This window comes from Salmo trutta, chromosome 29, assembly GCF_901001165.1.
Source record: "Salmo trutta chromosome 29, fSalTru1.1, whole genome shotgun sequence".
Taxonomy (NCBI): domain Eukaryota; kingdom Metazoa; phylum Chordata; class Actinopteri; order Salmoniformes; family Salmonidae; genus Salmo; species Salmo trutta.
Window position 1 is genome coordinate 4,669,318 of NC_042985.1, and position 144,179 is coordinate 4,813,496.

A 144,179-nucleotide genomic window follows, 5' to 3' on the forward strand; every position below is an offset into this window, starting at 1 on the left:
CCTTGTTTACCCAAAACCATAAAAAACAACAGATGGGCCTCGAGGCTATAACTCCGAGATGATTGGAGATTCTTCAAGGGGTGTGGAGTGCTTCTATTCAGTTTGGCTCACCACCGACACACCACCACGCCGCAGCCCAGCGTCTCCCTGGCACACAATACACCCACCACAGTGACCTGGCTCACCCAGCGCCATGCCAGAACGTATATTTATCCTTCAGCAATTACCCCTGAGCTTTGACAGCTCATCGTTTCTACCACTGTGGCGAACTGGATGTCTGCAGAGCAGAGGCACTCCCTGTCTGTCCTCCTGTCTGCTCCATGGCACACCGCAGCAGGGAGACGATTCAGGCTTATTATTTGAAGTCAGGGCCTTGTTTCCCTTATCTATTCCGTTCTAGTTTCTTTAACTTTAAGACAAACATTTTTAAGGCAATTTCACCCTTAAATTAAGGTAAAAAGTTAAGGGTGCAACCATTAATGGAAATCGGGGGCCACCTGGGCGCAAAGCCTTTGGGAGAGGACTTGGTTCAGTCAGTGTACGGTGTTACGCCTCTCAGGACACACCTGTACCTCATATATGGTCTAAGCCTTTAAGCCTTTAAGGGAATCTCAGGACACACCTGTACCTCATATAAGGTCTACGTCTTCACAGCGACACTCAAAAATACATAAAGGGTTTAAAAAAGGATTGTTAATAAACCCTAATAAAGGGTTGTTAAACTAACCCATCATTTCAGGGATTAAGAAAAACAGCTTCAGGACACAGCAGAGCAGTATAAATATTCTAGTCTGGGAATCGGCTACTGACTTCGGCTTTGTCAACGACCATTAAAAGTCCAACATCTGTCCGTAAAAAAACCCTGAAACGTCATCGGTCTTCCAAAACAGGTGAAAAATGATTCCTGCCAATAAAGACTTAGTAATAACCCATACGCTGTAGATATAGGGAGGTGAACCTGACTGGAATCAGACAGCAGCCAGCTTCTCTCTCTCTCCCACACGGCTCATCAGCAGTGTCTGGAGGCTATCTAACAATTGGCCCCGAGCATCTCTGAATGTCTCATTGATATAATTAGCCAGGTTTAACCTTTAGTCTCACAAATTACACTGCCTCGTCAGACCACCAGCCCCTGGCCCGTCTCAAACTTGCCATTTACGTCTTTCATACGAAAAATAGGGACCAATTTTATCCCTCTATTTCTTTCACTGACTTTTTTTCTTCAACGATCTCTTTTCTCTCTCGCTCGCTGTTCTAGTGGCTAACTGGAATGTCAGGGAAGGATGGATGCTTTTGTCTGACTATAATTGCATATTTCATAATGACATCAGGCAGACAAAGACATTGAGAGAGAGAGAGAGAGAGTAAGAGAGAGAGAGACAGAGCGAGAAAAATGAGAAATAGTGTCCCCAAGGTACCCATGTTTCAAACCTAATTGATGACAGTCACAAGTGAGCCATATAGCTAGGTGTAGTCCCCTGTACACTGGTTGTCAAGGTTTCAAGGGAAGAACAGAAGCAAGAACTGGAATCATATGAAAAACATGACTTGAAAGTATAGGCTAAGCAGTATATGTCTCTATCCACTCTGACCCATATCCCATACTGTTTTATACACACATCAATCTGCAGGAGGCTAATTTAAAGCTAACTCGCTTCACAGTAAACACAGCTATTACAGTGTGAGTGGTGTGGTAGCATTCAGAGCAAGGCAACAATAGTTCCTGACGCCAGTAACAACGAGTGAAATTAAAAAGGAGCCCTCTCAGAGCTTATAGAGACGTTGTAATCCAGTAACGAGTCATTTATAGGGCTGGAGACGTCGCTAGCTAAGCTAGCGTAGCGCTCAACCACACCGCTAATGCCAAGGCTAAAAGTCAAAGGCACCACTTCCAGCAATGAAATATAAAAGAGAGGCCAGGGAGGGAGAAAAAAAGACAGCTCTTTTGAATTGGTGTTGCCTAATTCTCCCTGGGTCTGGCAACCCAGGCCTGATGTTAAGTGGCTTCTCAAGTTTATCCAGCGAGGTCAGAGGGAGAAGAAAAACATCACACGAAAGCTACTATTACAGCCCTCGAACATGACAAGTGTCTGTTTTTGTGCTTTGACTGAGGGCCCATTTTTAATGGCCGGTTCCGTGTGCTACATAAACAAACAGTCATGGGGTTGGTGGAACCTCGTCTGTAAGCCTAGCCAGCCTCAGACAATGAGCCAGCCAGCCAGCTTCAGCCAATGAGAAAGCCAGCCAGCGGTGCTAGGCAGCAGCAGCAGCGGTGGTTTTGGTGGCGAGGTGAATTACAGCGTGGAGCAGAGCTGTGGTTTTGAGGATGGTGCGTACACACACATGTATGCACAGACACACAGACAGACACAGAGAGGAAACTAAACTGCCGACTCGTGGCGGTTCAGTTGATCAGCTCTCCCTCTCATTTACATGTAGGGTTCTTGTTCTCACAATAACCCATAATGCACCACACAGTGCCATTCCTTGTGGACGCACGCACACACACAGTCACTTGGGTGGGCTCTTACCACAGGTGTACCTCTAAAGTTGTCCTCCTACCAACAACGCTACTGCCATATACATAAGCCCAGTGACCTCAAACAAGATGCTAGTAACAGTGCAGGCAATTGGTCTAAACCCCATGTGAGTGACCTAAGCCAATGGGATCTCATTACTCTCATCCTAAAAAATAAACTCCCATCGGGGCCCATTGACATGTTACATCACCATGCCTTCTCACCCTTTTCTGAGGCCTGAGGACCTCATATTATGACATCACTAACCAAACGACGTATCATAAAGTAGGTTTGTGATGTCAGAGCTGATATCCTTTCAGTAGTGGTGTGTCACATGCTGAATATTGATTAGGGGGTTAGGTGGTGCTGCAATATGGTCAATTCACTATATGTCACGGAATTCCAATTTGAGCAGCAGCAGCTGAAAAATGAGCTCCTACAAATATTGAAATTTACATGGTTTTTAGAGTGAAGTACATCGGAAAAAATCTAAAAGAAAACTGCAAGACTGAATAGGAGAAAAAACAAGCAACAAACAAAGAAGATAGGCTTTTGAAAAAAGTTACTATTTTTCATAAAATTGTAGTTATCTTAGCTAGCTGAATTGTTTACCAGTTGCTAAGCAGTTGCTAGGGACTCTTTTGGAAGAAGCTAGCTAGCTAACGAAGAATAACAAAGAATATCTAGTTAACAGAAGAAAAGAAAGAGAAAATCAGGACAGAAGAAAAAGGATATCAAAGTGAAACAGTTCTCTAAAGACACAAGAGACAATAATACAAGAAACAACACTTATGTAGCTTGTCAACTATGTGTCTGTCTATCCCTGTTCTCTCCCCTCTGCACAGGCCATACAAACGCTTCACACCGCGTGGCCGCTGCCACTCTAACCTGGTGGTCCCAGCGCGCACGACCCACGTGGAGTTCCAGGTCTCCGGCAGCCTCTGGAACTGCCGGTCTGCGGCCAACAAGGCTGAGTTCATCTCAGCCTATGCTACCCTCCAGTCCCTAGACTTCCTGGCGCTGACGGAAACATGGATTACCACAGATAACACTGCTACTCCTACTGCTCTCTCCTCGTCTGCCCACGTATTCTCGCATACCCCTAGAGCATCGAGCCAGCGGGGTGGTGGCACTGGAATCCTCATCTCTCCCAAGTGGACATTCTCTCTTTCTCCCCTGACCCATCTGTCCATCTCCTCATTTGAATTCCATGCTGTCACAGTTACCAGCCCTTTCAAGCTTTAACATCCTTATCATTTATTGCCCTCCAGGTTCCCTTGGAGAGTTCATCAATGAGCTTGACGCCTTGATAAGTTCCTTTCCTGAGGATGGCTCACCTCTCACAGTTCTGGGTGACTTTAACCTCCCCACGTCTACCTTTGACTCATTCCTCTCTGCCTCCTTCTTTCCACTCCTCTCCTCTTTTGACCTCACCCTCTCACCTTCCCCCCCTACTCACAAGGCAGGCAATACGCTTGACCTCATCTTTACTAGATGCTGTTCTTCCACTAATCTCATTGCAACTCCCCTCCAAATCTCCGACCACTACCTTCTATCCTTTTCCCTCTCGCTCTCATCCAACACTTCTCACTCTGCCCCTACTCGGATGGTATTGCGCCGTCCCAACCTTCGCTCTCTCTCTCCCGCTACTCTCTCCTCTTCCATCCTATCATCTCTTCCCTCTGCTCAAACCTTCTCCAACCTATCTCCTGATTCTGCCTCCTCAACCCTCCTCTCCTCCCTTTCTGCATCCTTTGATTTTCTCTGTCCCCTATCCTCCAGGCCGGCTCGGTCCTCCCCTCCTGCTCCGTGGCTCGACGACTCACTGCGAGCTCACAGAACAGGGCTCCGGGCAGCCGAGCGGAAATGGAGGAAAACTCGCCTCCCTGCGGACCTGGCATCCTTTCACTCCCTCCTCTCTACATTCTCCTCTTCTGTCTCTGCTGCTAAAGCCACTTTCTACCACTCTAAATTCCAAGCATCTGCCTCTAACCCTAGGAAGCTCTTTGCTACCTTCTCCTCCCTCCTGAATCCTCCTCCCCCTCCCCCCCCTCCTCCCTCTCTGCGGATGATTTCGTCAACCATTTTGAAAAGAAGGTTGACGATATCCGATCCTCGTTTGCTAAGTCAAACGACACCGCTGGTCCTGCTCACACTGCCCTACCCTGTGCTTTGACCTCTTTCTCCCCTCTCTCTCCAGATGAAATCTCGCGTCTTGTGACGGCCGGCCGCCCAACAACCTGCCCACTTGACCCTATCCCCTCCTCTCTTCTCCAGACCATTTCCGGAGACCTTCTCCCCTACCTCACCTCGCTCATCAACTCATCCTTGACCGCTGGCTACGTCCCTTCCGTCTTCAAGAGAGCGAGAGTTGCACCCCTTCTGAAAAAACCTACACTCGATCCCTCCCATGTCAACAACTACAGACCAGTATCCCTTCTTTCTTTTCTCTCCAAAACTCTTGAACGTGCCGTCCTTGGCCAGCTCTCCTGCTATCTCTCTCAGAATGACCTTCTTGATCCTAATCAGTCAGGTTTCAAGACTGGGCATTCAACTGAGACTGCTCTTCTCTGTGTCACGGAGGCTCTCCGCACTGCTAAAGCTAACTCTCTCTCCTCTGCTCTCATCCTTCTAGACCTATCTGCTGCCTTTGATACTGTGAACCATCAGATCCTCCTCTCCACCCTCTCCGAGTTGGGCATCTCCGGCGCGGCCCACGCTTGGATTGCGTCCTACCTGACAGGTCGCTCCTACCAGGTGGCGTGGCGAGAATCTGTCTCCGCACTACGCGCTCTCACCACTTGTGTCCCAGGGCTCTGTTCTAGGCCCTCTCTTATTCTCACTATACACCAAGTCACTTGGCTCTGTCATATCCTCACATGGTCTCTCCTATCATTGCTATGCAGACGACACACAATTAATCTTCTCCTTTCCCCCTTCTGATAACCAGGCGGCGAATCGCATCTCTGCATGTCTGGCAGACATATCAGTGTGGATGACGGATCACCACCTCAAGCTGAACCTCGGCAAGACGGAGCTGCTCTTCCTCCCGGGGAAGGACTGCCCATTCCATGATCTCGCCATCACGGTTGACAACTCCCTTGTGTCCTCCTCTCAGAGTGCTAAGAACCTTGGCGTGATCCTGGACAACACCCTGTCGTTCTCCACTAACATCAAGGCGGTGACCCGATCCTGTGGGTTCATGCTCTACAACATTCGCAGAGTACGACCCTGCCTCACACAGGAAGCGACGCAGGTCCTAATCCAGGCACTTGTCATCTCCCGTCTGGATTACTGCAACTCGCTGTTGGCTGGGCTCCCTGCCTGTGCCATTAAACCCCTACAACTCATCTAGAACGCCGCAGCCCATCTGGTGTTCAACCTTCCCAAGTTCTCTCACGTCACCCCGCTCCTCCGCTCTCTCCACTGGCTTCCAGTTGAAGCTCGCATCCGCTACAAGACCATGGTGCTTGCCTACAGAGCTGTGAGGGGAACGGCACCTCCATACCTTCAGGCTCTGATCAGGCCCTACACCCAAACAAGGGCACTGCGTTCATCCACCTCTGGCCTGCTGGCCCCCCTACCTCTGAGGAAGCACGGTTCCCGCTCAGCCCAGTCCAAACTGTTCGCTGCTCTGGCACCCCAATGGTGGAACAAGCTCCCTCACGACGCCAGGACAGCGGAGTCAATCACCACCTTCCGGAGACACCTGAAACCCCACCTCTTTAAGGAATACCTGGGATAGGATAAAGTAATCCTTCTAACCCCCCCCCCCCCTAAAAGATTTAGATGCACTATTGTAAAGTGGTTGTTCCACTGGATATCATAAGGTGAATGCACCAATTTGTAAGTCGCTCTGGATAAGAGCATCTGCTTAATGACTTAAATGTAAAATGTAAATGTAAATTCAATTGCAATACTGTAGATGCTAAAATGTATCCACACTGGACTTGCTCACCAAGAAGACTGAACGTTCATGAGTGGCCGAGTTACAGTTTTGATTTACCATTCAAAAGTTTGGGGTCACTTAGAAATGTTCTTGTTTTTGAAAGAAAGCACATTTTCTGTCCATTAAAATAACATCAAATTGTTAAAATTGTAAATGTTTATTGTAGCTGGAAACGGCAGATTTTATATTGAATATCTACATAGGCGTACAGAGGCCCATTATCAGCACTCCTGTGTTCTAATGGCACGTTGTGTTAGCTAATCCAAGTTTATCATTTTAAAAGGCTAATTGATCATTAGAAAGCCCTTTTGCAATTATGTTAGCACAGCTGAAAACTGTTGTTCTCATTAAAGAAGCAATAAAACTTGCCTTTAGACTAGTTGAGTATCTGTAGCATCAGCATTTGTGGATTCGATTACAGGCTCAAAATGGCCAGAAACAAAGACCTTTCTTCTGAAACTCATCAGTCTATTCTTGTTCTGGGAAATGAAGGCCATTCAATGCAAGAAATTGCCAAGAAACTGAAGATCTTGTATAACGCTGTACATTAGAGTGACTAGTTTGAGAAACAGACGATTCACAAGTCCTCAACTGGCAGCTTCATTAAATAGTACCCACAAAACACCAGTCTCAACGTCAACAGTGAAGAGGGTACTCCGGGATGCTGGCCTTCTAGGCAGAGATGCAAAGAAAAGGCTATATCTCAGGCTGGCCAATAAAAAGAAAAGATTAAGATGGGCAAAAGAACACAGACACTGGACAGAAGAACTCTGCCTAGAAGGCCAGCATTCCGGAGTCGCCTCTTCACTGTTGACGTTGAGACTGGTGTTTTGCGCGTACTACTTAATGAAGCTGCCAGTTGAGGACATGTTTTCAGCTGTGCTAACATAATTGCAAAAGGGTTTTCTAATGATCAATTAGCCTTTTAAAATGATAAACTTGGATTAGCTAACACAACGTGCCATTAGAATGCAAGAGTGATGGTTGTTGAGGACCCCAATCCTTTGAACGGTAGTGGAAATCTACTTGAAAATCTATAGCAAGATCTGAAAATGGTTGTCTGCAATGATCTACAACCAATCTGACAGAGCTTGAAGAATTTTGAAAATAATAACGGGCAAGTGTTGCACAATCCAGGTGTGGAAAGCTCTTAGAGACTTACACAGAAAGACTCTAAGCTATAATTGCTGTCCAAGGTGCTTCTACAAAGTATTGACTCAGGGGTGTGAATACTTCTATAAATTAGATATTTCTGTATTTCATTTTCAATACATCTGCAAAAATGTCTAAAAACATGTTTTCACTTTGTCATTATGGGGTATTGTGTGTAGATGTGTGAGAAAAAATATTTAATTTTGAATTCAGGCGGTAACACAACAAAATGTTGAATAAGTCCAGGGGTATGGGGTATAGGGTATGGGGTTTGGGGTACGGGGTAAGAGGTACGGGGTACGTGGTACGGGGTATGAGGTTGCCCAGTTTTGCCCTCTGAAAAGTTACTCGTAAATTCAGAGAAACTCTACTGTCATGACATCAAAGGACCTGGTTGTAATCCAGAATGTTCTACTACCCCCAGTGTGTGTGTGTGTGTGTGTGTGTGTGTGTGTGTGTGTGTGTGTGTGTGTGTGTGTGTGTGTGTGTGTGTGTGTGTGTGTGTGTGTGTGTGTGTGTGTGTGTGTGTGTGTGTGTGTGTGTGTGTGTGTGTGTGTGTGTGTTGACCATACACTCAGAGTAGAGTTATCCAGTTGGAGGAGGGATGCTTTAATGCATGATTGGCTCTGAATGTGTAAACACTCTGAACACAGCCTCGTCTTTGTTTGTGATGCGTGATGCTGTGTTCACACCTGCTGCTTTGAGAATATCCTGTAGCAGCTGGGTGCACGTTTCCCCTGCTGCAGGGTCAACGTGCACACACACATTCTCTCATACGGGTACTGTGTACAAACACTTGCATATAACGCATGTGCCCTCATACACACACACACACACACACACCTGCTGCTGTGTTAATGAATGGGAGCCTAATTACTGTTCTCACACTGGGACTCACTGCTCTCTCCCCTGATATGGTGTGGGTGGTGTGGGGGATTTTAGCTGCTGTCAGCACAGATAACACACACACACACACACACACACACACACACACACACACACACACACACACACACACACACACACACACACACACACACACACACACACACACACACACACACACACACACACACACACACACACACACACAGAGAGAGCTCATTAACAGGCTGTGTGCTCTTCCTCTCACTCTCGCTGTGAGACACACATACACACTCACCCCCACACACACTGAAGCAGCAAGATCGTAAACATTGTTGCAATTCATCATAGGTGTAGTTAGTCAAGCCCCTTTACATCTGAAATAGCTCAGTAATTATCACAATAAATATTTCCCCCCAAAATATATTGGATGGAAACCATTTAAAAAACAAACCCAACACAAGACTTTCATTTAACAGACACAGCTCTGGTTAGATTGACACAGGTGACTGTAAGCACAGTGTAACTCTCCCACACTAACTAACTGCAGACACACACAGGTTTAGTTTGCACACATTCTGCCGACCGTGCGGTCACTGAGATATTCCGAAGCTCTGTTTTGACACGGCCTTGTCTGTGACGCACTCTACTCACTCAGGGTTGTACCATAAACTGTTTGTGTGTCGCGTTGTTGACCTTCCCCCACCACTTCCTGTGTCTGCTATAGGTCTCGTCTCAGTCTCTTCTCCCTGTGGCTTTGAGGCTAAGCGGAGCACAGAGGAGCTGATGAGGACGTCTTCAGAGAGAAGAGGCTGACTGAGGCACACAACGGCAGCTAGGACACCTGTCCCCAAACGTGAGGGACATGTACAATTATAGTGAGACACACAACGGAACAAGTGAGATCCATGAGCTAGTGACAAAGGTCTGCCCTCCGAGGACTTAGTCAACGCTAACGTGTTATTAACGATGAACAGACGAGTTGTAAATGTTGAAATGAACCGTTCTAAAGCGTAACAGTAACATTGGATCATATCTGCGCTCCGAGGCTTAATGAAGGATGCTATTCTTTTATTTCTACTGATGTGGTTTTAATGATTGATATTATATTAATAAACCATGTAAACAATACAGAAACAGTCAAATGTATCAGCCTATACAGCCTCTTCAGGGCTTAATGCTCCAAATGCTTCACTCTAGCGATGAATTGATCAGCTGTAGTGTTGAACCTAGTTACACACCACTCGTGCTAATACATCATTAATGACACCGCCGGTTTGGAGTGACAATGACCCCCGATAGCTATCTCCGGCAACTATTTCTCCTTTACATCCAGTCATCTCAATGTTTTGACTGTTTTATGACTGTTTAATGACTGTTTAATGATTGTTTTATGCAGGGACGCAATTTTTATAATAAAAAAATATATATCCAGTGGGATAAACACTCCAAACAGCCTACCCGACCGCTCGGAGGCGTCCTCGTGGTCCTAAAGCTCACCGTTGCCACTTTTTGTGTCACATTCCAATGATAAAACTGGGGGGGGGGAACAAAAATTTTATTCCAGAATGTGGGGCCGGGGGACATGTCCCCTCCGAACCCAGTGAAAGTTGCGCCCCTGGTTTAATGACTGTTTTATGACTGTTTTATGTCTTTGGGTTGGTTGCTTCTCGTTTGTTGTGCGCTAGCTGTGTAGACTGTCTTTGTACAATGATCCTTACAACACATAGGGGTCTACACAATCTTTCTGTGTCCACAATCCATCTGCCTGTCCTACAACACGTCTAGCCGTACTCACCCTGCTAAAGAGGCTGAGGCAGAGAAATAAAGAAAGAAGTGAAGATAGAAAAACAGGAGTTGAGTCTTAGAGGCTGCCGTGCCAGAAGAGTATGGATTTATGTCCCTGTCTCTCCGACCTTGCAGGGCTGTAGCCGGGGGGAGACGAGAGCGGGGACAAGCAGCCAGGCGGCCGGGCCAGTCGATTGTTCAGTGGAGCTGAAAATGTGTTTTCAGATCTCTGGCTGACATGCTGTCCTATGGGGGAGGAGAGGAGCTGAGTGGCAGGGATTCACCATCATCGTCCAGGGGCCAACTAGATATGATAGTGGGGGATAGACAGGCAGGGTGTGTGTGTGTGACATATTATATGGAGATTTTTTGTGTGTGTGTGTGTGTGTGTGTGTGTGTGTGTGTGTGTGTGTGTGTGTGTGTGTGTGTGTGTGTGTGTGTGTGTGTGTGTGTGTGTGTGTGTGTGTGTGTGTGTGTGTGTGTATCTCCCAGTCCCAGGGCAGAGATCCATGTTGACAGTCCGTGAGACCCATCACATCACTGTCACAGCCCCGGGCCAGTCAGAACAGTGATGGAGTGACTCCAGAGGGAGAGAGGGAACAAGAGAACGACAGATCACATCGGACTCATCAGGAAAAGTGCTGTGACACGCTGTTCTGCTGGGGATAGGATGAGGGCACCGGACAGAGGATGAACAAGCCAAACCAAAACAACTTCCCCTGATCTGGCTGTATTTCCTTAATTGGAACTCTTCCATGGATTTTTCAGCTAAGGTAAACAGCGCACAGCTTTTCTAGTACCTCCAAGGTTCACGCTGTGAGCGATATTGACTCGACATGTACTCAATGTGCACATGATGAAACCAGAACATTCCTGTTTAGAGAAAACTAACAAGATACCAAAGGTATCTACAGTGAAAGACATTCTGGTTTGAATCATCTTTGAGAACAGTGAGAATGTTACATGATGAAACCAGCACATTCCTGTTAGGAGAGAACTAACAAGATACCTATTTATATAATGAATATGAGTTTGGGGGGATAACATTATTAAATATTAAAGCTTTAAACCTCTCACTAAAAGCTTCACTCGTACATAAGTTACTTAAACCCAAAATGATTCTCCAGTAGATTATTAATAAAGGCTCATATCCTTTGTTCAAAAATTGCTTTTTTGCCTTCATACAGATTACAACTTCTCATTTACGACTAATTAAAAATGACATTTTGTTTAAAGTTTCGCCCTTTCTTAAACAAGATTTGGTTACAATTTCAGTTTTATCCTCCAGAAAAGATAGAACAAATATTACAACAAATGTTATGGTTAAACTCAAATATATTGATTAATTAAAAAACATTCTTTACGGAAATTTTCTTTAAAAATGGTATTATATTTATTCATGATATTATGAATAGGAATGAAAGGAGTTATGTCACATATGCAGTTATTGAAAATATATGGGAATGTCTGCTCAATCCAAACTTATTGTCAACTGATTACAGCACTACCACAAAAATGGAGGAGGCAAGTGGAAAAGGGAGGAGGTAGGGAACTTGTTTGTCTGTGTCACGTATACTCCCTCTCCAGCCTCTAGGTCATCAGGCTGCTGATTATACCGCACACCTGTCACCATCGTCTCACACACCTGCGCACACATCATGACACTCCCCTGGACTTCATCACCTCCTTGATTACCTTCCCTGTATCTGTCTCTCCCCTTGGTCCTTTCCTCAGGGGTTATTGACTCTGTTTCATGTCGGTGCGTTGTTTGTGGTATTGTTTATTTTATTTATTAAAACACTCACTCCCTGAACTTGCTTCCTGACTCCAGAATAAGATCATTTATTCTGGTATTGTCCCTATGTAGCTCGTTTCTGGTCACATGTTCAGGAATGGTTCAAAAATAAATAAATCACAACATGCATTTAAAATGAACCTTACAAATAGCAGTGTTGGGTGACTGGAAGTAAACTATTAATATAATAATACTTGTAGGAAAGGTTTTCATCTTTAGCTCACAATCTGTATATACTATACAATTAGAAAGGTTCAAATGTTGTAAAACATCACAGTACAAATTGAAAAATATATGGTACGTGGAAACCAAACGAGGATGGTCTATGGTGATAGGTGGGATGGGCTGAGAGTGGCTGAGGGGTGGGATTAAAGAGTTTGTTTGGTAATGTTATATATAAAAGTACCATGTATGTAGAATGTGTATAGAAAATGTATATGTTAAATGTGTATGTAAAATGTATGTATATGTAGCAAAAAAGCTGTAAAAAAAAAAAACTATGATATTTGTCCTCCGAAAAGGGGGAGGTGGGTGGTGGTGGAGGGGTTAAATAAATAAAATATAAAAAAATATATAAAAAAATGATACCAAAGGTATCTACAGTGAAAGACATTCTGGTTTGAATCGTCTTCGAGAACAGTTAGAATGTTACATTATAACACGTTTACTTTAATGCAGTTCACCAATGATTTATTTGTCACAGTGCTTTGTTTAGCTGACTGTGCCTAGTAGCTACCCCCTGAGGATATGTCAGATGTTATCTGTCAACCCTCATCTTAACAGACAGACATGAGACTAGCAGTGCTTTTATTGCTGTTAATGGCTGATGTCTGACGACAACGTAAACGTGCTCACTAGGACAGGTATTGAAAACCTGTCGTTGACTACAATACACTTTTTATCTGGTAGTTTCTTATAAAGTACACAATAATCTGTGTCAAAGTGTTAAGAACAAACAGAGGATAAACTGATACTAACAGGTTTTTAACTCCGCATCTGAAACACAAACATCTCTGTTGTGCTCACAGAGATAGATAGAGGACTCATCTATACAGACCATCAGGACACCGGTACCACAACACCAACGTTAGAACAGGGTGGTATCCATAGAGATAGATAGAGGACTCATCTATACAGACCATCAGGACACCGGTACCACAACACCAACGTTAGAACAGGGTGGTATCCATAGAGATAGATAGAGGACTCATCTATACAGACCATCAGGACCACAACACCAACGTTAGAACAGGGTGGGACTTATCTTTGTTTCTGTGCCATTATAACATCTGTGACAGCATGGAGTCAGTTTCTTCTTCACGATTGGCTGATTCCTCCTGATGACCTGGTTGGACATGACTCCCACAGGGTCACTATGAAGGATCAGCCAATGAAGTTGGAAGTCCCACCGAGTTGACGACATTAAAATGGTGGAAGCACTCAGTGGCGTTGACCATGCTAAAGGTGTCAGCATGCTTCAGTTTGGCTGGTACATAGCAGAATTCGGCTACCCGAACGAGTGTGCTAGCATACTCCCTTAAATGTCCTTCTCTTGAAAAACAAGAAAAAAGCGGCAATAGTACTGTTTGTCCATTTTGAGACAGTATACACTTCCTCAAAATAGTCAGAATTAATCTAAGATAACTCAAGAAATCTATAATTAATTTTGACGTTTTTGCTGAAGAGAACTTAGTCACTCAATTTGACATCTAACTAAGATGTTTGGTGCAGTATTTTTTTATGTAAACGAATCGTCTGTCTTTATTGAAGATGCCCTACTGTTGACCAATCACTGACGAAGGGGCGTTGGCTTCGGCTCCGAACTTCGGCTTGTATCCAGAAAAAAATTTGTGTGCCCGAACAGCCGAACAAAAACGTCATCAAATGTCGTCATAATATATGCACAAACTCTACTGAACTGTTTCGTCTGGGACGCCTTAATGTATCCTTTTGGCCACTAGAGGCCTCTATCCTTCTCTATGGTTGTGTTACACTGTTTCCTCATTGTATAGGTGCCTCTCTACTGCCGGTGCAAAAATCACAACAAACTGATCCACCCTGTTCATAGTGGACACATGTTTTGTGTGTTTAACAGAATGCACCCCCGCAATAGACTCAATAAATGGAAAGTGGGCATAAACAAATCCATATACATTTTACCCTATCGGCGTTTGGCCATTCCCAGTCTCACATTGGGAAAGGAGAGAAAAATGCTGGAGATAAGGGAAAATGAGGTTCCATGAGGGATCTTGATAAAGAAAATATCAATAGTTGACATTGAGATTTAACCACAGCCATACATAAAACGGGGAATAAGAAAACCAAACATATTTGGAACTCTTGTGTTGGGTTATTAAGTTTGAAGGCTCAAGCCTTCACATGGAAGAGAGGTGTATTGCTCCGTATGACTTCGCTGGGTGCTACTACTCTATTCCAAACAGTACTGCTGAGCTTGACATTGAGATGAATCTGCTATTTTCAAAGGACATGTTATTTTGAGTATCAAAGTTAATAATGCTGTTCAACTTTTAAAACCACTTTACTTAAATTCGGCCTTGAATATGTGCCTTGAAAATAATTATTTGTATTTTTCTTGTATAGGCCTACTCAGGACTTACATGACTTTCTTGTATAGGCCTACTCAGGACTTACATGACTTTCTTGTATAGGCCTACTCAGGACTTACATGATTATGGTTTGAGAGGAAGCTGGAAAGGCTGTCATTTGAAACAGTGTTTATGAGAATAGAGAAATGGATTTTCTACATTATTCTGAATATCTCAGATCAGATCTAGATTTATATCTTCTTATGCTATCTCGTATATCTCTTACAGCTTAGTGAAAGACTCTACTTACAGCTTAGTGAAAGACACTACTTACAGCTTAGTGAAAGACACTACTTACAGCTTAGTGAAAGACACTACTTACAGCTTAGTGAAAGACTCTACTTACAGCTTAGTGAAAGACTCTACTTACAGCTTAGTGAAAGACTCTACTTACAGCTTAGTGAAAGACTCTACTTACAGCTTAGTGAAAGACTCTACTTACAGCTTAGTGAAAGACTCTACTTACAGCTTAGTGAAAGACTCTACTTACAGCTTAGTGAAAGACACTACTTACAGCTTAGTGAAAGACTCTACTTACAGCTTGGTGAAAGACTCTACTTACAGCTTAGTGAAAGACTCTACTTACAGCTTAGTGAAATACTCTACTTACAGCTTAGTGAAAGACTCTACTTACAGCTTAGTGAAAGACTCTACTTACAGCTTAGTGAAAGACTCTACTTACAGCTTAGTGAAAGACTCTACTTACAGCTTAGTGAAAGACACTACTTACAGCTTAGTGAAAGACTCTACTTACAGCTTAGTGAAAGACTCTACTTACAGCTTAGTGAAAGACTCTACTTACAGCTTAGTGAAAGACACTACTTACAGCTTAGTGAAAGACTCTACTTACAGCTTAGTGAAAGACTCTACTTACAGCTTAGTGAAAGACTCTACTTACAGCTTAGTGAAAGACACTACTTACAGCTTAGTGAAAGACTCTACTTACAGCTTAGTGAAAGACTCTACTTACAGCTTAGTGAAAGACTCTACTTACAGCTTAGTGAAAGACTCTACTTACAGCTTAGTGAAAGACACTACTTACAGCTTAGTGAAAGACTCTACTTACAGCTTAGTGAAAGACTCTACTTACAGCTTAGTGAAAGACTCTACTTACAGCTTAGTGAAAGACACTACTTACAGCTTAGTGAAAGACTCTACTTACAGCTTAGTGAAAGACACTACTTACAGCTTAGTGAAAGACTCTACTTACAGCTTAGTGAAAGACTCTACTTACAGCTTAGTGAAAGACTCTACTTACAGCTTAGTGAAAGACTCTACTTACAGCTTAGTGAAAGACTCTACTTACAGCTTAGTGAAAGACTCTACTTACAGCTTAGTGAAAGACTCTACTTACAGCTTAGTGAAAGACTCTACTTACAGCTTAGTGAAAGACTCTACTTACAGCTTAGTGAAAGACTCTACTTACAGCTTAGTGAAAGACTCTACTTACAGCTTAGTGAAAGACTCTACTTACAGCTTAGTGAAAGACTCTACTTACAGCTTAGTGAAAGACTCTACTTACAGCTTAGTGAAAGACTCTACTTACAGCTTAGTGAAAGACTCTACTTACAGCTTAGTGAAAGACTCTACTTACAGCTTAGTGAAAGACTCTACTTACAGCTTAGTGAAAGACTCTACTTACAGCTTAGTGAAAGACTCTACTTACAGCTTAGTGAAAGACTCTACTTACAGCTTAGTGAAAGACACTACTTACAGCTTAGTGAAAGACTCTACTTACAGCTTAGTGAAAGACACTACTTACAGCTTAGTGAAAGACTCTACTTACAGCTTAGTGAAAGACTCTACTTACAGCTTAGTGAAAGACACTACTTACAGCTTAGTGAAAGACTCTACTTACAGCTTAGTGAAAGACTCTACTTACAGCAATAATTTTGTGCTCCTGTTTTCTATTACTGTACATGTTAACTGAGCAAAAAACTCTCTCTCTCACTCTCTCTCTCCCTATCATTGTCTGTCTGTCTGTCTGTCTGTCTGTCTGTCTGTCTGTCTGTCTGTCTGTCTGTCTGTCTGTCTGTCTGTCTGTCTGTCTGTCTGTCTGTCTGTCTGTCTGTCTCTCTCTCTCTCTCTCTCTGCCAGTCTCTCTGCTAGTCTCTCTGCCAGTCTCTCTCTCTCTCTGCCAGTCTCTGCCAGTCTCTCTCTCTCTCTCTCTCTGCCTCTCTCTCTCTCTCTGCCAGTCTCTCTCTCTCTGCCAGTCTCTCTGCCAGTCTCTCTCTCTGCCAGTCTCTCTCTCTCTGCCAGTCTCTCTCTCTGCCAGGCTCTCTCTCTGCCAGGCTCTCTCTCTCTCTCTGCCAGTCTCTCTCTCTCTCTCTCTGCCAGTCTCTCTCTCTGCCAGTCTCTCTCTCTCTGCCAGTCTCTCTCTCTCTCTCTCTGCCAGGCTCTCTCTCTCTCTCTGCCAGTCTCTCTCTGCCAGTCTCTCTCTCTGCCAGTCTCTCTCTCTCTCTCTCTCTGCCAGTCTCTCTCTCTGCCAGTCTCTCTCTCTCTCTCTGCCAGTCTCTCTCTCTGCCAGTCTCTCTCTCTCTCTCTCTCTCTCTCTCTGCCAGTCTCTCTCTCTCTCTCTGCCAGTCTCTCTCTCTCTCTCTGCCAGTCTCTCTCTCTGTCTGGAGATGTGTATGACACTCCCCTGCTCATTTGTCCTAGCCTCTCTAGGCAGCTGTGTAACCGTGGCGACACCTGCATGGATCTTATTAAGATCTTCGACAGGGGAGTAGCTCGCTGAGCCTTGGCAACGGGGCTAAGTGGTCCTCCAAGGAGACCAAATTATAGCTTTGTCTAAGGACACCCGAGTGGAAGCTAGCAACCCACACCACTCCAACCCCCAGGAGCCTAATGCCTGAGTTCTTCCACGTCATGATTGTTTTCTCATCATGGAGGTCGGTTCTCTCTCTTTACTCCTTTCTACCTCACAAACTGCCCATAAACTGCACAATGACTTAACAAGATCCAGCTCCGTCTAATATGAATACCTGGTTGTGGATGGAGTTTATGGATCCCAAACGTGATGTTTGGCCTTCCCCGATCAGCGCCGTTTCCAGAAAATCTGATCTCGCCGTTTCGGAGTAATGATTTATGAAACCGCACAGCGTAAACTTTCATGACATCATTTCCTTTTCTGGCGCACTGTCTCTCAGCTGTGAATGTAATCAGTTGCATGTGCAATTATACTCAAAGTCGGTCGTCTATCGCCGGGCCGAGATCTGAAGCATGACGCTGATTCTCTTGGCTTGTTCGTTTTGTTGACTGCCTCTTTTAATGGAAACTATCTTGTGAAAAAGCGTCCAGATTGCGCCTGCACCTTTTCACCCAATCCTTTCATGTCTCCCATGTGCCTCGAAGAACACAAGGAACATCTCCAGGAATACTCTTGGCTTTCTCAACCTTTACTGAAAATGTGGAGCACAGATGGCCAATCATTATTTCTGCGTGTGTTTATTGGTCCTGGCCAGGTTCCAGCTCTTCAAAAAGATTGGTGTCATTTTTTTAACCATTTAGGATTGTCCAGAAGTTTGGATCTGAATTCAGTCAGGGCAAGTAGTGGATGAGGAAGAAGAAAACAAACTGCCTGGGAATGGAAGATGATATCAGAAACGGAGTTCTGGAGCTGTGAACTTCTTCAAGAGAATTTCACAATGACTTAATCCTATTAGTAGGGAACTAAATATAACAATTTGTTTCAAGCTTGCCATCAGGGCTGTTTATGGTAATTGGGTATGGGGAGCTACAGGCTTGTTTGAGGCCCATTTGCAAGGCGAAAAGCTCATAATTAGAGCATTAAAAAGAGAGTCCATTTGAAATCTTCATTGGCATAGACAAATGAGACTATTTTCCTTTCGCACACAGAGATGTATTAGTTCCATTCATTTGTGTTGATTCGGTTAATCATCGTCGGTCTCTGTCAAGCCCAGATTATAGGGAGATGTTTATGGCCTCCGTGCTTGGCAAACAGAGATGTTATTGTAATTCCGAAGCCGGATAATCATAGCCGGAGCGCCCGGATGCTTAATGAGGTTAAATAAGGAATGGGGCAGCGCTGCAATCAATGAGTCATCAATCAGGAATTGGCAGAATGCACATCTGGGAATGATCTGGCCGAGCGGGGTCCACACACGTCAATATTTATTGAGCGGGCAAAGAGACGGACACCCCTGCTTTGCCTTCTGACCAGTGATGGGGAGAGAAAGAGATCTGTGGGCGAGAAGCACAGCCTTCTGGGAAACCCGCCTCTGGCTCTTCATGTTGGGCCGTTGAAACCCAACCCTCGTCTGTTTGATATCTCCATGTTCTTCAGTGTGTAGCTGTTTTCTCTCGTTCCTCCTTTCACTCCTTCCCTCTGTGCCTGGGAACGCTCGCTGACAGGACGCTTCTGCTCTAAAGCCATCCATCGTTGATAGAGAGGGCTATTTTCAACAGGCCCCATGTCAGTCACCGAGCCTGGAAGTGCTTGTGTGTAGTCAATTTGTGCCTGGAGGGCCAGTGCTTCTGTATCTCTGTAGCAGCAGAGGAGAAAAATCAGTTGTGTTTATGTCAGGAGGAGGGCATGGAATTAACATTCAGAAATGAATCAAAATGAATCAAAGGAGTGCCTAGATCGACATATAGCCTTTGTTGTTGGTTGCTATAGGTGGATATGTGATGGATTAGAATGGCCTGTATTACTGCCTCTCCTCTTGTCTTCGCTGTAGGGTTCAGTTGAGGGTGCGGACGTACCAAAACGGTCTAGATTTAATTTTAAATGTTCACAGCTGGAAACTGTATTATTGTGAGACAAAAAGCTGTGAGAACTAGAATCTGATTGGTTAAAGTGTAATACCTTAAAGACTTTTGTTTTCTTCCAAACTTATTTTGAGGAACGTAGGATTGTGTTCCAGAGGGCCATGTGTAGTCTCTGGACGTAAGAAAATACACATTTGATACCCTAAAAAGGTAAAGCTCAATCTGTATGTCATCACTAAAGGCTGACTACATTTCTTCAAGCCGTATCGGGTTCCAGGAGACGACCTTAAGGTGAAGTCTATTGGTCCTCTATTTTAACATGTGGAAGTAGTCAATGTTCTCTCTCTCTCTAATATACTTGTCAGGACTCCAGTTGGCTCTCATTGAACAATTTAAATTCAACCCCCCCCCCCCCCCCCGACCTGGGGGGTTTGCATAATTTCACATTCAGTTTCAGTTGTCCACATTCATCTTCAATAAATCATTTCACATGCAATGATTCCCTGTGATTTGTTTCTTCTTCATTGTATCACAATCATGCTGCGCTCAAAACAACTGTTCACTCAGAACTGGGAAATCTGACAGTGAGTTCAAGACAACTGGGAAATCAGGAAAAAACTAGCTCCAAATGGGAAAATACGTTTTGAACGTCATCCAACTCGGAATTGTAAGTCGGGATCTCGGTCCTCTTTCTAGAGCTACGACCTAAAGATCACTGACGTCATCATGATTCAACCTTGTTTTTTTCCCGAGTTCCCAGTTGTCTTGAAAGCACCATAAATCCAGAGAATGCTAGACTTTGATGACAATTTGCCACCTTTCTGTTCAAGTGAGCACAGCACAAGGTGAGTCCAAAAATGTATTGTATGCTGCTGCATAAATTATGTAAAATGCTAGGGAGATATGTATACTTTAGCTGTTAGTAGCCCATGTGCCTCGCCCTAATAATTTGGTCTATTTTCACCTCTTAATTTCGCCTACTGACCTTACTTGGTGGTGCACATGTAGCCTATAACCTGTTTTAGGGATATGTAATCATCTAATATTGTAAGAGCTTTCATTGTGTGCTATATGCCCCCTTTATTTATCCTACGGTTCTGACTTGGTGTACAGGGAGAACACCGTAAGAACGGCCCATGTTCTGAATTCTATTGATGTACATTTCAAAAGTGCTGAACAAATAGTTATATTGACTACGTCTGTCCTAGCATGCTCATTAATGTCATTATCGAAATGACGGATTATCTGCTTGTCGTCCACTTATGCCATAGTTTGTACATCTCAATTGTCAGTAGAAACCACATTTGTTTAAACAAGTCAGCCATATCAGCTTTGTTTTTTTAAAGTCAGTAAATGAGGCTGAACTGTTTCGCTGCCAGACAAGGCTCCGCTGATAGCCAGGTGTAGCAGAGGAAAGCTGTTGGGACTCTGCTGTAGCGACAGCTTTATGTAGTTTGTGGGCACAGCTTGTCACCGGTATAGTACAATTCATGTATTGTTTAGTGTTGTGTTGTGCTGTGTAGTGGCTTTGCTGGCATGCATCCCCTCAACATTATTTAGGTTTGCCCCACCAAGATTTACATGCCAAAATCACTACTGAACTTGGCATTGAACATACAGTGATATACTCCAACAAACGGAGTTGTCTGCCTCATGTTCTTTTTAAATCTATTTTTATCCATTTGAAACTCATCCTTTTCCACGTCTCTGTCTTCATCCAGAACACCACATCACAGACCCTCATTTCAATGTGCGCCAGAATTTCCCCCTGCACATGAATACAGCAGTGGCTGCTAATGCCCCTCTCATACTGATTAATACGGAATCAGAATGGACGGGGTGTTTTGTGTGTGCTCTCTGAATAAGAGACTATGTGGGATGTGTTTCGGTGTGTGTGTGTGTGTGTGCGCTGGGTAGTGTGTGTGGTTGGATGGGGTTGGAGAAGAGTGTGTGTGTTTCTGTGTGTGTGTGCGCTGTGTAGTGTGTTTCTGTGTGTGTGTGTGTGTGGTTGGATGGGGTTGGAGAGGAGTATGTGAGTGAGTAGCCTCTTTGTCGTGACCCCTGGACTGTTGATCACGTTTTGTCACAAACTCATCTTCTCAGCCGGGGTGCTGGAGAGGCCGTGGAGTACCTCTGTCATTCACTGACAACACTTGAACCTGAGGCTGCCGCGTAGACAGAGGTCCCCCCCACAGAAAAAAAATCTCAATTAATGAGGGAAAGGTTTGAAGAGGGTGCCCTTGACTCTGCCTGTGACGGCTTAATTGTAATCGCCCACAAGCCCCCTGGCAACAACCTTCCCCGTTCAACGGCCCCCTGCACTTCTGATTGAACTGAAAGGTGTTTGGCATATTAAATGTACCTGTATGAGGTATAGCAGAACATCTGTTCTGTTCCGAGCCTCTGTACATTGTCAGGTAGCGAGGATAAAGAGGCCTTGATGCGACTGTATAGAAGCTACTGCTCGAATGGACAGTTAGAACCGCGGGAGGAGAACCACTGGTAGAGGATTTAATACACATCTGTTATAGAAATCTGTATTTACTCTTGAGGGATGTGACCTCGGGGTTAATACTCTCTAGGTCCATTATTGCACAGAGAGGAACAACAGTGCTTCATGTCATGTATGTCTCTATATTTTATCTTGTCACTCCCAGTAGAGAGCTATCCTACAGGGACCCTCGTCTTCATTTAAGCCTGTTGTGACCACTGGGCCATGTTAATGTGACGGTGTGACAGGCGGAGGCACATCCTATGTGGAGGTACCCTGCTACATACCATGTACAACGCTCATTAGCGTCTCTGTATTCAGTAGAAACCATAATGCATTGCAACCATTATAGTTATCATACGGCATATCATTACTATGTCTATGCATAGTATAGGACATCTGGAGCGGGATTAATATGGTTTTGTGCAGTTGTGGCTATTCTGAGAAGAGATGCATGCATGTTTCCATGTCTAATGAATTACGTGTCTGTGTAATTTCCCCTCCCTCTCTTCCACAGTCATTTCTAAGGACTGCGATCAAATATGACCTCTATTAAGGCCTGCGATATCTGTACAGTGGGCTGCTGTTCTTCCTGCTGGCTCTCTGTCTGACTTTTGCAGATTCAGCAGTGTGTGAGGAAATTGTCTCCGGGACACTTGGGGGGGAAAAAAACAAATTTCAACATCCCCATCTCCAGCAGTAGATCATGCACACCATCTTAAAGTAGCATATCAAAAGGCCATGGATAAACGCCAGAGTCAGCCCATGTGTTGTAATCGAGGAGCTAGCCTAGCACAGTGCTGGCTGAGGTAGAGTGCATGATGTGTTGTAGTCAAGGAGATAGCCTAGCCTGGCATGCTACAGTGGTGGCTGATGTGTTGTAGTCAAGGAGATAGCCTAGCCTGGCATGCTACAGTGGTTGCTGAGGTAGAGTGGATGATGTGTTGTAGTCAAGGAGCTAGCCTAGCCTAGCCTAGTCTGCTACAGTGGCGGCTGAGATGATGGATGTGGATGATGCCCCAGTCCCTGCTCATGTGCAGTTCACAGAGGTGCCATCTGAACTCAGACCAAAGCTCTTATCTCTAGCCTGATTGCTTTGTTCATTCCGTTCTCCGCATTGGTGTCTCAGAGTGGAGCTTGTGGTGGATTTCACGCCGATTGTGGGTCGGCGCCGATGCAACCCTCCTGGGACTTTACGTTCCGGACCTGACAGTATGGGCCATTATTAATCGCAGGGCATGCTGGGTAAAGAAATTAAGACAGGGCGGCCATGGTAGAAGCAAGACGCATTAAAGGGAGGCTTTTCAAAGTGAATGAGGATGAAAAGGTGACCATTGAAGAATTCTCATCTTGTTAACATAATGCCGCCTTCAAAAAAAAGAGGGGCTGAAAGCATTTCTCCTGCATAAATAATGCAAATGGGAGAAATACATTTTGCAACAGGTTAGGGTTCTGCTCATTTCTATTCAAAGCCTTGCTGCCTTTCCCCCTCATATACATGAGGTTCCTAAAAGCCTCTCATGAGAGTGCAAAGAGGTGGATGGCAGAGCGGAACAGAGGACCTTTGTAGAAAAGATGAAAGATGAGAAAACTATTAGGTGCAGTCACAATTCAATTTTTCCTGTGTTATATATCATATTGTTTCAACAGCTGATGAAACTAACACTGTAAAAGTGTGAGAAAAAAAACGTAAATCAGTTTTATTTCCTGATAGTTGCTGGTTGAAAATACAATCTACACAGAACCTTCTAATCAGCAGGTTTACATGGGCGGGAATTTCGGCTTTACATGGTGACATCACCATGTGGTAAATTGGTTGCTAAACCAATGTCAGCTAGTTTCCAGTTTTCTCCTGCCCACTCAGACCCCTCCTAGACAGACTGAGCAAAATTCCTGCTTGAGAAATAGGGTTTTCCCCTAAATAGCTACTTTTGCCCATTTTAATGGAAATCTATTACAGTAAGGCACTTAATTGTTACCCAGAAATGATTTGATATCGATATAAAAATGGCTGCATTGGGCCTCTACTCATTGTTGGGAGAGGGGACTTGGTCAGCCGGGGAAAAGCAATCAAGAAGCAGGGGCGAAATCTCCGGGGTTATTTGAGAAGTGGCCAAAAGCACTCGACATGGCAGGTTTCACCAGGTGCTCAGTGCTTCCCTCCAGTGGTGGGACACTTACAAGCATGTTTGCTCTTTCTATTCCTGATTCTCCCACAGAAAACAGAATAGCTTACATTACCTGTCTTTCTTCCTTTTCATCAAGACCGCTAACTGAAAGGGATATACCTAGTCAGTTATACAACTGAATGCCTTCAACTGAAATGTGTCTTCCGCATTGAGGAACTTACATTTACATTTTAGTAATTTAGCAGACGCTCTTATCCAGAGCGACTTACAGTAGTGAATGCATACATTTCATTTCATGCATTATTTTTTTTTTTTGTACTGGCCCCCCGTGGGAATCGAACCCACAACCCTGGCGTTGCCCACACCATGCTGGCATTGCAAACACCATGCTCTACCAACTGAGCCACAGAGCCAGATAGATCATGAAGGAAACTTGATAGATGCAGTGTACATGGTGGATGCAGAGCCAGATAGATGCAGTGTACATGGTGGATGCAGAGCCAGATAGATGCAGTGTACATGGTGGATGCAGAGCCAGATAGATGCAGTGTACATAATGGATGCAGAGCCAGATAGATGCAGTGTACATGGTGGATGCAGAGCCAGATAGATGCAGTGTACATGGTGGATGCAGAGCCAGATAGATGGAGTGTACATGGTGGATGCAGAGCCTGATAGATGCAGTGTACATGGTGGATGCAGAGCCAGATAGATGCAGTGTACATGGTGGATGCAGAGCCAGATAGATGCAGTGTACATAATGGATGCTGGATGCAGAGCCAGATAGATGCAGTGTACATGGTGGATGCAGAGCCAGATAGATGCCGTGTACATAATGGATGCAGAGCCAGATAGATGCAGTGTACATAATGGATGCTGGATGCAGAGCCAGATAGATGCAGTGTACATAATGGATGCAGAGCCAGATAGATGCCGTGTACATGGTGGATGCAGAGCCAGATAGATGCAGTGTAGATTGTGGATGCAGAGCCAGATAGATGCAGTGTACATAATGGATGCTGGATGCAGAGCCAGATAGATGCAGTGTACATGGTGGATGCTGGATGCAGAGCCAGTCATCTCCACAGTATGGGAACACATCGTTTTTCCCCCTGGAACTGGACAGACAGTACCCCCCCTGACTCTCAGAGCTTGTTTGGTGGTGGTGCTGCTGGATGTTTGCATGGTTTCAGTTTCCTCTCAGCGGGCCGTGTGATGAAACTGTGTAACCCCCACTAACCCCCACTAAGCCCTGGATGGGGTTATCAGCTGCCTCTCCAGGGGGGAGCTAAAGAGAAGTGCTGCCGGGGCCAATGCATTCCACCCCTGTGACATCATCAAATCCTGACAGCCTCCGCACTCCACTCCGTTAACTCTCCGTTGTCAACAACTGATTGAGGGTCAGTTCTCGGCCACCCTACTTCTAATCAGTCACCACTGTGAGCTGAACAGCTGAACTGGCCCATGGCCAGTTGATAAGCATGTGCAAACACGTTTCGCTCTTGCATTAGCGCCGGGTATCAGCATGGTGGCAGCATAGCCAAAGACCTTCAGCGGCGCATGGAGGGAGATACTCCACACACACTTCCCGTCCCTGTGACGAGACGACCCCAACTCTGAGAGTTAATTAAGGAGTGTTTAACCTCATCTGGGCTTTTATGACATGATGGACTGCGGAGTGACGACACTTTGGAGTGGCGGTCTGTCCAAGTGTCCTACACGATACTCTCCGGCAGCACTGTTACACACACACACGCAGTAGAGACCCTTCTGTCTTCTGATTAGGCCTTGCTGTCGAATGCGCTAAGTGGGCTGCCACCACACAGGAGAGGGGCTTAAGAGGTTGGCGGCTGGTCTGCTGTTTGAGCTGGGCACCAACCATGTGGAAGAGATAGGAGAGAGATGTGTGAGAGAGGGAGAGAGAGAGAGAGAGATAGAGAGAGAGAGAGAGCGAGATGGGCCTTGGTGCAGCTCTCCAGACCAGCGATAAGTGGACCATGAAGTTAGGAGGGGCGTGAAAACAACCTGATAGCAGGATGGAAGCACTCAATGAAGTCAACATGCAACAACAAAAATAAACCCCTGACAACAGCACTGCTTTTAAGAGGGCAGCTTGAAATGATCAACGCTGGAGGCCGTTGGCTGTGTGTGTGTGTCAGCGGGCTTAAGGTGTCAATAATGGGACAAGAGGAAGGGATGTAGAGGAAGCTACCTCTAACTAACAGGCTATTGAGGGAGTGGGGCACTGCTCTGATTGATCCATATCAACAACACTAGTGTGTGTGTGTGTACTGCACTATGCTTGTGGGTGGTCTACATGATAAATACTAGGTCTTTGATCGCCTCACCAGATATTAGTGGAGATAACAATAGCTACAGTCATTATCCTTGTGTATTACAGATCTTCCTGATTTGTGATCCCAACTCCCTGGGGATGCTTGGGCGGTCTGAGATTACTGCCATGGAATAGTTGGTCATTAGTCGCTATTGATCGGCACAAATGATAGCCTTCTCGTTGGGCCGGGGGGCATGTGCCTGGCAAGTCTCAACGTTAACTGATGACCCGTGAACTGCCGGACCAGTTGTTTTTACCCCAGGTGAAGTTCCCTTCTCATTTATCTCTCCCCTGCAAAACTCACACACATCTCCATTCTCTAGCCCCAGGCCTTAGGGGAATTGGTGCTGGGGCTTGTTCCCTTGGAAACCCCTTCCAGGGCTGTAATGACCTCACCAGTCTGGTGACCTGTGGAGAGAGAGTAATCTGAAGATGAGACCAGGGAAAGAGACAGAGATACCAGTGATATGTCAAGCTGTACTCACATACTGAGAAGATCACTCAATATCTAATACCATTTGACCGATCCAGATGTATTAGTCATGTTTTGTAGTGACAAAGCTGGATAAACAGAGATAATATGATCGCCAAAATATGGGATGGTAAACAACAGGGTGTGTATGTATCCATTTGTGTATCTGTTTGTGTGTTTGTGAGTATAATCATTTTATGTGTGTGTGTCTGAGTGGGAGTATTTGTTTGGGTATGTGTTTCTATACACTCTCTCGCTCTCTCTCTCTCACACACAGATTAGCTCCATCAATCCTTCAGCATATAGACTGCCTTTGGCTTTGTGTGTCTATGGAACTTCTGCCTCCTCTTTTTAGCTGTGCCCCCTACCGTGTCACCGGGGGCTGTCAAATGGGGGGTGAGATAACCTGTTTGCACTGCATTGAGGCCTAATTGATCCCCGAGGCCGTGGAGTTAAGCTCTTCTCAACATTGCTTGACTCCACAATGACTCGTCTGGGAGGGAGACAACACCTGCTGGCTCACACCATGGTGTTCCAATGACAGGCAAGACAGAGGGGGGGGGGGGGGGGGGTGTAAGGACAGTAAAAGGGAGGCCTCATCTGTCTTTCACATACAGACAGAGGGGGGGGGTGTAAGGACAGTAAAAGGGAGGCCTCATCTGTCTTTCACATACAGACAGAGGGGGGGGGGGGGGTGTAAGGACAGTAAAAGGGAGGCCTCATCTGTCTTTCACATACAGACAGAGGGAGGGGTGTAAGGACAGTAAAAGGGAGGCCTCATCTGTCTTTCACATACAGACAGAGGGGGGGGGTGTAAGGACAGTAAAAGGAGGCCTCATCTGTCTTTCACATACAGATATAAGGGACAACATACTGAATGTTGGTCTGCCGTTCATCTGTCGCTCGTCTGCTGTTCATTCGGTGCGCTCGTCTGCTGTTCGTTCGGTGCGCTCGTCTGCTGTTCGTTCGGTGGGCTCGTCTGCTGTTCGTTCGGTGGGCTCGTCTGCTGTTCGTTCGGTGCGGTCGTCTGCTGTTAGTTCGGTGCGCTCGTCTGCTGTTCGTTCGGTGCGCTCGTCTGCTGTTCGTTCGGTGCGCTCGTCTGCTGTTCGTTCGGTGCGCTCGTCTGCTGTTAGTTCGGTGCGCTCGTCTGCTGTTCGTTCGGTGCGGTCGTCTGCTGTTCGTTCGGTGCGGTCGTCTGCTGTTCGTTCGGTGCGGTCGTCTGCTGTTCGTTCGGTGCGGTCGTCTGCTGTTCGTTCGGTGCGGTCGTCTGCTGTTCGTTCGGTGCGGTCGTCTGCTGTTCCTTCGGTGCGGTCGTCTGACTGCTGAAATTTTCACGAGATTCTACATGTAGAAATCGGTTTGCAAATTACAGACAGCACTCTGTTCAGAAGTGCTAAGTACTCTCGGCCGACAAACACTAGCGGTGTGTCCGTGCCTTAAGGGGATTGAGAAAGGGAGAAAGAGGGGAGTCTTGTTCCACAGGTGTGGGGATTGTTACGCGTTCACCGCAGGGGCTATTGAACTGCCTGCCAGGCTGGATGGGACCCAGGGGGACATGCTGGAAAAACAGGAAGAGATCAGGTGAGCCAAGGAGGTGCAGAAAGGGAAAGAAAGCGAGAGAGCTGTGTGCTGAGAGGAGAGGGGGTGGTGACAGACATGTCCCAAACACACCCTCAGTTCTGCTCAACCGCCCCGTGATTAGCATACCTTTGAGTAGGATCCATAAAAATTAAAGCCAAAGCTATTGAACGCCTGAAGCTTTCAATGTAAAGACGTTTTGAAACAACGGTGCACCAAGCGTTGCAAAAGCGGCCGCATTCTAAAGTGGATGTGTGGGTGTCGAGTGAGAATGTGTCGGCTCTCCAGCACCCGTACCCCCGCCCCCTCGCTCTCTGCGTTGCCGGCAGCGATAGCAGGGGTTGGCACTCCGGTATCGTCCCTGGCAAGTGGGTAAGGTGCTCCACCACCATCACACACCAGCTCCCTTTCACACTCCAGCTGGAGGACAGGAGGGTCACTTTGTTGACCTGCTTTTAAAGCCCCACCACTTGGACAGTAATCACCAAAAATAACACCGGCGCTCTAAAGAGCCTAACGCCCATTGGCCTGTGAATCGAGTCACACAACTAGCACTCCCAGAATGACTGTATTAATCACCAGCAACAACAGAGGTGGACCCTTTTGAAAGCATACATATTCAACTGCATTATGCTAAAAAGTCATTGAACGACCTGGCGCCGGGGCCCTGTGTGTTTCGATATCAAACCAGGGGAGGGGGTAAACAATAGTGTGCAAATAAATCAAATATGGCCGCCCAAGCCTCTGCAGTGCCAATAGATTATTGGAATATAAAATTCATCCCCATATAAAAGACATTGTGTTGAAGTGTTAAACACCATGATAGACCCAATTCTACTCTATTACACAATTTGACAGTTTATAAAAAATAACTGACTAAGGGATTCATTAGTAAAACAAAAAAGTAGTCAATTGAATCTGGGCATCTTGAACGTGTGAGACTTTGCACTTCGACCTCTCATTGGAGAATGTTATTGCAATCTGAAAAAAAGTGTCTCGCTGAGAGAAAAATGAACATCCGAGTGAGCCGACCCCCCATACCAGCTAGAATGGAGAGTCTTCTCTTGCTCTGTGTCTCCTGAAGCAGCAGGCCCCATCTGAACCGAGGGCAGCTATTGATTCCTCTAACGATGTGGGAAAGAGCTCATTGTGACAGAGTTTTTCCAGGAGCCTCTTGTCCCCGTTTACCTTTAGTGCCTTAACGAATTGGCCTGATAGGCAGCTGTGTTTTCAAAAGGCTTACACGCCACAGGTTTCTTTGGAGAGGACGGCCTCTTTCATGGCAGGATTAGAGGCAAACCCATCAGCCCCAGATAGGATTCTCTGAAGGGAAATTCCTCAAGAACTGGCTTCACTTTTTGCGGCGTCTGTTTGTGAAATCTGGCCGTGTAAGATTAACAAATAGAGTCTCTCTGGTTGTTGTTTTTTATTTTATATTGGGATTTGATACAATCCGCACAGTGCACAGCCTTTGTAAAACATTTTTGGCAGTGAGGGCTTTGATAATGCTACTCCTTGTGTTTTTAAGATATGGCTAAGTGGCTGTTGATGTCAGAGAATGAGAATTGCAGAATGGTAATTGGCTCCGTTCCCCTAGTTCGCTCGACAGCAGCATTCGAACCAATGCGGGCCTGGGGCTTCTGCCAAAAGCCTCCATCTTTATTTTTTCCCCCTCCCTCCCTCCCTCGCTCCCTCCCTCGCTCCCTCCCTCCCTCCCTCCCTCCCTCGCTCCCTCCCTCCCTCCCTCCCTCCCTCCCTCCCTCGCTCACTTTTTTTTGGTTTGGCGACACTGCTCATGTCTGCATTTGTCCCTTTTGATAAGGCTCTTTCATCCTGTTTGCATTGATTACTGGCTGACGAGTCACCCTGATACACTCGGGGCCCTATTCAGGCCGGCCTCGCTGCACACTGGGCCCATTGTGGCCAGGAATGTGTCTCCTTTCAGGGCCTGAGCCCGCCTATGAAAGCATGTCAATAATCCTGAGACAGCGGTGCTCCACAATACCCCGACTCGCCATGGAAATAAGGCCCTCATTTTCCGCTCCACTAAGGGGAGAGTGCTGGCTGCATAGGAGAGAGCAGATGGATGGACGCGAAACATCAAACCCCCAGCTCACCATCCCTGCTTCTGGGTGGGGGCGATAGCCTAGCTAAAATGGCATAATGCTAGCATTTAGCTAAATGAATATGTGCATGATCCACAGAGCGAGAGTGTATTGTGTGTGCTCTCGTAAAAATGAATCCAAAGTCCCCATTTGGTTACGTAATAAAAATTGCGAGAAATGTTGCATGAGTTAACTTAGCCCCTCCTACACTTCACAACTGAGGTCTCAATAAAAAAAATGTAAAAAAACGTTTTGGGCCTCCTTTCAGGAAGTATCAGTTCTGAGATGATGGTAGTAGTGGCTGGAAGGAACCAGCAGTAGGCTTGGCCGTGAGACTGTGCTTTCGGCACCGGAGGTTTGTTTGAGTAGAGAGGGTAATTCTGCAGGCAGAACAAATGGGATTCTGGTCTTTAGCGGCCACTAAAACCACTGAAAACAGACATCTGTTCTATTAATTTGGGGGCTGGTTTGCGGGGGCCAGGTAGGGCTGTGGGAATCCGATTGTAAGCCTGGAGATGGAGTGAAAGAGGGAGGCCGATCATCGCTCTGCAAAGAATTAAAACCACCTCTGCAAATAGCCCCAGTGTGTGTAGAGCCCCGGGGTGGGAGTTTCACAGCGTCCATGGTTCCAGTGTAAATAAACAGTGCAGAGGTCTGCGAGGGTGGAGGGCCTCTTCTCCCAGAGGTGAAGCCCTGGCCTTTGTTGCCTCCTAATTCAGGCCACTCTTTATTGAGGATGAGGGAAAAGTGGGTCTCTGTGTGTGATATTAGAATGCAAGGTCCACCATGTACTTGTGTGTGTGTGTGTGTGTGTGTGTGTGTGTGTGTGTGTGTGTGTGTGTGTGTGTGTGTGTGTGTGTGTGTGAGAGATCAAGACTTTTAGGTCTTCTCCATGTTTTGAACTCCAACCACAGCACACTTATGGCCAGGTAATGGTTTTCGTTGATCGTGCTTTTTTTAATGGAAACTGATCTGGGTTATTTACATAGTTTCTTTCCCATACTTTAGTAAAATTGGTAGACTAGCAGCCCTTTGGCCCAGTTTTACTATTTGGGGCCTTTTGTTATGCATTCGACCTCAGCCCAGAGTCTTTGTTCCAGCCCTCAACTAGCCCACGTGGGCCAGTCCAAAGTTTACAATGAGGTAGCCAATGAGGAGTGGTCATTTGCTCCCTCCTTTGAGGAATGACCCTGCTAGTCTCCCTGAGCGTAAACATCTGAGGCATCCAATTAAAGTGGTGATATCTTCAGGCTTTTGAAGGTTAATCTGAAGCAAATGTCTTTAACTTATAATTTACACATAGCTTACACTTTAAAATGTATACCATGTTTATTTTTCCTGCTTTCAGGTCTGCACAGATGTTGTGGTAAAAAAAAGAAAAAAAAAGATGGATTTTTCACATAGTGGAAAAGTCAGAATGAAATATTACTTTGTTAACCATGTATAAAACTAGGTCGTTTTAGTATAGGCCCATTCCATATTTGACTTCTAGCATAATTCGCACTACTCTCTAGCGCGATGAATAATTTAGTGATGTTGAGTAAACAGGAGCAATAATTAGGTTCACAGACATGATGTCGACTTTGGTAATAAATCATTACCGTTATTTAGCAAACATGCTTATACCCTATATTTACATTTCTATAAGGCCATGAAGAACACTATCACGGCCTCATCCTGCTTGCTTATAGGCCAGCTTTCCAAAAACAAGGGATTAAAATGCATATAATCTCACATTTTTGTTCTACGGAGGAAAAAAAACAAACCCCAATGAAGACAGAAACTGTTGGCTGCAATGAGCCAATGTTAGAGCGAGGTAAATGCTTTGTTTTGCGGTAATACAAACGTATTCGGTGGAGGAGGGGGGGAATCAAACTGATATTTAGCCCCTACTAACTCCACCTCCCCCCCCTCTTTTGTTTTATGCAAGGCTCTTTTTACCACATGGTAGTGACAGATTGTTTGAGCTGGAAGGAAAAGCCATTCGAAGCTAATTAAGCAGCCATTCCAGGGACTATTTGCAGGCAGGAGGGGGAGAAGCACAGGCATTTGTCAGCGCTGAGCCCCGCGTGGTATTGATTGACAGCATGGGATCCTGACTGACAGCCTTTGCTGCCTCTGGCCAATTGTAAGCGAGGAGGTAAGACAGCTGCACATCCATTGGATAACAAGCAGTGACGGGGAAGGGGAGCCCCACGTGGGGCTGAGTATAGCGAGCAACACGTGATAGGCTGACTTCCTCGGGGGCAGACATGTTGTACCTTTCAGCGTTGCCGATAAAAAAGCTTGTTGATGGTTGAGGTCTTATTAAAAATGTAGGTCGATCAAATCAGTCTGATCAATGAATACATTTAATCCCATTTTCTAGTATTCATATTAGACGTATTACATTCAATCGTTCTTAATTATAGGCTTTCAAAACTATGTGATGGAGCAAATCCTTCATTAAACACTACAGTCCTAAATGATTAAGCTATTTGTAGGCTGGATCTTCTAAGATAAACTATAGAACACACTTTCTTCAGAGCACATTTAATGTGCTTGTGCGTTTCAGATTTCATAAACTGCCGTATAGCCTATTCTAAACGTTTAAATGAGACAAGTAATTAGCTGATATAGAAAAATAGTTGCTTAATTGCTAGGACACTTTTTAGTCCAGAAACGGCATGCTAGGCATTCAATTTGATTGTTACATTGTATCTAACATTATAGGAGATTTAACCATGTGTGGCATGCTGCACATGCCCATGTCTGCATCACATGAGGGATTTAATATATCAATGATTAAAAGTCAAACAGTATATTCTGACATTTGTGGCAGAAACATTTATAATTACCTTTGTTTATTACAAGTTCGTCAGTTGAATACCAGTTTAGATCCAAAATGGCGAATATATGATGTCATATATCATAGTCCAATGGGAACACAAGGGTACTATGTACCCCACGTGGGACATCCCTCTCTGATAGGCCAATGCAGATAAACTCCTTCGGAGAATCCGATTGGCTTGTGAGAGGCCTTCTCGCGGCAGTTGAGTCCTCGTGTCAGTGCACAGTCTGTGTGTGGTACAGCAAGCGTTGGAGAAACTGGGTAAATCGAATGCAAGCAATTGCTTCGTTACAACATCCAACTTTTCTACGATTTAACATCTTTTAACTTACGAAATTGTATTTGGATTTACTAGAAGACTCGTCAATAATTGCATTAAGCCAAGAAAGGGTTTCTTGGAAGTTTTATGCGGTCAACAACTCGTTCTAATCGACGGCTCTCCGACGTCGGATCGGAAAGGCATTGTCGAGGCAGGTCGTGCGGCGCCACGAGATCACCGAAGTTCCAAAGGGCTCGGCTGGGACAAGGATTCCATGTGACCAGCGATTACTTTTGGATCATTTTTTCATTCTCATAAGGAAGGTTACCAGCCGAGGATTGTGAAAATTCGTTCAACAGAGGGATTACTGCCGTCGTAGGGGAGGGGAATCAATCGAGACAAAGGTAAAGAAGACTCGAGAAGAGCCCGCTAACAAGACGGGTGGTGTAGCGTTCATGGCTGGGCTACTTTGAAAACAGCAGTGTGTTTTATAACCAAGCTTGGTGGACTGAATGTCATAATCCCGAAGCCCGCTTTGTCAAATATTCAGTTTTCCAGTTGCGCTCGAACACTGCAGCTCGGCGAACAGTACATTGTTACATTTGTTGCAGATAATACAAAACATCATACAATGTATCAACTTTGATTGTAGCGAGGCTGGTCTTTTTGGTTTGGGATAAATTGTTACCCGTGCTACGCGGCTATTGTATTTTTTCCGTCTGCTAGTGTAGCCTATTATCACTCTAGCGTGAAGGCTTGACACGCCAACAAACCTGTCAAGCAAACCCATTTAGATATCACCATTTCCCAACATGCCGGAGAAATATTTGCAAATCGAGAATAGCGGCTTATTATGACATGTATTTTTGAGAGACGGACCAGGCGATGATATTGAGTTTAATTATAGAGGCTATAATCTGCATATGCCATTGACTAAATTCAGCAAGTATTTCCTTGCTGTCGTCACGAACATATTTTGAAGCTATGTGCGTGTTCTTATTGCCTACTCCATTAATTTGGCTAATATCCATTCTGTTGTGCTTTTTTGTTATGTTTGTTTGTGATGGTGAAGGGAAAGGGGCTTAAAATCAACATTAAAGATCGAGAGATCGGAGGGTCGAAGTGTTTTCTCCGCTGCGGAGGATTGGCATTGTCCGGCCGCTTGTGCGCACAGGGAGGGGTGGTGGACTATCGCACATCTACTCGGATTACTGAAGTATCCCCCGATTTCCCTCAAAAAAGGATACATTCAAGATGTATCCACAGGGCCGGCATCCGGTAAGTATCCCAGCTTTTGAGATTATTCTGCGAATTAATGCAAATGTACCGCCTTCAAAATAATGATCTTGTCAGACACGAGCTCGTGATCTGCACCTTACTATTTATGGTCTGAACGTCGAGTAGCCTAGTCCCTCTGTTTATGGCACTCGACAACACGTTTCGACAGGAAACTGCAAATAAACTATCGATTCACGTATAAGATTATTATTATTATGAGCAGTTTTAATAACGAAAGACGGGCCAATATGTAAGAGGGGAAAAAAATATTTTCTGAGCGAATGTTTTTTTTGTTACCCTCTAAATTCCTCCAAGCTGCTGCATTGAAGCAGTAGCGGATATGCTGTAATTATCAAGCTTACTGCACGGCATCATTGGCATGCATTGAATTCCTCACAAATCAGGTTGTGATTTCCCCTCGCTCTCCGCTCACCCCCCCTTCCCGTGCTCTTTGAGGACGGGCGCACTGACCCGCCTCTGTCATCGCACTCTTGAGTGATAGTGGTTCTTCCCACCATTATAAAAACGGCCACCAGGCAGGGCTCAAGGGAACGTTTGGGTACCACACTGACAAACCACCATTCAGCAGCAGCAAAAATAATTTTACACGGAAGAGAGAGGCCTATAGGAGAGGGAGGCTAAGAAAGCATGATGAAGGATGATGATACTATTTTGCCATCTTTCTGTTGCTATTGATTATAAATAGACTTATGCTATAGAAATGGGCTGAGATCTAGGCGTTATGTGTTAGTCTGGTATGTTATAGAAATGTGCTGAGCTCTAGGTGTTATGTAATGGGTGTGGCTGCACCACCACTTCATTGGGGTTATTGATATCAACACTGCTTTTCTCTAGGCACCACACCAACCAGGGCAGCCTGGCTTCAAGTTCACCGTGGCCGAGTCCTGCGACAGGATCAAAGACGAGTTTCAGTTCCTGCAGGCCCAGTACCACAGGTAATGACATCCACTTTTAGAGGATGTACTTCAACTGAAAGAACTGGGCTAGGCTACTCATGATCAATCTAGTTAGATATCTGCTAACACTGGGTTTTACATGGCATGTTTGTTATGGGAAATGTGAAGGTGCTGTTGGTAATATCAAGTTGATTTTGGGTATGTAGAATTTAGATTTTGCACATGGTACAACTATATTGAGTGATTATGGTGTATTGTGTTTTTAACCTTAGATTTCTGTGAATTGGACTAGCATGTATTACTAATGTAATAAAGCATAAATATTGGCTAATAATAGTGGACCATATTTCTCCTCTTTCAGTCTCAAAGTGGAGTACGACAAACTGGCCAATGAGAAGACAGAGATGCAGCGTCACTATGTCATGGTAAGAATATCACACTACATACATGTACAATCACTTCCTGGAACTAAAACCCTGCATGTGATGGTTAGTAAGATGTGTTATTATTTTCCCTCGGATTCAACCGTGTTTGTTTGCAGAGGCAATTTGAGTGATTTATTTTTGGGTGCATTTGAGATTGTTGATCATCCCTGTGGTGATTGGCCAGAAAGGGACATTGGGCCTCCTGTGATTGGAGGAAATGTGTGTGCGCCTATGGGGTTTGTTGTGAATCTCCACCAGAGGTCAAATGTCCGGCCGTTGATAACAGGGTGTGATTGGGGCGGGTCATAATGGCTCCATGGCCTCTTTTATGCCCCTGACCCCCTAAGGGTTAATGACTGGCCTGCTGGCTTTGTGTGTGAAGCTGATTATTTAGGGCAGTATTATCCCAGGGTGAGCTATGGCCTATGGGCCTTCACATACCCAGGGCCTTTCTGACACACCCAGGGCCTTCTAAGACACCCAGGGCTCTCATTAAGGATGGAGAGAGGGGGGGTAGAATGGACCCCCTGGCAAAGTAGACAACTAGTTAGTCAAGGTGGAGTATGACATTTATATTTTAGCCTAGCTGTTTAGCGGTGGCCTCTTATCTGGGATGACTTGCAGACCACACTGTGGCCTATGGCTGAATGACCTCAAGTAGATGACATAGTAAAGTATTACCATTAAAAAACAAATAGCAGTATTAACCTTTACATTGTTGCCATTTTAGAACGTGACTTAACTCCAAAACAACAGCTCCAGCTGATCCACGTTCAAACATTCCTTTTTAAAATAATTATTTTCATTTTCAAAGCCCCCCATGATCAAATAGAAATTGTAAGTGTAGATAGTACAAAGTTATTTGTGCCTGAGTATTTACTGTCAAGCTACAACATTGATCCAACTCAGAGCCTAGCTGATGTTCTGGGTAACACAAGAAGGGCTGGTGAATGAATGGAAAATAACCAGTCAGTCCCTAGACATGATGTAACAGAGAGGCCAAACTCTGAGCTGAAGCCCCGTGCATATAAACTCCTCTTATCTTATTGGTCCACGCCAGGATTGACTTTAACCAAACGCACTGGTACTTTAGTTAAACATTATTTCTTTATTCTGAGGAAACGCATGCACCGATTTAGCGGTAGTGTGTGAGAGGGGGGTTGTTAGATAAACAGGATGGACTAACTAGGCCTCATCTGGCAGCCACCGGTTCACGCCCTCATAGTGCGTATCGCTACAGATGTCTAATCTACGATTGACAACAATCTATTTGTTTTGAAAGACTCGTATTTCACCAGACTGATTGAGTTAGCAACTTAGCATTTTCAAATCGGACTGTGCTCAAAAGAAGTGGATTGGAGTCCTGTAGCTTAGCATTTACCCTATCCTCTCAGACACGGTTCACCTTGCTCACCCCCTAGACTCCCAAAAAGAGCTGGAAGAACAAAGAGAGGGATAGAAATAGAGGGATCACTACAGCCTTTGAGCCGGCCTGGGTGGAGGATTTGAAGTGTTAATCAGTAACTGCTAGGACAGCTAGTTCTCTCCCCTAGCCCTGCTCAGGAGTCCAGCATTCTGACATGCACACTGGCTCCCATGGAAAACTCAGCTTGTTTTCATTTGTCCACTATTTACCTTTTTTGATATTCTAACTAGTAAATGAATGGGATATGAATGTTTCTATATGTGACTCTTGTCTTTTCCAGTACTATGAGATGTCCTATGGGCTGAACATTGAGATGCACAAACAGGTATGTAGCATTATCCTCATCTGTCTACTTTGAAAGAGTGGTTGTTAGCGTATGGGGCCTCTATCAGTCCAGCGTATGGGGCCTCTATCAGTCCAGCGTATGGGGCCTCTATCAGTCCAGCGTATGGGGCCTCTATCAGTCCAGCGTATGGGGCCTCTATCAGTCCAGCGTATGGGGCCTCTATCAGTCCAGCGTATGGGGCCTCTACCAGTCCAGCGTATGGGGCCTCTATCAGTCCAGCGTATGGGGCCTCTATCAGTCCAGCGTATGGGGCCTCTATCAGTCCAGCGTATGGGGCCTCTATCAGTCCAGCGTATGGGGCCTCTATCAGTCCAGCGTATGGGGCCTCTATCAGTCCAGCGTATGGGGCCTCTATCAGTCCAGCGTATGGGGGCCTCTATCAGTCCAGCGTATGGGGCCTCTATCAGTCCAGCGTATGGGCCTCTATCAGTCCAGCGTATGGGGCCTCTATCAGTCCAGCGTATGGGGCCTCTATCAGTCCAGCGTATGGGGCCTCTACCAGTCCAGCGTATGGGGCCTCTACCAGTCCAGCGTATGGGGCCTCTACCAGTCCAGCGTATGGGGCCTCTACCAGTCCAGCGTATGGGGCCTCTACCAGTCCAGCGTATGGGGCCTCTATCAGTCCAGCGTATGGGGCCTGTGCTGGCACCAGCCGAGAGCCTCCCTCTTTAGCGCCAGACAAGTGAGTTCTGAACAACTGAATGCATGTGTCTTAGAAGTAGTTTTCCCATACAAACTTTATGTCCAAACTCAGAATCAATTCTGCTTCCCAAAAATAACATGGTCGCTGTGGTAGGTTTATTTTGATTGGTGATTTTCTGCATTTATCAGAGTGCCATCAGGTAGCCTGATCCGGTAGCCTGATTTCAGATGGCTACATGGAAACAGGATTATTATTAGGGAAATTAGTTTTTCTTGCAAAGCATGTAAATGTTTTAATCAAACTATTATATTAATCTGATTATTCCCAAATAATCACACAGTGTGCATGTAACGTACTCATTATGTCTGACACCTTGTGGTCTGTCTGTCTGTAGGGGATTGGAAAGCAAGAGCTTTGACTGTTCAATGACACAGACACACAACCTTAGTCGATCCCCTCAGTCTTAAATGCTTCTCAGGCACAGACAGACATCTCACGTTCTCATTGCCCCCTGAAAAACACACGCACACATACAAGACCTTAGTCTATGCCCTCAGTCATATACACTCCTCAAAGTAACACATGCGCACACACACACACACACTGACTCCCTTCCTGTCTGTGAAAACGCTGACGGGCTAAACAGCGAGCGGGGCAGGCGGCCTGATGGGGCTGCTTTGATAAGATTAAAGTGAAGTCTGGCAAGGACTGTGTGTGTGTGTGTGTGTGTGTGTGTGTGTTTCTCCCAGTGACGAGTCTGACTCCACTAAAGGCAGCATGCACAGCCAGCCAGCCAGTCAAAAACCTCATTAGGTCAGCTGCCTCTCAGCAGAAAGTATTAATCAGCAGTGGAAGCCAACCAGAGGGCTGCCTCCCTCAGCCTGGCTGTGAATGGAGGAGACATTAGACCTGCCTCACTACTGGAGAAACAGCCAAAATGGCCACCTTAGAGAGAGGAAGGGGGAACAGTGCTCAGTCAAACAGTCTGTCAATATCCACCGGGCCGTGAAGCGGGCTTTTTAGTGGCGAGGTGATTTGTGGCATCTATCACACTGTCTTCTCTAGTCTCCCTCTGGTTCCTTTCATCTCTCTTCTGTCTTTCCTGGTTTCTCGCTCTTTCCTTGTCGTTTATTTTCCTCCTCTTTACCCCCCCACCCCCTTCTCAGTGTGATGTGACGTGAGAGATGGGCTGTGCCAGTGTGTCATTAGCACTGTAATATGATGTATGAACATGGCCTTTAGGCAGGCTGGTTGAGGAGGAGGGGGATGGGCTTTAGGCAGGCTGATCGAGGAGGAGGGGATGGGCTTTAGGCAGGCTGATCGAGGGGATGGGCTTTAGGCAGGCTGATCGAGGGGATGGGCTTTAGGCAGGCTGATCGAGGGGATGGGCTTTAGGCAGGCTGGTCGAGGGGATGGGCTTTAGGCAGGCTGGTCGAGGGGATGGGCTTTAGGCAGGCTGGTCGAGGGGATGGGCTTTAGGCAGGCTGGTCGAGGAGGAGGGGATGGGCTTTAGGCAGGCTGGTCGAGGAGGAGGGGATGGGCTTTAGGCAGGCTGGTCGAGGAGGAGGGGATGGGCTTTAGGCAGGCTGGTCGAGGAGGAGGGGATGGGCTTTAGGCAGGCTGGTCGAGGAGGAGGGGATGGGCTTTAGGCAGGCTGGTCGAGGAGGAGGGGATGGGCTTTAGGCAGGCTGGTCGAGGAGGAGGGGATGGGCTTTAGGCAGGCTGGTCGAGGAGGAGGGGATGGGCTTTAGGCAGGCTGGTCGAGGAGGAGGGGATGGGCTTTAGGCAGGCTGGTCGAGGAGGAGGGGATGGGCTTTAGGCAGGCTGGTCGGGGAGGAGGGGATGGGCTTTAGGCAGGCTGGTCGAGGAGGAGGGGATGGGCTTTAGGCAAGCTGGTCGAGGAGGAGTGGATGGGCTTTAGGCAGGCTGGTCGAGGAGGAGGGGATGGGCTTTAGGCAGGCTGGTCGAGGAGGAGGGGATGGGCTTTAGGCAGGCTGGTCGAGGAGGGAGGGGATGGGCTTTAGGCAGGCTGGTCGAGGAGGGAGGGGATGGGCTTTAGGCAGGCTGGTCGAGGAGGGGGGGATGGGCTTTAGGCAGGCTGGTCGAGGAGGGGGGGGATGGGCTTTAGGCAGGCTGGTCGAGGAGGAGGGGGGATGGGCTTTAGGCAGGCTGGTCGAGGAGGAGGGGATGGGCTTTAGGCAGGCTGGTCGAGGAGGAGGGGATGGGCTTTAGGCAGGCTGGTCGAGGAGGAGGGGATGGGCTTTAGGCAAGCTGGTCGAGGAGGAGTGGATGGGCTTTAGGCAGGCTGGTCGAGGAGGAGGGGATGGGCTTTAGGCAGGCTGGTCGAGGAGGAGGGGATGGGCTTTAGGCAGGCTGGTCGAGGAGGGAGGGGATGGGCTTTAGGCAGGCTGGTCGAGGAGGGAGGGGATGGGCTTTAGGCAGGCTGGTCGAGGAGGGGGGGATGGGCTTTAGGCAGGCTGGTCGAGGAGGGGGGGGATGGGCTTTAGGCAGGCTGGTCGAGGAGGGGGGGGATGGGCTTTAGGCAGGCTGGTCGAGGGACGGAGGGGGAGAGGAGGTGTAAACGGTGAGCATCTCTCCTTGTCCAGGTTGCTAGTGGTGAAGGGAGGGGGAGAGGAGGGTTGGTCTGTATTATTGGATGCAGGCAGCATATTATTCCCCCTGCACTGAGTAGGATTTACTTGGTAGTGGAGGAAACATGGCTATCTGTCTTTGCCCCCTTTTTCAGTGGAGCTAGTTTGTGTGTGTGCTCCCTTCAAACACACATGGATATGTGTTTAAATACAAAGCTGCATGTACATAATATAAACATAGTTATAGTCTAACACATCCTGGCGGCGCCCCGGGTGGGTAGGCAGCGCAGGGCTCTATGGCAGCCATGGGGGTGATTTTGTTTTGACAGAGCTCTTATGATGCGGCAGCGTGGGGTGTCAAGGGTGGTGCGGGGCAGAGATAATCACCCTCGCTTCGCTGTCAATAAGTGATTTTAATTAGTGCAGCTCATTAGGCTGCCACGGCAACGAGGCCCGCGTCTCTGTGTGTCAGTGTGAGGAGTTCAGAGGTTACTCCATCTTATTCGCTGCTTAGTCTCTCTCTCTCATATTTTCTCTCTCTGTTGCTCTGATTGAGAACCTGGGCTTTCTTCCTCAGGCGCTCAGTTTTTCCACTGTGTTTGCTCAATTCCTCCCCTGCTTGTCGATAACGAGGCTTCACAGAGAGGGAGCTTTATTTAGGGAAGTCCTGTTTGTGGCCTGAGTGGGAGGGAGGGAGAGAGGTGTGTGTGTGTGTGTGTGTAAGGGAGAGCTTGTTCAAATGAATAATTTTCACAGGATTCTAGGAATTGTTTGCCAAGGTGATGATAGTCGACTTGTCTGTGAGCCAAAACAAACGGCCTGGGAGAACACACATGGATGGCGGTTACTAGTGTCTGTGAAACGTGCTTCATCATTCTGGTCAGCCTGGATCTGCTGCTACAGTCCCACAAGACCATGAAGGTCTCGTTGAAGCCGTTTTGTGTTACAACCACCCCACTGGGTTTATGTGTCAGTCAGAATGCTGATCCAGTGGCATGGACAAGTACCTGGTTGCAGGGATAATTAAAGGAAATATTGGCTGTCTGTTCTCCAGGCCCCTAAAGAACTTCGTGATTTGTAGAAAAATAGCAACAATTTTCTTTGCTCTTTGTTACAGGGTGGAGGATTGTGTGAGTTAGCCCTCCCTCCTGGGTGTGTGTCAGGTTCCAGTAGCATCTGTCTGTCAGGTCTCAGTAGTGTGTCCCTGCCTATTAGGAGTGGCCCCTGGCCCTGCTCCCAGCCAATCAACAGGGAGGTAAATGCATACCGTAATTTCCGGACTATTAAGCGCACCTGAATATAAGCCGCACCCACTGAATAAAAAAAAAAGTATTATTTTGAACATAAATAAGCCGCACATGTCTATAAGCCGCAGGTGCCTACCGGTACATTGAAACAAATTAACTTTACACAGGCTTTAACGAAACACGGCTCGTAACAAAAATAAATAGGCTTTAACGAAACACGGCTTGTAACAAAAATAAATAGGCTTTAACGAAACACGGCTTGTAACAAAAAATACAAAATTAGCAGTAAGCTTTAGTTGTCTTTTTTGCGCTGAGTCAATTCCTCATGCTGCTGTTTCCAACGTCTTATCATCGACTCATTAAGACCAAGCTCCCGTGCAGCAGCTCTATTTCCTTTTCCAACAGCCAGATCAATCGCCTTCAACTTGAAAGCTGCATCATATGCATTTCTCTGTGTCTTTACCATGATGAGGGTGACAAAATGACTACCGTAATCAGAATGATGGGAAGTTTGAGAGCGCTCGATTTAATCTAAACAGTAAACAAAAAGTTGTTTGACCTTAACCCGTTCGGCAATTTCATTGGTCTAATGAAAGCTTCATGCCGCCAAAAAACTGAGCGCGTCACAGAATGTGTATTTTTTGGGGGGGGAAACAATTGAAAGCGGGAAAAATCCATATATTAACCACATTGTTTAAGCCGTGAGGTTCAAAGCCTGGGAAAAAAGTAGTGGCTTATAGTCCGGAATTTACGGTACATCAAACTGTTAGACCCCGATCTGCTGCACATGAACAGTGAGGGGCTGGGAGGAGGGATCTGCTGCACATGAACAGTGAGGGGCTGGGAGGAGGGATCTGCTGCACATGAACGGTGAGGGGCCGTGAGGAGGGATCTGCTGCACATGAACGGTGAGGGGCCGTGAGGAGGGATCTGCTGCACATGAACGGTGAGGGGCCGTGAGGAGGGATCTGCTGCACATGAACAATGAGGGGCCGGGAGGAGGGATCTGCTGCACATGAACAATGAGGGGCCGGGAGGAGGGATCTGCTGCACATGAACAATGAGGGGCCGGGAGGAGGGATCTGCTGCACATGAACGGTGAGGGGCCGGGAGGAGGGATCTGCTGCACATGAACGGTGAGGGGCCGTGAGGAGGGATCTGCTGCACATGAACGGTGAGGGGCCGGGAGGAGGGATCTGCTGCACATGAACAATGAGGGGCAGGGAGGAGGGATCTGCTGCACATGAACAATGAGGGGCTGGGAGGAGGGATCTGCTGCACATGAACAGTGAGGGGCTGTGAGGAGGGATCTGCTGCACATGAACAATGAGGGGCTGTGAGGAGGGATCTGCTGCACATGAACAATGAGGGGCCAGGAGGAGGGATCTGCTGCACATGAACAGTGAGGGGCTGGGAGGAGGGATCTGCTGCACATGAACAATGAGGGGCCGGGAGGAGGGATCTGCTGCACATGAACAGTGAGGGGCTGTGAGGAGGGATCTGCTGCACATGAACAATGAGAGGCTGTGAGGAGGGATCTGCTGCACATGAACAATGAGGGGCCAGGAGGAGGGATCTGCTGCACATGAACAATGAGGGGCCGGGAGGAGGGATCTGCTGCACATGAACAATGAGGGGCCGGGAGGAGGGATCTGCTGCACATGAACAATGAGGGGCCGGGAGGAGGGATCTGCTGCACATGAACAATGAGGGGCCGGGAGGAGGGATCTGCTGCACATGAACAATGAGGGGCCGGGAGGAGGGATCTGCTGCACATGAACAGTGAGGTGCTGGGAGAAGGGATCTGCTGCACATGAACAGTGAGGGGCTGCTACTGAGGCAGAGGATTGCGATGATGGCCGAGTAGCGTGACGTCTTTGAGACGGATAGGGAAATGTGTGTGTGGATCATAAACCACTGTGGCTCTCTCGTTCAGCGTGTGACACTGACTCCCTGTCACCAGTTGTTTTCCTGCCAATTGAAACCTCATCAGTCTCGTCCTCTCTCCACTCGGCTTGCGGCTTCCAGCGACAAACAGGCAAATGGTTTTCAACACAGAGCTATTGACAAGGCCATCCTCTGAGAGGCCTCTATGCTAGCAGCACCAGACAGCTCTGAGCCACTGAGTACCTGTAATTGTGGAGCCGGAGTGAACAGCCTTTACCGCCACGCCGCTCAAGGGCTTGGTTTTCATTGGCTTAAAGTGACAATACCCTATTTTATCCGCCTCCTGGCCTAAAAGCTGTTGGCGTTGAGTCGACGCCGTGCGTGCGTACACTCTGAAATTGGACCCATTAGGTGCTCGGCAGTCCAAGTCTTCCCACGTCGTCAACACTCGTTGGCACCATTTTGTTTCTTTGGTCTCCAACATATGAATGTGATGGGGGGGTTCTATACAGTTATGTATTGGGATAATATTGTATTAGAAGGTCCCTGGCAATTCCCAGCCCCTGGTGTTATGAGGTAGCATTATTTACTGAACGAGTGTAGTGAAACCATAAGTAGATCTTTGACAAGTGTCCATAAAATGACATCTGACTAGTATTCTACTGAATCTCTGCTACTTGTCCCTCTGTGTTTACTGGGTAGTGATTCTCTCCTGACATCTGACTAGTATTCTACTGAATCTCTGCTACTTTACCCTCTGTGTTTACTGGGTAGTGATTCTCTCCTGACATCTGACTAGTATTCTACTGAATCTCTGCTACTTGTCCCTCTGTGTTTACTGGGTAGTGATTCTCTCCTGACATCTGAGTTGTTTTGGCCTTTTGACAGCCGATATAAGCGTTTCTGTCTCTTTTGAATGGCGTTCCCTGGATGCTTTTGGTCAGTCGGTATCTTAGGCCTTTTCAACGGAGAGAGGATGCCTGCCTCTGTGGAGAAAAGACAAGATTAGTGACAGTTGCTGCTCAAGGATTTCTTACCCCTGGTTTGTGTTTGAGTATTTATAGAGCACTTTCCATACATTCTGTTCATACATTTTTCTACTTTTTCTACATTCTGGTCGGAGCCAGGAGTACCTCACCAGCTGACCAGAACAGGAACAGGTACTCCAGAGTCGACGTTAAGGTCTGGAGAACGTTCCAGGAATGTTGTAACCTGGACGAACCCTAAAGGCAGCACACCGTTGGTGAGGTCACGGCTGTCTGAGCACCTGGTGTTCCAGCGAGCCGCTCATCCAGAAAGAACAGCGTGTTTACTCAACTCAGAGCGCATTCCAATCCATGCAAGTCCCTTTATATGAGGAGTAGTGAATGAACAGCTGAAAATGGTGGCTGTTTTGTCTATTGTGCATGTTATGTGTAGTGTGGTTGAAACACAGAGGATATTTGGTTGTTAGGTTGAGTCCAGCCTCTACAGATCTAGCTGTGTGTCTCTTCTTGTTTCCAGGGATGAAGACAAGTCACCCCCCGCGCTCCCCTCCTCCCTCTGATCTGATCGACAGCCCAGAAAAATTCTATTTAATGACCTGCCTCTGTGCGCGTAATATGATTTTACAGCCTGCTATGGTCAAGCCCAGGCCCAATTTACATAATGATCACCACCGCCAGACAGGGCCTGCTGGGCCGCCGTTGCCCTGGCAACAGGAGAGAGAGGGGACAGGAATGGAAGGGGGAGGATGTAGATGGAGGGATTGGAGGAGGGGAATGAGATGTGAGGGGAGTCTGCCTGGGGTTAAGGGGGTTGTGAGTTCCTGACAGGTCAGAATAGGTCTCTCTCCCCCCACCCCCTCATTCTCCCTTCCTTCCTTCCTTCCTTCCTTCCTTCCTTCCTTCCCCCGAGTCAAACAGAAGTGACACCACAGCAGGGCCACTACCACCCCCTTTTTCTTCCATCCCCTCTTTACTATTAAACGAGGTAAAATGAGAGGAATGTGTGAAGAAACAAAGGAGAAAGCCCCCGTCTCTCTGTCCCACGCTCACATACACCTGCTGGGCCATCTGCCCCACAATCCATTAGTTCTTCTCTCCCCAACACAGTCAAATTAGATTAGCTTAGTGTCAAGTCTCTCCCTCTGTTGCTCTCTGGAAATAAGTTAGGAGGAAAAGGGTTGTGTTTTGGCGACTATGTCTGTGGATATTCAAGAGCAGCAGAACTGTATCCAGCCCTCCAAATGTGGGGCTCTAAAGTGCTCTGTCTGAATCAGGCCCGGGGTATTGTCCCCCCCGCTCTATACCAATGATGTTGGTGATAGATATTGCTAGTCAGCCAGCCTCCCCTCTCCTTTCTCTCCCTGTCTTCTGTGAAATGGCTGTGTAGTAATTGTGAAGTATTACCCTGGTTTGTCTTCCTCCTCCCAAATGATATTATCATATTTCAAACTGCTAATGAAATAAGGCCAGCTGTCTAATGGATGTGGGATAGAGGGAGACCAGAGCTGGTTTGTTTTAAGGAGAGCTTCTCTCCCATTCATTTCAGTTAAGAGTAATGGGACATCCGGGGTCTAGATGGACTCTGGAGTGGACTGAGGGATTTAGGTGTGTGTGAGGCCCTTGCTGTGTTATCAAGCATAGTGGTGTGTGTGTCTGTCTGTGTTCAACCAACCAAAACTGAAATGGTTTCTTGGAAGGTGCGGTGGAGGTGTAAACATTGACATTGTCATCTTCTCTGTGTCTCTTAGTAATCCAAGCTGGCTGCTGATGTAGTCCCCTCTCTCTCTGTTAGTAATCCAAGCTGGCTGCTGATGTAGTCCCCTCTCTCTCTGTTAGTAATCCAAGCTGGCTGCTGATGTAGTCCCCTCTCTCTCTGTTAGTAATCCAAGCTGGCTGTTGATGTAGTCCCCTCTCTCTCTGTTAGTAATCCAAGCTGGCTGTTGATGTAGTCCCCTCTCTCTGTTAGTAATCCAAGCTGGCTGTTGATGTAGTCCCCTCTCTCTCTGTTAGTAATCCAAGCTGGCTGTTGATGTAGTCCCCTCTCTCTCTGTTAGTAACCCAAGCTGGCTGTTGATGTAGTCCTCTCTCTCTGTTAGTAACCCAAGCTGGCTGTTGATGTAGTCCCCTCTCTCTCTGTTAGTAATCCAAGCTGGCTGTTGATGTAGTCCCCTCTCTCTCTGTTAGTAACCCAAGCTGGCTGTTGAATTAGTTCCCTCTCTCTCTGTTAGTAACCCAAGCTGGCTGTTGATTTAGTCCTCACCATGTTACTTCCTCCTCTCTCTTCCAGACTGAGATTGCTAAACGGCTCAATGCAATTCTCGCACAGATCATGCCTTTCCTGTCACAAGAGGTGAGTGCCCCACACATCCATCCTAACATTGTCTTAACATTAAAAAAAAACTTCTGGTGTTCCCATGGTTGTGTAGGCCTGTTTTATAGAGCCTCGTTTCAGGCCCTATATTATTATTAATCCCTGTTCACAAGGTTTTGATTAGTTTAACCCAAGATGAGCCTAATTCTGTCTTAATACATGTGTCTATGAAACAGGCTCTATAACCATGAAGACTTGCTGTACAGTAGCCTAGCTGAAGTTGGCTAAACCTTGTCTCTGTTTCTCCCCAACAGCACCAGCAGCAGGTCGCTCAGGCTGTTGAGCGTGCCAAGCAGGTCACGATGACTGAGCTCAATGCCATCATCGGGGTACGTGGACTTCCCAATCTGCCTCTCACCGTGTGTACCCCTCTTACTTTACTTCATTCAGCCAGAGACTGGGGTAAACCTGCATGTACGGAGGGGACCGGTAGTCCACTAGCAATATACTGTCTCAACTCTCATTTCACAAAGAGTTAGGCCCCTCTTTCTCATAGATCTCTCTCTTGTTCAAAGTACACTACATGTTGTTTTGATATTATATATATATATATATATATATATATATATATATATATATGTATATGTGTATATATATATATGTATATATATATGTATGTATATATGTGTGTATATATGTGTGTGTGTGTGTGAAGTTGGTAGCTAGGTAGAGGATGTTACTGTAGTGTCCTGGTAGAGGATGGTTACTGTAGGGTCCTGGTAGGGGATGGTTACTGTAGGGTCCTGGCAGAGGATGGTTACTGTAGGGTCCTGGTAGGGGATGGTTACTGTAGGGGATGGTTACTGTAGGGTCCTGGTAGGGGATGGTTACTGTAGGGTCCTGGTAGGGGATGGTTACTGTAGGGTCCTGGTAGGGGATGGTTACTGTAGGGTCCTGGTAGAGGATGGTTACTGTAGGGGATGGTTACTGTAGTGTCCTGGTAGAGGATGGTTACTGTAGGGTCCTGGTAGAGGATGGTTACTGTAGGGTCCTGGTAGGGGATGGTTACTGTAGGGGATGGTTACTGTAGGGTCCTGGTAGAGGATGTTACTGTAGTGTCCTGGTAGGGGATGGTTACTGTAGGGTCCTGGTAGGGGATGGTTACTGTAGGGTCCTGGTAGGGGATGGTTACTGTAGGGTCCTGGTAGAGGATGGTTACTGTAGGGGATGGTTACTGTAGTGTCCTGGTAGAGGATGGTTACTGTAGGGTCCTGGTAGAGGATGTTACTGTAGTGTCCTGGTAGGGGATGGTTACTGTAGGGTCCTGGTAGGGGATGGTTACTGTAGGGTCCTGGTAGGGGATGGTTACTGTAGGGTCCTGGTAGGGGATGGTTACTGTAGGGTCCTGGTAGGGGATGGTTACTGTAGGGGATGGTTACTGTAGTGTCCTGGTAGAGGATGGTTACTGTAGGGGTCCTGGTAGAGGATGTTACTGTAGTGTCCTGGTAGGGGATGGTTACTGTAGGGTCCAGGTAGGGATGGTTACTGTAGGGTCCTGGTAGGGGATGGTTACTGTTGGGGATGGTTACTGTAGTGTCCTGGTAGATGATGGTTACTGTAGGGTCCTGGTAGGGGATGGTTACTGTAGGGTCCTGGTAGGGGATGGTTACTGTAGGGTCCTGGTAGAGGATGGTTACTGTAGGGTCCTGGTAGAGGATGGTTACTGTAGGGTCCTGGTAGGGGATGGTTACTGTAGGGTCCTGGTAGAGAATGGTTACTGTAGGGGATGGTTACTGTAGGGTCCTGGTAGGGGATGGTTACTGTAGGGTCTTGGTAGGGGATGGTTACTGTAGGGTCCTGGTAGGGGATGGTTACTGTAGGGTCCTGGTAGGGGATGGTTACTGTAGGGTCCTGGTAGGGGATGGTTACTGTAGGGGTCCTGGTAGGGGATGGTTACTGTAGTGTCCTGGTAGAGGATGGTTACTGTAGGGTCCTGGTAGGGGATGGTTACTGTAGGGTCCTGGTAGGGGATGGTTACTGTAGGGTCCTGGTAGGGGATGGTTACTGTAGGGTGTTGGTAGAGGGATGGTTACTGTAGGGTCCTGGTAGGGGATGGTTACTGTAGTGTCCTGGTAGAGGATGGTTACTGTAGGGGATGGTTACTGTAGTGTCCTGGTAGAGGATGGTTACTGTAGGGGATGGTTACTGTAGGGTCCTGGTAGGGGATGGTTACTGTAGGGTCCTGGTAGATGATGGTTACTGTAGGGTCCTGGTAGAGGATGGTTACTGTAGGGTCCTGGTAGAGGATGGTTACTGTAGGGTCCTGGTAGGGAATGGTTACTGTAGGGTCCTGGCAGGGGATGGTTACTGCAGGGGATGGTTACTGTAGGGTCCTGGTAGAGGATGGTTACTGTAGGGGATGGTTACTGTAGGGTCCTGGTAGGGGATGTTACTGTAGTGTCCTGGTAGGGGATGGTTACTGTAGGGTCCTGGTAGGGATGGTTACTGTAGGGTCCTGGTAGTGGATGGTTACTGTTGGGGATGGTTACTGTAGTGTCCTGGGAGAGGATGGTTACTGTAGGGTCCTGGTAGGGGATGGTTACTGTAGGGTCCTGGTAGGGGATGGTTACTGTAGGGTCCTGGTAGAGGATGGTTACTGTAGGGTCCTGGTAGGGAATGGTTACTGTTGGGGATGGTTACTGTAGTGTCCTGGTAGAGGATGGTTACTGTAGGGTCCTGGTAGGGGATGGTTACTGTAGGGTCCTGGTAGGGGATGGTTACTGTAGGGTCCTGGTAGGGGATGGTTACTGTAGGGTCCTGGTAGGGGATGGTTACTGTAGGGTCCTGGTAGGGGATGGTTACTGTAGGGTCCTGGTAGAGGATGGTTACTGTAGGGTCCTGGTAGAGGATGGTTAATGTAGGGTCCTGGTAGGGATGGTTACTGTAGGGTCCTGGTAGGGGATGGTTACTGTAGGGCCCTGGTAGAGGATGGTTACTGTAGGGGATGGTTATTGTAGGGTCCTGGTAGGGGATGGTTACTGTAAGGGATGGTTACTGTAGGGTCCTGGTAGGGGATGGTTACTGTAGGGTCCTGGTAGAGGATGTTACTGTAGTGTCCTGGTAGGGATGGTTACTGTAGGGTCCTGGTAGGGGATGGTTACTGTTGGGGATGGTTACTGTAGTGTCCTGGTAGATGATGGTTACTGTAGGGTCCTGGTAGGGGATGGTTACTGTAGGGTCCTGGTAGAGGATGGTTACTGTAGGGTCCTGGTAGGGGATGGTTACTGTAGGGTCCTGGTAGGGGATGGTTACTGTAGGGTCCTGGTAGAGAATGGTTACTGTAGGGGACGGTTACTGTAGGGTCCTGGTAGGGGATGGTTACTGTAGGGTCCTGGTAGAGGGATGGTTACTGTAGGGGATGGTTACTGTAGGGTCCTGGTAGAGGATGGTTACTGTAGGGTCCTGGTAGGGGATGGTTACTGTAGGGTCCTGGTAGGGGATGGTTACTGTAGGGTCCTGGTAGGGGATGGTTACTGTAGGGTCCTGGTAGGGGATGGTACTGTAGGGTCCTGGTAGGGGATGGTACTGTAGGGTCCTGGTAGGGGATGGTTACTTAGGTCTGGTAGGGGATGGGTTACTGTAGGTCCTGGTAGGGGATGGTTACTGTAGTGTCCTGGTAGAGGATGGTTACTGTAGGGTCCTGGTTAGGGGATGGTTACTGTAGTGTCCTGGGAGGGGATGGTTACTGTAGGTCCTGGTAGAGGATGGTTACGTAGGGATGGTTTACTGTAGTGTCCTGGTAGGAGGATGGTTACTGTAGGGGATGGTTACTGTAGTGTCCCTGGTAGGGGATGGTTACTGTAGGGTCCTGGTAGATGATTGGTTACTGTAGGGTCCCTGGTAGAGGATGGTTACTGTAGTGGTCCTGGTAAGAGGATGGTTACTGTAGGTGTCCTGGTAGGGAATGGTTACTGTAAGGTCCTGGCAGGGGAAGGTTACTGCAGGGGATGGTTACTGTAGGGTCCTGGTAAGAGGATGGTTACTGTAGGGGATGTGTTTACTGTAGGGTCCTGGTAGGGGATGGTACTGTAGGTCCTGGTAGGGGGATGTTACTGTAGGGTCCTGGTAGGGGATGGTTACTGTAGTGTCCTGGTAGGGGATGGTTACTGTAGGGTCCTGGTAGGGATGGTTACTGTAGGGTCCTGGTAGTGGATGGTTACTGTTGGGGATGGTTACTGTAGTGTCCTGGGAGGGATGGTTACTGTAGGGTCCTGGTAGGGGATGGTTACTGTTGGGGATGGTTACTGTAGTGTCCTGGGAGAGGATGGTTACTGTAGGGTCCTGGTAGGGGATGGTCTGTAGGGGTCCTGGTAGGGAAATGGTTACTGTAGGGTCCTGGTAGAGGATGGTACTGTAGGGTCCTGGTAGGGGATGGTTACTGGTGGGGATGGTTACTGTAGTGTCCTGTAGAGGATGGTTACTGTAGGGTCCTGGTAGGGGATGGTTACTGTAGGGTCCTGGTAGGGGATGGTTACTGTAGGGTCCTGGTAGGGGATGGTTACTGTAGGGTCCTGGTAGGGGATGGTTACTGTAGGGTCCTGGTAGGGATGGGTACTGTAGGGTCCTGGTAGCGGATGGTTACTGTAGGGTCCTGGTAGAGGATGGTTAATTTAGGGTCCTGGTAGAGGATGGTTAATGTAGGGTCCTGGTAGGGGATGGTTAATGTAGGGTCCTGGTAGGGGATGGTTACTGTAGGGGATGGTTACTGTAGTGTCCTGGTAGAGGATGGTTACTGTAGGGGATGGTTACTGTAGGGTCCTGGTAGGGGATGGTTACTGTAGGGTCCTGGTAGATGATGGTTACTGTAGGGTCCTGGTAGAGGATGGTTACTGTAGGGTCCTGGTAGGGAATGGTTACTGTAGGGTCCTGGCAGGGGATGGTTACTGCAGGGGATGGTTACTGTAGGGTCCTGGTAGAGGATGGTTACTGTAGGGGATGGTTACTGTAGGGGTCCTGGTAGAGGATGGTTACTGTAGTGTCCTGGTAGGGGATGGTTACTGTAGGGTCCTGGTAGGGATGGTTACTGTAGGGTCCTGGTAGGGGATGGTTACTGTTGGGGATGGTTACTGTAGTGTCCTGGGAGAGGATGGTTACTGTAGGGTCCTGGTAGGGGATGGTTACTGTAGGGTCCTGGTAGGGAATGGTTACTGTAGGGTCCTGGTAGAGGATGGTTACTGTAGGGTCCTGGTAGGGGATGGTTACTGTTGGGGATGGTTACTGTAGTGTCCTGGTAGAGGATGGTTACTGTAGGGTCCTGGAGGGGATGGTTACTGTAGGGTCCTGGTAGGGGATGGTTACTGTAGGGTCCTGGTAGGGGATGGTTACTGTAGGGTCCTGGTAGGGGATGGTTACTGTAGGGTCCTGGTAGCGGATGGTTACTGTAGGGTCCTGGTAGAGGATGGTTAATGTAGGGTCCTGGTAGGGGATGGTTAATGTAGGGTCCTGGTAGGGGATGGTTACTGTAGGGTCCTGGTAGGTGATGGTTACTGTAGGGTCCTGGTAGAGGATGGTTACTGTAGGGGATGGCTATTGTAGGGTCCTGGTAAGGGATGGTTACTGTAGGGTCCTGGTAGAGGATGGTTACTGTAAGGGATGGTTACTGTAGGGTCCTGGTAGGGGATGGTTACTGTAGGGTCCTGGTAGGGGATGGTTACTGTAGGGTCCTTGTAGGGGATGGTTACTGTAGTGTCCTGGTAGAGGAGGGTTACTGTAGGGTCCTGGTAGGGGATGGTTACTGTAGGGTCCTGGTAGGGGATGGTTACTGTAGGGTCCTGGTAGGGGATGGTTACTGTAGGGTCCTGGTAGGGGATGGTTACTGTAGGGTCCTGGTAGGGGATGGTTACTGTAGGGTCCTGGGGTAGGGGATGGTTACTGTAGGGTCCTGGTAGGGGATGGTTACTGTAGTGTCCTGGTAGAGGATGGTTACTGTAGTGTCCTGGTAGAGGATGGTTACTGTAGGGTCCTGTTAGAGGATGGTTACTGTAGGGTCCTGGTAGAGGATGGTTACTGTAGGGTCCTGGTAGAGGATGGTTACTGTAGGGTCCTGGTGGGATGGTTACTGTAGGGTCCTGGTAGGGGATGGTTACTGTAGGGTCCTGGTAGGGGATGGTTACTGTAGGGTGCTGGTAGGGGATGGTTACTGTAGGGTCCTGGTAGGGGATGGTTACTGTAGGGTCCTGGTAGAGGATGGTTACTGTAGGGTCCTGGTAGGGGATGGTTACTGTAGTGTCCTGGTAGGGGATGGTTACTGTAGTGTCCTGGTAGGGGATGGTTACTGTAGGGTCCTGTTAGGGGATGGTTACTGTAGGGTCCTGGTAGGGGATGGTTACTGTAGGGTCCTGGTAGGGGATGGTTACTGTAGGGTCCTGGTAGGGGATGGTTACTGTATGGTCCTGGTAGAGGATGGTTAATGTAGGGTCCTGGTAGGGATGGTTACTGTAGGGTCCTGGTAGGGGATGGTTACTGTAGGGTCCTGGTAGAGGATGGTTACTGTAGGGGATGGTTACTGTAGGGTCCTGGTAGGGGATGGTTACTGTAGGGTCCTGGTAGAGGATGGTTACTGTAAGGGATGGTTACTGTAGGGTCCTGGTAGGGGATGGTTACTGTAGGGTCCTGGTAGAGGATGGTTACTGTAGGGTCCTGGTAGGGGATGGTTACTGTAGGGTCTTGGTAGAGGATGGTTACTGTAGGTCCTGGTAGGGATGGTTACTGTAGGGTCTTGGTAGGGGATGGTTACTGTAGGGTCCTGGTAGGGGATGGTTACTGTAGGGTCCTGGTAGGGATGGTTACTGTAGGGTCCTGGTAGGGGATGGTTACTGTAGGGTCCTGGTAGGGGATGGTTACTGTAGGGTCCTGGTAGGGGATGGTTACTGTAGGGTCCTGGTAGGGGATGGTTACTGTAGGGGAGGGTTACTGGTAGGGTCCTGGTAGAGGATGGTTACTGTAGGGGATGGTTACTGTAGGTCCTGGTAGGGGATGGTTACTGTAGTGTCCTGGTAGGGGATGGTTACTGTAGGGTCCTGGTAGGGGATGGTTACTGTAGGGTGCTGGTAGGGGATGGTTACTGTAGTGTCCTGGTAGAGGATGGTTACTGTAGTGTCCTGGTAGAGGATGGGTTACTGTAGGGTCCTGTAAGGGATGGGTTACTGTAGGGTCCTGGTAGGGGATGGTTACTGTAGGTCCTGGTAGGGGATGGTTACTGTAGGGGTTCTGGTAGAGGATGGTTACTGTAGGGTCCTGGTAGAGGATGGTTACTGTAGGGTCCTGGTAGGGGATGGTTACTGTAGTGTCCTGGTAGAGGATGGTTACTGTAGGGTCCTGGTAGGGGATGGTTACTGTAGGGTCCTGGTAGGGGATGGTTACTGTAGGGTGTTGGTAGAGGATGGTTACTGTAGGGTCCTGTTAGGGGATGGTTACTGTAGTGTCCTGGTAGAGGATGGTTACTGTAGGGGATGGTTACTGTAGTGTCCTGGTAGAGGATGGTTACTGTAGGGGATGGTTACTGTAGGGTCCTGGTAGGGGATGGTTACTGTAGGGTCCTGGTAGATGATGGTTACTGTAGGGTCCTGGTAGAGGATGGTTACTGTAGGGTCCTGGTAGAGGATGGTTACTGTAGGGTCCTGGTAGGGAATGGTTACTGTAGGGTCCTGGCAGGGGATGGTTACTGCAGGGGATGGTTACTGTAGGGTCCTGGTAGAGGATGGTTACTGTAGGGGATGGTTACTGTAGGGTCCTGGTAGGGGATGTTACTGTAGTGTCCTGGTAGGGGATGGTTACTGTAGGGTCCTGGTAGGGATGGTTACTGTAGGGTCCTGGTAGTGGATGGTTACTGTTGGGGATGGTTACTGTAGTGTCCTGGGAGAGGATGGTTACTGTAGGGTCCTGGTAGGGGATGGTTACTGTAGGGTCCTGGTAGGGGATGGTTACTGTAGGGTCCTGGTAGAGGATGGTTACTGTAGGGTCCTGGTAGGGGATGGTTACTGTTGGGGATGGTTACTGTAGTGTCCTGGTAGAGGATGGTTACTGTAGGGTCCTGGTAGGGGATGTTACTGTAGGGTCCTGGTAGGGGATGGTTACTGTAGGGTCCTGGTAGGGGATGGTTACTGTAGGGTCCTGGTAGGGGATGGTTACTGTAGGGTCCTGGTAGAGGATGGTTACTGTAGGGTCCTGGTAGAGGATGGTTAATGTAGGGTCCTGGTAGGGATGGTTACTGTAGGGTCCTGGTAGGGGATGGTTACTGTAGGGCCCTGGTAGAGGATGGTTACTGTAGGGGATGGTTATTGTAGGGTCCTGGTAGGGGATGGTTACTGTAGGGTCCTGGTAGAGGATGGTTACTGTAAGGGATGGTTACTGTAGGGTCCTGGTAGGGGATGGTTACTGTAGGGTCCTGGTAGAGGATGTTACTGTAGTGTCCTGGTAGGGGATGGTTACTGTAGGGTCCTGGTAGGGATGGTTACTGTAGGGTCCTGGTAGGGGATGGTTACTGTTGGGGATGGTTACTGTAGTGTCCTGGTAGATGATGGTTACTGTAGGGTCCTGGTAGGGGATGGTTACTGTAGGGTCCTGGTAGAGGATGGTTACTGTAGGGTCCTTGTAGGGGATGGTTACTGTAGGGTCCTGGTAGGGGATGGTTACTGTAGGGGATGGTTACTGTAGCGTCCTGGTAGAGGATGGTTACTGTAGGGGATGGTTACTGTAGGGTCCTGGTAGGGGATGGTTACTGTAGGGTCCTGGTAGAGGATGGTTACTGTAGTGTCCTGGTAGAGGATGGGTTACTGTAGGGTCCTGGTAGGGGATGGTTACTGTAGGGTCCTGGTAGGGGATGGTTACTGTAGGGTCCTGGTAGGGGATGGTTACTGTAAGGTCCTGGTAGGGGATGGTTACTGTAGGGTCCTGGTAGAGGATGGTTACTGTAGGGTCCTGGTAGAGGATGGTTACTGTAGGGTCCTGGTAGGGGATGGTTACTGTAGTGTCCTGGTAGAGGATGGTTACTGTAGGGGATGGTTACTGTAGGGTCCTGGTAGGGGATGGTTACTGTAGGGTCCTGGTAGGGATGGTTACTGTAGGGTCCTGGTAGAGGATGGTTACTGTAGGGTCCTGGTAGAGGATGGTTAATGTAGGGTCCTGGTAGGGATGGTTACTGTAGGGTCCTGGTAGGGGATGGTTACTGTAGGGGATGGTTACTGTAGGGTCCTGGTAGGGGATGGTTACTGTAGGGTCCTGGTAGAGGATGGTTACTGTAAGGGATGGTTACTGTAGGGTCCTGGTAGGGGATGGTTACTGTAGGGTCCTGGTAGGGGATGGTTACTGTAGGGTCCTTTTAGGGGATGGTTACTGTAGGGTCCTGGTAGAGGATGGTTACTGTAGGGTCCTGGTAGGGGATGGTTACTGTAGGGTCCTGGTAGGGGATGGTTACTGCAGGGGATGGTTACTGTAGGGTCCTGGTAGAGGATGGTTACTGTAGGGGATGGTTACTGTAGGGTCCTGGTAGAGGATGGTTACTGTAGGGTCCTGGTAGAGGATGGTTACTGTAGGGGATGGTTACTGTAGGGTCCTGGTAGGGGATGGTTACTGTAGGTGATGGTTACTGTAGGGTCCTGGTAGAGGATAGTTACTGTGGGGTCCTGGTAGGGGATGGTTACTGTAGGGTCCTGGTAGGGGATGGTTACTGTAGGGTCCTGGTAGGGGATGGTTACTGTAGGGTCCTGGTAGGGGATGGTTACTGTAGGGTCCTGGTAGGGGATGGTTACTGTAGGGTCCTGGTAGGGGATGGTTACTGTAGGTTCCTGGTAGGGGATGGTTACTGTAGGGTCCTGGTAGAGGATGGTTACTGTAGGGTCCTGGTAGGGATGGTTACTGTAGGGTCCTGGTAGGGGATGGTTACTGTAGGGTCCTGGTAGGGGATGGTTACTGTAGGGTCCTGGTAGGGGATGGTTACTGTAGGTCCTTGGTAGGTGGATGGTTACTGTAGGGTCCTGGTAGGGGATGGTTACTGTAGGGTCCTGGTAGGGGGATGGTTACTGTAGGGTCCTGGTATGGTATGGTTACTGTCATGGGTCCTGGTAGTGGATGGTTACTGTAGGGTCCTGGTAGAGAGGATGGTTTACTGGAGGGTCCTGGTAGAGGATGGTTACTGTAGGGTCCTGGTAAGGGAATGGTTACTGTAGGGTCCTGGTAAGGGCATGGTTACTGTAGGGTCCTGGTAGGGGATGGTTACTGTAGGGTCCCTTGGTAGGAGGATGGTTACTGGGTAGGGGTCCGTGGTAGGGGGATGGTTACTGTTAGGGTCCTTGGTAGTGGATGGTGACTGTAGGGTCCTGGTAGGGGATGGTTACTGTAGTGGTCCCTGGTATGGGAATGGTTACTGTATGGTCCTGGTAGGGGATGGTTACTGTAGGGTCCTGGTAGACGGGATGGTTACTGTAGGGTCGCTGGTAGGAGGATGGTTACTGTACGGGATGGTACTTAGTGTCATGGTAGAGGGTACTGTAGTGTACTGTAGAGGTTGGTTACTGTAGAGGGATGGTTAAATGTAGGGTCATGGAATAGAGGATGGTTACTGTAAGGGTCCTGGTAGGAGGATGGTTATGTAGGTCCTGTAGGGGATGGTTACCTGGTAGGGGATGGTTACTCTAGGGTCCTGGTAGGGGATGGTTACTCTAGGGTCCTGGTAGGGGATGGTTACTGTAGGGTCCTGGTAGGGGATGGTTACTGTAGGGTCCTGGTAGGGGATGGTTACTGTAGGGTCCTGGTAGGGATGTTTACTGTAGGGTCCTGGTAGGGGATGGTTACTGTAGGGTCCTGGTAGGGGATGGTTACTGTAGGGTCCTGGTAGGGGATGGTTACTGCAGGGTCCTGGTAGGGGATGGTTACTGCAGGTTCCTGGTAGGGGATGGTTACTGTAGGGTCCTGGTAGGGGATGGTTACTGTAGGGTCCTGGTGGGGATGGTTACTGTAGGGTCCTGGTAGGGGATGGTTACTGTAGGGTCCTGGTAGGGGATGGTTACTGTAGGGTCCTGTAGGGGATGGTTACTGTAGGGTCCTGGTAGGGGATGGTTACTGTAGGGTCCTGGTAGGGGATGGTTACTGTAGGGTCCTGGTAGGGGATGGTTACTGTAGGGTCCTGGTAGAGGATGGTTACTGTAGGGGATGGTTACTGTAGTGTCCTGGTAGAGGATGGTTACTGTAGGGGATGGTTACTGTAGGGATGGTTACTGTAGTGTCCTGGTAGGGGATGGTTACTGTAGGGTCCTGGTAGGGGATGGTTACTGTAGGGTCCTGGTAGGGGATGGTTACTGTAGGGTCCTGGTAGGGGATGGTTACTGTAGGGTCCTGGTAGGGGATGGTTACTGTAGGGTCCTGGTAGGGGATGGTTACTGTAGGGTCCTAGGGTCCTGGTAGGGGATGGTTACTGTAGGGTCCTGGTAGGGGATGGTTACTGTAGGGTCCTAGGGTCCTGGTAGGGGATGGTTACTGTAGGGTCCTGGTAGGGGATGGTTACTGTAGGGTCCTGGTAGGGATGGTTACTGTAGGGTCCTGGTAGGGGTGGTTTACTGTAGGGTCCTGGTAGGGGATGGTTACTGTAGGGTCTGGTAGGGGATGGTTACTGTAGGGTCCTGGTAGGGGATGGTTACTATAGGGTCCTGGTAGGGGATGGTACTGTAGGGTCCTGGGTAGAGGATGGTTACTGTAGTGTCCTGGTAGAGGATGGTTACTGTAGGGGATGGTTCTGTAGGGGATGGTTACTGGGTTCCTGGTAGGAGATGGTTACTGTAGGGTCCTGGTAGAGGATGGTTACTGTAGGGTCCTGGTAGGGGATGGTTACTGTAGGGTTCTGATAGGGGATGGTTACTGTAGGGTCCTTGTAGGGGATGGTTACTGTAGTGTCCTGGTAGGGGATGGTTACTGTAGTGTCCTGGTAGGGGATGGTTACTGTAGGGTCCTGGTAAGGGATGGTTACTGTAGGGTCCTGGTAGAGGATGGTTACTGTAGGGGATGGTTACTGTAGGGTCCTGGTAGGGGATGGTTTTCTGTAGGGTCCTGGTAGAGGATGGTTACTGTAGGGGATGGTTACTGTAGGGTCCTGGTAGGTGAGGTTACGTAGGGTCCTGGTAGAGGATGGTTACTGTAGGGTCCTGGTAAGGGATGGTTACTGTAGGGTCCTGGTAGAGGATGGTTAATTTAGGGGATGGTTACTGTAGGGTCCTGGTAGGGGATGGTTACTGTAGGGTCCTGGTAGGGATGGTTACTGTAGGGTCCTTAGGGGATGGTTCTGTAGGGTCCTGGTAGGGGATGGTTACTGTAGGGTCCTGGTAGGGGATGGTTACTGTAGGGTCCTGGTAGGGATGGTTACTGTAGGGTCCTGGTAGGGGATGTTTATGTAGGTCTGGTAGGGGATGGTTACTGTAGGGTCCTGGTAGGGGCTGGTTACTGTAGGGTCCTGGAGGGGATGGTTACTGTAGTGTTCCTGGTAGGGGATGGTTACTGTAGGGTCCTGGGAAGGATGGTTACTGTAGGGTCTGGTAAGGACGGTTAATGTAGGGTCCTGGTAGGGGATGGTTACTGTAGTGTCTTGGTAGAGGATGGTTAATGTAGGGTCCTGGTAGGGGATGGCTACTGTAGGGTCCTGGTAGGGATGGTTACTGTAGGGTCCTGGTAGGGGATGGTACTGTAGGGTCCTGGTAGAGGATGGTTTACTGTAGGGATTTTACTGTAGTGTCCTGGTTAGGGGATGGTTACTGTAGGGTCCTGGTAGGGATGGTTACTGTAGGGTCCTGGTAGGGATGGTTATGTAGGGTCCTGGTAGAGGATGGTTACTGTAGGGGATGGGTTTACTGTAGGGTCTGGTAGAGGATGGTTACTGTAGGGGATGGTTAGTAGGGTCCTGGTAGGGGATGGTTACTGTAGGGTCCTGGTAGGGGATGGTTACTCTAGGTCCTGGTAGGGTAGTTACTGTAGGGTCCTGTAGGGGATGTACTGTAGGTCTGGTAGGGGATGGTTACTGTAGGGTCCTGGTAGGGATGGTTACTGTAGGGTCCTGGGGGTGGTTACTGTAGGGTCCTGGTAGGGGATGGTTACTCTAGGGTCCTGGTAGGGGATAGTTACTGTAGGGTCCTGGTAGGGGATGGTTACTGTAGGGTCCTGGTAGAGGATGGTTACTGTAGGGTCCTGGTAGGGATGGTTACTGTAGGGTCCTGGTAGGGGATGGTTACTGTAGGGTCCTGGTAGGGGATGGTTACTGTAGGGTCCTGGTAGGGGTGGTTACTGTAGGGTCCTGGTAGGGGATGGTTACTGTAGGGTCCTGGTAGGGGATGGTTACTGTAGGGTCCTGGTAGGGGATGTACTGTAGGGTCCTGGTAGGGGAGGGTTACTGTAGGGTCCTGTAGGGATGGTTACTGTAGGGTCCTGGTAGGGACGGTTACTGTAGGGTCCTGGTAGGGGACGGTTACTGTAGGGTCCTGGTAGGGGACGGTTACTGTAGGGTCCTGGTAGGGGACGGTTAATGTAGGGTCCTGGTAGGGGACGGTTACTGTAGTGTCTTGGTAGAGGACGGTTAATGTAGGGTCCTGGTAGGGGATGGTTAATGTAGGGTCCTGGTAGGGGATGGTTACTGTAGGGTCCTGGTAGAGGATGGTTACTGTAGGGTCCTGGTAGGGGGTTACTGTAGGGTCCTGGTAGGGGATGGTTATGTAGGGGATGGTTACTGTAGGGTCCTGGTAGGGGATGGTTACTGTAGGGTCCTGGTAGAGGATGGTTACTGTAGGGTCCTGGTAAGGGATGGTTACTGTAGGGTCCTGGTAGGGATGGTTACTGTAGGGTCCTGGTAGGGATGGTTACTGTAGGGGATGGTTACTGTAGGGTCCTGGTAGAGGATGGTTACTGTAGGTCCTGGTAGGGGATGGTTACTGTAGGGTTCTGATAGGGGATTGTTACTGGAGGCCTTGTAGGGGATGGTTACTGTAGTGTCCTGGTAGGGGATGGTTACTGTAGGTTCCTGGTAGGGATGGTTACTGTAGGGTCTGGTAAGGATGTTACTGTAGGGTCCTGGTAGAGGATGGTTACTGTAGGGGATGGGTTACCGTAGGGTCCTGGTAGGGATGGTTACTGTAGGGTCCTGGTAGAGGTGGTTCTGTAGGGGATGGTACTGTAGGGTCCTGGTAGGTGATGGTTACTGTAGGGGTCCTGGTAGAGGATGGTTACTGTAGGGTCCTGGTAAGGGGATGGTTACTGTAGGGTCTGGTAGAGGATGGTTAATTTAGGGGATGGTTACTGTAGGGTCCGGTAGGGGATGGTTACTGTAGGTCCTGGTAGGGATGTTACTGTAGGGTCCTGGTAGGGGATGGTACTGTAGGGTCTGGTAGGGGATGGTTATGTAGGGTCCTGGTAGGTGGTTCTGTAGGGTCCTGGTAGGGGAGGTTACTGTAGGGTCCTGGTAGGGGATGGTTACTGTAGGGTCCTGGTAGGGGATGGTTACTGTAGGGTCCTGGTAGGGGATGGTTACTGTAGGGTCCTGGTAGGGGATGGTTACTGTAGTGTCCTGGTAGGGGATGGTTACTGTAGGGTCCTGGGAAGGGATGGTTACTGTAGGGTCCTGGTAGAGGACGGTTAATGTAGGGTCCTGGTAGGGGATGGTTACTGTAGTGTCTTGGTAGAGGATGGTTAATGTAGGGTCCTGGTAGGGGATGGCTACTGTAGGGTCCTGGTAGAGGATGGTTACTGTAGGGTCCTGGTAGGGGATGGTTACTGTAGGGTCCTGGTAGAGGATGGTTACTGTAGGGGATGGTTACTGTAGTGTCCTGGTAGGGATGGTTACTGTAGGGTCCTGGTAGAGGTGGTTACTGTAGGGTCCTGGTAAGGGATGGTTACTGTAGGGTCCTGGTAGAGGATGGTTACTGTAGGGGATGGTTACTGTAGGGTCCGGTAGAGGATGGTTACTGTAGGGGATGGTTACTGTAGGGTCCTGGTAGGGATGGTTACTGTAGGGTCCTGGTAGGGATGGTACTCTAGGGTCCTGTAGGGGATAGTTACTGTAGGGTCCTGGTAGGGGATGGTTACTGTAGGGTCCTGGTAGGGGATGGTTACTGTAGGGTCCTGGTAGGGGATGGTTACTGTAGGGTCCTGGTAGGGGATGGTTATCTAGGGTCCTGGTAGGGGATAGTTACTGTAGGGTCCTGGTAGGGGATGGTTACTGTAGGGTCCTGGTAGAGGATGGTTACTGTAGGGTCCTGGTAGGGATGGTTCTGTAGGTCCTGGTAGGGGATGGTTACTGTAGGGTCCTGGTAGGGATGGTTACTGTAGGGTCCTGGTAGGGGATGGTTACTGTAGGGTCCTGGTAGGGGATGGTTACTGTAGGGTCCTGGTAGGGGATGGTTACTGTAGGGTCCTGGTAGGGATGGTTACTGTAGGGTCCTGGTAGGGGATGGTTACTGTAGGGTCCTGGTAGGGGATGGTTACTGTAGGGTCCTGGTAGGGGACGGTTACTGTAGGGTCCTGGTAGGGGACGGTTACTGTAGGGTCCTGGTAGGGGACGGTTACTGTAGGGTCCTGGTAGGGGACGGTTAATGTAGGGTCCTGGTAGGGGACGGTTACTGTAGTGTCTTGGTAGAGGACGGTTAATGTAGGGTCCTGGTAGGGGATGGTTAATGTAGGGTCCTGGTAGGGGATGGCTACTGTAGGGTCCTGGTAGAGGATGGTTACTGTAGGGTCCTGGTAGGGGATGGTTACTGTAGGGTCCTGGTAGAGGATGGTTACTGTAGGGATGGTTACTGTAGGGTCCTGGTAGGGGATGGTTACTGTAGGGTCCTGGTAGAGGATGGTTACTGTAGGGTCCTGGTAAGGGATGGTTACTGTAGGGTCCTGGTAGAGGATGGTTACTGTAGGGGATGGTTACTGTAGGGTCCTGGTAGGGGATGGTTACTGTAGGGTCCTGGTAGGGGATGGTTACTGTAGGGTCCTGGTAGGGGATGGTTACTCTAGGGTCCTGGTAGGGGATGGTTACTCTATGGGTCCTGGTAGGGATGGTTACTGTAGGGTCCTGGTAGGGGATGGTTACTGTAGGGTCCGGTAGGGGATGGTTTGTAGGGTCCTGGTAGGGATGTTTACTGTAGGGTCCTGGAAGGGGATGGTTACTGTAGGGTCTGGTAGGGGATGGGTTCTGTAGGGTCCTGGTAGGGATGGTTACTGCAGGGTCCTGATAGGGGATGGTTACTGCAGGTTCCTGGTAGGGGATGGTTACTGTAGGGTCCTGTAGGGGATGGTTACTGTAGGGTCCTGGTAGGGGATGGTTACTGTAGGGTCCTGGTAGGGGATGGTTACTGTAGGGTCCTGGTAGGGATGGTTACTGTAGGGTCCTGGTAGGGATGGTTACTGTAGTCCTGGTAGGATGGTTACTGTAGGTCCTGGTAGAGGATGGTTACTGTAGTGTCCTGGTAGGGGATGGTTACTGTAGGGATGGTTACTGTAGGATGGTTACTGTAGTGTCCTGGTAGGGGATGGTTACTGTAGGGTCCTGGTAGAGGATGGTTACTGTAGGGTCCTGGTAGGGATGGTTACTGTAGGGTCCTGGTAGGGGATGGTTACTGTAGGGTCCTGGTAGGGATGGTTACTGTAGGGTCCTTGTAGGGATGGTTTACTGTAGGGTCCTGGTAGGGATGGTGTCTGTAGGGTCCTGGTAGAGGATGGTTACTGTAGGGTCCTGGTAGAGGATGGTTACTCTAAGGTCCTGGTAGAGGATGGTTACTGTAGGGTCCTGGTAGAGGATGGTTACTGTAGGGTCCTGGTAGAGGATGGTTACTGTAGGGGATGGTTACTGTAGGGTCCTGGTAGAGGATGGTTACTGTAGGGGATGGTTACTGTAGGGTCCTGGTAGGGGATGGTTACTGTAGGGCCCTGGTAGAAGATGGTTACTGTAGAGTCCTGGTAGGGGATGGTTACTGTAGGGTCCTTGTAGGGGATGGTTACTGTAGGGTCCTGGTAGGGGATGGTTGTAGGGTCCTGGTAGAGGATGGTTACTGTAGGGTCCTGGTAGAGGATGGTTACTGTAGGGTCCTGGTAGAGGATGGTTACTGTAGGGTCCTGGTAGAGGATGGTTACTGTAGGGTCCTGGTAGAGGATGGTTACTGTAGGGATGGTTGTAGGGTCCTGGTAGGGGATGGTTACTGTAGGGTCCTGGTAGGGGATGGTTACTGTAGGGTCCTGGTAGGGTGGTTACTGTAGGGTCCTGGTAGGAGATGGTTACTGTAGGGTCCTGGTAGGGGATGGTTACTGTAGGGTCCTGGTAGGGGATGGTTACTCTAGGGTCCTGGTAGGGGATGGTTACTGTAGGGTCCTGGTAGGGGATGGTTACTGTAGGGTCCTGGTAGGGGATGGTTACTGTAGTGTCCTGGGAGGGGATGGTTACTGTAGTGTCCTGGTAGAGGATGGTTACTGTAGGGGATGGTTACTGTAGGGGATGGTTACTGTAGTGTCCTGGTAGGAGATGGTTACTGTAGGGTCCTGGTAGAGGATGGTTACTGTAGGGTCCTGGTAGGGGATGGTTACTGTAGGGTTCTGGTAGGGGATGGTTACTGTAGGGTCCTTGTAGGGGATGGTTACTGTAGTGTCCTGGTAGGGGATGGTTACTGTAGGGTCCTGGTAAGGGATGGTTACTGTAGGGTCCTGGTAGAGGATGGTTACTGTAGGGGATGGTTACTGTAGGGTCCTGGTAGGGGATGGTTACTGTAGGGTCCTGGTAGAGGATGGTTACTGTAGGGGATGGTTACTGTAGGGTCCTGTAGGTGATGGTTACTGGGAGGGTCCTGGTAGAGGATGGTGACTGTAGGGTCCTGGTAAGGGATGGTTACTGTAGGGTCCTGTAAGATGGTACTGAGGGGATGGGTTACTGTAGGGTCCTGGTAGGGGATGGTTACTGTAGGTCCTGGTAGGGGATGGTTACTGTAGGGTCCTGGTAGGGGATGGTTACTGTAGGGTCCTGGTAGAGGATGGTTACTCTAGGGTCCTGGTAGGGGATGGTTACTCTAGGGTCCTGGTAGGGGATGGTTACTGTAGGGTCCTGGTAGGGGGATGGTTACTGTAGGGTCCTGGTAGGGGATGGTTACTGTAGGGTCCTGGTAGGGGATGGTTACTGTAGGGTCCTGGTAGGGGATGGTTACTGTAGGGTCCTGGTAGGGGATGGTTACTGTAGGGTCCTGGTAGGGGATGGTTACTGTAGGGTCCTGGTAGGGGATGGTTACTGTAGGGTCCTGGTAGGGGATGGTTACTGTAGGGTTCCTGGTAGGGATGGTTACTGTAGGGTCCTGGTAGGGGATGGTTACTGTAGGGTCCTGGTAGGGGATGGTTACTGTAGTGTCCTGGTAGGGGATGGTTAATGTAGGGTCCTGGTAGGGGACGGTTACTGTAGTGTCTTGGTAGAGGACGGTTAATGTAGGGTCCTGGTAGGGGATGGCTACTGTAGGGTCCTGGTAGAGGATGGTTACTGTAGGGTCCTGGTAGGGGATGGTTACTGTAGGGTCCTGGTAGAGGATGGTTACTGTAGGGATGGTTACTGTAGGGTCCTGGTAGGGGATGGTTACTGTAGGGTCCTGGCTAGAGGATGTTACTGTAGGGTCCTGGTAAGGGATGGTTACTGTAGGGTCCTGGTAGAGGATGGTTACTGTAGGGGATGGTTACTGTAGGGTCCTGGTAGAGGATGGTTACTGTAGGGGATGGTTACTGTAGGGTCCTGGTAGGGGATGGTTACTGTAGGGTCCTGGTAGGGGATGGTTACTCTAGGGTCCTGGTAGGGGATAGTTACTGTAGGGTCCTGGTAGGGGATAGTTACTGTAGGGTCCTGGTAGGGGATGGTTACTGTAGGGTCCTGGTAGGGGATGGTTACTGTAGGGTCCTGGTAGGGGATGGTTACTCTAGGGTCCTGGTAGGGGATAGTTACTTTAGGGTCCATGGTAGGGGATGGTTACTGTAGGGTCCTGGTAGGGGATGGTTACTGTAGGGTCCTGGTAGAGGATGGTTACTCTAGGGTCCTGGTAGGGGATGGTTACTCTAGGGTCCTGGTAGGGGATGGTTACTCTAGGGTCCTGGTAGGGGTATGGTTACTGTAGGGTCCTGGTAGGGGATGGTTAATGTAGGGTCCTGGTAGGGCATGGTTACTGTAGGGTCCTGGTAGGGGCTGGTTACTGTAGGGTCTGGTAGGGGATGGTTACTGTAGGGTCCTGGTAGGGGATGGTTACTGTAGGGCCTGGTAGGGGATGCGTTCCTGTAGGGTCCTGGTAGGGGATGGTTACTGTAGGGTCCTGGTAGGGATGATTACTGTAGGGTCTGGTAGGGGATGGTTACTGTAGGGTCCTGGTAGGGGATGGTTACTGTAGGGTCCTGGTAGGGGACTGGTTACTGTAGGGTACTGGTAGGGACGGTTAATGTAGGGTCTGGTAGGGGTGGTTACTGTAGGTCTGGTAGAGGATGGTTAATGTAGGGTACCTGGTAGGGGATGGTTAATGTAGGGTTCCTGGTAGGGGATGGCTACTGTAGGTATCCTGGTAGAGGATGGTTACTGTAGGGTCCTGGTAGGAGGATGGTTACTGTAGGGTCCATGGTAGAGGATGGTTACTGTAGGGATGGTTACTGTAGGGTCCTGGTAGAGGATGGTTACTGTAGGGTCCTGGTAGAGGATGGTTAATGTAGGGTCCTGGTAGGGATGGTTACTGTAGGGTACTGGTAGAGGAGGTTACTGTAGGGGATGTTTACTGTAGGGTCCTGGTAGGGGATGTTTACTGTAGGGTCCTGGTAGGGGATGGTTACTGTAGGTTCCTGGTAGGGGATGGTTACTGTAGGGTCTGGTAGGGGATGGTTACTACTTAGGGTCCTTGTAGGGGATGGTTACTCTAGGGTCCTGGTAGGGGATGGTTTACTGTAGGGTCCTGGTAGGGGATGGTTACTGTAGGGTCCTGGTAGGGATGTATGTAGGGTCCTGCGTAGGGATGTTTACTGTAGGGTCCCTGGTAGGGGATGGTTACTGTAGGGTTCCTGGTAGGGATGGTTACTGTAGGGTCCTGGTAGGGGATGGTTACTGCAGGGTCCTGGTAGGGGATGGTTACTGCAGGTTCCTGGTAGGGGATGGTTACTGTAGGGTCCTGGTAGGGGATGGTTACTGTAGGGTCCTGGTGGGGATGGTTACTGTAGGGTCCTGGTAGGGGATGGTTACTGTAGGGTCCTGGTAGGGGATGGTTACTGTAGGGTCCTGGTAGGGGATGGTTACTGTAGGGTCCTGGTAGGGGATGGTTACTGTAGGGTCCTGGTAGGGGATGGTTACTGTAGGGTCCTGGTAGGGGATGGTTACTGTAGGGTCCTGGTAGGGGATGGTTACTGTAGGGTCCTGGTAGAGGATGGTTACTGTAGGGTCCTGGTAGAGGATGGTTACTGTAGTGTCCTGGTAGAGGATGGTTACTGTAGGGGATGGTTACTGTAGGGGATGGTTACTGTAGTGTCCTGGTAGGGGATGGTTACTGTAGGGTCCTGGTAGAGGATGGTTACTGTAGGGTCCTGGTAGGGGATGGTTACTGTAGGGTCCTTGTAGGGGATGGTTACTGTAGGGTCCTTGTAGGGGATGGTTACTGTAGGGTCCTGGTAGGGGATGGTTACTGTAGGGTCCTGGTAGAGGATGGTTACTGTAGGGTCCTGGTAGAGGATGGTTACTGTAGGGTCCTGGTAGAGGATGGTTACTGTAGGGTCCTGGTAGAGGATGGTTACTGTAGGGGATGGTTACTGTAGGGTCCTGGTAGAGGATGGTTACTGTAGGGGATGGTTACTGTAGGGTCCTGGTAGGGGATGGTTACTGTAGGGCCCTGGTAGAAGATGGTTACTGTAGGGTCCTGGTAGGGGATGGTTACTGTAGGGTCCTTGTAGGGGATGGTTACTGTAGGGTCCTGGTAGGGGATGGTTACTGTAGGGTCCTGGTAGAGGATGGTTACTGTAGGGTCCTGGTAGAGGATGGTTACTGTAGGGTCCTGGTAGAGGATGGTTACTGTAGGGTCCTGGTAGAGGATGGTTACTGTAGGGGATGGTTACTGTAGGGTCCTGGTAGGGGATGGTTACTGTAGGGTCCTGGTAGGGGATGGTTACTGTAGGGTCCTGGTAGGGGATGGTTACTGTAGGGTCCTGGTAGAGGATGGTTACTGTAGGGTCCTGGTAGGGGATGGTTACTGTAGTGTCCTGGTAGGGGATGGTTACTGTAGTGTCCTGGTAGAGGATGGTTACTGTAGTGTCCTGGTAGAGGCTGGTTACTGTAGGGGATGGTTACTGTAGTGTCCTGGTAGGGGATGGTTACTGTAGGGTCCTGGTAGGGGATGGTTACTGTAGGGTCCTGGTAGGGGATGGTTACTGTAGGGTCCTGGTAGGGGATGGTTACTGTAGGGTCCTGGTAGAGGATGGTTACTGTAGGGGATGGTTACTGTAGGGTCCTGGTAGGGGATGGTTACTGTAGGGTCCTGGTAGGGGATGGTTACTGTAGGGTCCTGGTAGAGGATGGTTACTGTAGGGTCCTGGTAGAGGATGGTTACTGTAGGGTCCTGGTAGGGGATGGTTACTGTAGGGTCCTGGTAGGGGATGGTTACTGTAGGGGATGGTTACTGTAGGGTCCTGGTAGAGGATGGTTACTGTAGTGTCCTGGTAGAGGATGGTTACTGTAGGGTCCTGGTAGAGGATGGTTACTGTTGTGTCCTGGTAGGGGATGGTTACTGTAGGGTCCTGGTAGAGGATGTTTGGAGGGGGGCACTAGCTTGCCACACTATGTCACCACCATACCCCTCCCACGTGCAGCGTTGCCTCTGTCACCACTGGTTTTTCATTATGAGTTGATGTACCTTATGTGATGCACTGTCTATTTGATTTTCCAGTTACCATGTTGGTTTTGATTCATTTATCTTCAATTCTACATACGTCTGACAGTTATACATACTTTCCCACTGGTCAGCAGCTTGTCGGTCAGTCAGCAATCAGTTCTTCAAGGGGCCCCCCTCCTGCAATGGCTGAGAGAATGGCAGGTGTTGGTTGTGAACTGAGAGAGAGTGGCTGGTGTTGGTTGTGAACTGAGAGAGAGTGGCAGGTGTTGGTTGTGAACTGAGAGAGAGTGGCAGGTGTTGGTTGTGAACTGAGAGAGAGTGGCAGGTGTTGGTTGTGAACTGAGAGAGAGTGGCAGGTGTTGGTTGTGAACTGAGAGAGAGTGGCAGGTGTTGGTTGTGAACTGAGAGGAGTGGCAGGTGTTGGTTGTGAACTGAGAGAGAGTGGCAGGTGTTGGTTGTGAACTGAGAGAGAGTGGCAGGTGTTGGTTGTGAACTGAGAGAGAGTGGCAGGTGTTGGTTGTGAACTGAGAGAGAGTGGCAGGTGTTGGTTGTGAACTGAGAGAGAGTGGCAGGTGTTGGTTGTGAACTGAGAGAGAGTGGCAGGTGTTGGTTGTGAACTGAGAGAGAGTGCAGGTGTTGGTTGTGAACTGAGAGAGAGTGGCAGGTGTTGGTTGTGAACTGAGAGAGAGTGGCAGGTGTTGGTTGTGAACTGAGAGAGAGTGCAGGTGTTGGTTGTGAACTGAGAGAGAGTGGCAGGTGTTGGTTGTGAACTGAGAGAGAGTGGCAGGTGTTGGTTGTGAACTGAGAGAGAGTGGCAGGTGTTGGTTGTGAACTGAGAGAGAGTGGCAGGTGTTGGTTGTGAACTGAGAGAGAGTGGCTGGTGTTGGTTGTGAACTGAGAGAGAGTGGCTGGTGTTGGTTGTGAACTGAGAGAGAGTGGCAGGTGTTGGTTGTGAACTGAGAGAGAGTGGCAGGTGTTGGTTGTGAACTGAGAGAGAGTGGCAGGTGTTGGTTGTGAACTGAGAGAGAGTGGCAGGTGTTGGTTGTGAACTGAGAGAGAGTGGCTGGTGTTGGTTGTGAACTGAGAGAGAGTGGCTGGTGTTGGTTGTGAACTGAGAGAGAGTGGCAGGTGTTGGTTGTGAACTGAGAGAGAGTGGCTGGTGTTGGTTGTGAACTGAGAGAGAGTGGCAGGTGTTGGTTGTGAACTAAGATGTTCACAGAGAGGGTAACGTAAAGACCTGGCTGAGATTAGAGCGGTAACACTGATCAGATCATGGGGCTTTGCTCTGATTCCACTTTGCCAGTAAGGATGTTTTTAATTGGATAAGGGGCTCCAGCCAGTGCAGTCTTCATCGCTACCTGTCAGCCTTCTTATTCCTCTACAGGCTCACCAGTAGTGTCCTGAAGCTGAGATTACACTTACTGTTTTATCCTCTCCCCACCCCCACACACACACCATCTTAGAGCCTATGGAAACTAGGCTATAGAACTTAACCATGTTGTGGCTGAATCGTAATAAGACTTTACCTGGTAATCCCTTCCTTAACTCTGAAAGTCAAAGCTCTCCTCATTCCACTTATTTGATCTATTCCAGTCGTGGCACACCTGATCCAGTTAACCAAGGGCTTGCTGATGAGTTGACCAGATGCACAGTATGTTGTGTGTTTCTAGGAGCAGTCAGATCCATCTGGGAATCTGAACACTCTGAAATGATAACACCCCGTCTTCCTAAGTTCCTAGAACATCTAATGTTCCTCCCGCCCTATTATATAAAGCTAACATGCAAGCTGTTTTTACTAGTTTGAGCTAGATGACCCCTTAGCTGTCCGTAGCTATCCTGAAGCCCTTAGCGCTTAGCTAGCAGTTAGCCAGCCCCATAGGTGGGGTCAAGCCGGCCGGAGGCAGATATTGGAATTCAATTAAGGCAAATGAGTCAAGACAGTGACCCCTTTTCCAAGGTAATTACTTCCTCCTCTCCTCCCAGCCACCAGGCGGTTTAATTTTACTGTCCAGTGGACAGACAGACACACGCCTTTTCCATTAAGCAGGGGCAGTGCTGTTGAGCTCGGCAACTTGGCACACATACACACACGCGCACACACACTATGAAAACAGGCTTTTATTTGTTGGAGGAAGAGATGGCAGGAAATCAATCTCCATGCTTCCACTGTGTGGGGGAGAGAGCAAGGGATAGAGGGATGGAAGAAGGGAGGTCATTAAATATCTGACGGTAATCAGAAGCCAGCAGGGTTTGGCTAGTTGATGTGTGTGTCTGACTAAACGATGTCCAGTGTCAAACGGAGGCACATACACACAATCACACACACACTTCTATCAGAGGGAGAAACTAAATTGACAGGGAGAGGGACAGAAGTGTACACTTAACCCTGTTTTCTTTAAACCTAAGGGACTCAACTATGTCATCTTTACAATGAGGGACAGACATGCAGAGTAGTTTGTCTGAGAAAGAAGATCCATAGACTTAATTCAGCCCTGATGAAGAGGAAGAGAGACGTGTGTGTATGTGTGTATGTATATGTGTGTGTGTATATATATATATATATTAGATAGATAGATAGATAGATAGATAGATAGATATAGATTTGGCTATTTCAGCCACATCTGTTACTGACAGGTGTATAAAATCGAGCATGCAGCCATGCAGTCTCCATAGACAAACATTGGCAGTATAATGGTCTTTCTAAAGAGCTCAGCGACTTTCAATGTGGCACTGTCATAGGATGCCACCTTTCCAACAAGACAGTTTGTCATATTTCTGCCCTGCTAGAGCTGCCCCGTTCAACTGTAAGTGATGTTATTGTGAAGTGGAAAGGTCTAGGAGCAACAAAGTCACAGCCGCAAAGGGGTAGGCCACACAAGCTCACAGAATGGGACCGCCAAGTGCTGAAGAGCGCAAAAATCGTCTGTCCTTGGTTGCAACACTCACTACAGAGTTCCAAACTGCCTCTGGAAGCAACTTCGGCACAATAACTGTTTGTTGGGAGCTTCATGAAATGGGTTTCCATGGCCGAGCAGCCGCACACAAGCCTAAGGTCAACATTCGCAGTGCCAAGCATCAGCTGGAGTGGTGTAAAGCTTGCCGCCATTGGACTCTGGAGCAATGGAAATGCGTTCTCTGGAATGATGAATCACGCTTCACCATCTCGCAGTCTGATGGACGAATCTGGATTTTGCAGATTCCAGAAGAACGCTACCTGCCCGAATGCATAGTGCCAACTGTAAAGTTCGGTGGAGGAGGTATAATGGTCTGGGTCTGTTTTTCATGGTTCAGGCTAGGCCCCTTAGTTGCAGTGACGGGAAATCAAATTGCTACAGCATACTATGACATTCTAGACGATTCTGTGCTTCCAACTTTTTGGCAACACTTTGGGGAAGTCCCTTTCCTGTTTCAGCATGACAATACCCCCATGCACAAAGCGAGGTCCATGCAGAAATGGTTTGTTGAGATTGTTGTGGAATAACTTGAGCGACACACACTCACATACCCAGTCCTCCAGAAAGGGAGCGACACACACACACACACACACACACACACACATACACACATACACACATACATACATACATACATACATACATACACACACACACACACACACACACACACACACAGAGAGCACCCTGACCGAATCACCCTGACCCGTCCGGGGCAGAATTTTTTTCCCCAGTAGTCAGTCAGTCCCCCTCCCCAGGCCAGTGTTATCTCAGGAGATATACTACCTGCTAACCTGTCCTCTTCCCCAGGCACAGAGTGACCTGAGAGAGAGAGGGCGCTCCAATAAACAACATATTCCAACAGGGTTTACAACCCCCAATACAACACTGCATACCTGCCAGTTTGTATACAAACTGTTTATATGGTTTCATACAGTAATATAGCTCTGCACAGACAACAGTTTACACACTGTTTCCCATTGCTTCCCATAACACAGGTGCACTAATCTAGCTCTCCAGACAACCAGCACAGTTGGTGTACAAACAGTTCGCACATGATGTTCCAGAACGTTAACCCATTCCAAAGTAATCACGGATCTGTTCATTGTTAATATTACCAAGTATACAAACTAGGTGCCCATTATTTTAGGTAGTGTGTGAAGCTACTAGCTTTTTAGCACCACCTTGTTCTTAGATAATGGTTAACAGGACAGGATGAAGTTGCCCCCAGACACTGATCTAAGACCAGTTTAGAAAGTTTCCACCCCAATGGTTAAAGTTGGGATTTGGGCAGGGAAAGCTGATCATAGATTTGTACCTAAGTCCAACATCAATGGTTAACAGATGGATTACTGTTGGTGTTTTGCATATCTCATCTAGTAAACCCTACGTAAATGGTCATCTGTTGGACACCGGAAACACGGTTCATGTAAAACATGTATTACAGCACCCGTGTTGTTGTTGTTCTGGGCCAAACATTTGCTATTTGGAGGACCCACTCGCTCACTTTGCATGTTTTTATTTGCTGCAGATTTGAGTGTCAAATTCACATTTCCATTTGGTTTGAGTGTGTCCCTTTTTTCACACAGAGGGCATTTGTCTGCAGTCACATTGGCTCAAACCTCTGTGTACATTTTAGTACCGCATTATTTACATATTAGATGTCTCGTAGATATGGCTTTGGTTTTCATCTAGGTGGAGCGTAGCAAACTGGCTAAATGGACACTACACAGTCTGTAAAGAATACAGAAATTAGACTGATTTTAAGACCAGACTTTTATATTGCCCTATACGTCAGTATGTGCAGGCCTATCCCTCTATTTAATCAGTATTTAAAAATATATATTTTTTAAATGTATTTTTCTACTCAACACCTGAAAACGAATTAAAACACGCCACTGCAATTCTGACATAAGAACCTCAGCCATTGCAGGTACCTCAGCCCCCCTTGAAGGACTCTCATACTGATGACCAACGATGTGTTCTCACAGTTCATTTCACTTTGGACATTGCGTTATCGTAGCCTTACCACTCAAACTGTACTGCATTGCATGCACCTGTGGTTAGCCTCCTAGCATTAGCAAGCATTGAGCTATAGCTAGCATTGGCAAGCATGGAGCTATAGCTAGCATTAGCAAACATGGCGCTATAGCTAGCATTAGCAAGCATGGAGCTATTGCTAGCATTAGCAAGCATGGAGCTACACCTAGCATTAGCAAGCATGGCGCTACAGCTAGCATTAGCAAGCATGGCGCTACAGCTAGCATTAGCAAGCATGGCGCTATAGCTAGCATTAGCAAGCATGGCGCTATAGCTAGCATTAGCAAGCATGGCGCTATAGCTAGCATTAGCAAGCATGGAGCTATAGCTAGCATTAGCAAGCATGGCGCTATAGCTAGCGTTAGTACTGAGCTAGATCTAGGGAAGGTCTCAATTGCGTACTCTTTGCGTCCTCTCTCCTCATCTCCTTAAAACCCATTAGATGAGAAAGCCAGAGGTGCCTCCCCTCTGACCTTCTCCTCAATGGGTTTTGAGAAAAAGAGAGGACTTGAGTGTGCAATTGAGATCTTCCCTAGCCACAGCTACCTCCTCTTACCACCCTTTTTCTTTGACTCCTACAGCAACAGCAACATGCTGTCTACCCAGCCTTCATGGTCAGTGTTTGGGAGAGGGATGGATGGAGGGAATGAGAAGAGATGTTGTGGTTGACGTTTGTTTGAATTGCTGCCACTGTTAGCATGTCAAGTGGTTTTGTAACGACAGATAACCACTGTGTGGTAGGAAGTCGGGAACTAAAGCATGCATTGGGTGTCTCGATACTGAAAATTGGCTTCCTTCCCTTTGTTTGCTTTCCTTGATCCAAAAAAAGGTCAGTGCAGGAAAGGAATTACTTTAAAGTATTGGAGCCCGGCCTCGTTTGTTTCTATGCTCTTTAGTCAGGTTGTCTGCCAGCCAGCCTGCCAGTCAGTTATTCTTTCATAGTGTTGATGTTGGTTCCAGCTGACTAACAGTCTAGTCTGTCTGTGGGAGCTGTGATTTGCCCCGTTAACTTTAATAGTCTCTTCTCTGCTCATCCCCTCCTGACAAAACCCGGCTAAGATTTGGAGTCATTTACACAGATGAAAACAGATAAGTGTGAAAGGAAGTCGGTCACCTCTTTATTCAGGAATATTGAATCGGAGGCAGTTTATTTCCCCCATCCCTCACTCCTCTCCTCGTCTGCCTCGGTGGCCCCTTAATGAGTCTTCTTGATGATGCTTCTCTGCATGCTTCCCTCATTAGGCACCCTCAACAGGGACTTCTCTGCTCTATCCTTCCCTCCCCTCCCTCCCTAACACACATAGGCCCCTGCTCCACACACCACCAGCACAATATTGATTAACAATCCTGCCTGTCTAAGTGGGTTCCATCCATTCTATACCGCCAGCCCCTCAGCTCCAGATAATGAGCCTACTGGATAATAGGCCTATTGTTAAGAGACCAGACTTGATCAACCTTTACTGTTAAAAGGCTTGCAAGCTCTGTGTATGTGTTTCTCCCTCTTCTCCTAATGAGTAGTATGGGTCAGGGCTATAATACTCCCAGCTAGCTATCAGGAAGGTCAATAGATTGGTTTGGGACTGACAGTTGATGGATGTGCTAAGTGTTATTTAACCTCATTTTAAAGCACTCGCTTCTCCTTTTCAGCTGAGTGGCTATTTAACTCCCGCCTGTTAGTCTGGATCCCTGAGTCGATCTCGTCTCTCTCTCTCCCTCTCTCGCTCTCCCTCTCCCTCTCTCGCTCTCCCTCTTCCTCTCTCTGTCTCTCACTGTCTCTCTCTCGGCCTCTCTTTCTCTCGCTCTCTCTCTGACGTTGACAGGCTCTTGGGAGGGCTAAGTGTCTGTGTCCCGCCCTCTCTGCCTGTTAACAGGCTTTGCCAGAGGGCCAGGAGGTGGGCGGCTGGCTTTGCTTGTTGGGTGTTGAAAGGTTTGCAGTTTTTATTTTCACCTGCGGTCATGCCGTGTGTGAAATTAACCCGATGTGCAACCCTCTGGGAATACATCCCCAGCCATGTTCTTGTCTGTAGTGTCTGCTAAAACAGTCCACATAGAATAGAGATCTTCGAGTAGGAAGCCTGCTTTGAAGGACGGATAACTAGCAGTTGTTGTGTAGCCGGCTGCTTCTCACTAATTGCTGCAGGCAGCTGGTGTTTGGGCGCAGTTCATCCAGTATTTATCAAGTGTATTCTGTTCATAAAATGAGGTGGACTTTCTTTAGTGCGACGTGTTTGTAGGATACGTGTGTGTGTGTGTGTGTGAAGGATACGGGGTGTGTGTGTGTGAAGGATACGGGGTTTGTGTGTGTGTGAAGGATACGGGGGTGTGTGTGTCCGACTTCATACCCAGGCCCTCATAATAGTCTGAGTATGGTATTTGTGAGGAAGATGGCCTTATTGCTAAGGATGGTTCTTACCTACTGGCCTCTAACAAACATTTGCTAATTAAATTCAACTCCCCAATCCTTCCTCCTTCCCATGGTTTAGGACTGTTATTGGGGAGGGGAGGGAGACTAACAACTTTATGTACTGGGACAGTGGTTCTCAAACCTCTCCTCGGGGACCCCAGCCGGTCCAAACCTCTCCTCGGGGACCCCCAGCCGGTCTAAACCTCTCCTCATGGACCCCCATCCGGTCCAAACCTCTCCTCAGGGACCCCCAGCCGGTCCAAACCTCTCCTCATGGACCCCCAGCCGGTCCAAACCTCTCCTCGGGGACCCCGAGCCGGTCCAAACCTCTCCTCGGGGACCCCCAGCCGGTCCAAACCTCTCCTCGGGGACCCCCAGCCGGTCCAAACCTCTCCTCGGGGACCCCCAGCCGGTCCAAACCTCTCCTCGGGGACCCCCAGCCGGTCCAAACCTCTCCTCGGGGACCCCAGCCGGTCCAAACCTCTCCTCGGGGACCCCCAGCCGGTCCAAACCTCTCCTCGGGGACCCCCAGCCGGTCCAAACCTCTCCTCGGGGACCCCCAGCCGGTCCAAACCTCTCCTCGTGGACCCCCAGCCGGTCCAAACCTCTCCTCGTGGACCCCCAGCCGGTCCAAACCTCTCCTCGGAGACCCCCAGCCGGTTAATGTATTTGATCTATTCCAGAACTAGCACACCTGATTTATCTTGTCATCTAATCATCAGGCCCTTGATTAGGTAAATCAGGTGAACTAGTTCTGTGCTAAAACACAATAGTGAAATGTCTGGGGGTTCCTGGAGAAGAGATTTGAGAACCACAGTACCAGGGCTTGTTATACAATGGGGTGCCACATTTAGACCGCTGCAGATAGAAATGTGGCATTGACATCAGCTCTTGACAGTACATATTTCTATCTGAGAGTTTCTGTAACGTTGTGCCCACCTGAACTAAGCCCCCTCCATGTGTTGTATATCCAGTCCCCCGGTCTCTTCCCAGCCGACCCACTTGTCGTATGTCTTGTTCCCCAACAGCAACAGCAGCTCCAGGCTCAGCACCTGTCCCACGCTGCCCACGGTGGGCCACCCATCCAGATGCCCCCGCACCCCTCGGGCCTGCAGCCACCCGGCATACCCCCCATCCCGGGCGTGGCGGGCTCCGGTCTGCTGGCGCTGGGAGCCCTGGGCAGCCAAGCCCACCTGCCCTCCGTCAAGGACGAGAAGAACAACCACGACCTGGAGCACAGAGGTGAGGCGCTTGAGGGTGTGGATAGTTAGGTGGTTCTGCTCAATGGGCAGTGTCACTTTGCATTGCGGCCATTTTGGATCCATACAATTGGCATTGTGGTTTGATATTGCGGCCATTTTGTCCCTGCTCAGTGGGCATTTGTGGCTCTAAATTACAGCCATTTTGGTTCTGTGCTGATTTTGTTTGAGTATGAGTTGTGTGGCCTGATGTCCATGTACTCTCAGACCACAGTGGCTGTAAACACTTATTAAATGAACTTGTCTGAATGTGAAACCAAAGTATTTAAAAATGTATTTTTCTTGTGAATGCAGACCCATTAAGTCACAATACATGTTGCCATTCGTACTAACTTTCTTTTCACTTTCTCCCTCTTGGCCTGTCATCCTTTCACTCCCCCCTGGCGATCCCTCTGGTAAAAGAACGAGAGTCGAGCACGGTAAGTTGTCCTTGATTCTTCAAAAGGTCCACCCCATCTCCAACGCCCCCTCTCTCACCCTCTCTCAACCTCTCACCCTCTCTCAACCACCTTGCCCTCCCTTGACTTTGAGCCAGTCTGTTTGGTGACTAAGGCACTTTGCATAGACTTTAAACACCACGCCTTGTTAGAAATGTAAAATTCCTGATCCCTGCAGTAGAACACACACGTTTTGTCTGGTATAAGCTGTTCTGCAATCAAATAATGAATGGGGGGAGCTGGTGCTGCTTCCCCCTCTACACTATCTAATCCAGGTGGAAAATGACTCCAGTCACCAGGCGAGGATTAGCCCGCTCTATAATTTCATCACAATTAAAAGAGACTTTGACTCTCGTCTCTCCGCCTAAGAGGATTTACTGTAGCCCATCTATCCACCCCTCCCCCCTCCTCTCTGCCTTTTACTCCTTCCATCTTTCTCTCCAGCCTTATTTTGCCTCTTTGTTTTCTAATGCGCTCCTTTTCGTTTTGTCTGTTTGTTGTAATCATTCTCTCTCTCCTTTCTTTGTTCATACTCAATCGTTTTGTCTGTCTCTGTCTTTCTCTCTCTCTCTGTCTTTCTCTCTCTGCCTACTTCCAGTAAATATTTCTGAACACAGATAGTGAATAGTTTCCTCCCTCCTTCCCCCGGGCTTCTTCTCTTGTTAAAGCCTCTGTTTATTAGACTGGATTAAATCTCTCTGATAGCCGGGGATAGCGACGCGGTGGCGGCTGCGACAACGCAGGGATTGGGTTCCCAATGACTGGGCAGCGTGAATGGGTGCAGTCATGTCTGAAGGGAGCGAAACTGGGCCCCAGCGATTAGCAGTGCTAATGCTAACTCCACTCCCCTCCCTCATCTCCCTCTGTCGCTTCCTCCCTTCCTGTCCTGTTGTCTCAGGTCACCTGATAGGGGCGTCTGAGGTTATCCAGTCTGTTAATCATGCCTTAAAAGGCCACTGTGTATTAGACAGACAGACACACACATTTGTTTTACTATCCTTGTTGGGACCAAGCAATGTATTTCCATTCAAAATGATATTTACCCTAAACCTAATTCTAACCTTAAACTTAACCCATAAGCCTAAAATAGCCTTTTACCTTGTGGGGGCCGGCGAAATGTCCCCAATTGTCAGAATTGTCCTTGTTTTTACTATCCTTGTAAAGGTGTCCGCATGCTTCCCAGACAGAACAGTTCAGAAGAGTTTATACATAAGTTTATACATATACTATGACAAAATGTTGGGGCTTTTCGGGCACCTTTCTTTCTCGAGGCCAGTTGGGAGCCGACGTCTTCGCCCGTGATTGGTCAACTGTAGGGATTCTTCTATAGTCTTTGTTGTTTAATGAGAGACGACTCAATAGCACATTTCTTCATTGAGAAATTATGCACCAAACATAGTTCATGTAAAATTGCGTGACTAAGATCTCCTTGGCAGAAAAGTCGTAATGTAATTACTTTTTTAATTCTGACTTTTGAGGAAGTGTATACTGGCTACGGCATCTCAAAATGGACAAACTGCACTATTGCCGTTTTTTTTCAATTTTTTTTTTTTCAAGTGAATGTCTTTAAGGGAGTATGCGAACACACTTGTCCGGTTCACCTAGTCGACTTCAGCTCTCCACCAGCCGAACTGAAGCATGCTGGCACCTTAAGGACTTCAGCTCTCCACCAGCCGAACTGAAGCATGCTGGCACCTTAAGGACTTCAGCTCTCCACCAGCCGAACTGAAGCATGCTGGCACCTTAAGGACTTCAGCTCTCCACCAGCCGAACTGAAGCATGCTGGCACCTTAAGGACTTCAGCTCTCCACCAGCCGAACTGAAGCATGCTGGCACCTTAAGGACTTCAGCTCTCCACCAGCCGAACTGAAGCATGCTGACACCTTAAGGACTTCAGCTCTCCACCAGCCGAACTGAAGCATGCTGACACCTTAAGGACTTCAGCTCTCCACCAGCCGAACTGAAGCATGCTGACACCTTAAGGACTTCAGCTCTCCACCAGCCGAACTGAAACATGCTGGCACCTTAAGGACTTCAGCTCTCCACCAGCCGAACTGAAGCATGCTGACACCTTAAGGACTTCAGCTCTCCACCAGCCGAACTGAAGCATGCTGACACCTTAAGGACTGCTGATATCCACAAGGATAATAAAACCAAAAATGCACACAACCTCAGAGAGAGGGGGGCCTGGGAGGTAGCTAGCTAGTTACCCACCCCACCATCCCTCCTCTTTCAACCCCTCAGGCCAATCCACCTCTATTTGTCTCTCTCCTTTTATCCTCTCCAAAAGAGAAGCTGCGCATTTTGGAGCCACAATGGCAACATTCATGTACATATTTAGAGCCGGGATGGGGGGAAAGGGAGGGGGAGAATGGAGGGTTTGGCTTAGAGTCACGAGGAGTCAGATTACTTTGTGCAGCAGCCAAGACGAGGGCATGTTGCCTAGAAAGCCCTTCTGAAGGGGGCACCCCAACGCTGCCCAACCACATCCTCCTCCTCTCTCTCGTTCTGTCTGTCAACCACAAGGCCCCGTCTTTTCTCTCTCTGTCGTTCCTTTCTTCTTTCTCAGTGGACATGGGTGAGGGGTTAAAATGGGCAGCTCTTGTCCTCTCTTTAGTCTCTCTGTCTCTGTGGGTAATGAAAGGCTGGATGAGTGTGTGGGCTTGGCATGGAGGGCCCAGTGTACCCAGTGCCACCCTGGCAGTGCCAGCCTAACCCCCCCCCGCCCAGCCTGCCCAGCATGGCCACAAGTGGGGAGCTCAACTGAGTGCCTCACTACTGGCCTCTCATTGGATGCCAGCTGCCTCACTACTGGCCTCTCATTGGATGCCAGCTGCCTTTTTCTCTTTCTTTCACTCCCTCTTTTTCGACAATTTTCCTGCTCTACTTTTTCTCGCCGTTTCCGTTTGCTCTTTGTCAACGTTCCTTCTGTGCTCTCACTCACTCACTCACTCACTCACTCACTCACTCATTGAGTCTCTCATGTCATTCAATCCCTGTGGTTTAGGCAGTTTCCTGTCCCTCCCTCGCTACTTGTTTATGTACTGTATAACCACTGAGTGGTCCTGGCAAGGTGCCGACCTGTGTGAGGTCAGAACTCACCACACCAGCCCACTCTCCAGCAGTCATCCGTTCAGCCCGGCAGCTCTGGAGAAAGAACCACTGTTCACCTGGTGTTTTCCTTTCTGATGGTGTGAGTGTGTGTGTGTGTGTGTGTTGGAGGGATAGCAGGAGGAGGACAGGAAAACAAGTTCTGCATTGTTTGCGTTGTGTGTAAGCAGCCTCAGTCAATGGAAGGCCTGGGAGAAGAGGAGTCTGTGCAGTTTGTCTCCTGGGCTCACTCAGTCAGGCTCACTCCCTGTCCCTCACTAATGCATCATGGTGCGTGTTGAGCTAATATCCTCTAGTCTGAGGGGAGGTTTAGCTCTGTCAAGGGGTGTGTGTTTGAAGGACTTTGGTAAAGCCCCATCGGTGACCTGGCAGCTCTCCCCTCTAAGATGTCTGTCTCTACAGCACAAAGACACACTTCAAGACCTAAACTAGCAGAGCACATTTCTCCTAGACGTTTTGTTACGTGGGACGACTCCTGTGACTGACATGGTTCCTCGTCTGTCTGCGTGTTGTTCCAGAATAACTCAGTGTCTCCGTCGGACAGCCTGCGTGCAGCCAGCGACAAACACCGCAGTTCCTCTGATTACAGCATGGACTCCAAGAAACGCAAGGTGGAGGAGAAGGACACTATGAGCAGATACGTGAGTGGGAGCACACACACACACACACACACACACACACACATAATACAGTCAGCACCTTTAAACAGGAGAAGTACTGCTCTCACACACTGATATAAGTGTGGTCACTGTCTAACACTGTCTCTCAACAGGATAGCGATGGAGACAAAAGTGACGACCTCGTCGTGGATGTGTCCAATGAGGTAAGAGCAGCTGGTCGCTTGCATGTGTGTGTTTGAGTGGACACACGTATGAGTGTGTTGGTATGTTAGTGTGGTTGAGTTGCAGAGCCACATTCCACCCGGTCTCTCTGGTAGCTAGTGACTGAACACTGGTGTCTTTGTTGAGGAACCAGAGCTGACAGAGACCTTAACAGCTATCACACCCTCACTAAGGTCACCAGGGAAACCGCCCCTAAAATAAAGAAGGAAACAGAACTGTGTGCTTGTGTATAACATCCACTTATGTGTATGTGTACCAAATAAAAGCTTTATTTGTACGGAGACATGCTTATACAAAGAAACCTGGATGGAACCCCTAGGGTGACGGAGACAGAGGACAAACAAAGTGTGTGTGTGTGTACATGTGGCCTGGGTTTGTTTGACGTTCATGTACATGTTCCAGCGTGTTTCCACTCCTCCATTTACTCATTCTCTCGCTCTCTTCCTCTCCCTCATCATTTTTCTCTTTCTCTTGTTCTCTCTCTCTAGGACCCAGCCACTCCCAGGGCGAGCCCTGCCCATTCTCCTCCAGAAAACGGTCTGGACAAATCACGGGCCCTAAAGAAGGACGCCCCCAACAGCCCCGCCTCCGTGGCCTCCTCCGGCAGCACGCCCTCCTCCAAAGCCAAGGACCACGCCCACGTGAGTGTGTGAGAAACCGGAAAGGAGGGGGTAGGGGAAAACAATAGACAAGGGGTGAGTGTGAGGGGCTCATACATGGGAGGAAGTGTACCTATTAAACTGTTGAAGGAGGGTTGGGGGTTGGAGAGGAGACACACAGTGCTCTGATCCTTTCAATATCCTTTATGGCAGGCAGAATAAATGTTCATTGCTTTCCCAGCCCCGGATCATAAATAAACCGGGGCAATGACAGGGAGATTGCTCTGTCCCACCCTCCATCTCTCTCTCTCCCATCCCTCCTTCCCTTACCAGGCCCCATGTCAATGTGCTTAATTACTGGTCTAGTCAGGGAGCAAACTACAGAGATCTCCCTCCCTCACCAGTCCTATCTCCTTGGCTGTGGTAATGTGCTTAACTAGTCAGGACTCATGTTTCTGTCCGGGGGTGGGGTGGAGGGGTGCAGATTAAAGGGAAATGAGGGCTAAAGAAGGACCACCATCTTGGATGTTAGGGCTCTGACAGGCCAGTCTCTATTAGAGTTTGATGTGGCTCCACAGGGTTCTAATGAACTGGCACTAGTACATTGGATTATATTCAGCTCACCACTCAAATTGTCACTGGATTTTGGGGGAAAGTGGTTGTTATTTTGGGATTTGGTCTTTGGTTTCTATTTGTCCCTCTCTCTCCCTGTCTCTCTCATACATGTTCTATTTGTCCCTCTCTCTCCCTGTCTCTCTCATACATGTTCTATTTGTCCCTCTCTCTCCCTGTCTCTCTCATACATGTTCTATTTGTCCCTCTCTCTCCCTGTCTCTCTCATACATGAGAGGGTTGCTAGTGATCTAGTTGGATGGGTTGCTAGTGATCTAGTTGGATGGGTTGCTAGTGATCTAGTTGGATGGGTTGCCAGTGATCTAGTTGGATGGGTTGCCAGTGATCTAGTTGGATGGGTTGCCAGTGATCTAGTTGGATGGGTTGCCAGTGATCTAGTTGGATGGGTTGCCAGTGATCTAGCTGGGCGGGTTGCCAGTGATCTAGCTGGGCGGGTTGCCAGTGATCTAGCTGGATGGGTTGCCAGTGATCTAGCTGGATGGGTTGCCAGTGATCTAGCTGGATGGGTTGCCAGTGATCTAGTTGGATGGGTTGCCAGTGATCTAGTTGGATGGGTTGCCAGTGATCTAGTTGGATGGGTTGCCAGTGATCTAGTTGGATGGGTTGCCAGTGATCTAGTTGGATGGGTTGCCAGTGATCTAGTTGGATGGGTTGCCAGTGATCTAGTTGGATGGGTTGCCAGTAATCTAGTTGGGCGGGTTGCCAGTGATCTAGTTGGGCGGGTTGCCAGTGATCTAGTTGGGCGGGTTGCCAGTGATCTAGTTGGGCGGGTTGCCAGTGATCTAGTTGGGCGGGTTGCCAGTGATCTAGTTGGGCGGGTTGCCAGTGATCTAGTTGGGCGGGTTGCCAGTGATCTAGTTGGGCGGGTTGCCAGTGATCTAGGTGGATGGGTTGGGGTTCTATTGCTTTGTGATTGGCATCATTTAGAATAACAATGGAACACGCTGGAATAAAGCAACATTAATCACATCTAGTCTCTCTCTGTCAGAATGATAAGTCATCCACTCCGGGCCTAAAGTCTAACACCCCCACACCTCGTAACGATGCCCCCACACCAGGCACCAGCACCACCCCTGGTCTACGGCCCATCATGGGCAAGCCCTCGGGCATGGAGGCACTGGGTAAGTCCTCACACACATACACACTCATACCCACATGTATACAAACACACTCGCCCTCTAACCACAAATGGATTAACACGAAAATAACTTCCTTGTAGGTCTGCCCATTTGCCTATGGCAGAATCAGTTGTCCTTACCGTCTCTCTCCTCCCTCTCTCTAGCAGCTCCAGCCCTGCGTACCCCTTTGTCCATAGCTGGCTCCTACGCCACGCCCTTCGCCATGATGGGCCACCACGAGATGAACGGCTCCCTGACCAGCCCCGGGGTCTACGCCGGCCTCCACATCTCCCCCCAGATGAGTGTGGCCGCTGCTGCGTACGGACGCTCGCCCATGGTACGCTCCCCTAAAACTCCACCTCATGAAGCCACATACTCACATTCAGCCCCTCAGCCCTATACACAGGCTACAGTTACTAATACAACACAGTCACACAGGCTACAGTTACTAATACAACACAGGCTACAGTTACTAATACAACACAGTTACACAGGCTACAGTTACTATTACAACACAGGCTACAGTTACTAATACAACACAGTCACACAGGCTACAGTTACTAATTCAACACAGTCACACAGGCTACAGTTACTAATACAACACAGTCACACAGGCTACAGTTACTAATACAACACAGGCTACAGTTACTAATACAACACAGTTACACAGGCTACAGTTACTATTACAACACAGGCTACAGTTACTAATACAACACAGTCACACAGGCTACAGTTACTAATTCAACACAGTCACACAGGCTACAGTTACTAATACAACACAGTTACACAGGCTACAGTTACTAATACAACACAGTCACACAGGCTACAGTTACTAATACAACACAGTCACACAGGCTACAGTTACTAATACAACACAGTTACACAGGCTACAGTTACTAATACAACACAGTTACACAGGCTACAGTTACTAATACAACACAGTTACACAGGCTACAGTTACTAATACAACACAGTTACACAGGCTACAGTTACTAATACAACACAGTTACACAGGCTACAGTTACTAATACAACACAGTTACACAGGCTACAGTTACTATTACAACACAGTTACACAGGCTACAGTTACTAATACAACACAGTCACACAGGCTACAGTTACTAATACAACACAGTCACACAGGCTACAGTTACTAATACAACACAGTTACACAGGCTACAGTTACTAATACAACACGGTCACACAGGCTACAGTTACTATTACAACACGGTCACACAGGCTACAGTTACTAATATAACACAGTCACACAGGCTACAGTTACTAATACAACACAGTCACACAGGCTACAGTTACTATTACAACACAGTTACACAGGCTACAGTTACTATGACAACACAGGCTACAGTTACAAATACAACACAGGCTACAGTTACAAATACAACACAGGCTACAGTTACAAATACAACACAGGCTACAGTTACAAATACAACACAGGCTACAGTTACAAATACAACACAGGCTACAGTTACAAATACAACACAGGCTACAGTTACAAATACAACACAGGCTACAGTTACAAATACAACACAGGCTACAGTTACAAATACAACACAGGCTACAGTTACAAATACAACACAGGCTACAGTTACAAATACAACACTGGTGTCAGTTACTAATACAACACAGGCTACAGTTACTAATACAACACAGGCTACAGTTACTAATGCAACACAGGAAGAGGAAAGAAAAGGTGTTCACTCAAACACACACACATGCAAATGTACATCAGACTCACTTCTCACTATATATTACATGTCTCAGCAGCGCTACCGTTGAGTTAGCCAACACGGCTGTCGGCTAAAAGACTTATGGTAATATGACTAGCAGCCAATTTACAATGAACTTCCTATTTCAATAATTCACTTTTTCAATATTTCTTTAGAAATGCGTATCATTTTTTCTCTGCTCTCTGTGTAAAGTGTTAGCTAACTCCAATGTTGCTATTACCTAACTCCACTTCTTTGATGTCTGGTGCTACAAGGGAGGGGAAAATAACAACTCTGTCAAAACACTTCTCTGTGTGTGGAAATCTCCCAGGCTCTCATTAGCATTAGCAAGTGGGATTTTGTGTAAAGCTCCCCTTTACACCGTTACCACAAACCTGGGCAAAGGCTCTGCCTTTAAAGGAATGTAGAATCCACAGCACTGTATGAAATGATGGTAAGAATACCCCTTATGTCCCCCATACTCATAACTGGTTCAATACAGACCGCGGGTCTCTACTAGTACTACTGAACTAGGTCAGGCTTCGACCCCTGCTATGGTATAATTAAGCAAGAAGACCCAAGAGGGTGTGGTATGTGGTCAATATACCACGGCTAAGGGCTGTTCTTATGAACGACGCAACGCAGAGTGCCTGGATACAGCCCTTAGCCGTGGTATATTCGCCATATATCACAAACCTCCGAGGTGCCTTATTGCTATTAGAAACTGGTTATCAACGTAGTTGGAGCGGTAAAAATAAATGTTTTGTCATAACCGTTGTATACGGTCTGATATACCACGGCTGTCAGCGTCCAGGGCTCAAACCACCTAGTTTCTAAACGCACACAAGACCTGGAAAAACACCTACAATTGCAGGAAATTAGCTTTAAAACAGTAACAAAAATCTCTGCCCAATGCAACATGTATAGAATTGCGAAAAATGTAACTTAAAACTGCAAAACTATCTCTCTGCCAGCAAGAATGGTGTGAATAGTTTTGGGTAGCGTTGGGTTGCGAGGTGGGGGTTTGCCACATAGGACATTTGTGTGATCGGACCTTCTCAAATAATACTTGAGTACCTCTGCCTTATTTGACGCTACAGAAGCAGTGATGCTAAGTTTCCTGTTTGAACATTTAACTTAGCCTAGTTGGCTGCATGGATAGGCTTTCCACTGTTTGTTAGGCTATGGTGTTAACATGCTGTCTGTCTGTGCTGTTTCCCCAGGCGGGGTTTGACCCTCACTCCCACATGAGACCAGGCCTGCAAGCCAGCCTCACGTCCATCTCTGGAGGAAAACCGTAAGTCTCCAAACCCACTCTTTGTTTGAACTGTTCATCACGAGAGCCTGAACATCACAGGTCAAGTCCAACGTTTTGGTTCCAGGTTTTATTTTGACACAAAACAACAACTGCCCTTTCTCCCCACGGCAGTGCCTACTCCTTTCATGTGAGCGCCGACGGCCAGATGCAGCCGGTGCCCTTTCCCCCGGACGCTCTCATAGGCCCGGGCATCCCACGCCACGCCCGCCAGATCAACACGCTGAGCCACGGCGAGGTGGTGTGCGCCGTCACCATCAGCAACCCCACACGCCACGTCTACACCGGCGGCAAGGGCTGCGTCAAGATCTGGGACATCAGCCAGCCGGGCAGCAAGAGCCCCGTGTCCCAACTGGACTGCCTGGTAAGGAGCCATTTTTGTTTTAGAAAATCTGGATATACAATACCAGTCTGTTTGTGGACACCTACTCATTCAATGTTTTTTCTTTTTTGGTTACTACATGATTCTGTGTGTGTTATTTCATAGTGTTGACGTCTTCACTATTGTTCTAAAATGTAGAAAATATAAAAAAGAAAAACCCTGGAATGAGTAGGTGTTTCCAGACTGTTGACTGGTACTGTAAGAAGGCTATAATTTAGGTTGGCTGGGCTGTATGCTAGCTAACAGGATAGCCAAGCTGAACAAGCTGGCCATGTATCTGAGATGATACTGTGACGGTTATCATTTGACATGGACTGAGATATCAAGCCTACTCATGGGCACAGAGGATGCTCTTCATCGGCCTGATGTAGGACCAGGGATTTTCTCTAAGTGCTTGAATTAGACCATTTTCCTGTCCTGCTAAGCATTCAAAATGCAACGAGTACTTTTTGGGTGTCATGGAAAATGTATGGAGTAGAAAGTACGTTATTTTCATTAGGAATGTAGTGAAGTAAAAGTGAAAGTTGTCAAAAACATAAATAGTAAAGTACAGATACCCCCAAAAACTACTTGTATTTTTACTTAAGTACTTTACACCACTGCCTTCAGTCCCCTGAACCCCACATCCACCCTCTGAACCAGCCCTCTGAACTAGAGGTCGACCGATTAATCGGAATGGCCGAATAATTAGGGCCGATTTCAAGTTTTCATAACAATCGGTAATCGGTATTTTTGGCCACCGATTTGGCGATTTTTTTTATTTTTATTTTATTATTTTTGTAAAAAAAAAATTACACCTTTATTTAACTAGGCAAGTCAGATTAAGAACACATTCTTATTTACAATGACGGCCTAGAAACGGGGGTTAACTGCCTTGTTAAGGGGGGATTCGTTTTTGCAACCTTCGGTTACCAGTCCAACGCTCTAACCACCTGCCTTACATTGCACTCCACAAGGATTAACAGGCTGACTACTTGTTACGCGAGGGCAGCAAGAAGCAAAGGTAAGTTGCTAGCTAGCATTAGACTTATAAAAAACTATCAATCTTAACAATCACTAGTTAACTACACATGGTTGATGATATTGCTAGTTTATCTAAAGTGTCCTGCGTTGCATATAATCGATGCGGTGCCTGTTAATTTTCATTGAATCACAGCCTACTTCGACAAAAGGGTGTTGATTTAACAAGCGCATTTGCGAAAAAAGTACTGTCGTTGCACCAATGTACCTAACCATAAACATCAATGCCTAACAGGAATATTTAGACTTAGCCACCCGTTAGATAAAATACGGAACGGTTCCGTATGTCACTGAAAGAAAAAAACGTTTGTTTTTGAGATGATAGTTTCCAGATTCGACCATATTAATGACCCAAGGCTCGTATTTCTGTGTGTTTATTATATTATAATTAAGTCTATGATTTGATAGAGCAGTCTGACTGAGCGGTGGTAGGCAGCAGCAGGCTCGTAAGCATTCATTCAAACAGCCCTTTGCTGTGCTTCAAGCATTGCGCTGTTTATTACTTCAACCTGGGTGGGTATAATTTGTTCCAACAGGAATCTATTCCAAAAACTTCGTAAATAACAAGGTTTCCAAAAAACAACACATACAAAGTTGTATAGCGGCAGAATAAGATACCGGGTAGGGAGTGGTCTATTTCATAGCGTTTTTCACTCATCACGTTTATTCTGAAAAATGTCTCTCCTCACATGTCTGTTTGCCTATGGACAAACATTAAGAATAAGCTACGTGGTGAGTTGATGCCTATTCGGCAGCTAGTTAGCTAGGTTTGTATGCGTTGCTACTTTGTATGCGTTGTTGGTTGGCAACCTTTTACTTTACGTTTTTTGGAACAGATTCCTGTTGGAACATTCCACAAATTATACCCACCCCTTCAAGCCTATCAACTCCCAAGATTAGGCTGGTGTAACCGATGTGAAATGGCTAGCTAGTTAGCCGGGTGCACGCTAATAGCGTTTCAAACGTCACTCGCTCTGAGACTTGGGAGTGGTTGTTCCCCTTGCTCTGCATGGGTAACGCTGCTTCGAGGGTGGCTGTTGTCGATGTGTTCCTGGTTTGAGCCCAGGTAGGAGCTATACTGTTACACTGGCAATACTAAAGTGCCTATAAGAACATCCAATAGTCAAAGGTATATGAAATACAAATCGTATAGAGAGAAATAGTCCTATAATTCATATAATAACTACAACCTAAAACTTCTTACCTGGGAATATTGAAGACTCATGTTAAAAGGAACCACTAGCTTTCATATGTTCCCATGTTCTGAGCAAGGCACTTAAACATTAGCTTTCTTACATGGCACATATTGCACTTTTACTTTCTTCTCCAACACTTTGTTTTGCGTTATTTAAACCAAATTGAACATGTTTCATTATTTATTTTAGGCTAAATTGATTTTATTGATGTATTATATTAAGTTAAAATATGTGTTCATTCAGTATTGTTGTAATTGTCATTACTACAAAAAAGAAAAAATAATCGGCCCATTAATCGGCACCGGGGTTTTTTTTTTGGTCCTCCAATAATCGGTATCGGCGTTGAAAAATCATAATCGGTCAACCTCTACTCTGAACCCCACATCCACCCTCTGAACCAGCCCTCAGATCCCCACATCCACCCTCTGAACCAGCCCTCAGATCCCCACATCCACCCTCTGAACCAGCCCTCTGAACCCCACATCCACCCTCTGAACCAGCCCTCTGAACCCCACATCCACCCTCTGAACCAGCCCTCTGAACCCCACATCCACCCTCTGAACCAGCCCTCTGAACCCCACATCCACCCTCTGAACCCCACATCCACCCTCTGAACCAGCCCTCTGAACCCCACATCCACCCTCTGAACCAGCCCTCTGAACCCCACATCCACCCTCTGAACCAGCCCCTGAACCCCACATCCACCCTCTGAACCAGCCCTCTGAACCCCACATCCACCCTCTGAACCAGCCCCCTGAACCCCACATCCACCCTCTGAACCCCACATCCACCCTCTGAACCCCACATCCACCCTCTGAATCCCACATCCACCCTCTCCCTCCATCTGCTCTTGTGAATGTAGTAAGTCAAGGCACAGCGTCTTGTTCGTCGGCCCTGTGTGTGACGTTTTGGAAAAAGTTCTAAAGTAATGATCTTCTGATCGTCCTGCCCTGGTTCACCATTACCCACCCCATTAGTCATTCTCCCATCCTCCCCATTCATCAGTTTGATACTGTCTCCTGGCCACTTTGGAGAGGGGGAAGGAGCAGAGGGAAGAGGGAGAGTGCTGGCTTTGTGACCAGGTCTTATATAGTCATCAGCAAGCTGTTTAATTCATCTGAGAGCCCCGGCCCTCTATTGATCTGTCGTTCACTTCACCCGCCTCATGGACCCAGTCCAGCTAACACTCTTCTGCTCTTGTTAAAGCTGAAAATGAGACTCGCGCCACACACCACAGCTGAGGGAAGCCACACTCAAACACACTCTGTGATGCTTTTATCGTCATACCTGCTTCAAAAGGCACTCACATCTGAGCTGTCTTTGTTGCAGGTGCATTTTAACAGCTGAATAAGATGAGAAAAAAGAAGAAACCAGCACACTGCTCTCGCTAGGGCCACGGCTCTCGCTAGGGCCACGGCTCTCGCTAGGGCCACGGCTCTCGCTAGGGCCACAACCAGCATCCACAACCAGCATCCCTATGGAGATACTGCTCCACCCACATCCGTTCAATTCATCCAATGGGGTTGGAGTCGCCATACTTGCTTTTGTCGCCACACCTGCTTTTAAATCAAATCACATTTTATTGGTCTCATACAATATTTAGCAGATGTTAATGCGGGTGTAGTGAAATGGTTGTGTTCCTAGCTCCAACAGTATAGCAATATATTTAGCAATACATTTGTGTCTCTCACGATACCTGCTATTAGCACGATAACTGTCTGAAGCCCAAATCTTAACTGGCTCCCTCTGTCTCCAGAACAGGGACAACTACATCCGCTCCTGTAAGCTCCTCCCTGATGGCCGCACCCTGATTGTGGGTGGTGAGGCCAGCACGCTGACCATCTGGGACCTGGCCTCTCCGACGCCACGTATCAAGGCGGAGCTCACCTCCTCGGCCCCCGCCTGCTATGCACTGGCCATTTCCCCCGACGCCAAAGTCTGCTTCTCCTGCTGCAGTGATGGGAACATCGCGGTCTGGGACCTGCACAACCAGACCCTGGTCAGGTGACTGATCCATCCTCATAGAGTAGATGACTGCTTGGAGGCTAGGAGGGATGTACTACTACCCATATGATTTTAGCAGTAATGATTGGAGTGGGTTTACATTGAAATGTCCAAAATGTGAGTGGAATGACTTGACTAAGTCCACGGTGTTTGTTGGGTGTTGCAGGCAGTTCCAGGGCCACACGGACGGAGCCAGCTGTATTGACATCTCCCATGATGGGACCAAGCTGTGGACCGGAGGTCTGGACAACACTGTCCGCTCATGGGACCTGAGGGAGGGACGCCAGCTCCAGCAGCATGACTTCACCTCCCAGGTACGCACATATATGTTTGAACACACACACACACACACACACACACACACACACACACACACACACACACACACACACACACAGGGGATGCAACGGTACAGTGGGCCCACGGTTCGGTACGGTTTCGGTATCTTTATATTTAAGAAAAAAAATAAACACATCACCCTTTAAACAATGAACTCTTTTATTTTGCCTATAGACAAATGAAACTCTCCATTCAGAAAAATGGCAACATGTCTCTACTGTATGACATCAAGGGGAGAATAAAATGAAAAGTGCTTCTTAGCTTTGACAAGCTGAAGGTTTATTTTAAATAAACGGGGTACATACTTTTATAGGCAATATTACATATAAAAAATAACAAAATGCAACATCAAGTTGGTATCCTATATGAGATATCTATTCCTTTATGTTGAGGTTCTTCTGTAAAAAGATAAGCATGTCAACATTCTCTGAAGCAAGACGAGAACGGCTTGCACTGATCATGTCCCCTGCGGTGGAGAAACTCTGACTTACAACAGAGGTTCCTGGGGCACTGGGGCCCTGTGCATGTTTTGCAACAACAGGATCTACACCAAGCTAGGTAAATTTGATTTTAGTTTTAATGCACCGTATTGCTGGAACAAAACTCTAAATACATCTCATCTTGATGTTCTGATGCCGTTAGGCAACTGAAAGTATAGATTGGGGACTTATTTGTGGTGGAATGTAACTTTTTTGGAATGTAACTGGTTTGTGTTCCACCACACAAAAAGATCAGCAGCCACATGAAGGCAATCTGCTGTCTTGTATGAGGGGACCACCTCCTCAGTCATTTTGGAAAAGAGCTTGGTCTGCTCCTCTGGAAAGCTCCCCAAATAACTCTGACACGGGAGTCTTTTGAGGAGGGTATAATGAGGATGGATTTTGTTCCCTGTGGATGGCCCTGCTTGCACTACTTGAATCTACAAGAAAAATGGCAACTTATTAAGTGTAAGTGACACATCTCATCAAAAAAACATATCTCATCACATTTTAGCACACATGATAAAAACAATATAATGAAAAAGTATTTAAAAATGGCTGAAATCCCTGATGTTTATGCTGTTGCAGCAGGCTGGCAGGGATTTAAACCTTGGCTCAAGGGCTGTAACTCTGTAAAGGTAGATCTGGGTCTGTGTATCTTCTCTCCAAGTCCTGAGTGATGGCTGCCTTGGCCTCCCTGATGGTTGGACTGTCCTCAGGACCTGGTGCCATGGATTTGAGAATCATTGTCTTTAGAGGGAGAATTATTGATGAGGTGGGACTTGTTTCACTGCTCATGAGAGTTGTCATTGTTTTCAGGCGGTTGAGTAGCTCAATGAGTTCTTCTGCCAGCTTCAGTTCACTGTCCGTCAGCATGGCTATGTCTTAGACCGACTTCCTCACAGCCTTGTCCAATACAGCAGAGCAGATGGCCGGTTGCTGTTCCAAGGAACGTTCCAGCATGTTCTATATGGTATTCCAACGGGTTGTGACATCATGGATTGATATGTGTTTTGGTATATTCAGCATCTCTTGCTTAACTGTCAACTTGGTGGGCGGTGGTGCTTTTGTGAGAGAAAAGAAAGTCCCCACTTTTAGGGTGTCTGTGTCAATTCCTTTTCAATGTCTCTCTGTGATGCTTCATAGAGTTTGGGAATTACTTTGCTGCTGAAATGTGTGTGGGAGGGGACATTGTAACGCTGTTCAATTGTTTTAATCAGGTGACAAAATCCTGAGTCAGTAACCACCGAATAGGGCTGCAAATCTTTGGCTATGAATACTCCCACTGCTTTCGTTATTTCTTTGTTTTTCTGAATTTGTCACATTGTTGTGTTTTGGCTAACGAGTGGACTCTCCTTGCTCCACCTGCAAGGGACACGGCTGAGTGACGGCCACGTAAATGACACATCCTGTTAGTGTTTCCACTCCAGTAGCCGACAGTGGCAAAGCAATGCTTGTTTACTGTCTTCTTACCCTCGTCATCGTACTGAACGCTGAATCCAGAATGTTCCCACATAGCGGATTTGAAAGACGGCGGTGCCTCTTCAAATTTGCTTCTCTCTGTCTCACTAGCGCTCGCCATTGTCACGTTGGAGCTGAGAGAATATTTGTTTTTAGTTTCCCCTCTCTTCATGGGGCCCCTTTAGGGAGGTTTCCTACTGAGATGTCATTGCAAATCGTCCATTGGTTGTTTAAGGGGGAGGGGGTTGCTGTCACTGCAGTTGCCACATTTTGAGACATTGCTGTTGAGTAAAGTTTGTCAGCCATCAGGAGCCCCTTTACGGCCACAAGCTGCGTGTCTGGTTCTGTGGATCTGAATGTACAACGTGCCTGTAGTCTGCAGCGCAATAAGCACGTTTAGGAAATTCTAGGAAAATTACAGGCGTATCGTAATTCCGCGGTTCACGTGTGCGTATTGAACCGTAGGGGGTGTACCGACCAGTTCAACAACATACTGTGTACCGTTGCATCCCTGACACACACTCTCTCTCTCTCTCTCTCTCTCTCTCTCTTTCTCTGGTTCACCCCCACCTCCCGTCTCCTCCCAGATCTTCTCTCTAGGCTACTGCCCCACAGGGGAGTGGCTGGCAGTGGGCATGGAGAGCAGCAATGTGGAGGTTCTCCATCACACCAAGCCTGACAAGTACCAGCTCCACCTGCATGAGAGCTGTGTCCTCTCGCTTAAGTTCGCCTACTGTGGTAAGAAACATGTCCAGGCTGCAACAAGTCATTTATAACCTGGATTTATGTAGTTCATGTGTAGAAACCTTTTTTTCTCAAGGAATTGATGCACATTGTTTAGTTGGCATTTCTACTGTACCAATAAGTAATACCAACTGCCCCACATCAGTTGTTTTGGGTTAGCTACTAAATCTTAAACCACGTGGACTTGCATTTTGGTGCAGCCCTGTCCTGCTTGGTAAGGACAACCTGGACTCTGAGCTCATGTATCATGTCCTGTGTTTAAAGGTAAATGGTTTGTGAGCACGGGGAAGGACAACCTCTTGAATGCTTGGAGGACTCCATACGGTGCCAGCATATTCCAGGTACACCAATCAATAACACACACATCAATATACACACTCTGACACATACATAGATGCTCACAGTCCTGTGACATGACCAACAGCATGGAAACCCCAGCTACCACTGTCAACTGTAATCTGTAAATCAGAAGGAAACACTATTGTTCAGAGAATTGTCTTTCAGACCAACCAAACCAGCTGGTCACTTTGGACAAGGTTAGTTCAGGCAAACAAATGACATGCTCTGAATAGGATCGCTAACATGTTTTTTTACCCTTCAACAGTCAAAGGAGTCCTCTTCCGTCCTGAGCTGCGACATCTCTGCAGACGACAAGTACATTGTGACGGGCTCCGGAGACAAGAAGGCCACAGTGTACGAGGTGATCTACTAGAAACACCAGTTTGACCCGTCCTACTGGCCTGACGAGGGGAGCTGCTAGCCCCTCCTTCTCCTCTTACGTCACTCACCACACCCCCTAACCTCAAAGACCACCAGGGATTGGACTACAGACAATGTCGGCCGATACCACTCCCGGATTGGTGCTCAGAAGGCACTATGAACTGCGATTGGCAGTTGACCTGGCTATGATTGGCTATCGGTGCAGACTGTAACCCTATGGGCACTGAAGATGTAAATTGTCTTGCTGTTTTTGAATCTGTTCCTGGGCTTGTTTTTTTGGAGGTTTATTTTTTAACGTGATGAATGTTTCTGTAATGTGACTGGATGAAGCGGCGCTTTGTCTTTAAAACAGTTGCTCCCTGGACGTCTTGTGAAAATTGTACATAATGGAGTAATAAAGACATTTTCTATATATATTATAAATATATATATCTATTTTCATGTCCTGGTGTACTTGTGACGTTTTTGCTTTCGGCCTCTCCCTTCTGCTTGATATTCAAGGGAGAACAGAAAGTAGAATAAGCATTCTTTTTTTTTAAGGATTTATTTTTTGTTTTGGGGGTGTTGAAGTGCGTTCTCCAGGCTGACCTTTTTCCAAATCAAATGGAAATGTCTCTCCAAAAACGAAATGGTCAACCAGAACCCTTTGTGGAGATTCAAATGTGAGTTTTGGGATGGTGCCCTTTTTTTGGATCTACGAAAATGTCTGGGAAGTGGAGCCTGCCGGCTCAGGCAGAGCCACGGAAATCGGTGGAATACCACAGGACCCCCGCTTGGACCGGCCTATCAGAGGAGACTGGGGGATCAGTGAGAGGAGGAGAACAATGTAAATTAAAACGATATTAAAGAAACTAACTGTACTACTTTCTCTGTGCTCTTTTTGACCCGTCTCTTTTACGTCTTGGATTATTTTTTGGGTGGTCTGGTTGTTGTTTATTCTAACGATGGACTTCAATTCTACTGGATTATTACTAATACGGGGTGACAAACCATGCTTTGGCTAGCCTGACACAATCTGAACATTGAGTCTGGACCTGAATCTTGCCGATGTAGAACAACCCACAGGGTCATCTAGACTGGGGGTTAAGGAGAACATGCTTCTATGGAATCCATTGATTTGATCCTCTATCCTCATTTATCAGTACATCATCTTGGACTAACCAGACTTGGATGGAAGTCAACCAAACTATTGGATTCCACTCAAATGATATACAGTGCCTGTTAAGTGCTAGGGATGGCTATTAGGATCTTTCATAATGTAAAACAGAAGTTAGCGTTGTGACCAGGATCTACATAATGTTCAGTACCGAGTAGGATGAAGTTGCCCCTAGACACTGATCTGTTTTGTCCCCAAATGGCGCTGATGGTAAGATGCTCTGTGTCTAAGTGGAATTTCTTCTTTCACCGTTCAGCTATTGGGGTGAACACTCAAATTCTCCACTGCGCCCCAATACCTGCCTTTCCTTCAGTCATAACGAGGGGTGAAATGTGTGGGGTGAAATTCACAACCAAAGTATGTAGCAAAACTGTGTCAGCACTGAACACAATGTACAGCTGATGATAATTCAATAAACTGTGTTTTTTTTGTAGAAAGACTTCCTAGTTCATTTCAATGCAAAGTATTGTTGAGGAAGCGCACAGTCGTTGTATCGAAGAGCGTTTGAGTACTTCTACGAGAGCCGTGGGTGTCTGTCTGCCCTGACATTAACTTCCTCTTAAAAGGTTTGAAAGTAGATACATTTGAGTGGAGTGTCTAAACCCCTGGAGTCTGCCACTTATACCCCACACTTGATGTGGTACTTAAACACTTTAACTGTTTCATAATGAATTCCTAACCTCAGACATATACCTGGTGATTCCTTCTAGTTAACTGGAGGCTGTATATGAGGTGTGTGTGAGCCTGTTGAATAGCAGTGGAGGAATCAGTAGACTGCTGTCCAGGCGTGGCGTTGTGGTCGCAGGCTGTTAAAAAGACTAATGCTGGGAGAGGAGACACATTGCTGAGGATCTGGGTGTGTTGCCAAACCACCCGTGTGACTTAGAGAGTGTCACACACTGCTGCCTCAGCGCCTCGCTGAAACCACAGGCACGACACACACACACAGTCACAGTCACAGTGGCTGCCACAGACTTACTACTGGATTATGGTGTCTGTGCAAACGGCGGTGAGGATGAAACTGTAGTCTACTCAAGATGGCAGTGTGGCAAGCCAACGTTTTCACTTCATTGTCTGTTAGTTGAGACCCTCCAGTTGTTAATGGTTTCCTGTGAATTTCTTGAAAGAGAGCGAAGACGAAACTACAGGACTATCCACACCTGATCAGCTGCAGTGGCGTATGGATACGTTATGTTCTTAAATCATGTAGTTATTGGGTCCTAAAACCTCTCTCTCCTGTCCTGGATAGGAAACAACATGTAGTTATTGGGTCCTAAAGCCTCTCTCTCCTGTCCTGGATAGGAAACAACATGTAGCTATTGGGTCCTAAAGCCTCTCTCTCCTGTCCTAGATAGGAAACAACATGTAGTTATTGGGTCCTAAAGCCTCTCTCTCTCCTGTCCTGGATAGGAAACAACATGTAGTTATTGGGTCCTAAAGCCTCTCTCCTGTCCTGGATAGGAAACAACATGTAGTTATTGGGTCCTAAAGCCCCTCTCTCTCCTGTCCTGGATAGGAAACAACATGTAGTTATTGGGTCCTAAAGCCTCTCTCTCTCTTGTCCTGGATAGGAAACAACATGTAGTTATTGGGTCCTAAAGCCCCTCTCTCTCCTGTCCTGGATAGGAAACAACATGTAGTTATTGGGTCCTAAAGCCTCTCTCTCTCCTGTCCTGGATAGGAAACAACATGTAGTTATTGGGTCCTAAAGCCTCTCTCTCTCTCTCCTGTCCTGGATAGGAAACAACATGTAGTTATTGGGTCCTAAAGCCTCTCTCTCCTGTCCTGGATAGGAAACAACATGTAGTTATTGGGTCCTAAAGCCTCTCTCTCCTGTCCTGGATAGGAAACAACATGTATTTATTGGGTCCTAAAGCCCCTCTCTCTTGTCCTGGATAGGAAACAACATGTAGTTATTGGGTCCTAAAGCCCCTCTCTCTCTCCTGGATAGGAAACAACATGTAGTTATTGGGTCCTAAAGCCTCTCTCTCTCTCTCCTGTCCTGGATAGGAAACAACATGTATTTATTGGGTCCTAAAGCCCCTCTCTCCTGTCCTGGATAGGAAACAACATGTAGTTATTGGGTCCTAAAGCCTCTCTCTCTCCTGTCCTGGATAGGAAACAACATGTAGTTATTGGGTCCTAAAGGCTCTCTCTCTCTCTCCTGTCCTGGATAGGAAACAACATGTAGTTATTGGGTCCTAAAGCCTCTCTCTCTCCTGTCCTGGATAGGAAACAACATGTAGTTATTGGGTCCTAAAGGCTCTCTCTCTCTCTCTCTCTCTCCTGGATAGGAAACAACATGTAGTTATTGGGTCCTAAAGGCTCTCTCTCTCTCTCTCTCCTGGATAGGAAACAACATGTATTTATTGGGTCCTAAAGGCTCTCTCTCTCTCTCCTGTCCTGAATAGGAAACAACATGTAGTTATTGGGTCCTAAAGCCTCTCTTTCCTGTCCTGGATAGGAAACAACATGTAGTTATTGGGTCCTAAAGCCTCTCTCTCCTGTCCTGGATAGGAAACAACATGTAGTTATTGGGTCCTAAAGGCTCTCTCTCTCTCTCATGTCCTGGATAGGAAACAACATGTAGTTATTGGGTCCTAAAGCCTCTCTCTCTCCTGTCCTGGATAGGAAACAACATGTAGTTATTGGGTCCTAAAGGCTCTCTCTCTCTCTCTCTCCTGGATAGGAAACAACATGTATTTATTGGGTCCTAAAGGCTCTCTCTCTCTCTCCTGTCCTGAATAGGAAACAACATGTAGTTATTGGGTCCTAAAGCCTCTCTCTTTCCTGTCCTGGATAGGAAACAACATGTAGTTATTGGGTCCTAAAGCCTCTCTCTTCTGTCCTGGATAGGAATCAACATGTAGTTATTGGGTCCTAAAGCCTCTCTCTCTCTCTCTCCTGTCCTGGATAGGAAACAACATGTAGTTATTGGGTCCTAAAGCCTCTCTCTCTGTCTCTCCTGTCCTGAATAGGAAACAACATGTATTTATTGGGTCCTAAAGCCTCTCTCTTCTGTCCTGGATAGGAAACAACATGTAGTTATTGGGTCCTAAAGCCTCTCTCTCCTGTCCTGGATAGGAAACAACATGTAGTTATTGGGTCCTAAAGCCTCTCTCTCTCCTGTCCTGGATAGGAAACAACATGTAGTTATTGGGTCCTAAAGGCTCTCTCTCCTGTCCTGGATAGGAAACAACATGTAGTTATTGGGTCCTAAAGCCTCTCTCTCTCCTGTCCTGGATAGGAAACAACATGTAGTCATTGGGTCCTAAAGGCTCTCTCTCTCTCTCTCTCCTGGATAGGAAACAACATGTAGTTATTGGGTCCTAAAGGCTCTCTCTCTCTCTCTCCTGTCCTGGATAGGAAACAACATGTAGTTATTGGGTCCTAAAGGCTCTCTCTCTCTCTCCTGTCCTGGATAGGAAACAACATGTAGTTATTGGGTCCTAAAGCCTCTCTCTCTCTCTCCTGTCCTGGATAGGAAACAACATGTAGTTATTGGGTCCTAAAGCCCCTCTCTCTCTCCTGTCCTGGATAGGAAACAACATGTAGTTATTGGGTCCTAAAGCCCCCCTCTCTCTCTCTCTCCTGTCCTGAATAGGAAACCAGCTAAACTGCTGATCAATCTGCCATCTCACTGATCTCTCTCTTTCACTTCCTCTTGTCTTTCTCTCCCTCTTCCTCTCTTTCTCTCCTTCCTCGCTCTAGAGTGTCAATGGTTCCCCTCTTTCTCTGCTTCCACCACAAGTGGCCACAGTACTAATTTGCACTTGAGCAGGGGTTCTGGCTGTCAGGTCGTGATACTGGTGTGTGGGGGGGTTCTGGCTGTCAGGTCGTGATACTGGTGTGTGGGGGGGGTTCTGGCTGTCAGGTCGTGATACTGGTGTGTGGGGGGGTTCTGGCTGTCAGGTCGTGATACTGGTGTGTGGGGGGGTTCTGGCTGTCAGGTCGTGATACTGGTGTGTGGGGGGGTTCTGGCTGTCAGGTCGTGATACTGGTGTGTGGGGGGGTTCTGGCTGTCAGGTCGTGATACTGGTGTGTGGGGGGGTTCTGGCTGTCAGGTCGTGATACTGGTGTGTGGGGGGGTTCTGGCTGTCAGGTCGTGATACTGGTGTGTGTGTGGGGGGGTTCTGGCTGTCAGGTCGTGATACTGGTGTGTGTGTGTGGGGGGGGGTTCTGGCTGTCAGGTCGTGATACTGGTGTGTGTGTGGGGGGGGGGGGGGTTCTGGCTGTCAGGTCGTGATACTGGTGTGTGTGTGTGTGGGGGGGGGTTCTGGCTGTCAGGTCGTGATACTGGTGTGTGTGTGGGGGGGGGGGGGTTCTAGCTGTCAGGTCGTGATACTGGTGTGTGTGTGGGGGGGTTCTAGCTGTCAGGTTGTGATACTGGTGTGTGTGTGTGGGGGGGGGGGGTTCTAGCTGTCAGGTTGTGATACTGGTGTGTGTGTGTAGGGGGGGGGGGTTCTAGCTATCAGGTTGTGATACTGGTGTGTGTGTGGGGGGGGGGGGTTCTAGCTGTCAGGTTGTGATACTGGTGTGTGTGTGTGGGGGGGGTTCTGTCTGTCAGGTTGTGATACTGGTGTGTGTGTGGGGGGGGTTCTGGCTGTCAGGTTGTGATACTGGAGTGTGTGTGGGGGGGGGGTTCTAGCTGTCAGGTTGTGATACTGGTGTGTGTGTGTGTGTGTGGGGGGTGTTCTGGCTGTCAGGTTGTGATACTGGTGTGTGGGGGGGGGTTCTAGCTGTCAGGTCGTGATACTGGTGTGTGTGGGGGGGGGGTTCTGGCTGTCAGGTCGTGATACTGGTGGGGGGGGGTTCTGGCTGTCATGCCGTGATACTGGTGGGGGGGGGGGGGGTTCTGGCTGTCAGGTCGTGATACTGGTGTGTGTGTGTGGGGGGGGGGTTCTGGCTGTCAGGTCGTGATACTGGTGTGTGTGTGGGGGGGGTTCTAGCTGTCAGGTCGTGATACTGGTGTGTGTGTGGGGGGGGTTCTAGCTGTCAGGTTGTGATACTGGTGTCTGTGTGTGGGGGGGGGGGGTTCTAGCTGTCCGGTCGTGATACTGGTGTGTGTGTGTGTGGGGGGGTTCTGGCTGTCAGGTTGTGATACTGGTGTGTGTGTGTGTGGGGGGGTTCTGGTTGTCAGGTTGTGATACTGGTGTGTGTGTGGGGGGGGGGGGGGGGTTCTGGCTGTCAGGTTGTGATACTGGTGTGTGTGTGTGGGGTTCTAGCTGTCAGGTCGTGATACTGGTGTGTGTGTGGGGGGGTTCTAGCTGTCAGGTTGTGATACTGGTGTGTGTGTGGGGGGGGGTTCTGGCTGTCAGGTTGTGATACTGGTGTGTGTGTGTGTGGGGGGGGGGGTTCTGGTTGTCAGGTTGTGATACTGGTGTGTGTGTGTGGGGGGGGTTCTGGCTGTCAGGTCGTGATACTGGTGTGTGTGTGGGGGGGGTTCTGGCTGTCAGGTCGTGATACTGGTGTGTGTGTGGGGGGGGGGGGGGGGTCTGGCTGTCAGGTCGTGATACTGGTGTTTGTGTGTGTGGGGGGGTGGGGGGGGGGGTTCTGGCTGTCAGGTCGTGATACTGGTGTGTGTGTGTGTGGGGGGTTCTGGCTGTCAGGTTGTGATACTGGTGTGTGTGTGTGGGGGGGGGGTTCTAGCTGTCAGGTCGTGATACTGGTGTGTGTGTGGGGGGGAGTTCTGGCTGTCAGGTTGTGATACTGGTGTGTGTGTGGGGGGGGTTCTGGCTGTCAGGTCGTGATACTGGTGTGTGTGTGTGTGGGGGGGTTCTGGCTGTGACCGGGTCATAGGTGGGACAGTGACCGGGTCATAGGTGGGACAGTGACCGGGTCATAGGTGGGACAGTGACCGGGTCATAGGTGGGATAGTGACCGGGTCATAGGATGGACAGTGACCGGGTCATAGGTGGGATAGTGACCGGGTCATAGGTGGGACAGGGACCGGGTCATAGGAGGGACAGTGACCGGGTCATAGGTGGGATAGTGACCGGGTCATAGGTGGGACAGTGACCGGGTCATAGGTGGGATAGTGACCGGGTCATAGGTGGGACAGGGACCGGGTCATAGGTGGGACAGTGACCGGGTCATAGGTGGGACAGTGACTGGGTCATAGGTGGGACAGTGACCGGGTCATAGGTGGGACAGTGACCGGGTCATAGGTGGGACAGTGACCGGGTCATAGGTGGGACAGTGACCGGGTCATAGGTGGGACAGTGACCGGGTCATAGGTGGGACAGGGACCGGGTCATAGGTGGGACAGGGACCGGGTCATAGGAGGGACAGTGACCGGGTCATAGGAGGGACAGTGACCGGGTCATAGGAGGGACAGTGACCGGGTCATAGGTGGGACAGTGACCGGGTCATAGGAGGGACAGTGACCGGGTCATAGGAGGGACAGTGGCCGGGTCATAGGTGGGACAGGGACCGGGTCATAGGTGGGACAGGGACCGGGTCATAGGAGGGACAGTGACCGGGTCATAGGTGGGACAGTGACCGGGTCATAGGTGGGACAGTGACCGGGTCATAGGTGGGACAGTGACCGGGTCATAGGTGGGATAGTGACCGGGTCATAGGTGGGACAGGGACCGGGTCATAGGTGGGACAGTGACCGGGTCATAGGTGGGACAGTGACCGGGTCATAGGAGGGACAGTGACCGGGTCATAGGTGGGACAGGGACCGGGTCATAGGTGGGAGAGTGACCGGGTCATAGGTGGGACAGTGACCGGGTCATAGGTGGGACAGTGACCGGGTCATAGGTGGGACAGGGACCGGGTCATAGGTGGGACAGGGACCGGGTCATAGGTGGGACAGTGACCGGGTCATAGGTGGGACAGTGACCGGGTCATAGGTGGGACAGTGACCGGGTCATAGTAGGCACAACATGACCTTTACTTTGCGTCATTGGTGACACTCTAAAACTCGTGCTGCTGCTCTTTGTCTCCACTGAATGCAGCATTAAGTGAGCAGTATGTGTGGAGATAAGAGTTCCAGGCTGCATTGAGCTCTGATGACTCACTGGGGAGCCGTAGAAGGAAACTGAAGCAAATGAGCCAGTCTCACCTCTTTAGGAATGATTGGGCTTTTCCCATTGCTTCATGTGTTGCCGCTACACCTCTGTCTGAGCTGCAGTTGGAGCGTGTTCGCAGTGGTCCTAGAAAATCCCATTGTATTGCACTTAATGCAATTGCTTAACTTGAGTTTTGTACTGGAACTCGCAGTTACCTCATATCCTTGATATCCTGAAAATTTGAGGAATTAGTAATTTTGGGGGTAAAGTGACACTCTTGTCTTCAGCAACTGGTTCCCATTGTTAGAATATCACGGGGAGAGCTGCAAACTCACTGCAGAATGTCTGATTCCCATTTCACCTTCAAACAGGAAATGATACTTGTCATTTTCTGAGGTGACCATTAACATTGGGTTGGTTTTTCTTCATACTGTCTGATCCCAGGTGAATAGACAGACCTTTCAACTGAAACTCAGTTTATTTGTAGCGTTTTAAAAAGCCTAAATGCTAAATGCTTTCATCTTCCTTGGGTTCTGTAGATGAGACTGACGTCAGACGTTGCTGTTTGAAGAGCCTCTTGGTGCTTATGTGTTGGAGGATAGATGGGGAAGGGAGGAGAGAGAGATCAGGGTTCTGTTTCTTCTCTTCCATCTCTTCTGTCTTCTGTTTCTAGAGAGGAGCGCATGCAGGTTTCTTCTCTTCCATCTCCTCTGTCTTCTGTTTCTAGAGAGGAGCGCATGCAGGTTTCTTCTCCCTATGAGCTGAGAGCTTCCTGACTCTACTGTCTCCTCACTACACATTACCACTGGCTGAGAGGAGATGATTCTACTGTCTCCTCACTATACATTACCACTGGCTGAGAGATGATTCTACTGTCTCCTCACTATACATTACCACTGGCTGAGAGGAGATGATTCTACTGTCTCCTCACTATACATTACCACTGGCTGAGAGGAGATGATTCTACTGTCTCCTCACTATACATTACCACTGGCTGAGAGATGATTCTACTGTCTCCTCACTATACATTACCACTGGCTGAGAGTTAATGAAAGGGAGAGTGCCATGCTTTCAGCAACATCACTCTCTCTTTTTCTTTCTCTCCTGCACACTCTCGCTCTCTCTCTCTCTCATGCACACACACGCTCTCTCTCTATCTCTTATATATATATATATACACACCTTTCCCCTGTACATATCTACCTCCATCTCCAGTATCCCTACACATGTAAATACGGTATTGGAACTGACTTTTTAAATCTTTCCTGTAAACAGTACGCTTACTTAATATTATATTTCTTATTCTTCTTATTCATTTTTTATACATTCATTGGTTGTTGGGTTCTGAATTTGCAAGAAAGGCATTTCACTGTACTTGAAACACACACACACTCCCACTCACTCCTTAGCAATACTATCCCTCTCAAACTCTCTCTCTCTCTCTTTCCCCTTTGTACCGCTGAAGTAGGCAGCTCTTGAGTACCCAGGCTGTGTTGCTGAGTTCAGTGTGTGTATGCTTGCGTACGTTTATTTCTTTGTATGTGCTTTCATGCATGTACGTGCATGCGTTTGTGTGTGTGTGTGTGTGTGTGCGTGTGTGTGAGAGAGAGAAAGGCCCTGTCTTCCTCACTTTAGTAATACAGTAGTCTGGGAGAATAGCTGCAGATTAAAGGAAGACAGCGGAGGGCTGTTCTCCTTCAGCACGGCCACGGTGGGTTCTGAGAGGTCATCTGTTCTCCTTCAGCACGGCCACGGTGGGTTCTGAGAGGTCATCTGTTCTCCTTCAGCACGGCCACGGTGGGTTCTGAGAGGTCATCTGTTCTCCTTCAGCACGGCCACGGTGGGTTCTGAGAGGTCATCTGTTCTCCTTCAGCACGGGCACGGTGGGTTCTGAGAGGTCATCTGTTCTCCTTCAGCACGGCCACGGTGGGTTCTGAGAGGTCATCTGTTCTCCTTCAGCACGGCCACGGTGGGTTCTGAGAGGTCATCTGTGTGAGAGTGGCACGGCCACAGTGGGTTCTGAGAGGTCATCTGTGTGAGAGTGGCACGGCCACAGTGGGTTCTGAGAGGTCATCTGTGTGAGAGTGGCACGGCCACGGTGGGTTCTGAGAGGTCATCTGTGTGAGAGTGGCACGGCCACAGTGGGTTCTGAGAGGTCATCTGTGTGAGAGTGGCACGGCCACGGTGGGTTCTGAGAGGTCATCTGTTCTCCTTCAGCACGGCCACGGTGGGTTATGAGAGGTCATCTGTGTGAGAGTGGCACGGCCACAGTGGGTTCTGAGAGGTCATCTGTGTGAGAGTGGCCGGGGAGGTTCTGATAGCTTCCTCTAGCTCTGACCCTTGACTAGAGTGCTTTCATCACAGGGCCATCGGACACACGGACACAAGTGGCCACTTCAGAGCTGGGTCCCAAATTAGAGAGGGGGACTGGAAGAGGCTGGGAGAGAAGAGTGGAGAGGAAGGGTGATGAAATGGTGAGTCAGTCTCTCGTTCCCTCGCCATCTTTTCTCTCTCTCATGCTCTCACATTCCCTCTCTCACCGCTCTCTCTCTGATGACCAATGAGCTCACTCACACACACACACCGACACAGACAGACAGACAGACGGAGAGGGGCAGTGAAAATAGAGAAAGAGAGAGAGAACATAGTGTGTCCTGGGTGGTCCTTGTGTAAGGCGATTGGGGCAGTAGGAATGCAGTGTTATGGATTAGAGTTTCCCTGCCTGCTTCTAGGCCCAGCCGGTCCAGACCAGTCTCTCTCTCCTCCACAGTGAAGACATTGTTACCCTGATCAAACACTGTCATCACAAAGCATGGAGAAGGAGATGAGGGAGGGGGGTTCACAGCATAGCCTGCCAGCTAGCACTAATACCACCTGACTGCCAATGCGACCCTGCTTAACTGATTTCGAGTGGGGGAATACAGGGTGCTGTGGGGCGTTGATGGGAGTGGGGGAATACAGGGTGCTGTGGGGCGTTGATGGGAGTGAGGGAATACAGGGGGCTGTGGGGCGTTGATGGGAGTGGGGGAATACAGGGTGCTGTGGGGCGTTGATGGGAGTGGGGGAATACAGGGTGCTGTGGGGCGTTGATGGGAGTGGGGGAATACAGGGTGCTGTGGGGCGTTGATGGGAGTGGGGGAATACAGGGTGCTGTGGGGCGTTGATGGGAGTGGGGGAATACAGGGTGCTGTGGGGCGTTGATGGGAGTGGGGGAATACAGGGGGCTGTGGGGCGTTGATGGGAGTGAGGGAATACAGGGTGCTGTGGGGCGTTGATGGGAGTGGGGGAATACAGGGTGCTGTGGGGCGTTGATGGGAGTGGGGGAATACAGGGTGCTGTGGGGCGTTGATGGGAGTGGGGGAATACAGGGTGCTGTGGGGCGTTGATGGGAGTGGGGGAATACAGGGTGCTGGGGGGGTTGATGGGAGTGGGGGAATACAGGGTGCTGTGGGGCGTTGATGGGAGTGGGGGGAATACAGGGTGCTGTGGGCGTTGATGGGAGTGGGGGAATACAGGGTGCTGTGGGGCGTTGATGGGAGTGAGGGAATACAGGGTGCTGTGGGGCGTTGAGGGGAGTGAGGGAATACAGGGTGCTGTGGGGCGTTGATGGGAGTGGGGGAATACAGGGTGCTGTGGGGCGTTGATGGAGTGGGGGAATACAGGGTGCTGTGGGGCGTTGAGGGTTGATGGGAGTGGGGGAATACAGGGGGCTGTGGGGCGTTGATGGGAGTGGGGGAATACAGGGTGCTGTGGGGCGTTGATGGGAGTGGGGGAATACAGGGTGCTGTGGAGCGTTGAGGGTTGATGGGAGTGGGCATTGAAGAGAGAGGGAGGTAGGAGGGATAGAAGGTTCTTTGAGGGTCTGGACTTTTTCTGTGGTGAGCTTCACCCAATAGTGAGGCACCCTTACTTCTTATCCATGGAATGCTGAGGATGGTGTGTGTGTGTTGGGGGGGACGGGGGACGATGTAAGTCATTTCACAACATAGGACTGGTTCTGTGTTGGGATTCCACTAAGTGATTTAGCTGCATAGTCATCCCATACTGGTGTCATAGAAGTTCACAGGACTGCAAACACTGCTTTCCTTAGTCAGAGCAGAGGTGTGTGTTTGTGCATGTGTGTGTTTGTGCGTGTGTGTGTGTGTGTGTGTGTGTGTGTGTGTGTGTGTGTGTGTGTGTGTGTGTGTGTGTGTGTGTGTGGTGTGTGTGTGTGTGTGAACACACCAACCCATATCTGAGTGATTTTTTAATGGGAGGAGAACTGACATGGGTTGGTTTATCTGATCTGACATATCATCACCAGTGTATCAGGATCACTGAGGCCGGCTTATTATCCACATCTATTAACCTGATCCAACCAAGGCTTATTGTCCACATCCATTAACCTGATCCAACCAAGGCTTATTGTCCACATCCATTAACCTGATCCAACCAAGGCTTATTATCCACATCTATTAACCTGATCCAACCAAGGCTTATTATCCACATCCATTAACCTGACCCAACCAAGTCTTATTATCCACATCTATTAACCTGATCCAACCAAGTCTTATTATCCACATCTATTAACCTGATCCAACCAAGGCTTATTATCCACATCTATTAACCTGATCCAACCAAGGCTTATTGTCCACATCTATTAACCTGATCCAACCAAGGCTTATTATCCACATCTATTAACCTGATCCAACCAAGGCTTATTATCCACATCTATTAACCTGATCCAACCAAGGCTTATTATCCACATCCATTAACCTGATCCAACCAAGGCTTATTATCCACATCTATTAACCTGATCCAACCAAGGCTTATTGTCCACATCCATTAACCTGATCCAACCAAGTCTTATTATCCACATCTATTAACCTGATCCAACCAAGGCTTATTATCCACATCTATTAACCTGATCCAACCAAGGCTTATTATCCACATCTATTAACCTGATCCAACCAAGGCTTATTGTCCACATCCATTAACCTGATCCAACCAAGGCTTATTATCCACATCCATTAACCTGATCCAACCAAGGCTTATTATCCACATCCATTAACCTGATCCAACCAAGGCTTATTATCCACATCCATTAACCTGATCCAACCAAGGCTTATTGTCCACATCCATTAACCTGATCCAACCAAGGCTTATTGTCCACATCCATTAACCTGATCCAACCAAGGCTTATTGTCCACATCCATTAACCTGATCCAACCAAGGCTTATTGTCCACATCCATTAACCTGATCCAACCAAGGCTTATTGTCCACATCCATTAACCTGATCCAACCAAGGCTTATTGTCCACATCCATTAACCTGACCCAACCAAGTCTTATTATCCACATCCATTAACCTGATCCAACCAAGGCTTATTGTCCACATCCATTAACCTGATCCAACCAAGGCTTATTGTCCACATCCATTAACCTGATCCAACCAAGGCTTATTGTCCACATCCATTAACCTGATCCAACCAAGGCTTATTGTCCACATCCATTAACCTGACCCAACCAAGTCTTATTGTCCACATCCATTAACCTGATCCAACCAAGTCTTATTATCCACATCCATTAACCTGATCCAACCAAGGCTTATTGTCCACATCCATTAACCTGATCCAACCAAGGCTTATTGTCCACATCCATTAACCTGATCCAACCAAGGCTTATTGTCCACATCCATTAACCTGATCCAACCAAGTCTTATTATCCACATCCATTAACCTGACCCAACCAAGTCTTATCACGTTCCTCTGGAGGTCAAAAACGTCCCTGATTAGATTTAGAACAGTTTTTTTAAGACCCCACATTTGTCAACTGATCTGTAACACTTTATTTGAACTGTACATCACAACAGTGTCACAAATCGTTTACGGTAAGTAGCTAGATTTACAAAAGGGGATGTTGTAGTCACCAGAGGTTTAGTGGTTACAGTGCCTGTGAGAAGACTTTCATTGCAGAAGCAGTGTGTGTTGTAACATTAGCTATGCATCGGTGCACCAAGACAAGTAATGACACATAGAGGAACAGCTAGATGATGACTCACTTCCTGGGACAGTCAGTGTGGAGACAGCCTGTGGCAGAGATCACCGTCTCTTTCCCACAGAGCGAGAGAGAGTGTATGTGTGTGTGTGTGTGTGTGTGTCACTGTCTGTGTCTGTGGGCACAGCTTGTTAGCAGCCACAGATGGAAGAAGAACGCTCATACAGACAGACACACACACACACACACACACACACACACACACACACAACCTGCAACAGCTCTCTCAATGACCTCGGTGTGTCCGTGTGTGTCTGGATGCGTGTGTGTGTGTGGTCTGGATGTGAGTGTGTGTGTGTGTGGTCTGGATGTGAGTGTGTGGTCTGGATGTGAGTGTGTGTGTGCTTATATGTAGGACTGTTCTGCCACTCATAGAAACCAGGCAATTAGCCAAGTAAGCATTGAGCACAGCAAGCTAATGGTGGACAGCTGCAGTGTCAACAACAAGTAAATAATGATGTCCTTCAGAAGAAAAAAATGAATCAGGATTTGAAATGGATTTAATTAGCCCGAGTGCCTCATTGACAAAACCTAATGAAGCATATTATATAGCATTCATCTAATATTATTGCTAAATGTTTTCTTCATGAAGATTTAAAATGCAGGACTACCAGTATTCTACCCATTTTATTCCCATCAAAAATGAAGGTCAGATAATTATCAGTCAGTGACTAAGGAGCCGTATCTGTCAGATACTGACTGCTTATAATGATCTGGCGTTCATTTACTCTCTGACCAGGAGAGACCATGTCTGAGGAGAGACCACGTCTGACTGCCTACATCCAGAAGAATGTTAATAACAAACAGGATTTTTGACGTTATCGTTATCTTACCATAAACATCTCACATCTCCAGTCTCTCATCCTTCCATTTAAGAAACCAAAAAACAATCCTCTCGCTCCAAAGTTGACGTAACTGTACGTTCTCGCTGCAGCTGGATAGGAGGAGGTACTCGATGCAGGCCTACTTGTCGAAGCAATCAGTTAACTCAGGAGGTGAATAGGGGTTTAATGAGTTCAGCAAAGCGAATAATTGGTACAAATAAGTCATTAAGGACGTTAGAAGGGCTGAGATTGAATGTGAAGGAGCGCTAATTTAACATGATTATGAACTTTTCTCTTTCCTACTTCATCAAATTGAGCTGCAATGAGGAAGCCCTTATTGGTAATTAGGACCAGCGGGTAATGGTAGCGCGTTTGGCAAGGTTCTGAGTGTCACAGGGTTTCACTGTAGATTGGATAATGATTCAACGAATAGATTGTCAAATGTGTGTGTGTGTATGCTTACAAGCATACGTACAGTGGCTTGCGAAAGTATTCACCCCCTTGGCATTTTTCCTACTTTGTTGCCTTACAACCTGGAATTAAAATTGATTTTTGGGGCGTATGTATCATTTGATTTACACAACATGCCCACCCACCACTTTGAAGATGCAAAATATTTTTTATTGTGAATCAAACAAGAATTAAGACAAAAAAAACCCAGAAAACTTTGTTTTTACTATTCTAATTATGTTGGTAACCAGTTTCTAATAGCAATAAGGCACCTTGGGAGTTTGTGGTAAATGGCCAATATAGCATGGCTAAGGACAGTATCCAGACACTCCGCATTGCATCGTGCGTAAGAACACCCTTAGCCGTGGTATATTGGCCATGTACCACACCCCCTTGAGCCTGATTTGGTTAATAAAGCATCTCTTACTGTATGTTATATATACATGTCATACAATACATATGGTGCATAAACTGTCACATTTCTATATGAAAGTAAAAAAAACAGCCAGTATAATTGTGTGAGTGTGTGTGTGTGTTTGTATATGAGTGTGTGTGTGTGTTTGTATATGAGTGTGTGTGTTTGTATATGAGTGTGTGTGTTTGTATATGAGTGTGTGTGTGTGTGTGTGTGTGTGTGTGTGTGTGTGTGTGTGTGTGTGTGTGTGTGTGTGTGTGAGAGAGAGAGAAGGGGGAAGGGAACAGATGGGGCACACTGCTGTTTTGAAACTCCTCTTGATGACATCACATTAAGCCTCTGTGGCTTGATAGACAGCACCATGGTCTCCTCCTGCCCCCTCCCTCCCCCCATGTCTCTTTCTCTGATAATATCTCGAAGGAATCAGAACAGCATCGAGGGCTTGTGTGTGTGTTGACAGGGGAGATGGGCTCTTTAGTGTGTTTGCTTGGCCTTTGTTTGTGATCGTTGATATGTCACCGCTGGAAACCCCTCTCTTAACACACACACTCATCATCACAGTAAACAGAACACTCCCCCTGTGAGTTCAACTTGCCCCCGCGATGGGTGCTCTTTGCTCAGGAGCAGATGGCGTTGTGTGTGTGTGTGTGTGTGTGTGTGTGTCTTGGAGTGGAAAGCCAATTCCCAACTTCTCTCCTTCCACCGCCAGCTCTTGTGTTTGCTACCGCCCACGTCTTACACAGCCACTGATTACTAAGAGTAAACAGACGAGACATCAACCTAGAACCACCATCCTACCGCCCACGTCTTACACAGCCACTGATTACTAAGAGTAAACAGACCAGACATCCACCTAGAACCACCATCCTACCTCCCACGTCTTACACAGCCACTGATTACTAAGAGTAAACAGACGAGACATCCACCTAGAACCACCGTCCTACCGCCCACGTCTTACACAGCCACTGATTACTAAGAGTAAACAGACGAGACATCAACCTAGTACCACCGTCCTACCTCCCACGTCTTACACAGCCACTGATTACTAAGAGTAAACAGACGAGACATCCACCTAGAACCACCGTCCTACCTCCCACGTCTTACACAGCCACTGATTAGTAAGAGTAAACAGACGAGACATCCACCTAGAACCACCGTCCTACCTCCCACGTCTTACACAGCCACTGATTACTAAGAGTAAACAGACGAGACATCCACCTAGAACCACCATCCTACCGCCCACGTCTTACACAACCACTGATTACTAAGAGTAAACAGACGAGACATCCACCTAGAACCACCGTCCTACCACCCACGTCTTACACAGCCACTGATTACTAAGAGTAAACAGACGAGACATCAACCTAGAACCACCATCCTACCTCCCACGTCTTACACAGCCACTGATTACTAAGAGTAAACAGACCAGACATCCACCTAGAACCACCATCCTACCTCCCACGTCTTACACAGCCACTGATTACTAAGAGTAAACAGACGAGACATCAACCTAGAACCACCATCCTACCGCCCACGTCTTACACAGCCACTGATTACTAAGAGTAAACAGACGAGACATCCACCTAGAACCACCGTCCTACCGCCCACGTCTTACACAGCCACTGATTACTAAGAGTAAACAGACGAGACATCAACCTAGAACCACCATCCTACCTCCCAGTCTTTAGACTGATACTAACAAGTACATACCTCTCACATCTCAAATAACTGTATTGTTCTTTTGTCTTTTTTCTCTGGTCTTACGGTGCTATATGGATGCTTATGATTCCAGTGTTGAAGTACAGAGACACGTTGTTGATTGAGTTGTCATACTCAGGATGCTAACAAAACATTGACTAAGACTAGAGTAGAGAAGTTCATGTAGCTCTGAAACTGTAGGTTGGTTTTTTGGCCGTGCCCATGTTCTGAAGAGTAACTAGCTGTTTTCTGTATGTTCTTATCATAGTGATATTGATATAGATTATACTCTTACATAAAGATGATAAGCCCTAATGCTTTGTTCACTCCATGTCACATTAAAGGAACTGATCGTAAATAACTGATATTTATATCACATCATCATTCAAATCTTGAGAGGTTGAATAACAACTATCCTGGGGAGAGAGAGACAAAGAGGGAGGGATGGAGGGGTTGAGAGAGTGGGGAGGAGAGGTGAAACGGAGGCTGGTGGAGCGAAGAGGAAGGATCTCTTTGTGTGAAAACAGCTCATTTGTTTCTAGGGTCATGGTGGTAAAAGCGAGGTGCCACTGTTAATGTGACAGGCAAATCGGCGTGACTACATTTTGGACACCTCAATAGCGTATGCAAAGAGGCAACCAGGAAACTGTAGAAAAAAACAAGAATTTAGAAGCCTTGATGCCACTGGCTGACAATTAACTTCAGAGTTAGTCGACTCTAGTGTTCTGATATAGTCTACTTCAGTGTTTTGGACTGGTACGTTCTAGATAATGAAATGGACAACAAGTAATGTCATCTCTCTCGTGAATAATGTCATCTTAGATATATTTTAGCAGACACTGTTGTCCAGAGCAATTAGTACCTTGCTCAATGGCACATTGACAGATTTCTTTTTTTACCTAGACGGCTCAGGGATTCGAACCAGCAAACTTTTGGTTACCCACCGCTCTTTACCACTTGGCTACATACAGTATATCTACATCAGAACACACTCCCCCTACTAATTTATAACAACGGAGTTTAGAATCGGATCATGAAATGGACATTAACATGATGTGTCAGCATAGGTGATGTAAAACTACAATGGTTTGACGTCACCATTTTGACATATTCTAATGAGACCGTGTTGCAGTGATATCTGAAGAATCAGCTCTGCTGGAGATGGCCTGATAGCGTTTGTGAGTGTGTGCAGGGATACTGTGTTATGTTGTGCTGTTGCTGTTTGCTCTACAGTGATCTGTTCTGGGCTATAGGACCTGACAGCTCACATCAAGACATTGGCATATTTGCACCAGTAAGCAAACGCTCATGCGCACACACATTGATACAGGTGCAGCCATACACACACACACACACACACACACACACACACACACACACACACACACACACACACACACACACACACACACATACACACACTGCATTATTCACATGCATGTTCACCATTAGTCACAGTGACAGAAACCCAGGCAGCATAGTTTCTGCATGACTGGAGGCTTGGATCACACACACACACACACACACACACACACACTCAATCTCGCTCTCTTTCACGCATGCAGGGACACACACACAAACACAATTATGTTTATAATTAGTCCCATCAATGTGGATCTGTGCAAACTTGCTCTCCGTTTGACTGCACCCTGAAATCACACAGTGTAACTACCCCGAGAATGAGATCATGTGGGCAATTCTCCACACACAGCCTATATTAACACCCCCCCCCCCATCCTACACTAACAACCCCTCCACAGCCTACACTAACAACCCCCCACAGCCTACACTAACAACCCCCCCACTGCCTACACTAACAACCCCCCCCCCACAGCCTACACTAACAACCCCCCCACAGCCTACACTAACAACCCCCCCACAGCCTACACTAACAACCCCCCCACAGCCTACACTAAGAACCCCCCCACAGCCTACACTAACAACCCCCCCACAGCCCACACTAATAACCCCCCCACAGCCTACACTAACAACCCCCCCCACAGACTATACTAACAAACCCCCCCACAGCCTACACTAACAACCCCCCCCCCCCCACAGCCTACACTAACAACCCCCCACAGCCTATACTAACAAACCACCCCACAGCCTACACTAACAACCCCCCCACAGACTATACTAACAACCCCCCCCCCCCACAGCCTACACTAACAACCACCCCCACAGCCTACACTAACAATCCCCCCACAGCCTACACTAACAACCCCCCCACTGCCTACACTAACAACCCCCCCCACAGCCTACACTAACAACCCCCCCACAGCCTACACTAACAACCCCCCCACAGCCTACACTAACAACCCCCCACAGCCTACACTAAGAACCCCCCACAGCCTACACTAACAACCCCCCCACAGCCTACACTAACAACCCCCCCCACAGACTATACTAACAAACCCCCCCACAGCCTACACTAACAACCTCCCCACAGACTATACTAACAACCCCCCCCACAGCCTACACTAACAACCCCCCCACAGCCTATACTAACAAACCACCCCACAGCCTACACTAACAAACCCCCCACAGACTATACTAACAACTCCCCCCCACAGCCTACACTAACAAACCCCCCACAGCCTACACTAACAACCACCCCCACAGCCTACACTAACAATCCCCCCACAGCCTACACTAACAACCCCCCCACAGCCTATACTAACAACCCCCCCACAGCCTACACTAACAACCCCCCACAGCCTACACTAACAACCCCCCCACAGACTATACTAACAACCTCCCCCACAGCCTACACTAACAACCCCCCCACAGACTATACTAACAATCCCCCCACAGTCTACACTAACAACCACCCCCCACAGCCTATACTAACAACCCCCCCACAGTCTACACTAACAACCCCCCCACAGCCCACACTAACAACCCCCCCACAGCCTACACTAACAACCCCCCCCACAGCCCACACTAACAACCCCCCCACAGCCCACACTAACAACCCCCCCACAGCCTACACTAACAACCCCCCCCCACAGCCTATACTAAAAACCCCCCACAGCCTACACTAACACCCCCCCACCCACAGTCTACACTAACAACCCCCCCACAGCCTACACTAACACCCCCCCCACAGTCTACACTAACAACCCCCCCACAGCCTACACTAACAACCCCCCCCCACAGTCTACACTAACAACCCCCCCACAGCCTACACTAACACCCCCCCCACAGTCTACACTAACAACCCCCCCACAGTCTACACTAACAACCCCCCCACAGACTATACTAACAACCCCCCCCACAGACTATACTAACAACCCCCCCCACAGCCTATACTAACAATCCCCCCACAGCCTACACTAACAACCACCCCCACAGCCTACACTAACAACCCCCCCACAGACTATACTAACAACCACCCCCCCACAGCCTACACTAACAACCACCCCCACAGCCTACACTAACAATCCCCCCACAGCCTACACTAACAACCCCCCCCACTGCCTACACTAACAACCCCCCCCCACAGCCTACACTAACAACCCCCCCACAGCCTACACTAACAACCCCCCCACAGCCTACACTAACAACCCCCCCACAGCCTACACTAAGAACCCCCCCACAGCCTACACTAACAACCCCCCCACAGCCCACACTAATAACCCCCCCACAGCCTACACTAACAACCCCCCCACAGACTATACTAACAAACCCCCCCACAGCCTACACTAACAACCCCCCCACAGACTATACTAACAACCCCCCCACAGCCTACACTAACAACCCCCCCACAGCCTATACTAACAAACCACCCCACAGCCTACACTAACAAACCCCCCACAGACTATACTAACAACTCCCCCCCCAGCCTACACTAACAAACCCCCCACAGCCTACACTAACAACCACCCCCACAGCCTACACTAACAATCCCCCCACAGCCTACACTAACAACCCCCCCACAGCCTATACTAACAACCCCCCCACAGCCTACACTAACAACCCCCCCACAGCCTACACTAACAACCCCCCCACAGACTATACTAACAACCTCCCCCACAGCCTACACTAACAACCCCCCCACAGACTATACTAACAATCCCCCCACAGTCTACACTAACAACCACCCCCACAGCCTATACTAACAACCCCCCCCACAGTCTACACTAACAACCCCCCCACAGCCCACACTAACAACCCCCCCACAGCCTACACTAACAACCCCCCCCCACAGCCCACACTAACAACCCCCCCCCACAGCCCACACTAACAACCCCCCCACAGCCTACACTAACAACCCCCCCCCCCCACAGCCTATACTAAAAACCCCCCACAGCCTACACTAACACCCCCCCACCCACAGTCTACACTAACAACCCCCCCACAGCCTACACTAACACCCCCCCCACAGTCTACACTAACAACCCCCCCACAGCCTACACTAACAACCCCCCCCCACAGCCTATACTAACAACCCCCCCACAGCCTACACTAACACCCCCCCCATAGCCTACACTAACAACCCCCCCACAGACTATACTAACAACCCCCCCCACAGCCTACACTAACAACCCCCCCACAGCCTACACTAACAACCCCCCCCACAGCCTACACTAACAACCCCCCCCACAGCCTACACTAACAACCCCCCCCACAGCCTACACTAACAACCCCCCCCCCCCCACAGCCTACACTAACAACCCCCCCACAGCCTACACTAACAACCCCCCCACAGCCTACACTAACAACCCCCCCCCCCACAGCCTACACTAACAAACCCCACACAGTCTATTCCTGGCACTATCTCCCTTGCATTGAGTCTCACACAAAGCAGTGTGTTCCAAGCCTAGTATCTGGCCTCGCTCCCCCTGGTCCCCCGACCTGTCTCACACATCATTACCCCTGTGAAGAGAGGAGACAGCGCCAGGCAGGGGATGGAGGAAGGGAGGAGTGGAGGGAAGGGTGGATGGATGGAGGAGGGGGTAGAGGGAGGGAGGGATGGACGAGGGGGTGGAGGGATGAGTGGAGGGAGGGATGGACGAGGGGGTGGAGTGATAAATGAGGGGTTGGAGGGATAGGCGAGGGGGTAGAGGGATAGGCGAGGGGATGGAGGGATAGATGAGGGGGTAGAGGGATAGGCGAGGGGATGGAGGGATAGATGAGGGGGTAGAGGGATAGGCGAGGGGTTGGAGGGATAGATGAGGGGGTAGAGGGATAGGCGAGGGGTTGGAGGGATAGATGAGGGGGTAGAGGGATAGGCGAGGGGTTGGAGGGATAGTTGAGGGGGTAGAGGGACTGAAGGGTAGAGGGCCCATCAGGGGTAATGTCTCCGGACACATGTCCAAAGTACAGCCTGTGTCCTGAGACATCTGTATGTGGCCTGACAGCGCTATGCCCACCACTGTCCCCCACCCCCACCCAAACACAAAGAGTCCTCTGTTAGGAGAGAGAGAGAGAGAGAGAGCCATCAATGCTAACCTACTGGGATAACTGCTTGAGAGGGAGAGAGGCAGGAGAGAGGAGGGGAGCCATCAATGCTAACCTATTGGGATAACTGCTTGAGAGAGAGGCAGAAGAGAGAGAGAGAGAGAGAGAGAGGCAGAAGAGGGAGAGAGAGGCAGAAGAGAGAGAGGAAGAGAGAGAGAGAGGCAGAAGAGAGAGAGAGAGAGGCAGAAGAGAGAGAGGAAGAGAGAGAGAGAGGCAGAAGAGAGAGAGAGAGAGGCAGAAGAGAGAGAGAGAAAGGCAGAAGAGAGAGAGAGAGGCAGAAGAGGGAGAGAGAGAGGCAGAAGAGGAGAGAGAGAGAGAGAGAGAGAGATGCAGAAGAGGGAGAGAGAGAGGCAGAAGAGAGAGAGAGAGAGGCAGAAGAGGGAGAGAGAGAGAGAGAGAGAGAGATGCAGAAGAGGGAGGGAGGGAGAGAGAGAGGCAGAAGAGGGAGAGAGAGAGAGAGAGAGAGAGAGAGAGAGAGAGAGAGAGAGAGAGATGCAGAAGAGGGAGGGAGGGAGAGAGAGAGGCAGAAGAGGGAGAGAGAGAGAGAGAGAGAGAGAGAGAGAGGAGATGCAGAAGAGGGAGAGAGAGAGAGGCAGAAGAGGGAGAGAGAGAGAGAGAGAGAGAGAGAGATGCAGAAGAGGGAGGGAGGGAGAGAGAGAGGCAGAAGAGGGAGAGAGAGAGAGAGGAGAGGAGGGGGACCATCAGTGCTACTGGGATAACTTCTTTCCTCTCACTACCTCACTGTTCATCTGTTGTCGCCAGGGAAGTGGGCGAGAGGGAAGGTGTGTATACGCCCGTCATGAACTCGTGTCTGTGGCATGTTTCAGTCACCAGTTACACTCAGATGTCCATACAGCACATATAGAACCAGTTGACGTACCTTTAGTGCCACTATTCCCCTAACCATCACCCACAGCCTTCAGTTTCTGACCTAGTCACTGGGTTTCCATCCAGGACATCATCCTTCTTCACATCCAATCTATTATTCAAAGCCAATATCCAGCCACAATAATACATGGCCGTGTTCTACATCTCCTCCAACCAAGAAGGAATAATCCTCTTCTATTGACTAACTTCAATACATGCCCCACAGGAGCCAGCTAGCAGCTAAAAGCTAATATGCTCCATTGTCCTTGTGTGATCGGGAGGCTGCTGTGGATACAAGCTGTGGCTCATCCATATGAGCCATTTGCTCCCAGTACACAAGCCCAGCTGGTGTACAGATCCACTATAGGAAGGCTAATAAAACAACATTGTGACTCTGAAACAGGGACAAATAAGGCTGGATTAACTCTAATGCTGGATGGCTCGGGAGGCAGCGAAGGCTGATCTAGGATCAGAATCGAACAATGGAAAATCCCCCTATGCTAATGAGACCTGAGTCTGGGTGAGACTGCTCTGGAGTCAGCTCATAAGAGGTCACCCATAAGTGAAGGGAGTGAGTTAGCTGTCATGTGACCTGACCAGGAAAAACTCTGGGCCCCAGCTGTACAGACTATAACTCTAGACCCTAGCTGTACAGACTATAACTCTAGACCCTAGCTGTACAGACTATAACTCTAGACCCTAGCTGTACAGACTATAACTCTAGACCCTAGCTGTACAGACTATAACTCTAGACCCTAGCTGTACAGACTATAACTCTAGACCCTAGCTGTACAGACTATAGCTCTAGACCCTAGCTGTACAGACTATAGCTCTAGACCCTAGCTGTACAGACTATAACTCTAGACCCTAGCTGTACAGACTATAACTCTAGACCCTAGATGTACAGACTATAACTCTAGACCCTAGCTGTACAGACTATAACTCTAGACCCTAGCTGTACAGACTATAACTCTAGACCCTAGCTGTACAGACTATAACTCTAGACCCTAGCTGTACAGACTATAACTCTAGACCCTAGCTGTTTAGACTATAACTCTAGACCCTAGCTGTACAGACTATAACTCTAGACCCTAGCTAGGTTTACAGGCCTGGAGTCTGTCCTGTTCAGATTATGGGGTTAGGACAACTACTTGGTTCTAGCTAAGGGGGGAAATGCTTTCTACTATAGGTAGATTCGTTTTCTGCTGTGTTTTGCATTTCTGTCGTTGAATAGGTTCCTTTTCAATATCAGCCATTGCCATAACTTTCTATAGTATGGAAATAGAGCTCTCGGTTGCTACTTATTTTACTATGTGATGAGTTAGACACGGAATAATGTGGAAATATATGCATGTATAGGGAAGCACTGTGGGTCTGATTGGCTACAAGGATGTGTTGATTGTCATCTTGCCACAACTTGTGGTTTTCTCCCAGTCCATTTCCCTAGCTAAATATGCAAATGAGAGCAAACACATTCAAATGTGCCACTCAGCTCTCATCCAATTAGGCATAAGCATCAGCCGTCAGCCATGGCAACAAACCCGAAATGTTTTAATGACTTCCTGCCCCTGGTGCAGCAATTAAGTATTTGGATATAAGAGAACGGCAGGCACACACACACAAGCGTACACACACACACACACACACACACACACACACACACACACACACACACACACACACACACACACACACACACACACACACATACTCAAACTCAGCACATTTAAACTGAAGTAGAGCGAGTAGAGTGAAAACCAGTGGCTCATTACAAATCAATAGTAAAGGTTCTGGATCGTTGTCAATGGATCAAGTCTGTCCCCTGGAGATACTCCTCTGTGTTCGCTTGCTTTGGACTGCCTAGATCGTTAGAGAGAATTAGAGAACACTATTTACACACTCAATTAAACTACTGTGTGTCTGTGTGCACACAGGTTCTGATTGTGGAGAATCTGGTTAGACTGGGAAGGTGCTGATGGTGGAGAATCTGGTTAGACTGGGAAGGTGCTGATGGTGGAGAATCTGGTTAGACTGGGAAGGTGCTGATTGTGGAGAATCTGGTTAGACTGGGAAGGTGCTGATGGTGGAGAATCTGGGTAGACTGGGAAGGTGCTGATGGTGGAGAATCTGGGTAGACTGGGAAGGTGCTGATTGTGGAGAATCTGGTTAGACTGGGAAGGTGCTGATGGTGGAGAATCTGGGTAGACTGGGAAGGTGCTGATTGTGGAGAATCTGGTTAGACTGGGAAGGTGCTGATGGTGGAGAATCTGGTTAGACTGGGAAGGTGCTGATGGTGGAGAATCTGGGTAGACTGGGAAGGTGCTGATGGTGGAGAATCTGGGTAGACTGGGAAGGTGCTGATGGTGGAGAATCTGGTTAGACTGGGAAGGTGGTGATGGTGGAGAATCTGGGTAGACTGGGACGGTGCTGATGGTGGAGAATCTGGGTAGACTGGGAAGGTGCTGATGGTGGAGAATCTGGTTAGACTGGGAAGGTGCTGATGGTGGAGAATCTGGGTAGACTGGGACGGTGCTGATGGTGGAGAATCTGGTTAGACTGGGAAGGTGCTGATGGTGGAGAATCTGGGTAGACTGGGAAGGCGCTGATGGTGGAGAATCTGGGTAGACTGGGAAGGTGCTGATGATGGCTAATGTGTGTGTGTGTGTGTGAGCATGTGTCTGTGTGCTTTTCTCCCAAGTGTTATCCGAGCTGTGTCCTTGAACAATTGAAAGATACAGAGCGGGGTCGTCATCACAAGCACCCCCTCTAACCGTGCTTTGAGCTGGCAACAATACTGTAACAAACAATGAACATCCTTACAACCTGTAGACAACATAGCAACCCAGGAGCCGGTTGCAACAGTTGGGCGTAAAAAAGTTGGTCTTAAATTCTAGGTTGGGTGTAGCTACGTCTGACTTTGGGGTCAGAATTTATACCTGTGGCACCAACCAAAAATAAGACTAGTCGTAGCAAAGTCCGGCATAAGCAATGCGTGGTCATGAGATGTGATGCTTAGCGTGCTAGAAGTGTAGCTGCTAATATCCGATCAGACACATTTAGAGTGCTCTCATGTAGATGCTAATATCCGATCAGACACATTTAGCATGCTATCATGTAGCTAATATTATCTGATCAGACACATTTAGCGTGCTATAATGTAACTGCTAATATCTGATCAGACACATTTAGCGTGCTCTCATGTAGATGCTAATATCCGATCAGACACATTTAGCATGCTATAATGTAGCATAAATCACGTGTTTTATTTAGCTATTGACTCGCGCATAGGCAACTCGAAAAGCCCACGGAGGTTGTGAAATATGAACACAAGATTCGCATCCTTTTGAAAATATAGATTGCTGTTATTTTCTCTGCATATCATGCAAATGTAACACCGTATGCCTGCTCCCTACTTGGCTAGAATCTAGGCCCAGTCGTAGCTCATAGAAGGGCTAACTCCCTGGTGATGCAACAGGTATTCTTTTCAGGTCCGGCGCACAGCACATTTTACGTCGGACGTAGAGTTCCAACCCACTTACGACCAACTGGTGCAACCGGCCCCAAGAGATTTGAAGTGTCATGGCTGTCAGTTTGTTTCATGATGAAAACCCTTATCATCTTGCTGTGTTCTTACTGGTATCCATGTTATCTTCCACCATCATCAAGGCAGACATTCTGTCAGATTCCTATTAATAAAGTGTTATCTTATTTCGTTATTTGCAGCTATATATGATGATGTGTATCTTTTCAGTAGCAGCTATTGAAGAGTTCGTCCCTCTCAGTAAACGTGTGTATAGTGCAGCTCTACAACTGGCAAAGGAAGTCTATTGAAGAGTGGAATGAAATGCCTCTCCTCAATGGACAACAGTAGACATACTTTCTGTATCAATACCTCAAGGATATGTTGACAATAATCTACTATAATACACTGAGATTGAGAAGTATTTCTATTTACAATGGAGCTATTATTACGGAGAGTTGTGCATGCGATAAGCCTTGTAAAGTGCTGAACTCCAGTCAAGACTTTGTCTAATTGTACAACTTTTTCTAAAGAGCTAGCTAAGTCCTTTAAAAGCCTGTCTGTCGATCACATTTTCTTTCTTTCCTCAGGTCAAGACGACAAAAACCTGCCCCCGATGACAGTGAAAGAGAACTGTTCTCTCAAATGGATCTCTTTCATAAAAACGACATTACAAGACATAATTGTCATTTTACCGACAGCCTGAGCCTTGGGGAGAAAGAAACTAGCTGTCAGACCATGGTCTAGTCTCTATTGCTTTGACGAAACAAAAATAAAGATTCCGCCTTGATAGAGCCTAGGAATGGAATAACCTTCGACATTGTGCTCTCAACCTCTCAGCACTGAGACTAAAGCGAAGGGAAGCATTGCGGCAGGCCCAGGTAATTGCCCCCGTGTCTCAGCCAGACAAAAGCCAATGTTCTGACAATTCTCTTGTAAATCGTCAAGAGGTAGTCAAGGATTCTTCAAGGCTGCAGCAAATTGTATAGCCTCCTTTTCCCCGAGCAAACTACCAATCTCAGGATATTATGAGCTTCCCATACAAACCTGCTTGTAATGGCAGTTTGCTCCCATATAATGGAGTGCTGCCAGAGCAAAATGGCTTCTTTAGTTTTTTCTTTCTTTGAGCACACTTCAATAGAAAATTGCTGTCTTCGGTTCCTGGTCTTTTATAGAGTTTTTTTTCTAGTCTTATTTTCCCCTGTCTTATTTGTCTATTTGATTTCTTCTTCCATTGTTTTTATTATGATTATCAGGGGGTGAAGTGGTGTGCTTTCAGTCGGCCTGTGTCTGTTGCTCTGGGTGATTGCAACCTTTGCTGGTTGAAGGGCCCTTGACGCTGGGGCCTGCTGGCCTTGAGGCCTCCAAGTTTGCGAGTAGTTAATGAGCTGCTTTCCATGCCTGCTGAAAAGGGGCCGGCTCCAAATTAATAGAGGCTTTGGTCAGGGAGCTCTCTCTCTCTCTCTTTCTCTCTCTGAAGAACTCTCCCACTTTACCTCCCTCTCTTTCTGTTTTTCGCTTTCTCACTAGCCCTCCCTCTTTCGCTCTATTTTTCCCTACCTTACTTTCTCGCTCTTTGTTCAAGGGCTGCTCGATTGGCACTTTAATCCATGTCGCTGGAGTGAGCGGGGGTTGGGGGTGGGGGGGGGGTTGTGGTTACAGAGGCAGGGAGTATACCATCAGGCACCCTGTCAGCCAGGCTGTGTTTCAGGAGTCAGCCATTTAACTAGAACAAAGGGAAATTAATTGGTGCTTTAGGCCTAATGAGACGGCAGCGGAGGAGCACAGGCCTCGTCAACAGAAACAAACAACCGGCGGAGCATTACTCCCTGGCTAAGCCCCTCTCTGTGGCGCTACACACCAGTTCAAGGGACACCATCTGGTTCTCATCCCTTCAAAAACACACAGAGGCAGAAGAAACAAGCAGGAAGGTTTGAGGACTAAAAACCTGTTGACAATTAAGGCCAAATAAAGGACCAAGAGATGAGAAGCCCAAATAATGCCTCATTTCACCTTTTTTCATCCGCTGACCCTTGGTGTGGAGCCATTGTTCGACAGCGGCCATAGAGGGAGAAAAAAATCCAAACCAACCGCCATTTGCATGTGAAAGGCCCCTTAGCTTCGGTGTATACATTCAGTGAGCCGCCGAGCTCTGATTTCAAGGGATATTTAGCCCCTATTCAGGCGGTGACAAAGGCCAGGCATTCAGACGGGCAGCCGTGGGTCCTGGCTGATTAGGCGGAGGGAGGCAGTGACTGTCGAGCCGTCACAGACCTCATTTGTTCCCTCTGTTTACTTAAGCCCTTTTCTATTCCCACTGGAGTCTTCAGGGATGGGTGGGTGATTGGGACCAATGGGACGCCCCACGAGTGAAGCAGATAAATGGAAGAATAAATGGTGGGAGATGAAAAGGTTCTGATTTACAGCCGTTATCGGTCAATCAGAGTCATTGAAAGCATTCTGCCTTCCACTAGCGGCCAAGCGCTTCATTCCTGTCATTTAATTGATTTTCATCTTTATTCTCATCAGTTTTTTTCTCTAAGTGGCAGTTATGTCTGAGTTATGGTGTCTGTGTAGTTGTGTGTGTAGTAGTAGTAGTAGTTGTAGTAGTGATCGTAGGAGTAGTAGTACCAATAGTAGTAGTAGTATGATTAGTAGTAGTACCAATAGTAGTATGATTAGTAGTAGTACCAATAGTAGTAGTAGTACCAATAGTAGTAGTGGTCGTAGTTGTAGTAGTAGTACCAATAGTAGTAGTGGTCGTAGTAGTGGTCGTAGTAGTAGTATGATTAGTAGTGGTAGTACCAATAGTAGTAGTACCAATAGTAGTACCAGTAGTAGTAGTACAAATAGTAGTACTACCAATACTATCAGTAGTAGTAGTAGTAGTAGTAGTGTATGCTTGTGTGTACATGTGCATGCATGCACCTTTCCGCGCTCCCGCCCGCACTGTTTAGCCGTCTTTAGCCCAGATAAGGAAACACTTCATAGAACTGATAGGCCTTCTAATCTAATTCCTCCCCTCTCCCTTCCTCCCTCCATCCCTCCCTTCCCTCACCCAACAGGAGATTGCCCACTGTCTGAAGGAGCTAGCTGTAATTACATAGGAGGATTAGGGGGCTACAGGCCACTTGGAGTTGCTTTGCTGTGTCTGAGAAGTGGGGAGGGCAGCAGTCGGAGCAGGGGTGGGCCACCTCTCTCTCTCCCCCCTGGGCATTAAGGGCCAGGCGGAGTGGAGCGAGAGCCTTAGCCCCCTAGATTAGCTAGCAGAGGAGATGAAGAGGTGAGGAAAGGTAGAGCTAGCTTTCAACACCAGCTCAGAGACTTTCTATGTGTCTACATCAATATGGCAATTGTTGTGAGGTTTTGTGAGGCAGTAATCTGAAAGTTATTGTTAAGGGACTAAGGGTTGGTGCATTATTGCAGATATTGGTCATGAGGCCTACATCACAACGACATGAGATATGACATAAACTACCATGACACTAAACAAAAGGTTGTCTTTACAGTGTAGTCTCAATACACTGATAGCAACAGTTATGATTCATGATACTTATTTTATTTTATTTCACCTTTATTTAACCAGGTAGGCCAGTTGAGAACAAGTTCTCATTTACAACTGCCATCTGGCCAAGATAAAGCAAAGCAGTGCGACAAAAACAACAACACAGAGTTACACATAAACAAACGTAAAGTCAATAACACAAAAGAAAAGAAAAATTGAAAAATCTATGTACAGTGTGTGCAAATGTAGGGAGGTAGGCAATAAATAGGGCCTAGAGGCAAAGATAATTACAATTTAGCATTAATACTGGAGTGATAGATATGCAGATGATGATGTGCAAGTAGAGATACTGGGGTGCAAAAGAGCAAGAGGGTAAGTAATACTATGGGGATGAGATAGTTGGGTGTGCTATTTACAGATTGGCTGTGTACAGGTACAGTGATCGGTAAGCTGCTCAGACAGCTGATGCTTAAATTTAGAGAGGGAGATATAAGACTCCAGCTTCAGAGATTTTTGCAATTCGTTCCAGTCATTGGCAGCAGAGAACTGGAAGGAAAGGCAGCCAAAGGAAGTGTTGGCTTAGGGGATGACCAGTGAAATATACCTGCTGGAGCGCGTGCTACGGATGGTTGTTGCTATGGTGACCAGTAAGCTGAGATAAGGCGGGGCTTTACCTAGCAAAGACGTATAGATGACCTGGAGCCAGTGGGTTTGGCGAGGGATATGTAGTGAGGGCCAGCCAACGAGAGCACACAGGTCGCAGTGGTGGGTAGTATATGGGGCTTTGGTGATAAAACAGATGGCACTGTGATAGACTACATCCAATTTGCTGAGTAGAGTGTTGGGGGCAATTTAGTAAATGGCATCGCCGAAGTCAAGGATTGGTAGGAAGTCAGTTTTATGAGGGCATGTTTGGCGGCATGAGTGAAGGAGGCTGTTGCGAAATAGGAAGCCGATTCTAGATTTAATTTTGGATTGGAGATGCTTAATGTGAGTCTGGAAGGAGAGTTTACAGTCTAACCAGACACCTAGGTATTTGTAGTTGTCCACATATTTTAGGTCAGAACCGTCCAGAGTAGTGATGCTAGACGGGCGGGAGGGTGCGGGCACCAATCGGTTGAAGAGCATTCACTTAGTTTACTAACATTTAAAAGCAGTTGGAGGCCACGGAAGGAGTGCTGTATGGCATTGAAGCTAGTTTGGAGGTTTGTTAGCACAGTGTCCAAAGAAGGGCCAGATGCATACAGAATGGTGTCGTCTGCGTAGAGGTGGATCAGAGAATCACCAGCAGCAAGAGCGACATCATTGATATATACAAAGATAAGAGTCAGCCCGAGAATTGAACCCTGTGACACCCCCATAGAGACGGCCAGAGGTCTGGACAACAGGCCCTCCGATTAGACACACTGAACTCTATCTGCGAAGTAGTTGGTAAACCAGGCGAGGGAGTCATTTGAGAAGCCAAGGCTATTGAGTCTGCTGATAAGAATGCTGTGATTGACAGATTCGAAAACCTTTGCCAGGTCGATGAAGACGGCTGCACAGTACTGTCTTTTATCGATGGCGGTTCTGATATCGTTTAGGACCTTGAGCGTGGCTGAGGTGCACCCATGACCAGCTCGGAAACCAGATTGCATAGTGGAGAAGGTATGGTGGGATTCAAAATGGTTGGTGATCTGTTTATTAACTTGGCTTTCGAAGATTTTAGAAATGCAGGGCAGGATGGATATAGATCGATAACAGTTTGGGTCTAGAGTGTCTCCCCCTTTGAAGAGGGGGATGACCGTGGCAGTTTTCCAATCTTTGGGGATCTCAGACGATACGAAAGAGAGTTTGAATAGGCTAGTAATAGGGGTTGTAACAATTTCGGCGGATAATTTCATAAAGAGAGGATCCAGATTGTCTAGCCCAGCTGATTTGTAGGGATCCAGATTTTGAAGTTCTTTCAGAACATCAGCTATCTGGATTTGGGTGAAGGATTTGCGGGGGGGTGGGCAAGTTGCTGCAGGGGGTGCTGAGATGTTGGCCAGGGTAGGGGTAACCAGGTGGAAAGCATGGCCAGCCATGGAAAAATGCTTATTGAAATTATCGAATATCGTAGATTTATCGGTGGTGACAGTATTTCCTATCCTCAGTGCAGTGGGCAGCTGGGAGGAGGTACTCTTATTCTCCATGGACTTTACAGTGTCCCAAAACCTTTTGGAATTATTGCTACAGGAAGCAAATTTCTGTTTGCTGACTGAGTATATTGCTTCCTGACTTCCCTGAAAAGTTGCATATTGCAGGGGCTATTCGATGCTAATGCAGAATGCCACAGGATGTTTTTGTGCTGCTCAAGAGCAGTCAAGTCTGGGGTGAACCAAGGGCTATGTCTGTTCTTAGTTCTACATTTTTTTGAATGGGGCATGCTTATTAAAGATGGAGAGGAAAGCACTTTTGAAGAGTAACCAGGCATCCTCTACTGACGGGATGAGGTCAATATCCTTCCAGGATACCCGGGCCAGGTCGATTAGAAAGGCCTCTCACTGAAGTGTTTTAGGGAGTGTTTGACAGTGATGAGGGGCGGTCGTTTGACCGCGGACCCAGTATGCACACAGGCAATGAGATCCTGGTTGAAGACAGCAGAGGTGTATTTAGAGGGCAGGTTGGTCAGGATGATATCTAAGAGGGTGCCCATGGTTACGGATTTAGGGTTGTACCTGGTAGGTTCCTTGATGATTTGTGTGAGATTGAGGGCATCTTGTTTAGATTGTAGGATGGCCGGGGTGTTAAGCATGTCCCAGTTTAGGTCACCTAACAGTACGAACTCTGAAGATGGGGGGCGATCAATAGATGGGGGGCGATCAATTCACATGGGAAAGGTGGATTTTTAAAAGTAGAAGCTCAAATTGTTTGGGCACAGACCTGGATAGTATGACAGAACTCTGCAGTAGATTGCAACTCCGCCCCCTTTGGCAGTTCTATCTTATCGGAAAATGTTATAGTTAGGGATGGAAATTTCAAGATTTTTGGTGGCCTTCCTAAGCCAGGTTTCAGACACAGCTAGGACATCTGGGTTGGCGGAGTGCGCTAAAGCAGTGAATAAAGCAAACTTAGGGAGGAGGCTTCTAATGTTAACATGCATGAAACCAATGCTTTTACGGTTACAGAAGTCAACAACTGAGAGCACCTGGGGATGGGAGTGATGCTGGGGGCTGCAGGGCCTGGGTTAACCTCTACATCACCAGAGGAACAAAGGAGGAGTAGGATAAGAGTACGGCTAAAGGCTAAAAGAACTGGTTGTCTAGTGCGTTTGGAACAGGGAGTAAAAGGAGCAGGTTTCTGGGTGCGGAAGAATAGATTCAAGGTATAATGTACAGACAAGGGTATGGTAGGATGTGAGTACAGTGGAGGTAAGCCTAGGGATTGAGTGACGATGAGAGAGGTTTTGTCTCTAGAGGCACCATTTAAGCCAGGTGCGGTCACCGCATGTGTGGGGGGTGGAGCATAAGGGCAAGCTAAGGCATATTGAGCAGGGCTGGAGGCTCTACAGTGAAAAAAGACAAAATTGACTAACCAAAACAGCAATAGACAAGGCATATTGACATTAGGGAGAGGCATGTGTAGCCGAGTGATCATAGGGTCCAGTAAGAATAATGCAATGTAGGCCTTGTGAAAGAGGCTTCATGTTATGTGCTACCAATATCACTAAAGCTAATTGCTAAACCTGGCCAGTAAATTAGCACATAGCTATCCTGTTGTTTTCCTTTCAGTTGTGTGGTACTTATGTTTCTAGACAGGTATCCTGTACTGTCCTGTGCCGTCCTAATGTTTCCATCATTTGCTGGGAAGGATATTTCTAGATTGTTGATCGTGTTGAGATACAATCTCTCGTGGTGCGTAGTGCAAGAGAAACAAGAGTAGTAGGACATATCGATGCCATTTTGGAGTCGTGTCAAGCAAGTGTCTCACCTTGCACCTAATGATGCGTGGTCACCTGACACAGCCTTCATCTCCGAGATGACATAAATCTTTCTCGACCTACATACATTTTAATGGCTGCTCAAGAAACTCACTGCCACATTACATTACAAACACTGAAACATATTCTATTCACAGCAAATAGCATGATCCTACTCTCAACACCAGGTGCAGATAGCATGTCATTGCTATCATTATTATGAAGCCCTTAACCAACAATGCAGTTTTAAGTTAATACCCCACAAAAAGTAAGAGATAAGAAAAACAAATAATTAAAGAGCAGCAGTAAATAACAATAGTGGGACTAGATACAGGGTGTACCGGAAGAGAGTCATTGAGGTAATATTATGTACATGCAGGTAGGGTTATTAAAGTGGCTATGCATAGATAATAACAGAGAGTAGCAGCAGCGTGGGGGGGGGGGTGCAAATAGTCTGGGTAGCCATTTGATTAGATGTTCAGGATTCTTATGGCTTGGGGGTATAAGCTGTTTAGAAGCCTCTTGGACCTAGAATTGGCGCTCCGGTACCGCTTGCCATGCTGTAGCAGAGAGAACAGTCTCTGACTAGGGTGGCTGGAGTCTTTGACAATTTTTAGGGCCTTCCTCTGGCACCGCCTGGTATAGAGGTCCTGGATGGCAGAAAGCTTGGCCCCGGTGATGTACTGGGCCGTGCGCACTACTCTCTGTAGTGTCTTGCGGTCGTAGGCCGAGCAGTTGCCATACCAGGCAGTGATGTAACCCGTCAGGATGCTCTCGATGGTGCAGCTGTAAAACCTTTTGAGGATGTTATGATGATGATGCAGCTAAAAAAATTCTTTGCTCCTGATCAATTGGGGGCCAATTCAGACTTTCATAAGCACTTCTCAGTATTTGGTATTCAGACGTACCTTATTCAGTCGCATAATATGCTCTGCAGGTGTGGCTACCTGCTGCTCTGAATACATTTTATTCAACCACATTTTCATTCAATAGGGTTTACAGTACATCTTCATGTTAGTCATTTAGCAGATGTTCTGATCCAGAGCGACTGACAGGGGAAATTAGGGTTAAGCGCCTTGCTCAAGGGCACATTGACCGATTGTTCGCTTAGTCGGCTCGGGGATTCGAACCAGAGACTTTTAGTTTATTTTAACCAGAGACTTTTCGTTTATCTTAAATGCTAGGCTACCTCCACCCTGTACATTTATCTCAAGACATCCCATTAAATACGGTGTACCATTTACTTCGAATTTTGTCAACAGACACTAGAATATATCAACAAAATGGTTGAGAAAATTAGGGATCAAAAGAAAGCCATCTAAATATATGCATATTCCTCTCTATTTCAGCACCAATTGGTAGATTTTAAAATACTTTGATCTTGTAGATTATTGAGGGTTAGGAAAGTATTTATGAATAATTAAAAACTGTTTTGGAGAGCCTTTACTCAAGAAGTAAAGAAAACGTTAGTTTGATTCATTCTGATAATTACTGTATTCAGTTCTTCAACCCACGGTAATGTTGGAAGAGCCCCACCTGTTTAGCTAAAAAAAACGAATATATTATAAATACTTTTTTTGCCTGTTTTGCAAGGTTTTTTGGCATTAATAAATCTTCTTTGGGATAGGCATCCTGTCAATGGGACAGTTGTAAATCATGCAGCGCCTTGTGTCACGATCACAGATTTTAGAGAAACAACAACTGTCGGTACATATAAGTGTCTTATATCGGCTGAAAGCTTACATTCTTGTTAATATAACTGCACTGTCCAATTTACAGTAGCTAAAACTGTGAAAAAATGCCATGCTATTGTTTGAGGAGAGCTCCTAACAACAAACACTTTTTTTTACAGCCATAGGTTTGATAAATTCACCTCTGAAGGTGAAATGTGTACTTACATTCTGAAATATTGCTCTGATTTATCATCCAAAGGGTCCCAGAGATAACATGAAGTGTTGTTTTGTTAGATAAAATCCTTTTTCATATCCTTAAAAGGTCCATATAGCATGCACAATTGATTTTGTATTTCCACTCGTTCAATTTGCAACTAAAGAAATCTGTGAAAATCTAACCATAAGCATTGTTTCAACCAGTCAAATCACATAAGTATTTATTCCTCAGACATCCTAGAACGTAACCAGACATCACTATATCATTAGGGGTGTAGTATATCCTATAGGACACCGAATTTGGTCAGAGAGCGTCGCCTTCATGGCACGCTGATGACGCGGGCGGCCTTCACTTGATCGACTGTAACTTTGTCAAATAACCACCAATCAGGGTCAAACAAAGCTAGCTAGATAGCCAATGAGCTGGGCTTTACGGGAGTATGTAGCTGCTAACCTTGTGCAACAGCAAGCCTTTTCCTTTTGGACAAAAATTCTAATATGGAGAGTTATGAAGTTATGAAAACTGGGTGTTTTGCAAATGTTGAACTTATAATATGGCTACTAATACTGGAAAATCTAAATCAAAGTCCAACTATACAGATTTGAGGATATTCTTGCAGAAAAATGTAATGTGAATGTAAATGTCTCCTTCACGATTTGCCCAAATGTACCTGTGTGATTTCATACTAAATGTCATGTAGTTTGCTCATACTTCAAGTTATCCATCTGAAACTTTGCACATACACTGCTGCCATCTTGTGGACACCATCGGAATTACATCCACAGTGATGGCTATATGTGGGACCTTTTTGTTGCATTTCAAAGATGGTGGTAGAAAAAATGTTAGTTTTTTTCTTTGTATTTTCTTCTACCACATCTATTGTGTTATATTCTCCTACATTCAATTCACATTTCCACAAACTTCAAAGTGTTTCCTTTCAAATGGTACCAAGAATATGCATATTCTTGCTACAGGCAGTTAATTTAGGCGAACGTTTAAAAACAATGGGGCTATCCCTAAGTTACATGTCATATATCAGTTTGCAAACAATGTAAAAAAAAATATATACTGTATAACTGCGTTAATAAAGCCATATACAAACATGGTCTCTTTTTTGTTTTCTTAAGTATGGCAGCTCCAAAATGCAGATGTTTCAGCCTAGCTCAGTGCTTTCTGTGGTGATGGGGCAGCCTGCGGAAAATACGGAGCGTAGGGGTTGGTCATTTTCTCTAGTTGCGCCGTGATTGGCTCAGTGTTCTGTCACTCATGGGGACACTATGTCGCCGCAAAATCTATGGGGAGAGCTCAAAAATTCAAGCCCCTTGGGTGATGCCATAGAGTTACATTAGAAGTGCCCATCCAAGAAGGCTCAAAGTCATTGGCCACAGATAAAATGACGTCAAATCACGTTATATCTACAGTAGCTTTGATTGGACTGATCATGCCACCATCATACTTTCATAATCTTAGCTAGTAAGCCAGCAGTCATCATCGTGAATCAAGTCAAATCCTTGTCATGAAGAGAAATTATAGATTAATCATATCGGTGCTCATCGGCCATTGAACATAAATCGCAAATTCAACAATGAGTGGTTTAGAAGGAATCGGTGACTAACTGCAAGCATTGCAAAGCAATCACTATCCTGCTATTTAGTGGAGTGGATGTGTCGTCCAAGTCTGGGTTTAAGGGTTTCATTTCCAAGCTTAAAGGGATAGACATTCAATATTGGCCATGCTGTCAATCCAGCATGACCTCTGTCACTTTCAAAACAACTGGAAACTCAGAACTGGGAAATCTTAGACTTCAGTGAGTTCAAGACAACTGGGAAAATACACTTTGAATTATCATCCAACTCAGAATTCCAAATTGGGAACTCGGGCCGCTTTCTAGATCTCCGACCTGAAGATCACTAACGTCACGATTCAACCTTCTTTTTTTCCGTGTTCCCAGTTGTCTTGAAAGCACCATAAATCCAGAGAATGACAGACTTTGATGACAAAGTTGAGCACAGCATAACAGGATGAGTTAAATTGAGCACAGCATAACAGGATGCGTCCAAAAATGTCTTGGATAAATTATGTAATATGCCAGGGAGATTTGTATACTGTAGATAAGAAAGTAATACTAAGTGTATGTTGTGTACTAAGCTGTTAGTAGCCCATGTGCCTCACCATAATAATTGTATCCCTTTTCCCCTCATAATTTAGTCTACTGTTCTGACTTAGTGGTGCACATGTAGCCTATAGCCTGTTTAGAGAAATGTAATCATTGAATATTCTAAGAGCTTTCATTGTCTGCTTATACGCCCCCTTTATTTATCCTATGGTTCTGACTTGTACAGGGAGAATACTGTAAGAACGGCCCATGTTCTGAGTTCTGTCGCTGTACATTTTAAAAGTGCTGAACAAATAGTTATTTTGACTACATCCGTCCTAGCTCGCTCATTAATGTCTTAATCGAAATGCCTCTTATCCGCTCATCATCCCTTTATGCCATAGTTTGTACATCTCAATTGTCAGTAGAAACCACTTTTGTTTAAATAAGTCATGTTTTTTTAAAAGGCAGTAAATGAGGCTGAATGAACTGTTTTGCTGCCAGACAAGGCTTCACTGATAGCCAGGTGTAACAGGTGGGACTGCTGTTGGGACAGCTTTAGGTAAGCCTAACAGTTTGTGGGTACTGTTTGTCACCATTATAGTCTAATTAATGTATTGTTGAGTGTTGTGTAGTGAATTTTCTGGCATGCATAAAAAAAAATGTTGGGGGAGTTTGCCCCACCAAGATTTAAATGCTAAAATCGTCACTGGTTTATAACAGGGAAAACAGTGTACAATAGTAGGCTATACTCTCATCTACTGCCTCCACTAACCATGGAACTGTGTGATGAGGCCATGCATCGGGTTCAAACTGTTAAAGCTTGGTCTGCGCTCAGCTCCATAACGATTTAATTAGTCTACCTGTAATTATAAAGTATATATTATCAACTGGTACTAATGATCCTCAGCAACAACCACACGGCCGTGACAGGGTTTACAGAGGAAGAAAATGAAGGTAAGCAAAACAATGTATTTAAATGGAATGATAATGTAGGCTATACCAAGTGAAGGGAACTAATATGTGTGGTTACTAGGGCTACTGACGGTCGATACTGATAGTGACTAATATTTATATAATAGAGAAAGTCGGGGTGGCCTATAATTAAGACATTCGAGAGTGCCCATCCCTGCAAGGTAAAATGCCGTACAATTTAAATGCTGCATAATGGCACAGCATTTCATGAACTTTATTATGGGAAAGTTGATATGTTGATATGCTTCAGTTTGCGGCCATATGACTGGTTTCACATTTGTCTCCAGTGATTATAATGTAAAATAAATCTAAAACAATTGTCATTTATATGTACAATTCCCTTATCCAAATAGATTACTCATTTACCCAGCTCGTATCAATAGTTCTTATCAAGTTGTAAATTACAGTGCATGGAGAATGGTGTTATCTCTATAGAAATAAATTAAGTAGATGCTTTTCCCCACTTGGAACAGGCAGGTTCGCTAGACCTTATTCATAGTGTCCTAGCGAGTAAAAGTGCTGGAATTATGAGGGAATTAAGTCAAGGTCAGAATAGGGTGTATCTGTAGACACACCTCCGCCACACTTTAATTTATTCAATCTCCACCCCCAAACGTGCTTAAATTCAAGGTCAGAATACGGGTAGAGAGAAAAGTGCAGAAAAAAAGGGAATTACGCTCCATTTACACGCGCTTAACTTGCCCCCCCCCCCCCCCACCTTGATGCTGAAATGAGACAGTGACATCAGCCAAGGAATCTAAGGAGCACAACCCTTGGTAGACCATCTCATCCACTCTCTCGCTCTGTGCAGCTATATGAAAACAACTGGAGAAACAGAATGATGTGTTTCCATGCCTTAGATAAGACAGCGTAATGTGTGAAATGAACACAGACATGTTAGTCTTGTTTCAGGTCTGTCGAGCTGCTCCAGGCAAACAGATAAAACAGACAGAGAAACGGTATTCCTGGATACATTCAGACATGAAGAAAAGCGTTTTCTTGAAGAAACGTCTGTATGGCGTGAAGCCGTGACCGCTGTGTAAAAGCAGGTTTGGGGGAAATGTTTGATTTCAATGCATATGGAGGAGTGGGGTCATCATCTCACCTAGAGAAATCATTTTCACACATGGCTGCAGGTTTGAAAGGCGCACACACACACATATGGCTGCAGATTTGAAAGGCGCACACACACACGCACGCACGCACGCACGCACGCGCACACAGATAACCCCCTCTCCTTTGACGCTTTAGATTATCGCACTGCATTGGAAAGTGAAGGGTAAGACGCCTATGTATAAATTACCCAGAAAGCACAGCGGTGGCAGCGCCATGTGATGATGTACCGGGGGAGGATTTTTCAAAATGATGGGCTGCTCTTTAAGCCCATTTGCTCCAGTAGTCAATAGCCCTCAGCCCATTCAATTATGCAGCCAGGCATTCCTCATTAACCAAATCCCGACCTTGACGTGTCTGATCTAGTGTTCTTCTCCCTGGCAGGCGTTCCACCGAGACAGACTACTCTTTTTAGTGGAGCTATTGGTTGGGAAATCTATGGGCCATCAATTAGTTTGTTTGTGATGTAATTGAAAATGTCAGTTATGAGATGGGTTCTGATTAACGTCTGCAACCACAGTCCCAGACTGAAGTTTTGGATGGGAGAGAGTGTATGTTTGTGTGTATGCAATGCTTTCCACATAATGAATAGCAATGTGTGTGTGATGATTCAATTATTTTCATAAATTAATTCCAATCATATCGGGCCTGCATTATAGAGTTAGGCCTAGTCAGTGTCAAACCAGCAATAACAACACTGACCCATCAATTCAGGCCTTTTGTCTGGAGGGACTGGGCCTGCACCTATAGGTCAAACCATAGTCCTCTCTCTCTCTCTCTCTCTCTCTCTCTCTCTCTCTCTCTCTCTCTCTCTCTCTCTCCACCCAACTCTCTCTCCCTCTCCCTTTCTCTCACTCCCCTCTCTCCCTATCCCTTCCCCCCTCTCTCTCTCTCTCCCTTTCTCTCCCCCTCTTTCTCCTCCCCGCCCTCTCCCTTTCTCCCCCCCGCCCTCTCTCTCTCTCTCCCCTTTCCCTTCCCCCCTCTCTCTCTCTCGTTCTCTTTCCCTTCCTCCCCTCTCCCTCCTCTCATCCCTCCACTCTCTGACCTGAGTATAGTCTAGCTGGCCCCAGGCCCATTCCCAGCCTGGTTCTGGCCAGCTCTCTCTATCCACCCGGTTGGGTGTAATCTGGGGGTAAAGGGCTCACCACTGTTTCTACATAAACAAAGACTTTGTGATGAAAAAGAGAACCAGAGAACTGGCCAAATCCCTGGTTCTGTTCCCCCCCTCCAGAGTGCAGCTCTGCTTCCCTAGCCACCCCACAGAAGGCACCTCTCTGGACCGTCTGCAGGGTCCTGTAATTAAACTAATCAAGGTGGTACCAAATGTAGTGTAACACCAGCGGCCTTGTCCGCCACAGCCTTGTCAGAGAAATGAAGTAAATTCAGAGGTAATTCAATTGGACTAAAATATGCTTAGGAATTCGTTGCAGAACGTTTATCAAAATTGTTTAGTAATTTGATAAAGTATAGTATTATACAGTATACATGTACTACAGTTTACTAGAGCATTCAATAGTAAGCACTAGTGCTACTAGCAGCCCTGTATTTAGAGCCCAGTCCTGCGCTAATACCCAGATTCTAGTACTCACCAATCCTGGATGATACTCTGGACCTGATCAGACTGAAATGCCCTTTAAAGCGTCCCCAGACTAGACTGGCCTGATAATCTGCCAGTAAGACCGTCTGTCTGGTGGAGTGGCTCCAGCTCAGGCTTTAGGGCAGGAAATAGGAGCATGGTGGCAGACAGATGTGGGATGGGAAGGGCCTTGCTGGAACTGGGACAGTTTCTTCGAGTGGAGAGCTTGGATGGTTAGAGGTGAAAGGTCATCCATTCCCCACTGAACTGTCACTGGAATTGGTGTGTGTATGTATGTGTGTTTATTGCACATTTGTATGGATGGATTCATGGCAGCATTCCTGTGTATGTGTAAGTCATGAGTGATATGTGTCATCTGTGGTGTGTGTCTACCTCTCATGACCCCATTATGACCCCATTCAGCTAATGTGCTTTGTGATTTCCAGGCCTGATAGGAGTTGGGTTAGGAGATGGGCGGCCCAACCCTGTCTAGTCTACCATCACCTATCATACTGTAACCTTTCCACCCCAGTACCCTTAACCTCTATCTACACATCTTATGATATTCTATGGACCCTAGTGTAGATGGGGCTAGCTAGCCATATAGACCTTAGTGTGGATGGGGCTAGCTAGCCATATAGACCCTAGTGTGGATGGGGCTAGCTAGCCATATAGACCCTAGTGTGGATGGGGCTAGCTAGCCATATACAGTGAGGGAAAAAAGTATTTGATCCCCTGCTGATTTTGTACGTTTGCCCACTGACAAAGAAATGATCAGTCTATCATTTTAATGGTAGGTTTATTTGAACAGTGAGAGACAGAATAACAGCAAAAAAATCCAGAAAAACTCATGTCAAAAATGTTATAAATTGATTTGCATTTTAATGAGGGATATAAGTATTTGACCCCCTCTCAATCAGAAAGATTTCTGGCTCCCAGGTGTCTTGTATACAGGTAACGAGCTGAGATTAGGAGCACACTCTTAAAGGGAGTGCTCCTAATCTCAGTTTGTTACCTGTATAAAAGACACCTGTCCACAGAAGCAATCAATCAGATTCCAAACTCTCCACCATGACCAAGACCAAAGAGCTCTCCAAGGATGTCAGGGACAAGATTGTAGACCTACACAAGGCTGGAATGGGCTACAAGACCATCGCCAAGCAGCTTGGTGAGAAGGTGACAACAGTTGGTGCGATTATTCGCAAATGGAAGAAACACAAAATAACTGTCAATCTCCCTCGGCCTGGGGCTCCATGCAAGATCTCACCTCGTGGAGTTGCAATGATTATGAGAACGGTGAGGAATCAGCCCAGAACTACACGGGAGAATCTTGTCAAGGATCTCAAGGCAGCTGGGACCATAGTCACCAAGAAAACAATTGGTAACACACTACGCCGTGAAGGACTGAAATCCTGCAGCGCCCGCAAGGTCCCCCTGCTCAAGAAAGCACATATACATGCCCGTCTGAAGTTTGCCAATGAACATCTGAATGAGGACAACAGGGTGAAAGTGTTGTGGTCAGATGAGACCAAAATGGAGCTCTTTGGCATCAACTCAACTTGCCGTGTTTGGAGGAGGAGGAATGCTGCCTATGACCCCAAGAACAGCATCCCCACCGTCAAACATGGAGGTGGAAACATTATGCTTTGGAGGTGTTTTTCTGCTAAGGGGTGTCATGACGTTGGCCTGTGGGTAAGGTTTATGACCCCCCCCATAAATACCTTTCTCCCTTCCCCTCTCTGACCCTACTGAAGGACTTGAATAGCCTGTGTTAAATATAGAGAGTCTGGGAACATCAAACAAATGGGGAAAAGGAACCATATTTTGGTAATAAAACCAGTTGGAAATATGCTTGGGAACGTAATGAGTGTATGTATGTCAGTTCGGTTGTCATCTGAGACATTATGACTGATGACAGGATGACATAAACTGTACCTGAGAAAGTATACACCCTCTAGTTATCAGAGTAACATGGAATTGTTATGCAATTGAAATGTTTGATATTGAAATTGTTTGTTAGGAGATTAAATGTAATTTTAGCTTCCAAATGAGAGATTTGGGTTTTCATAAGGAAAGTGCCCTGCTTGATCAGTGGCCCACCCCTGTGAAGAGGAGGGGTTATAAACGATGAAACACATCCTTCCCCCTCTCCACTATATAAGCCTTTGACGAAAAGATAACCAAGATGTTCCAGTACGTGAGGTCTGCAGCCTCTACGTTAGAAGGACACACGTCAAGTACAGAACTAAGCCAACCTCGGCGTGAGCTTTGGTGGCGAATGGTATGAACTTTGAGCTTATTCACTACAGAAGTGATACTTCCTAGCCGTTGAGTTAGCAGCGGCCGTTGTAGACGTGGGCTAGGAAAGGACGGACGACGGATCCAGTCTAACAAACAGACAAAGATACCACCACGTATCCAATTTACCACCAGAGACATTCTTCCGAGGACAGGAAGATCTGTTGGCCAACCCGGCCAGCATCTACGACCAATCTACCGAAGCGCAGCTCAGAGTAAATATTTATTGCATTTTCCTTTTCCAAATGGGCGGTAATTTAGAAGTCATAAGATACTCTATTTATGATAGCATAGCTGCTGTTTGTTTGTTCCTAAGTCTTCCAGCTCTTTCATTCAAGTCCAACCCCCTTTCCTTTGTGTAACCAGCCGTCATATCTGTTCCGTCCACCGGGGATGTTTTCTGTATGACATCATTTGTATTCTGTGTATTTGTAATTCTGTGTGATTAGTTTAGGTATTTAGTAAATAAATAATTTAACCCAATTTTGTATTGCTGATTCAACTTGTTAGCCAGGGTTCGTGAAGATAGCCAAGAATTTACAACTTTCATTATAAGACTGAAAATAAGATAAGGGTTAATATTGACTGCTATCGGTGTAAAATATTACTAAGTATTTTAAGAGTTTATTCGGAAGATAACGGCTCTATAAACGTTCTTCCGTGGTGCCCCGACTTTCTAGTTAATTACATTTACATGATTAGCTTAATCAGGTAATATTAATTAGAGAGAATTTTATAGGTTAGCATGTCATATCACTTAATCCGGCATAGCCAAAGACACGACAGGGGACAGGTCAACTTCACCGCATCAAAGGGACGATAGACGGGGCCATGTACCGTCAAATCTTGGGTGAGAACCTCCTTCCCTCAGCCAGGGTATTGAAAATGGGTCGAGGATGGGTATTCCAGCATGACAATGACCCAAAACACACGGCCAAGGCAACAAAGGAGTGGCTCAAGAAGAAGCACATTAAGGTCCTGGTGTGGCCTAGCCAGTCTCCAGACCTTAATCCCATAGAAAATCTGTGGAGGGAGCTGAAGGTTCGAGTTGCCAAATGTCAGCCTCGAAACCTTAATGACTTGGAGAAGATCTGCAAAGAGGAGTGGGACAAAATCCCTCCTGAGATGTGTGCAAACCTGGTGGCCAACTACAAGAAATGTCTGACCTCTGTGATTGCCAACAAGGGTTTTGCCACCAAGTACTAAGTCATGTTTTGCAGAGGGGTCAAATAGTTATTTCCCTAATTAAAATGCAAATCAATTTATAACATTTTTGACATTAGTTTTTCTGGATTTTTTTGTTGTTATTCTGTCTCTCACTGTTCAAATAAACCTACCATTAAAATTATAGACTGATAATTTCTTTGTCAGTGGGCAAGCGTACAAAATCAGCAGGGGATCAAATACTTTTTTCCCTCACTGTAGACCCTAGTGTGGATGGGGCTAGCTAGCCATATAGACCCTAGTGTGTATGGGGCTAGCTAGCTATATAGACCCTAGCGTAGATGGGGCTAGCTAGCTATATAGACCCTAGTGTGGATGGGGCTAGCTAGCTATATAGACCCTAGTGTGGATGGGGCTAGCTCTACCCTAGGGTCTATATGGCTAGCTAGCCATATAGACCCTAGTGTGGATGGTGCTAGCTAGCCATATAGACCCTAGTGTAGACGGGGCTAGCTAGCCCTTGCTAGTAGTAGCCTAGCCTCTAACAGTGATGTCACCATCCTAATGTCTGCTGCACCCAAACCACAAAAGCAACACTTCTATGGTCTCACTCCAATCACCTATACAAAGGCCTTACAGGAACACCAATAACATGTAATTAATGCAACAGGTGTAGACTTTACCGTGAAATGCCCTTCCCAACGATGCAATAAAAATAGTAACACAACAGGAATGAAATACACAAGAATGGAGCTACAGTATATACAGCGAGTACCAGTTCCAGATCAATGTGAAACTAAATACAGGGAGTACCAGTACCAGATCAATGTGGAGCTATATACAAGGAGTACCAGTACCAGATCAATGTGCAGCTATATACAGGGGGTACCAGTACCAGATAAATGTGAAGCTATATACATGGAGTACCAGTACCAGATCAATGTGCAGGGATACAAGTTGTTTGAGGTAGATAAAGGCAGGCTAAAGTGACTATGCACTTTTAACAACCTTCAGACAACCTTTGTGCAACATTTAGACAATGTATCTAAGGACGATGTCATCTCCCTTTTTCATGCCCCTAACAATACAGCTCCTACCAATGGAGATAATGTCTCTGTGTGGCAGCAGTGGTGGTGATGATGTCATTATGGTCTCCCGTCTCATGAGAACGGGGCTAATTTACAGATGATTGATGTGTCCCGGTGGGAGCAGGCGGCAGCCATGGAAACCAGAGGGGAGAGATTGGACGTGAGGGGAAGGTGTGTGTGGGGGCTGGGGGCAGTCTGTTGGAGGTTCTGTGTGTGAGAGAGAGAGAGAGAGAGAGAGAGAGAAGAGAAGGAAGTGTGTGTGTCTATAACAGATGTCTGTGTCAGATATCTCCCAGGGTGTTTAGTAACCGTTTACGCACCACTCTCTTCGGAACCATCTGTCATCTGCTATCTATGCAAATGAGCCAGACCAGCACCTTTTTAGTTTGCATTCTAGATCCCACAGATCAAACAACATCACCAACGTCATAACGGAATCATCAGGTAGGGAATGACTCCAACACAATACATCTAATCAGAATCCAATGTCACCCTCTCTCTTTCCCTCTCTCCTTTTCATCTCTCCCTCTGTCTTCTTTTCTCTTTGTGCCTCCCAACTTAACTAGTGCTCTACCTGTTACAGTGAGGACGATAGACATGGTATTTATCAAGACCCCATGAGCTGTATATACAGCCCCAATAATCCCTAAATAAAAAGGCAACGCACTCCATCACAGGAGGTTGGTGGCACCTTATTTTATATGATTTATTTTGATTTATTTCACCTTTATTTAACCAGGTAGGCAAGTTGAGAACAA

At 47.6% G+C, this 144,179-nt stretch overlaps 1 protein-coding gene across 9 annotated transcripts; it reads left to right on the top strand.

The window, feature by feature from the left end:
- The first annotated feature begins 33,548 nt into the window (after positions 1-33,548).
- On the top strand, positions 33,549-97,926 carry LOC115166797 (transducin-like enhancer protein 3-B). Of its 9 annotated transcripts, none has more exons than XM_029720610.1 (22): positions 33,549-34,007; positions 34,676-34,881; positions 35,737-35,837; positions 36,160-36,223; positions 37,930-37,974; positions 47,637-47,699; positions 47,975-48,049; positions 75,126-75,158; positions 77,977-78,190; positions 78,565-78,626; positions 82,274-82,396; positions 82,528-82,578; positions 83,086-83,238; positions 84,818-84,950; positions 85,112-85,284; positions 87,897-87,970; positions 88,103-88,352; positions 92,343-92,590; positions 92,757-92,904; positions 95,457-95,607; positions 95,878-95,954; positions 96,218-97,926. In XM_029720610.1, the coding sequence occupies exons 2-22, from the start codon at positions 34,858-34,860 to the stop codon at positions 96,323-96,325; spliced, it is 2,370 nt and encodes a 789-aa protein (XP_029576470.1). In that variant the 5' UTR covers positions 33,549-34,007; positions 34,676-34,857; the 3' UTR covers positions 96,326-97,926. The 9 variants fall into 9 exon arrangements, with proteins under 9 accessions (XP_029576470.1, XP_029576472.1, XP_029576473.1 ...); XM_029720612.1 differs by having other exon boundaries at positions 85,115-85,284; XM_029720614.1 differs by having other exon boundaries at positions 33,550-34,007; positions 78,610-78,626.
- Positions 97,927-144,179: the final 46,253 nt, after the last annotated feature.

Coding starts and splice junctions, on each gene's coding strand:
- LOC115166797 (XM_029720610.1), top strand. CDS start 34,858: ATGTATCCACAGGGCCGGCATCCG. Junction 47,700..47,974: donor TGCCTTTCCTGTCACAAGAG/GTGAGTGCCCCA, acceptor TCTCCCCAACAG/CACCAGCAGCAGGTCGCTCA. Junction 83,239..84,817: donor AAGCCAAGGACCACGCCCAC/GTGAGTGTGTGA, acceptor TCTCTCTGTCAG/AATGATAAGTCATCCACTCC.